The 144,179-nt window shown below is 43.8% G+C and overlaps 2 protein-coding genes across 2 annotated transcripts in view; both read left to right on the top strand.

Moving 5' to 3' along the window:
- Window positions 1-13,087, top strand: part of LOC126106531 (uncharacterized) — a 25,550-nt gene extending 12,463 nt beyond the window's left edge. The window contains exons 2-6 of the mRNA XM_049912856.1: window positions 1-89; window positions 3,409-3,634; window positions 5,387-5,472; window positions 7,099-7,252; window positions 12,764-13,087. The exon at window positions 1-89 is cut by the window's left edge and continues 29 nt beyond it. Coding sequence (XP_049768813.1) covers window positions 12-89; window positions 3,409-3,634; window positions 5,387-5,472; window positions 7,099-7,252; window positions 12,764-12,858 — 639 coding nt within the window. The 5' untranslated portion in view covers window positions 1-11 and the 3' untranslated portion in view covers window positions 12,859-13,087. The remainder of the gene's footprint in view (window positions 90-3,408; window positions 3,635-5,386; window positions 5,473-7,098; window positions 7,253-12,763) is intronic.
- Window positions 13,088-59,336: 46,249 nt separating this feature from the next.
- LOC126106382 (uncharacterized) lies at window positions 59,337-125,871 on the top strand. The gene is made up of 6 exons (XM_049912648.1): window positions 59,337-59,506; window positions 96,592-96,688; window positions 100,371-100,512; window positions 112,109-112,194; window positions 114,895-115,048; window positions 122,009-125,871. Exons 2-6 carry the CDS (start codon window positions 96,611-96,613, stop codon window positions 122,215-122,217), a joined length of 669 nt encoding a protein of 222 aa, XP_049768605.1. The 5' UTR covers window positions 59,337-59,506; window positions 96,592-96,610; the 3' UTR covers window positions 122,218-125,871.
- Window positions 125,872-144,179: the final 18,308 nt, after the last annotated feature.

Here is a 144,179-nt window from a genome sequence, read left to right as displayed (position 1 = left end):
TGGTGGCCACCATGGTGGTGATGCTCAAGCAATGCTGCTGCGGCTGCACACCTCGGACTGGCGCCCTCATCATCGCCGTGGTGTTCGCGGTGAGTACTGGCAGCTGGTGTGGCTAATCACCAAAGAAGAGACCAAAATGGAGGTAGCGTTGTAGCTCTACAGTGCAGTTCACAGTATGATACATGTGACTCAGGGACATGTGGTATTTTATATTGTATCGTTTTCTAGGAACGCTTTCAGCTCATCATTGGTCTCTCTTCTGATAGTCCAGCCGAGAATATTCCTGCTGTTAGTTTCAGAACACGAGTGTGTATCTATTCTCTGAGACGCCACAGTAGGCAACTAAAGCTATACTGAGGAGATGAATGCTCATATTGGTCACTTGCCAATATAAACTATCCGATCAAAAGTATTCAGACACCTACCAGTGAAAATTCATATGAGCTGTGTTCATCCTCCACCTTTATGAGACTCAAACTAGGCTCAGGACACTTCCAGTGATGTGTCCCTGAACGTCTGTGGAGTAATAGCAGCCCGTTCTTCCTCAAGAGCCAAAGCTGAGAAGATGGTCATGTTGGACGCTGGAATCTGGAACAAAGTCGAAGTCCTAGCTCATCCCAAAGGTGTCCCATTGGGTTCAGGTCGTGACTCCAGGCAGACTGGCCGACCAACAAGTAACAACCATTGTGCACAGCTGCTCTAGCGTTTTATTAAGCACTATAAGGTGATGACACCCTAACCACGAAAATCAACTCTATATCGTACCACCACCATCTTTGTGCTTCACTGTGGCTCTTCACATAAAGGGAGGTAACGTTCTCTAGGCATTCGCAAAGCCCCAACCCTTCATCGGAATGCGATGTCATCATTCAGTCTCCAAATCATTCGTTTCCAGTCATCCACTGTCCAGTGGGGTCGCTCTTGGAACCACCTGAAGCGTCACTTAGCACTGACTAAAGAAACAGTGTGGCTTAGAGAATCTCATCGATCACTGCAAACCACTCTTGTTCACTCCTTATGCACAGTCATTGTGCTAGATGGACTGTTGGTAGTACTTTGGAAGTCACGAACTCTTGGTTCTACTGATTTCATGCGATTTATTGCAAGAAACCTCCACAATGCTCGACAGTTCCTGCCTATCAATGCATGAGGTCTGCCCAATTTCTGTTTAGCTGTGGTTGCTCCTTCTCGTTCCCACCTCACAGTCGACATGGACAGTTTTAGAAGGGTTGAAATGTCCTTGATGGATTTGTTACTCAGGTGACATCTAATGACTAGTCCACCTTCGAGGTCAATGATCTCTTCTGACCGACACTTTCTGCTATTACTTCTTCTCTGCTGACAACAATGTGCTCCTGGCTCGTTTTATAATTGTGGGTCTGCCTCTCGTGACATCTGATCATCAACCCCAAATTACGTAGGGCTGTCGAGATGCTGCTGATTGGATGGTGTAAATGTAGAGTCTTCTACTGCAAGGGAGAGGATGTTGTTAAGGGTGGCCGGAATCCGCTTTCTACAACAAAAATGCATGAATGCATTAACAAGGTTCTTTATTTATATGAAAGATTACTCAACTGGAATAGAGTCCATGTTCTGTGGTACAAGCTCCTCAGTAATGGTCCTCTTGCAGACAATATCGGTAATGCTGCTATGACAAACTTTAGTCTCATTATAGTCACTAATCTGTTGGCTATGAACTGTCATAGCTTGTGATGTGAACTGAACCCGCTCTGTGAATGGACTGACTGATGCCAGACTGGAAGAGTGAGTCAGTGGGGCCCTCTAGTCAGCGGCGGCGGTCTAAATAACTTCTGTCAAGAGGGCGTTGGCGGCGTGTTGCTTGTCCGTGTGTCTCTGACCTCTCTCGTGATAGGTGCACTTGAACCAATGCTTACTCATCAATCTTCCCTTCATCTTTGCTGACCAGTGTGCTGGTGACAGCTTATGGCAGCACAGTAAGTACAACCCCAGGAGACACACACGAATACTGTGTACACCATCTGCAGCTTTGGTGATGGCCTCAGTTTGGTGTGAAGGAGCAGCCAGAAGTTCCTTCAAATATGCCATACCACGATGGAGCCTCTCATTGATACTCAGCTCCTGTAGAGCTATTAATCTGCGACCATGTTTATTAATAGATTTCACTTGCTGAAACTAACAGTCCTAGACATTTTCTGAGAGGACAGGACTGAATGGTTAAATGGGCCAGTTGAGTGGAGATAGGGTGCCAGATTGTTCACCAAAGCAGGAACTATGTGTGCAGCCCTGTGTACATGGCTGTTGCCTTCTTGGAAGAGGGAAGTGTCTGTAGCACAGTCATTATGAAGTCACATCCTGGTTCAAGTTTGTGGTCACTTGATTGAGTGGGTCGTGTCATGGTTCCAGAACCATCCTGGATCATAGAGCTATCCCTGGTGTGAACTGCACCCTCCACCCACTGATGGTTAAATGCATCATTGAGCAATCAGTGCACATGACAATTTGGATCGTTCTAGAACACACAAAATCGCGACTTATTGCACACCTTCAGGTCACTATTGTCCGGCTTCAGTTTCTTTTGGCCTTCTCAAAGACATGTCGCTTTGTATGCCACTATTAGTAGTGGGCGTTTGCGAAGAATCAGATTCCAAATGTCCATTGCATGCAGTTCCCTTTGCAATATTCACTCGGAAATTAGCTGAAATGCACCTCAATTGACTGAAAACAGCGATTCACATCGCACATGCATCACCGAAAGATGATGAAAAACTCCTTTCTGGTTTGAGTCCAATAGTCACTAACAGTTATCAATTAGGATCTCTTTATAGCGGTTGTTCTTACGCCATGTTACATGGCTGCGAAGGTTACATTATTTCTTGTTAATGCATTGGACAGTCCGTTTTGATATACCATCAAATCTGGAAATTTCATCTGCAGTGCGTTCATGGTCACTTCTAAACATGATAGCTCCTCTCTGCCTTTCTGCAAAATCTCCACGTTGACCTCTGTTACTGCACTGATTCCATACGACCGACTGGCACACACACACACACACACACACACACACACAGAATTTCGCTGACATAGATTAAATAGACAGTGAGTGGTCATATGACCATCTGCACCTTCTATAAACCATCAACATCGCTCCAAAGCGACCACTGTGCTCTTTTGTGTATGTGACTAATATAATGTTTGGTGAGCTTACTTCCGCAACACCATCAGGCATAGGAATACAGTATTAAGCACTTTCCTTCCAAAACGTCCATAGACACATTCTGTACCAGAGGTGAAATTATCCCACCCAAACGGTTCACAACACTTTTTATAAAATAAAAACTAAGTGGAGGTTAACACAAGCACATGTAGAATATTATTCGTGCCTGTGGACGAACCCCCTGTAGGAGCTGCTTTGTGTTTTTGGTGCAGATCGTGTCCGCGCTGTTGGTGGTGATGTTCTCACTGGGTGCAGTGGTCAGCTCAGAGCAGCACTCCCAGCTGGCGCAGGAACAACGCGAGAGGGACAGGGAGGCTCTGGAGCACCAGATCACCATCACCACCACCACCACCACTACTATACACCCTGCAGATGACGTCGACGACTACGGTGAGGCGCAGCAACTGTCACTGGCCTCCAGGATCACCGTCCTGATGTGTAAGTTCATTTTGGGGCACTAACATGTCTGTGCTACTACGGATTCTCTACAGTTCAGATATCAGCAACTACCAGCTTGTAATACCACTGTGTGTGACACACACACTCGTCTGTCTTTTGGTCATGTTGTTGTTGTGGTCTTCAGCGCTACGATTGGTTTGATACAGGTCTTTACGCTAGTCTCTCTTCTTCAACTGCCTTGATATCTGCTTAACGTCTACAACCTACCCATGCTGCCATCAGTACCTTGGGATCACGCGTCATCTGGCTCGCTAGCGGCAGTGTACACTAGAGATGGGGGATGCGCTCTTGAACTAATTCATAGAGTTGAATCTTTCAAAGGAGTGAACAATCAGCGATTCAGAAAAAAAGAACGGTAGCTCCAAACGTTTCCCACGGCAGAGAGAGAGAGAGAGAGAGAGAGAGACGGAGCATATCAGCAGCGCCTCTGCTGGTCACAGCACAGTGCACGCCACACAACACAGCCGTCGACGGCCTCTGCCCTGCTTCTGCCTTGGCTGCCTGCATCATGCAGTGCCCCAATGGATTTTGTGTTTCACATATGCCGTGCCGTCTCTGTGCGTCCTCTGCCACGTGCAGTGAGTGTCTGGCGCAGCTTAACTTAGCAACGCACTCTGTCAGCGATCGTTTCAGTCACACATCCTGCCCTCTGGGCAGTTGATGCGAGCAACAGGACAGAGAGCCACCTAGCGGATAACATAGGGACTACTTGCAACAACCTGCTCGCAAGGGAACGGACGATTTGTCTCGGAACGGGTGAGTTCACTGCTCCCCCTGCCCTCGGAACTCGCCCGCTCGACGCTCACCCCACCGTCTCGACTCTAGCCAGAGCGTTGAGCAAAGCAACTCAGGTGTCACTCTGGTCTCTGCCGTCTCAGCTCACGCAGTAATACAGCTCGCGGCTCGACCTGCTCGACTCAGCGCCTCTGCATCGGAGTTGTCCCTACTGGATATTGTTCTTCGTAGTAATACCGCTACGTATATTACACTATTATGTTATGTATACATCATTTGTTTTTATTTTATTTTTATTTGTTTAAACTGATCAGATTAGGTTCCTGACGACTCCTCTTACTATAGGATTTTTATTATGGACACTCGAATTTACGCTTTAATTACGAGCGAACTGATAAACGTATCGCAAAATGTGATACACCAATATTTTCCTTGTTTTATTCTGCGTAAGGCTATATGCAGCACTTTCGTTTTACAGTCAAATTTATATTTTTTTTCTTATTCTGGTACGGATTTTGCGATTTTAGGCGTCTTCGGAAGGAAACGTTCACTTTAAAAATATATGGCTTGCGATGTATTTGTATGAGGTTAATGAAATTTTAACACATTGTAGCCAAATATATTGTTAATGTAAATCTCAAGTTACAACATTTTCCGATCACCCAAAAAACCACGATAGTGCAAAATAAATCAATAATCAAAAACTTTGTCATATCGTGGAAATATCAATAAACAATGCAAAATTCTTACTCATTATCTGTGTTACTTCAAAATAGGATCAAATAAGATCAAAATACAGGTATAGTACTGGAATAAACCAAGTTTAAAGGGCAATGTGCCTTCCATTTATTTTCTATTGTAAATGAGTGGTGAGTCATGAAAAAGAGCTAATTCATTTCAGAGAGTGAACAGTTCTGATCCGATCTCTGAAAAGAACAGTTTTGCCCATCTCTAGTGTACACACAGTAAGCGGAACCTCTGCTGGTCATGTTCCAGACTGGAAGTGCCTGACCGTGCTCATCACGCTGGCCGAGGCGCTGGATTTCCTGCTGAGCGTGTTGCTCATGTTCGCCGCAGACAAGGTAAGGCGCCCGCATGTATCTGCCAGCACAGCTCATTCCGGTTCGACGCCTAGCCTGACAGAGAGCCAGTTACTGACTATCCCTTATGGAGTAGCCATTTTATGGACAGTGTGATACAACGTCATAAGCAATTATCGAAGCGAAGTAGACCGTGACACATAGCAACAAACTTGAACCTAACAAAAACTTGGATCATGTGAATTTTACTTTTTTCTCACACTTTGGACGTATTTACGACAATATTACAGTATTATTCGGTGATTCCATTGATACCATACAATACTTCGGAAATTTTGTTTTGCTGTTCCAGTAGAAACTCCATATTTCTAATGTTGAAACCTGTTCGATTCATCATCCCACGTTTTGCAACCATGAATTGAGAGTCTATAGCAAATGAAGACCATAATAGGGTAGTAAGTTCCATATCGATTAACTCATTTGAATAATTCCAAAATTGTATCACATATGAACAGATGAAGCTGTTTCGTGATTTTAAATTCAATTAAATTCCTGTTTGGAAAGTAACGTTTATTCCGCAGACGCTGGAGGGAAAAAGTTCACGATTTACACAAGCAACTGTAATGTATTATTAATATTACTGAAATATAAGTAGGAATATTAAATCATACATATTTTAGAAATATTATAGACTTGCTAATTCTGTGAGCAGTTTTAGATCAGCGCAAAAATTCCTTTACGATGAAACACAAATTGTAAGTCATTTTAAATTTTGTAAAACTTTCACTAACTTTATATTGATAAGATGACAGGCTTTTGAGGCTATAACAGTTAACCCAGCTATGGTTTCCCCACATTAATGTGCATTTAAACTAATTTAACACATATAAGAAAACATCTTTTAAGTTAAAACTAATATAAATGAAAATAGAACTTGGCTTCTGGGAGCTTATTTCAATTATTAAATAGATTTTAATACATTGCGATATTATATCCCTGAAACTGGTGGGAAGAGGGATTAATTTTAAAACATTTTCGGCATACATCAAGAGTAACTTCAGTGAGCTGATGTTGTCGTGGGTTACATACACTTGCAGTACGATCAATCTTTTTTTTTTTTTTTTTTAAGGCCAACCGAGTGCAGGTTGGAAACAGTGCATTAACACACCGTATCATTCATGAACGACTTCTGTCAGTTGTTCACAACATAGAAACTGTACTAAGAGGACATGTTTTGATTTATCACTGTTTATATTTCGACACGAAAGTCGCCGAAGTAGCGTCAACTCGAATGACTTGCACCAGACGAACTGTCTAACCAACGGGATGCCCTAGCCACACGGCCTTTCCATTTCCACTGCTTATATTGCACACAGCTGAAAAACCTGGCTACACGGGCGAAATTTGGGACCAAAAACGTGGAACTGACTGCAGGCAACAGATTCATCGCATAACGTTGAAGAAATCCACATGCAGGTTGCGCGGAGTGCTTGTGATATACTAAATGGGGTCTAAATCTTTTCCTTATTGACCCCAGACATACGTAATTATTGAATCGTTTTGATTTTAGCCCTCACAAAATTTAATTCCCTCCCACTCCAGATGTACGTACCGTCGTTTCAGAGAGAGAGAGTGTGTGTGTGTGTGTGTGTGTCGGCTTGTCCACAGAACTCTGCCCGCCACGTTCGGCTGTGGCTGCTGGGTTTCTGCGCGGTCTGCAGCTGCCGCACGCTGATGCTGTTCATCCTCAACGGTGTCATCTTCTACGCCCAACCCGTATCGCTGGCCGTCTTCGTCTTGGGCGTCGTCACAATCTTAACAGGTATTTTTTTATTTTTTGGTCATCAGTCTTCTGACTGATCTTCTGTCACCCGCCACGACTTCCTCCCCTGTCCAAAACTCACTATCTCGCAGTACCACCTACACCGAAGTCCTGAACTATATGTTCAACATATTGCGATCTCCGTCTTCCCCTACAGCGTTTGCCCTCTACAGCTCCGTCTGGTACCATATAAGTTAGTCCCTTACATCTTAACACACGACCATCCCATTCCTACTTCTTTTTAATCATCTCCATGTTTTCCTTCCCCGTCCCACATTATGGGAAACCCCTAATTACTTGCCAGTGATCTGATTTTACATCCATCTATAGCATCAAATCTCAGACACTTCGATTCTCTTAATGAAATGCTCTACCTTCTCTTCTTGTTTAGTTGTCAGTCCATAGTTCACTTTCATGCAATGTTGGTCGTGGAAGTGCACATTTTCAGAAATTTAAATCCCAACGCTTTTGTTAGACTTTACCGTGACTGTTATTAATATCGAATGAGACAATAAGTTTACTGTAACCCGTCGTTATTTACTTATCTGCACAACGCGTTCCACAGGTTTAAACTTCCACCATCACACGGGGTTGTGTGGGTCAATAAGGCACTCCAAATATACAAACACCAAAGAAAACAAACTGAGTCCACTCTAAATGACAACATTACAACAATATCATCTCTCGCTCTCTCTCTCTCTCTTTCTCTCTCTAAACCACACACACACACAAATTGCTTCCATCCTCAGGCTCATACTTCCCAAGATTGACATTTAGTTATTTGCATGTTTTCCAATGGATTCTAAAGAAACAACTGATTGTCCTGACTCTCGAAACCCAACAGATCCACCCACACACCAACAGCTTTTACCCCTTGTCAGTTTGAAAGAATATATATCTGTTTACATTACCAAGAAGATATCTATCTACATAAATTATTTCACATCATAATCAACCATTTACTTTAACATTTACTTAAATATAGCATGTAACAGAAGTGATATTAACAAGCCACAGCTGTGCCATAACCAAAAACTATGCTCTCCTTATGTCACTCCTTTCAGGCTCTATTTCTGAATTCAAATCCCCCCCCCCCAAACCACACATACCACCACATGCTACGAATGCAATATACTAGTGTAAGGGGCGATAAAAATGTTTATATTGGATGGCGCTGCTGCAGCATATATGAAACGTAGCACGACCCCGATGCGGGTATATAAGCACCGACATGCAGGCAAGGCATATCGTAGTACTGTATCTTTCTGACATGCGTATGGTAAATGCGGAAACGTGAACTATGTCGACGTTTTACCAAATGGATCCAAACAAGACCAACGTGCTGCTATTCGTTTCTTGGCTGCAGAAGGACAAACACTGGTAGACGTCCATCGGGGAATGAAGAATGTGTATGGGACAGGGTATCTGTCGAAAACCAGTGTTGAGGAATGGTGCAACATACTGTAAATGCCGTAATGCAGAAGCTACGCAGAGGCAAATGGAACTCACATGAGCACCCCCCCCCCCCCCCCCCTATGGTCCTGATATCTATTCATGGGATTATCACGCTTTCAGTTTCTTAAAAAACGTCTTTAAGGCTCGATGATTGCTGTTGGACGAGGATGTGCAGCAGTCACTTACAGACTACTTCACACAATAGAACCTGGCGTTTTAACAAAACGGGTATATTCAACTTGGCAATGGCCTTGCTGCAGTGGATACACCAGTTCCTGACAGATCACAGAAGTTAAGCGCTGTTGGGTGTGGCCGGCACTTGGATGGGTGACCATCTGGGCCACCATGAGCTGTTGCAATTTTTCAGGGTGCACTCAGTCTCAAGATGCCAGCTGAGCAGCTACTCGACCGAATACTAGGGGCTCTGGTCAAAGTAAACCATCATAACGACTGGGAGAGCGGTGTGCTGACCACACGACCCTCCTATCCGCATCTTCAGTGAGGATGACACGGCGGTCGGATGGTCCCAATGGGCCACTTGTGGCCTGAAGACGAAGTGCTTTATATTCAACCTGCTGCATCAGTGGGATGACTGCCTCAATGATCACGGCGATTTTGCCTGATTGGCGTACCAGTTCTGGATTCTACGGCCTGCGAATGGATGGTTCAAATGGTTCAAATGGTTCTGAGCACTATGGGACTTAACTTCTAAGGTCATCAGTCCCCTAGAACTTAGAACTACTTAAACCTAACTAACCAAGGACATCACACACATCCATGCCCGAGGCAGGATTCGAACCTGCAACTGTAGCAGTCGCGCGGTTCCAGACTGTAGCACCTTTAATCGCTTGGCCACTCCGGCCGGCCCTCCGAATGGAAAGTACAGTATTGTTTGTATATACGTTTTTCCACTTATCTCGACATAATGATCATACTTTTTGTTTCTAACATGTGATCCAGATTACTTAAATGTGAACAAGATATTAAGTAATTTAAAGTTGACAAAAAAGAATCTGTGTCATGAGGAGATATTTACACATACATTTCTGTCCATCTACACAGCCAAAAATCTTTTTGGGATTTCCTCTGAAGCAGTTTTTTGTTTAGCTTTACATTCTTTGCACTTAATAGATTGAAGACGCCATCTTTGGTTCGTTCAGTGTTAATAAACTGTGATGGTGCATGTGATGTAACACGACAAGGAAAGTAGCCTGTGATCACTCGAGGTATATTTTTACACTACTGGCCATTAAAATTGCTACACCAAGAAGAAATGCAGATGATAAACGGGTATTCATTGGACAAATATATTATACTAGAACTGACATGTGATTATATTTTCACGCCATTTGGGTGCATAGATCCTGAGAAATCAGTACCCAGAACAACCACCTCTGGCCGTAATAACGGCCTTGATACGCCCTGGCATTGAGACAAACAGAGCTTGGATGGTGTGTACAGGTATAGCTGCCCATGCTGCTTCAACACGATACCACAGTTCATCGAGAGCAGTGGCTGGCGTATTGTGACGAGCCAGTTGCTCGGACACCATTGACCAGACGTTTTCAGTTGGTGAGAGATGTGGAGAATGTGCTGGCCAGGGCAGCAGTCGAACATTTCCTGTATCCAGAAAGGTCCGTACAGGACCTGCAACATGCGGTCGTGCATTATCCTACTGAAATGTAGGGTTTCGCAGGGATCGAATGAAGGGTAGAGCCACGGGTCGTAACACACCTGAAATGTAACGTCCACTGTTCAAAGTACCGTCAATGCGAACAAGAAGTGACCGAGACGTGTAACCAATGGCACCCCATACCATCACTCCGGGTGATACGCCAGTATGGCGACGACGAATACACGCTTCCAATGTGCGTTCACCGCGATGTCGCCAAACACGGATGCGACCATCATGACGCTGTAAACAGAACCTGGATTCATCCGAAAAAATGACGTTTTGCCATTCGTGCACCCAGGTTCGTCGTCGAGTACACCATCGCAGGCGCTCCTGTCTGTGATGCAGCGTCAAGGGTAACCGCAGCCATGGTCTCTGAGTTGATAGTCCAGTGGACACAGGGATCGAGACGTGGCTGCACGATCCGTTACAGCCATGCAGATAAGATGGCTGTCATCTCGATTGCTAGTGATACGAGGCCGTTGTGATCCCGCACGGCGTTCCGTATTACCCTCCTGAACCCGCCGATTCCATATTCTACTAACAGTCATTGGATCTCGACCAACGCGTGCAGCAACGTCGCGATACAACAAACCGCAATCACGATAGGCTACAATCCGACCTTTATCAAAGTCGGAAACGTGCTTCGTGACAGCGGACGTCACCATATTGCAAACGTGATGGTACGTACTTCTCCTCCTAACACGAAGCATCACAACAACGTTTCACCAGACAACGACGGTCGACTGCTTTTTGTGTATGAGAAATCGGTTGGAAACTTTCCTCATTTCAGCACGTTGTAGGTGTCGCTACCGGCGCCAACCTTGTGTGAATGCTCTGAAAAGCTAATCATTTGCATATCACAGCATCAATTTCTTGTCGGTTAAATTTCGCGTCTGTAGCACGTCATCTTCGTGGTGTAGCAATTTTAATGGCCAGTAGTGTATTTACTTTTATTTTACTTCCACATTGATATTTTCGTTCAGACTTGAATTCAGACCTCTCCATAAAACTATAAACCATGTAGTGAAATGTTTTTTTTCTATACAAGGCTCTCCCATTGGTCACTCCCAATTCGTGTCACAATACATACATATCAGATTAATGCACCTGATGATAAAGACTGAAAACTCCGAAATGCGTGGTGGATATAAATTAATGGTTAGTGGTAACAGTTAAGTTTCATTTGACTGTCAGAAGTTTATACCTCAGGCACATGTTCGATCCTAGTAGAGTTCTTTTGACAAGAGATACCCAGTCATCGTCTACTACCCGGCCCACAATTCTGATGATAAGTTTATTTCCAATTTCATTTCTATTCTTCATTAATACTATCATGTTTCTTGGTGTATTCTGTTCATAACGAGTATTCACTAGACTGCCTTTCCCTCGTCGTTTTACACCTGCCAATCACCTCTCTATGCCTTCCGCCTGCCTCATGCATCGCCTCCTCATCTCCTCTCCCTGTCCACCCTCTCCTCCCCTTGATTTCTCCATCCATCTAAACTGGACCCCAGCCATTCTCATCGGCATGTGTCGGCCCAATAATACGGTTCAATAAAATAGGCAAATGCTAGTCCCACAACTTATCTGTCATGCAGGACACTCGATACATATGGGCTTGAAAATGATCTGTTTGTGGCTCTTGTACAGGTTGCCATGTGAATCAGATTGATAAAGCAGGCTGATACTACAACAAAACACACCTGTCACTGCACGCAGCCTGAATGTTGGGGCCTGGAAAACCTGATGTGCAGTCCATCCTGCAAAGCAGATCGGTTTGGCAGGCCAATACTGTTCCCACACAACATGCATGTCATGCAGGGCAGCCTACATGCCAGGGGCTGTAAAAGCCACATTTTTGCCACCTATCTCTGCTCATATTGGAGCTAGGAGGCTTTAAACCCATCAGTGCTCGTACTTTTGATGCAATTTCTGATGATATTTGGTTGAAATTGAGCCCCAGATTTTGGAGGAGGTCCAGATTTGCACACATACACTCTGCTTTTTACATATAACAGGTGAGGCGCTATGTTATGGTCTTGCAGTGAGGGACAGCGACCGCAGAGCAAGTGTAGTAACCTGCTAGTCTCGAGAAAAATTTAATTATGTTGGCAATCATTGTTTAAAACAAATAAAAAAGCTTTCTTTTAATGTATTATTGCCTTACAGAGGGGCATAAGGGGATCCCACCACATTTTAACAAATCCCACCAAGGGGAGAGGGGGAATCTAAATTTTAAAAAAACAAACCTCATGTAATTAATGAACATTTGGACATCACCCTGCTTATTTTTCATATACTCTGTACTCTGTCACTGTTCAGTTACACATTTGCTGCCCAGAGTACAGCACGTAACAGAAAGTGTGTGGTGTGTGTTGCAGCGGGCAGCGCCTACAGCTTGCTGGTGGTGTTCAGCTACCATCGCCAGCTGGTGGGCACGGCTATAGCCAGAAGGATCTCCCAGCAGGAGGACTGACCAGCAACTCCCATGGGCACATCACACACTGGGCTCCACAGTTGTCAGCAGTCTCATGAGAAGACATACATCTTTGCGCAAATGCAAACTCTGTATGTATAAACTTTTAATAAAAGTACTGAAGATGATTCTAGTCAACAGGCGAGTGTTACGTTTGATATTATCTCAGTGATGCCTGATGATCCATGTGATTCATTGTCGCCAAATATAAAACACTATTTTGAAAGTGTCTGTGCATGGAAATTAACATTCAGTAACCTATAAACGAAAGGAATGTAACCTATCTGTTTCTGCTGCAAGCTCAAGTTCACTCCTTTTCCCAAATTAGTTTCAGCTTATCTGTGCTATCATCATTGGTGGGATGTTCCTGTATCCATTTATTTATATGGAAGTCCAGACATCGTCAGATGAGGGACATAATGCTTTGCGTCATTTATCACAAATTTTAATGCTTTTCATGGCAATGTAACGTAACTACAATTACATTATATAATGGCTCTGAGCACTATGGGACTTAACATCTATGGTCATCAGTCCCCTAGAACTACTTAAACCTAACTAACCTATGGACATCACACAATTACATTATAACATGTTTCTGTAGACTAGCAGTTCTCGTCTTATTTATGGAAACAAAACTGCCCATGCATTTATGGAAAAATCCCTTAAAATTCTTAAAAACATAAATTTTTATAAAAGTAATGAAACATTAAAAATACTAAAATTCCTTCCGTACTTACCCTGTAGTTATACGCCTGCACAGCGGTCAGGTGTTACTACTTTAATATCTTAATTTATACGCCAAAAATGATGCTCTGACGCCGGCCGGAGTGGCCGAGCGGTTCTGGGCGCTACAGTCTGGAACCGCGCAACCGCTACCGTCGCAGGTTCGAATCCTGCCTCGGGCATGGATGTGTGTGATGTCTTTAGGTTAGTTAGGTTTAAGTGGTTCTAAGTTCTAGGGGACTTATGACCACAGCAGTTGAGTCCCATAGTGCTCAGAGCCATTTGAACCATTTTTGATGCTCTGACTAGCCATATGACACTGACAAGTAAGGGTTAGTAAAAATAGTGTAGTGGTTAACACAGTTTTTACGTGCGAATTACAGTGTGGAAATGGTAGCCTTTTACTATTTTTATTAATACTTTAAAAATATTAGTTTTCAAATTGTTTGGAGCTTGTCACATGAACTCCAATTAGTTTTTAGTAGATTTGTGGATGAAAAATTTATAGCTCATTATCCTTCATTTGGTTGTGGGAAAGGTTTTCGTGGGTGTTTCTCCCTTCCTACAGAGGACTGTCACGCCGTGCAAACAGTGAACTTTTTTTATCAATGACACGTGACCCTGTTATACACTAGGTTCAAATCATGCAAGTTTACATTCGTACTACATACATGGTAGCAGTCTGTGTGTGAAGAAGCTGCCGTTTTAACCATAATGCAAACGTCAAAGACTTTCGTCATAAAATTGTAAAGACAGTGAAATATACTGCAAATCACACGAAATCTATCGCTAGTACTCACCAATACGAAAAGGCAGTGAAAACTCCAAAGTCAGAAGCGAACTTACCTGCAATACAAAAAAACTGCAGTTAATTTTTATGTTAAAGAGGTGGAAGTAGGGATAATTTCCAAACAGAGATGATAGTATAAAGTTCCTGTGGTACGACTCTCTCTCTCTCTCTCTCTCTAATGTTCCCACTATCCCCCCTTTTCCCCCCTCTGCTCTCTTTCTTAATAAATCATTAAGCACACTCGATCATTGGTGTTCCTTGCACAACTGTATTCCTGCTTGCAAGGAAAGATAGTATCGACTATGAAGATTACTGTCACTGCCACCTTTCCATAGCACAAACTATAGATACACGATACCATAAGACGACACGATTTTCTATAGGACCGGTTTGAGGTCGCGTGGGGCCACAGTTCACAAGTTTACTCATTTTTTGACGTATTATTTTAATTCCATATGAAAAAGAGTTTCAATATGAACATCTGTGTAGATAAACAAGGGAAACTGAGTACAGTCGAAATGAATCTGGTAATGCAGAAAAAATTAGATGAGGAAACGAGACACTAAAAATTATAGTTGAGTTTTGGTATTTGATAACTCTGAGCAGAAAGATACCTGATGATAGCAGAAGTAGGGAGGCTATAAGACGCAGACTGGCAATAGCACGAAAACATTTACGAAAATCTGAAATATGTAAACATAAGATATAAATTGTTAGGACGGCATTTCTGGAGGTATTAGTTTTGAGTGTTTTTCTACAGAACTGAAAAGTGGACTATAAGCGGTTCTGACAAGAAGAGAATAGAATTTTTTGAAATGTGGTGCAGCTGAATAATGCTGGATATTAGATGGGAAGATCTCGTAGCTAATGGGGAGGTACTGAGTTGCTATGGGGAAAAAAGAAATTCATTGTAAAACGTACATAAAAAATAGATATATTGAGAGCGTACATACTACGACATCAAGAAAAAGACAATTTATCAAAAGAGGAATATGTGTGGTCTTAAAATTGTAGAGGAATACGAAAGAATGAACACAGTAAGTAGCTTCAAACGGATGTAGGTTGCAGTAATTATCCGGCCGGTGTGGCCGAGTGGTTCTAGGCGCTTCAGTTTGGAACCGCGCGACCGCTACGGTTGCAGGTTCGAATCCTGCCTCGGGCATGGATGTGTGTGATGTCCTTAAGTTACTTAGTTTTAAGTAGTTCTAAGTTCTAAGGGACTGATGACCTCCGATGTTAAGTCCCATAGTGCACAGAGCCATTTGAAGCATTTTTGCAGTAATTATTTCAAGATGAACAGGAATGACCAGTGTGCGGAACTGCACCAGAACACAGTTAAGCAGCAGCAGCAACAGCAACAACAACAAGTGAACGCAAGCAAAACACACATAGGGACCGATGACCGTAGCAGTCTGGTCCCTTTAATCCCACAAACCAACCAACCAAAACACACATACACATACACACACACACACACACACACACACACACACACACACACATACACACTCAAGAAAACACACCTCACACACACATAACCACTACCTCCAGCTGCTCCAGAGTGGGCGGAGGTAGTTCTAATGTGTTCATGGTGTGTGTGTGTGTGTGTGTGTGTGCGTGTGTTTTGCGTGCTGAAGAAGTCCTTGACCGAAAGTTCAAGTATGTAGCAGCTTTCCGTCGTGCCTACCTGCAGCTCAGTGTGTTATTTCTGTGGTGAGTAGCAATCTACTCTTTTCATACCTTTTGATATTCCAGCTTAGACTGTCCAATGTTTAAAACTTTCTCCTACTTATTTAAGCCTCATAAATGCTACGCAACTTGGTTTTGAAACCATTCTCTGAGAAAATATCAAAATTATCTCAAAAGTACCCTCCACATTTGACTTGCCATCTCCATTCACATATGAAGGAAAAATCACAGTTTAACCAATGAAACGTTTCTTCATCGCAAACGTGAAACAAAAGTTTCTGAACCGCCGAAGTGACAAAGGTATTTTTACTCTGTCTTCACTAGGTGGTAGGAGTACATTAAACAATATTTCACATTTTTATCAATGTTAGAGAAGAATTGGAACTTTCTTGTCGTTTCACTCGTCAGTTTGTGCAGACTGTCTCGAAATTGATTTTTTTATTTTATTTTATGTTAAAACGTACAATGCATCGTATTACAAACTTACAAAGTGTAGGACTGTGGATTCTACATGAATTTCGTAACATGCTCCACATTTCTGTGTCACAGTAAAACAGAGCGACAAGTCGTTAGGTGCGATGACAATCAACAAACTAGTTTTGGGCGAGCTTTGTTGACACTAGAAAGCAATTAACATCTGTCGACATTACTGAGGCGCAAGTATGTAGAAACAAGCAGCTGACCATACCACAAGAGAAAATTTAGATAGAACTCTGGGACCAATATGTAATACGTAAAAGTTGTTGAACAAAGTACAAATATACACTCAAAATATATGCAATTTTATGTCACTGACCATTAGTTCCAGTGATATAAAAATACTGGAGAATCAGTCACACAATACCTTAAAAAGTGTCAATATACTTCCGATTGTCTGGATTATTGCGAAACCAAAATTTTATGGATAGTCGAAAAACACGGGTAATTCAAAATACATATATTGCTAATATATGCACACGATTTTCCTCAGTTGCTGCTTCAATTATGTTCGTCACTTGGATAAGGATGGCTATGGTTCAAATGGCTCTGAGCACTATGGGACTCAACTGCTGTGGTCATCAGTCCCCTAGAACTTAGAACTAATTAAACCTAACTAACCTAAGGACATCACACACACCCAAGCCCGAGGCAGGATTCGAACCTGCGACCGTAGCAGTCCCGCGGTTCCGGACTGCAGCGCCAGCCGCGGTGGTCGTGCGGTTCTAGGCGCTCCAGTCCGGAGCCACGCTGCTGCTACGGTCGCAGGTTCGAATCCTGCCTCGGGCATGGATGTGTGTGATGTCCTTAGGTTAGTTAGGTTTAATTAGTTCTAAGTTCTAGGGGACTGATGACCACAGCAGTTGAGTCCCATAGTGCTCAGAGCGATTTGAACCATTTTTTGCAGCGCCAGAACCGCTAGACCACCGCGGCCGGCTTGAATAAGGAAGATGACGTTTTTTGCAAAAGAATGTTTATCACGTGGATAAGTAAAATTTTGCTTTTGGTACAGAATAATTATTTCCTTTTTAACTAAACATGTTATGTGTAGTATGATGTATAAATGGGACCTGCTCCTATTATCAGTAGTAGTTGTAGTTGTAGTAGTAGTAGTAGTAGTAGTCATTCATCCATAGATCTCTTTTACAAGGATATTGGACTCGTCCTGGTGTTGCAATTTAAGAACAACAAAAATAAAGTAACTCATATATATACAGGCATTTACATACCCAGAGGTCTGGTTTAACAAGGATAGGGCAGCAAGTTGTCCGTGGCCTTGCAGTGGTCTTGTAACAAAAGATGCTTCCCCTGGATTACTCCTTTCCATTGCGGCACTTGCTTAACCAGCACACTGAAACCCCACTTAAAATTAACCAAGTTCAGACGTGTACACTATACTTGCTGCTTCACTTCACTGCTGCCCTCCTTACTTCCGAACTGGCAGAAACTGGACGACTTCAGGCTGATGATGTCTTCCGTGTAACTACTCTAATAATAGTAATAATAATAAAACTGTGCACAGCACTTACGTAATTATTGCTGTGTCGTGCTGTCAATTAATTCATTTATCTGTTTCTAAGCGAGTAATGAAGCAATTTCTGCACTCCTGCAGGTACTGTCTGCAACTTGGAGAAGGCATTTTCTTGAGATACTTTGCATTTGTTGCGTATATGGCCCACTTTTATCATCAGCCATGTACGGGACAAAGCACAGCGTATGTCTGCAGTGGTTGTACTGTGTGAGGAACCTATAACCTCCACCGCATTGACGATACAAGTTGAGAAGAAGTAATTATTGGTTAACTTATATAATCTACACTCCTGGAAATTGAAATAAGAACACCGTGAATTCATTGTCACAGGAAGGGGAAACTTTATTGACACATTCCTGGGGTCAGATACATCACATGATCACACTGACAGAACCACAGGCACATAGACACAGGCAACAGAGCATGCACAATGTCGGCACTAGTACAGTGTATATCCACCTTTCGCAGCAATGCAGGCTGCTATTCTCCCATGGAGACGATCGTAGAGATGCTGGATGTAGTCCTGTGGAACGGCTTGCCATGCCATTTCCACCTGGCGCCTCAGTTGGACCAGCGTTCGTGCTGGACGTGCAGACCGCGTGAGACGACGCTTCATCCAGTCCCAAACATGCTCAATGGGGGACAGATCCCGAGATCTTGCTGGCCAGGGTAGTTGACTTACACCTTCTAGAGCACGTTGGGTGGCACGGGATACATGCGGACGTGCATTGTCCTGTTGGAACAGCAAGTTTCCTTGCCGGTCTAGGAATGGTAGAACGATGGGTTCGATGACGGTTTGGATGTACCGTGCACTATTCAGTGTCCCCTCGACGATCACCAGTGGTGTACGGCCAGTGTAGGAGATCGCTCCCCACACCATGATGCCGGGTGTTGGCCCTGTGTGCCTCGGTCGTATGCAGTCCTGATTGTGGCGCTCACCTGCACGGCGCCAAACACGCATACGCTGTCGCGGCATGCTACCAGTGTTAAAGACTGCGATGGAGCTCCGTATGCCACGGCAAACTGGCTGACACTGACGGCGGCGGTGCACAAATGCTGCGCAGCTAGCGCCATTCGACGGCCAACACCGCGGTTCCTGGTGTGTCCGCTGTGCCGTGCGTGTGATCATTGCTTGTACAGCCCTCTCGCAGTGTCCGGAGCAAGTATGATGGGTCTGACACACCGGTGTCAATGTGTTCTTTTTTCCATTTCCAGGAGTGTATATTAGAGTGTTACAAGACTGTGATAGCAGTAACGATTTTTTGAATATAATTTAGTTTCGTGACAAACAGAATCGAATCGTTCAGTTTTTACAGCTCAGAAAATTTCTTTTTATCCTTAGCGGGTAATTACCCCTGGTTGGAAACCACTGTAATAGAGTTACCATACTGTCAACCACCTCTCCATAACAACGTCTTCAACATGTGCAGTGACACCTCAGATATGTGACGTCGGTAGGCACCAGATAATCTAAAATACAGTGTATAAAGGAGGATATTCACCAGTATACAGCCCTGATGAGGGCCGCAGCAAGTCGGTCGAAACGTCGGAAGTTTAATTGTATTAGTAGTTTACAGTGACCCGGTTCGATACCTGAAATTGTTTTGCCCAAAATGACAACGGCTATGGAAGACTACAGACCTATACCAAAGATGTAGGATGTTAATAACATTTGTTTTACTTGAAAAGCGTTGAGAGTTTTCGCATAAAAAATTCAGAGGCGTTACTTTCCAGGATACCCTCGTACAAGCGCGTTGTGTAGTAAATTGAAACAAAATTTGTACTTGTAATTATGCATGCAGTGTGTTTCTGAAAGTCATGTGTAGGAGTGGTAGATTACGTCACAGGGAAGAAATTTCGTTAGAAACAAAATGTTCGCTGACGTTTCCCGGCGACGGTAGGCGCCATTTAGTATTCGCTGGCCCTCAGACGGCGCGATCTCGCCGAACTAGCAGCGTCTACTATCCTGGTACACTGATGGAGTAATTTTCAACAAGAAAACCTTGAGAATATGTGTCTCTTAGCGGATGAAGATGGTTGAGAAGCGAATGAAGAATTTTAATTTCGCTAGGCCTAGGCATTTCATACGAAGCAAATGACTGAATTGTAGGCAACACACAAGGCATACGCACGCCGCAGTGTGCCTACGGCTGCAGCCTCTCGGGGGCATAACCAATACGAATTAATATCTAGCGTCTTCAGGAAGCGTCAGCGAACTTTTTGTCCCTAATATACCAGGTGATGAAAAAGTCAGTATAAATTTGAAAATCACGCAATAATGTAGATAGAAAGGTACAAATTGACACACATGCTTGGAATGACATGGGGTTTTATTAGAACCAAAAAAATACAAATGTTAAAAAATGTCCGACAGATGGCGCTTCATCTGATCAGAAGAGCAATAATTAGCATAACAAAGTAAGACAAAGCAAAGATGATGTTCTTTACAGGAAATGCTCAATATGTCCACCATCATTCCTCAACAATAGCTGTAGTCGTGGAATAATGTTGTGAACAGCACTGTAAAGCATGTCCGGAGTTATGGTGAGGCATTGGCGTCGGATGTTGTCTTTCAGCATCCCTAGAGATGTTGGTCGATCACGATACACTTGCGACTTCAGGTAACCCCAAAGACAATAATCGTACGGACTGAGGTCTGGGGACCTGGGAATTTCTCTGCCTCGTGATGACTGGGTGTTGTGTGATGTCCTTAGGTTAGTTAGGTTTAAGTAGTTCTAAGTTCTAGGGGACTGATGACCATAGATGTTAGGTCCCATACTGCTCAGAGCCATTTGGACCTGGGAGGCCAAGCATGACGAAAGTCATCTGTCGGACATTTTGTGAACTTTTTTTTTTGTTCTAATAAAACCCCATGTCATTCCAAGCAAGTGCCTCAATTTTTACCTCTCTATCTACATTATTTCGTGGTTTATTAAGGGGCTCCGGAATGCCCTATACTTGCAATGTTAAAATAACGCTTATAAATTACATCTTTCCTCACAAAGTATTTGAGGTAGGAAGTTGAACTTTTTACAGATTATTTATTGGAATATGGGCTACAACTTAACACAGGGATTTTACAAAATTTTAGTTCAGTTATTAAAGATGATTTTTTTTCAATTGTAACGAAAATTCACAACATTTTTTTGCAATTTTTTTTTTATATATTCAAAAATATACAGTTTTTTGGAAAAAGGCTGTGTTAAATTATGCAGAAGGTACTGTGTAACATTTACTGAAAGTTTGAAACAAATATGTTTGGAAGATCCTTAGAAAACATGTAATTAGTTTGAGAAAATAAAAGTTTTGGGAATCGAGCGACAAAGATTGGATTAACTTTTTAGTGCCATCCAGGTCCATACGATGGATTATCTTCATCCTCTGCAAACTCCTCCTCCAGCTTCCTCTTGTTCCTCCTCCTGTTTTCTCTTGCTTGTATTTCTAGACTCTTTACAGCCCTGTGTGCAGCCCGAAGGCGATCCTTGTCTAAAGCAAGCATCGCTCGTACCATGTTAGAACCTATCTTCATTCCCATATTTCTAAATACCTTGCACCTTACAATGTTGCCATCATTGAAAGTCACAACAGTAACTTTACTTTGACTCATTATTATACTTCAACAAAACAGAGACTCAAGAAACAGAATTAATTACGAATATTTTCGAGATAACGACAGAGTAAATAAACATGAAACAATCGACAACCACACCAGCGATATATATTGAACCATCACAGGTTAGCCACACACATACTTTATCTCACATCACTAAAATGTACCTGATGAACACGGACGTTAATAATAACACCATTTGACAGCAGTTTAACAGCGCCACAGTGGGTCACGCCCATGTAGAACACATTTTAAAAAAAATTTAAAAATAGTTGTAGTCTTCGGAATTGAATAAATTATACATCTATTAAAAGGTAATAGTCTGCAGATTCAGAAAACGCAAAAAAGTAAAAATTGAACTTTTCATGATTTTGAGCCTTTCCGGAGCCCCTTAAGTTTTCAAATTTATACTGACTTTTTGATCACCCGGTATGTTCGCCAAAAGTGATCTATCATCCCCGGCCGTTTCATTCAAAGAGTTTGAAACACACAGCAATAAAAAAAGTTAGAGACTCTGGAAGTTTTGTGAGTTAGGATCTCTGCTGTGCTCGCAGTCTCTCCTGTAACGTCACCCGTCGCAGTTTGGAGAGCCTTTTCGTGACATCGATTCCGCGACGCGATTACACTGGTATTCGCGTTGAGCTGCGAGAGCTGGCGTATTCTCAGTTGCCATAGCGTGGCGCTGGCCTGTTGCCACAGACAGCAGCCTCTCTGGCTGTGTGGCGCCCGCCAATTGAGCTCATCAGGGTGGAGTGGCCAGTGAAGCCGACTGGAGACAGACACAGTGACTCACGTTCTCTCAACTTTAGCACACAACCTGTCCACTTCGTCTCTGCGTGTAATACAACTGGAAAACTTCCACACACTGCGGGGCGGCGGGTTAAATAATCTTCTTCGCCGTCGTTTACAAGAGCCTGAAAACTAAATTTGTGGCCAGCTAGAAAACGGTGGAGTAGATACTAACCATAATTTCTTTTGCAAGTCCACTTTATTCTTGTCCTCACAGAAACAAAATGTTCCTACTATGTTTAATCAGCGGGATTAGGAATCTGACTATAAACAAAAGTTACGAGTTCTGACTGATTAATATTGTAGTGTTGGCAGAAGAGCCAACACTGTGTTGCAAGAGGAGGCCGAAATGCACGCGTCAACTCACGCAGGTGGCGCTAGGTCTGGAACAGGATACGTAATGAATGCTATAAAGAAAAGTACGTAGCTGCTGGAATACTTAACTTTAATCCATCATTTGTATACAGCAATCTTGATGACACAAGTGAGACTCTCTCTAGAAATGGTTAATGGCGCCTTGCTAGGTCGTAGCCATGGACTTAGCTGAAGGCTATTCTAACTATCTCTCGGCAAATGAGAGAAAGGCTTCGTCAGTGTAGTCGCTAGCAAAGTCGTCCGTACAACTGGGGCGAGTGCTAGTAAGTCTCTCTAGACCTGCCGTGTGGTGGCGCTCGGTCTGCAATTACTGACAGTGGCGACACGCGGGTCCGACATGTACCAATGGTCCGCGGCCGATTTAAAGCTACCACCTAGCAAGTGTGGTGTCTGGCGGTGACACCACAAATATACTCAGTAAAAGTTCACACACACGAAACATAATACACTGTAGCGTCAAAGAAACTGGTATAGTCGTGCGTATTCAAATACAGAGGTACGTAAACAGGCAGAATACTGTGCTGAGGTCGGCAACGCCCGTATAAGACAACAAGTGTCTGGCGCAGTTGTTCGATCGGCTACTGCTGCTACAACGGAAAAATTATCAAGATTTAAGTGAGTCTGAACGCGGTGTTATAGGCAGCGTTCGAGCGATGGGACACATAATCTCTGAGGTAGTGATGAAGTAGGGATTTTCCTGTACGACCATTTCACGAGCTTACCTTGAATATCAGGAATATGATAAAAAATCAAATTTCCGACATCACTGTGGCCGGAAAAAGATCCTTCAAGAACGGGACCAACGACGAGTCAGGAGAATCGTTCAACGTCACAGAAGTGCAACCCTTTCGCAAATAACTGCAGCTTTCAATGCTGGGCCAACAACAAGTTCAAAAATAGTTCAAATGGCTCTGAGCACTATGGGACTTGACATCTGAGGTCATTACTCCCCTACAACTTAGAACTACTTACATCTAACTAACCTAAGGACATCACACACATCCATGCCCAAAGCAGGATTCGAACCTGCGACCATAGCAGCAGCGCGGTTCCGGATGAAGCACCTAGAACCGCTCGGCTACAACGGCCGGCAAACAAAGAGAAGTCGTAGGGTCCTAGATTCCTTCAGACTTTCGTTTGTGCTTCTTTCCCTACCAATGCTATCAACACTACCCCTAATCCTATCATTAACTATTTCTTTCATGCAGTGCATCAAAACTTAGTAACATAGTTTTGGTACAACGCAACTGTAGTCCACACGAAAAATATTTCCCTGTCTAAGGTACAGCAAGAATGAAATTACAATCAAATGAACACTCTTAGCTGCTTACAGGCGTTGACATACGTCAATGGGGACAGATGAAAATGTGTGCCCCGACCGGGACTCGAACCCGGGATCTTCTGCTTACATGGCAGACGCTCTATCCATGTGAGCATCCTAACGAGCTGCATGGTCACCGATGGTATCTGTTCTTTCGGACATGTCTGAAAGAACAGATACCATCTTAGTACGAGGGCAGTTCAATAAGTAATGCAACACATTTTTTTTCTGAAACAGTGGTTGTTTTATTCAGCATTGAAATACACCAGGTTATTCCCCAATCTTTTAGCTACACAACACTATTTTTCAACGTAATCTCCATTCAATGCTACGGCCTTGCGCCACCTTGAAATGAGGGCCTGTATGCCTGCACGGTACCATTCCACTGGTCGACGTCGGAGCCAACGTCGTACTGCATCAATAACTTCTTCATCATCCGCGTAGTGCCTCCCACGGATTGCGTCCTTCATTGGGCCAAACATATGGAAATCCGACGGTGCGAGATCGGGGCTGTAGGGTGCATGAGGAAGAACAGTCCACTGAAGTTTTGTGAGCTCCTCTCGGGTGCGAAGACTTGTGTGAGATCTTGCGTTGTCATGAAGAAGGAGAAGTTCGTTCAGATTTTTGTGCCTACGAACACGCTGAAGTCGTTTCTTCAATTTCTGAAGAGTAGCACAATACACTTCAGAGTTGATCGTTTGACCATGGGGAAGGAGATCGAACAGAATAACCCCTTCAGCGTCCCAGAAGACTGTAACCGTGACTTTACCGGCTGAGGGTATGGCTTTAAACATTTTCTTGGTAGGGGAGTGGGTGTGGCGCCACTCCATTGATTGCCGTTTTGTTTTTAGGTTCGAAGTGATGAACCCATGTTTCATCGCCTGTAACAATCTTTGACAAGAAATTGTCACCCTCAGCCACATGACGAGCAAGAAATTCCGCACAGATGGTTCTCCTTTGCTCTTCAAGGTGTTCGGTTAGACAACGAGGGACCCAGCGGGAACAAACCTTTGAATATGCCAACTGGTGAACAATTGTGACAGCACTACCAACAGAGATGTCAAGTTGAGCACTGAGTTGTTTGATGGTGATCCGTCGATCATCTCGAACGAGTGTGTTCGCACGCTCCGCCATTGCAGGAGTCACAGCTGTGCACGGCCGGCCCGCACGCGGGAGATCAGACAGTCCTGCTTGACCTTGCGGCGATGATGACACACGCTTTGCCCAACGACTCACCGTGCTTTTGTCCACTGCCACATCACCGTAGACATTCTGCAAGCGCCTATGAATATCTGAGATGCTCTGGTTTTCCGCCAAAAGAAACTCGATCACTGCCCGTTGTTTGCAACGCACATCCGTTACAGACGCCATTATAACAGCTCCGTACAGCGCTGCCACCTGTCGGAAGTCAATGAAACTATACGAGACGAAGCGGGAATGTTTGAAAATATTCCACAAGAAATTTCCGGTTTTTTCAACCAAAATTGGCCGAGAAAAAAAATGTGTTGCATTACTTATTGAACTGCCCTCGTATATACTGCAAGAATCCGGACGGAAGTAAACAGACCATAATCGAAACTCGAAGTGTTCCTGGCTGGTCAGTGAGTTTTGTACATCCAAAATTGCTGTTGTAGACGAGTTGCAGAGCTGTAATAATGTCGGTGGAGCACCGCTGTGTGGCGTGAATCAATGATAAAGGAGATTATGTTGAAAAATAAAAGTTTATTGCGAAAATCAGTTCTCATTCACAGTACCAAGGTCCGAAGTTTTGAGAGCACCCCAGTGTGTATCCGCTGCACTGGTGAGCGACCAGGGCCCCCGCCTGCCTTTAGAAGGCACGTCCCTGTGACGGGGTCAAGTGGCGGGAGGCGGTAATGAGGGGTGTCTGGCGGTGGCACGCCTCCTGTAATGAGGGCGGAAGCGATCGACAGGCAGCGTGAGGCACCGTCCAGGTCCGCGTCATTAGCGCTGACGACGCCTGCCCCGTTTAATGGCCGGCCTCCGTGGCGCTCTATCTAGACGGTCCAGTCAACAGCGACCACCAACCACGAAACTTTCTGGCAGATTAAAACTGTGTGCCGGACCGAGACTCGAACTCGGAAGGCAGGAGACGAGGTACTGGCAGAAGTGAAGCTGTGAGGACGGGGCGTGAGTTGCGCTCGGGTAGCTCAGATGACGCCGGCACGGTAGCTCAGCGTGTTCGGTCAGAGGGTTAGCTGCCCTCTGTAATAAAACTGAGTTAACCGATCAAAGACGAACTTAAACGGATGTATTACGACGTCCGCCCCGAGCACATACAACGAACGAAAACGAACAAAATTGAGAATTAAAAAAAAAAAAAGAAAAAAAAAGATGGTAGAGCACTTGCCCGCAAAGGCAAAGGTCACGAGTTCGAGTCTCAGTCTGGTACACAATTTTAATGTGCCAGGAAGTTTCATATCAGAGTACACTCCGCTGCAGAGCGGAAATCTCATTCTGACCACCAACCACGTTCGACGTCAGCCTGCGGTAACCAGTCACAGATGGCAGCACTAGCAGTGAAGGGAGGGAGGACCCCGAAAACAGTGCAATCGTTGTCGCAATGCGGAAACGGAGCGATTTATCCGACCCGCAAAAGGACATGATCATTGGTTTTCGGGCTATGGGTGGAAGCATTTCCGAAACGGCTTCTTTCATAAACTAAGTGTACCATCCATGGCAAAATGGTGCTATCCGAAAACGGCGATGGGGATACTGAGGTGTGGGTGGAAGCATTTCCGAAATGGCTACTTTTATAAACTAAGTGTACCGTGCAAGGCAAAATGGTGCTATCCGAAAACGGCGATGGTGTTACTGAGGTGTACAACGCGCTATAGATAATAGGGGTGAACGACGGCTGAGGGCTAGCAGACGGGTCAAATGTAAATGTCGTGTGACTAGGGCCTCCCGTCGGGTAGACCGGTCGCCTGGTGCAAGTCTTTCGAATTGACGCCACTTTGGCGACTTGCATGCCGATGGGGATGAAATGATGATGATAAGGACAACACACCCAATCCCTAAGCGGAGAAAATCTCCGACCCAGCCTGGAATCGAACCCGGGCTGTTAGGTATGACATTCTGTCGCGCTGACCACTCAGCTACCAGGGGCGGACAGTAGACGGGTAAGTGTTGAGCAATTGACCGCCTAGGTGAATCAAGGGGCCACCAACCAAATGATGATGATAAGGACAACACAACACCTAGTCCCTGAGCGGAGAAAATCTCCGACCCAGCCGGGAATCGAACCCGGGCACTTAGGTATGACAGTCCGTCGCGCTGACCACTCAGCTACCAGGGGCGGACAGTAGACGGGTAACTGCTGAGCAACTGACCGCCTAGGTGAATCAAGGGGCCACCAACCAAATGATGATGATAAGGACAACACAACACCCAGTCCCTGAGCGGAGAAAATCTCCGACCCAGCCCGGAATCGAACCCGGGCTGTTAGGTATGACATTCCGTCGCGCTGACCACTCAGCTACCAGGGGCGGACAGTAGACGGGTAACTGTTGAGCAATTGACCGCCTAGGTGAATCAAGGGGCCACCAACCAAATGATGATGATAAGGACAACACAACACCCAGACCCTGAGCGGAGAAAATCTCCGACCCAGCCGGGAATCGAACCCGGGCCCTTAGGTATGACATTCCGTCGCGCTGACCACCCAGCTACCAAGGGGCGGACAGTAGACGGGTAACTGTTGAGCAATTGACCGCCTAGGTGAATCAAGGGGCCACCAACCAAATGATGATGATAAGGACAACACAACACCCAGACCCTGAGCGGAGAAAATCTCCGACCCAGCCGGGAATCGAACCCGGGCCCTTAGGTATGACATTCCGTCGCGCTGACCACCCAGCTACCAAGGGGCGGACAGTAGACGGGTAACTGTTGAGCAATTGACCGCCTAGGTGAATCAAGGGGCCACCAACCAAATGATGATGATAAGGACAACACAACACCCAGACCCTCAGCGGAGAAAATCTCCGACCCAGCCGGGAATCGAACCCGGGCCCTTAGGTATGACATTCCGTCGCGCTGACCACTCAGCTACCAGGGGCGGACAGTAGACGGGTAACTGTTGAGCAATTGACCGCCTAGGTGAATCAAGGGGCCACCAACCAAATGATGATGATAAGGACAACACAACACCCAGACCCTGAGCGGAGAAAATCTCCGACCCAGCCGGGAATCGAACCCGGGCCCTTAGGTATGACATTCCGTCGCGCTGACCACCCAGCTACCAAGGGGCGGACAGTAGACGGGTAACTGTTGAGCAATTGACCGCCTAGGTGAATCAAGGGGCCACCAACCAAATGATGATGATAAGGACAACACAACACCCAGACCCTGAGCGGAGAAAATCTCCGACCCAGCCGGGAATCGAACCCGGGCCCTTGGGTATGACATTCCGTCGCGCTGACCACCCAGCTACCAAGGGGCGGACAGTAGACGGGTAACTGTTGAGCAATTGACCGCCTAGGTGAATCAAGGGGCCACCAACCAAATGATGATGATAAGGACAACACAACACCCAGACCCTGAGCGGAGAAAATCTCCGACCCAGCCGGGAATCGAACCCGGGCCCTTGGGTATGACATTCCGTCGCGCTGACCACCCAGCTACCAAGGGGCGGACAGTAGACGGGTAACTGTTGAGCAATTGACCGCCTAGGTGAATCAAGGGGCCACCAACCAAATGATGATGATAAGGACAACACAACACCCAGACCCTGAGCGGAGAAAATCTCCGACCCAGCCGGGAATCGAACCCGGGCCCTTAGGTATGACATTCCGTCGCGCTGACAACCCAGCTACCAAGGGGCGGACAGTAGACGGGTAACTGTTGAGCAATTGACCGCCTAGGTGAATCAAGGGGCCACCAACCAAATGATGATGATTAGGACAACACAACACCCAGACCCTGAGCGGAGAAAATCTCCAACCCAGCCGGGAATCGAACCCGGGCCCTTGGGTATGACATTCCGTCGCGCTGACCACCCAGCTACCAAGGGGCGGACAGTAGACGGGTAACTGTTGAGCAATTGACCGCCTAGGTGAATCAAGGGGCCACCAACCAAATGATGATGATAAGGACAACACAACACCCAGACCCTGAGCGGAGAAAATCTCCGACCCAGCCGGGAATCGAACCCGGGCCCTTGGGTATGACATTCCGTCGCGCTGACCACCCAGCTACCAAGGGGCGGACAGCAGACGGGTAACTGTTGAGCAATTGACCGCCTAGGTGAATCAAGGGGCCACCAACCAAATGATGATGATAAGGACAACACAACACCCAGACCCTGAGCGGAGAAAATCTCCGACCCAGCCGGGAATCGAACCCGGGCCCTTAGGTATGACATTCCGTCGCGCTGACCACTCAGCTACCAGGGGCGGACAGTAGACGGGTAACTGTTGAGCAATTGACCGCCTAGGTGAATCAAGGGGCCACCAACCAAATGATGATGATAAGGACAACACAACACCCAGTCCCTGAGCGGAAAATATCTCCGACCCAGCCCAGAATCGAACCCGGGCCCTTAGGTATGACATTCCGTCGCGCTGACCACTCAGCTACCAGGGGCGGACAGTAGACAGGTAACTGTTGAGCAATTGAACGCCTAGGTGAATCAAGGGGCCACCAACCAAATGATGATGATAAGGACAACACAACACCCAGACCCTGAGCGGAGAAAATCTCCGACCCAGCCGGGAATCGAACCCGGGCTGTTATGTATGACATTCCGTCGCGCTGACAACTCAGCTACCAGGGGCGGACAGTAGACGGGTAACTGTTGAGCAATTGACCGCCTAGGTGAATCAAGGGGCCACCAACCAAATGATGATGATAAGGACAACACAACACCCAGTCCCTGATCGGAGAAAATCTCCGACCCAGCCCGGAATCAAACCCGGGCTGTTAGGTATGACATTCCGTCGCGCTGACCACTCAACTGCCAGGGGCGGACAGTAGACGGGTAACTGTTGAGCAATTGACCGCCTGGGTGAATCAAGGGGCCACCAACCAAATGATGATGATAAGGACAACACAACACCCAGTCCCTGAGCAGAGAAAATCTCCGACCCAGTCGGGAATCGAACCCGGGCCCTTAGGTATGACATTCCGTCGCGCTGACCACCCAGCTACCAGGGGCGGACAGTAGACGGGTAACTGTTGAGCAATTGACCGCCTAGGTGAATCAAGGGGCCACCAACCAAATGATGATGATAAGGACAACACAACACCCAGTCCCTGAGCAGAGAAAATCTCCGACCCAGCCCGGAATCAAACCCGGGCTGTTAGGTATGACATTCCGTCGCGCTGACCACTCAACTGCCAGGGGCGGACAGTAGACGGGTAACTGTTGAGCAATTGACCGCCTGGGTGAATCAAGGGGCCACCAACCAAATGATGATGATAAGGACAACACAACACCCAGTCCCTGAGCGGAGAAAATCTCCGACCCAGCCGGGAATCGAACCCGGGCCCTTAGGTATGACATTCCGTCGCGCTGACCACTCAGCTACCAAGGGACGGACAGTAGACGGGTAACTGTTGAGCAATTGACCGCAGAGGTGAATCAAGGGGCCACCAACCAAATGATGATGATAAGGACAACACAACACCCAGTCCCTGAGTGGAGAAAATCTCCGAGCCAGCCCGGAATCGAACCCGGGCCCTTAGGTATGACATTCCGTCGCGCTGACCACTCAGCTACCAGGGGCGGACAGTAGACGGGTAACTGTTGAGCAATTGACCGCCTAGGTGAATCAAGGGGCCACCAACCAAATGATGATGATAAGGACAACACAACACCCAGTCCCTGAGCGGAGAAAATCTCCGACCCAGCCGGGAATCGAACCCGGGCCCTTAGGTATGACATTCCGTCGCGCTGACCACTCAGCTACCAGGGGCGGACAGTAGACGGGTAACTGTTGAGCAATTGACCGCCTAGGTGAATCAAGGGGCCACCAACCAAATGATGATGATAAGGACAACACAACACCCAGTCCCTGAGCGGAGAAAGTCTCCGACCCAGCCGGGAATCGAACCCGGGCCCTTAGGTATGACATTCCGTCGCGCTGACCACTCAGCTACCAGGGGCGGACAGTAGACGGGTAACTGTTGAGCAATTGACCGCCTAGGTGAATCAAGGGGCAACCAACCAAACGATGATGATAAGGCCAACACAACACCCAGTCCCTGAGTGGAGAAAATCTCCGACCCAGCCAGCAAACGAACCCGGGCCCTTAGGTATGACATTCCGTCGCGCTGACCACTCAGCTACCATGGGCGGACAGTAGACGGGTAACTGTTGAGCAATTGACCGCCTACGTGAATGAAGGGGCCACCAACCAAATGATGATGACAAGGCCAACACAACACCCAGTCCCTGAGCGGAGAAAATCTCCGACCCAGCCCGGAATCGAACCCGGGCCCTTAGGTATGACATTCCGTCGCGCTGACCACTCAGCTACCAGGGGCGGACAGTAGACGGGTAACTGTTGAGCAATTGACCGCCTAGGTGAATCAAGGGGCAACCAACCAAACGATGATGATAAGGCCAACACAACACCCAGTCCCTGAGTGGAGAAAATCTCCGACCCAGCCAGCAAACGAACCCGGGCCCTTAGGTATGACATTCCGTCGCGCTGACCACTCAGCTACCATGGGCGGACAGTAGACGGGTAACTGTTGAGCAATTGACCGCCTACGTGAATCAAGGGGCCACCAACCAAATGATGATGACAAGGCCAACACAACACCCAGTCCCTGAGCGGAGAAAATCTCCGACCCAGCCGGGAATCGAACCCGGGCCCTTAGGTATGACATTCCGTCGCGCTGACCACTCAGCTACCAGGGGCGGACAGTAGACGGGTAACTGTTGAGCAATTGACCGCCCAGGTGAATCAAGGGGCCACCAACGGTGTCTCCTCAACGACCGTTCAGCGAACCTTGCTGCATATGAGCCTCCGCAGCAGGCTCCGATGTTGAAACACTTGGGCCAGAAAGAAAGTAATGCCTCCTGTTTTTTCTGCTTCACTAAGTTTAAAATGTAGGGAAGTTATGAATTTTCTGCACTTCCTTAAAACTCCTACAGACCCTCCCCTCACAAGTAGAGCATCAGACATCAGAAGATGGCAGCAGTGTGTAAGTTTAAGGGGAGGTATACTACCTTTTGTTTAAAAAAAATCGATTTTTTAATTGCATTTTTGGATAGGCAAAAGTGTTTAGAACCCACCTCTGAAACGGTTTTTCCGAATACGGGAATGAAATGTTTGTTATTCACGGTTGAACAAAAAAAATGCACCTGCCTGAAATCGGCCTTTTTCAGGCACCAGTTTTTTTTCGGGAATTTCGACTTTGTAGCCGGGAAAAACTATTCTGTGTGCTTGCCCAAGGATCAAGTGATCAACTGATCAAGGAGCCTACGACGTACTACGGCTTGGCAATCCGACGGCGTTCCAATTCGGTGAAACAGACGAAGAAGGCAATTTGGGCAAGGTACACTCCTGGAAATTGAAATAAGAACACCGTGAATTCATTGTCCCAGGAAGAGGAAACTTTATTGACACATTCCTGGGGTCAGATACATCACATGATCACACTGACAGAACCACAGCCACATAGACACAGGCAACAGAGCATGCACAATGTCGGCACTAGTACAGTGTATATCCTCCTTTTGCAGCAATGCAGGCTGCTATTCTCCCATGGAGACGATCGTAGAGATGCTGGATGTAGTCCTGTGGAACGGCTTGCCATGCCATTTCCACCTGGCGCCTCAGTTGGACCAGCGTTCGTGCTGGACGTGCAGACCGCGTGAGACGACGCTTCATCCAGTCCCAAACATGCTCAATGGGGGACAGATCCGGAGATCTTGCTGGCCAGGGTAGTTGACTTACACCTTCTAGAGCACGTTGGGTGGCACGGGATACATGCGGACGTGCATTGTCCTGTTGGAACAGCAAGTTCCCTTGCCGGTCTAGGAATGGTAGAACGATGGGTTCGATGACGGTTTGGATGTACCGTGCACTATTCAGTGTCCCCTCGACGATCACCAGTGGTGTACGGCCAGTGTAGGATATCGCTCCCCACACCATGATGCCGGGTGTTGGCCCTGTGTGCCTCGGTCGTATGCAGTCCTGATTGTGGCGCTCACCTGCACGGCGCCAAACACGCATACGACCATCATTGGCACCAAGGCAGAAGCGACTCTCATCACTGAAGACGACACGTCTCCATTCGTCCCTCCATTCACGCCTGTCGCGACACCACTCGAGGCGGACTGCACGATGTTGGGGCGTGAGCGGAAGACGGCCTAACGGTGTGCGGGACCGTAGCCCAGCTTCATGGAGACGGTTGCGGATGGTCCTCGCCGATACCCCAGGAGCAACAGTGTCCCTAATTTGCTGGGAAGTGGCGGTGCGGTCCCCTACGGCACTGCGTAGGATCCTACGGTCTTGGCGTGCATCCGTGCGTCGCTGCTGTGCGGTCCCAGGTCGACGGGCACGTGCACCTTCCGCCGACCACTGGCGACAACATCGATGTACTGTGGAGACCTCACGCCCCACGTGTTGAGCAATTCGGCGGTACGTCCACCCGGCCTCCCGCATGCCCACTATACGCCCTCGCTCAAAGTCCGTCAACTGCACATACGGTTCACGTCCACGCTGTCGCGGCATGCTACCAGTGTGAAAGACTGCGATGGAGCTCCGTATGCCACGGCAAACTGGCTGACACTGACGGCGGCGGTGCACAAATGCTGCGCAGCTAGCGCCATTCGACGGCCAACACCGCGGTTCCTGGTGTGTTCGCTGTGCCGTGCGTGTGATCATTGCTTGTACAGCCTCTCGCAGTGTCCGGAGCAAGTATGGTGGGTCTGACACACCGGTGTCAATGTGTTCTTTTTTCCATTTCCAGGAGTGTATTTCAACAAGTGTTCGACGGATGGCCACCCACAACACCACAATTTTCCTGCTGGGGAAACTAGTTGGTGCAAGTGGCGCATTGCAGAGGCTACCGGACATCTGGACGAATATCAACACCACCACCCGCTCTCCAAAGAAGTCCAAAAAGTGATTCATCCGATCTACGAGGTCCTTTCGGAGGACGAGTTATTGTACCGGGAGGAAACACACAAAACTGAAATGAAAGTTTGAACGCGTGTGTTTGGAAGTTAGCCCCCAAGCATTTGCATACTTGTGCGTAGACAGTGGAGACTGCGACTTTCCTGGCAGTGAGCAGCTTCAACGAAGGGTACTCAGCAATTATGAAGACCACGACAACGGTGGACGTCGCCCTGGGACTCAATTCAACGCAGTTCGCCAAGCATTCGGACGACCACCGGATTCGAGCGGCCGAAAACCGCTGGTCACCGGCCGTACGAGCGGCTCTGGAGCAGCGCAGGATGGCCCAGATCGAGCAGAACGCCCTCTGTGAGGAAGAGGAAGGACTAGTTTATGGACCCGGAATAGCAGATTGAACGTAAGTTGTATAATATTGCATTTATATGTAGTCAAAACTTCAAACGCGTTTTTCTCGAAATGACTTTTTTTTTAAGCGCGTGGTGTGGTAACTTCAAATCTACTGTACCGATTGGCATGATTCTTTGTTTCAGACAAAGCTAACTAAATTGTCTAGAAGTTGTACCACTTTTATTCCGATCCATCACCTATAAATATTTCTACTTGGCCGACGAAGTCGAAAAATCGATGAAAAGATCCAATTTTTTTCAGATGGCCGCCATTTTGTTTCCTATGGTCCAAATAACTTAAGCGAGGTACAATTCCTAAAGAATCTTATATACTTCGCTTACGTCAACTCAATTTTGATTTTAGATGAGCCGGCTGACCTGTGACATACCGCACGTGGAGGTCTACATCGAAATTTTGTTTCGTTCCGACGGCACTTCCGCCTTTGCTCTTCGACATTTCCGGTCGGACAAATTCCAGTTTGTAGAGGAAATATCAATAAACATTTTGACCAAATTTGACATTGATATCTATAACACAACGCGAGAAAAAAATTCTCAAAGAACATGCTTTTTTTCGGGCCAAAGATAGAAAAACCTCCCCTCAAAAAAGTGGCCGACACTGACATACTTTTATGAGAGCGTTCTGCAATCAAAACCCTAACTGCAGAAGACGAAATGTCAAATCGCTTTCCCGAAAGGCTGAAGAAGGCGTACAATGATGCCACGAGGGACGTTAGCACTGTAAGACGACGGGTTCGTCGCTGCAGATGAGAAAAACAGCAAACAACTGACTTGCTCAATTTGTGAAGCTCTTTCTGTTGAACAAATCATCCAGTTTCTCTGAAACCGTAATCATTTGTTTGTCTGTACATGTACATCACATTTACCCTTTTCTGTAGCACAGTGTACTATCTCGACGGAATACGGTCACTATGAAGAAGTATTCGGTAAAATTCATGTAACTGCGACAGTAGAGACAATACTAATATTCATGAGATCTCATTAAACTCGTACATTATTTCCAGAATAAAATTCTGCATATGAAGGAACTGAGTACAAGACGGATGTAACATTCGCTGGCTCCACACCAAAGACGCCGTTTTTTTAAACCGGAAGTATAAACCGATTTCCTTGTGGTTTCTTTGAGGGACGGTCGATCGAAAGCGTTGGGCGTCACCTGTTGGTCAACGATGGGGTGTCTTTTCCTGTAATGAGCTTTTTTCTTTTTCAAATGCCTCTCTGAGAAGCTGTTTAAGTGCATTACGCATGATTCACTCCCGGCTAATTCTTATCTATAAAGGTTCATCTCAGATTCTTAAATCTGCCAATAATTTGATTTGTTAATAACAGTTGTTTTTTCGGAATGCCCTCTTGTTATGTCATGAGCTTGTGGGAGATGAATAAAACATCATAGCTGCGATTAAAGAGTATGAAGTACTTTAGGCTAAAAATTAATTCTGAATCATTGATTTGCGTTGCGTACAGATTTTATGTGTGGAATCAGGGCGGGTGAGAGAAGATATACGACGATACATGGGTACGCCGGGCGGAGTGGCCGTGCGGTTGTAGGCGCTGCAGTCTGGAACCGAGCGTCCGCTACGGTCGCAGGTTCGAATCCTGCCTCGGGCATGGATGTTTGTGATGTCCTTAGGTTAGTTAGGTTTAATTAGTTCTAAGTTCTAGGCGACTGATGACCTCAGAAGTTGAGTCGCATAGTGCTCAGAGCCATTTGATAGCCGGCCGGAGTGGCCGAGCGGTTCTAGGCGCTCCAGTCTGGAACCGCGCGACCACTACGGTCGCAGGTTCGAATCCTGCCTCGGGCATGGATGTGTGTGATGTCTTTAGGTTAGTTAGGTTTAAGAGGTTCTAAGTTCTTGGGGACTGATGACCACAGCAGTTAAGTCCCATAGTGCTCAGAGCCATTTGAACCATTTTGAAGCCATTTGATACATGGTTACAGGAAGAGTTTGCTCTGATACTTGCGAATCGATATTTAGGAGCTTTGAAAAAAAATTACCATTGTGGTAGTCTTATGACGGTTTGAACAACGTTTTCCTATTGATGAGTTACACTTCGTAATGTTTGTGTGGCCAACATTGTACTCAGGTAAAGTTTCCTTAACAAGCGTGATCTGAGTTACACATATTACCGATGATGTTAGGTTCAGTATTGTACACAGATACTGTTTAGTGAGCATAATCTGAGTTCACTTAGTTACAATGCTCTTGTCTCCAAGATTGTAAAGAGGTTCTAACTGTTTAGCAAATACGATGTGAGGACTGTTTCCAGCGTAACGGTAACCAGCAAGTTGTAATTACGTTTTTCTTTAGTGTAATCATAACCACGGAAGATCTTAATAAAAAATGCAGAATGCTGTATCTTCTACGGCGAACGCTGTCCGATCTTACCATTTATAGGAAGATAGCGATTTTCGTTAAAGCCAAGTCTTTGAATGAATTGCAGCTGTTTCACACACAGGGATAAACCTGAAAACCGGAGAATCTTTCTAAAGGTGTGATGCTGACTGAAGCTGGTAAAACACTCCAGTGATTTCACTGCTGGAGCACCAATCGTACAACCCTGAGCTAGCACCAAGTGATTTTCACCTTTCTGACTGCAGTAAGGGAACCAGGAAGCGAAAATCCGCCGAAATGAAATTTTTATTGTAAGCTATACTGCAGTCCTTCCAGAACAGGAATATGTATGGTTTTTTTTAAATTTTTGGTGCATATTTATAGGAAAGAGAGATCATTTCCTAAACAACGATACTCCCCCTTTTTTCAGTTCAGCTGTGTTTACCCCGGCTGCAGCAGACTGTATCTGTCTTTATCTACTCTTTGACCACTGCTTTTCAAGTTGTTCATCTCGGTGTTAAGCCAGTGTAGGTAACAGTTGAACATGACTTCATCGTTCTGTTTACGTTTTACTTTTCGTAGTGACCGGAGGAGACGCGTTCATAGTTACATTTTGTCTGTATAGTTGGTACGAATGGGCAGAGTAATAGGAAGAAATACTAATTATTTAGAAGAAAAGAGAAAAATCTGTATTGACCATTTTATTCCACAGCTACAGATGGGGACCCCCGTCGTTCTGTCTGTCCACAGGGCCCCAAGTCAAGGTGAAACCGAGGTAGGCACTGATTATGTATATAGACATAATCATCCCCTCCCAATGTCAATAGCAGACCTTACAAAATCTTTCTATGAAGAGCTTGCAAAAATTTCCCTGCTAAATACATCCACAGGAGAGCTAAAAATCCCAAGGAACGTTCCAATAACTGTGTGTGGGAACGTACTTAAAATAGTACGAGGGCAGTTCAATAAGTAATGCAACACATTTTTCTTCTCGGCCAATTTTGGTTGAAAAAGACCGGAAATTTCTTGTGGAATATTTTCAAACATTCCCGCTTCGTCTCGTATAGTTTCATTGACTTCCGACAGGTGGCAGCGCTGTACGGAGCTGTTAAAATGGCGTCTGTAACGGATGTGCGTTGCAAACAACGGGCAGTGATCGAGTTTCTTTTGGCGGAAAACCAGGGCATCTCAGATATTCATAGGCGCTTGCAGAATGTCTACGGTGATCTGGCAGTGGACAAAAGCACGGTGAGTCGTTGGGCAAAGCGTGTGTCATCATCGCCGCAAGGTCAAGCAAGACTGTCTGATCTCCCGCGTGCGGGCCGGCCGTGCACAGCTGTGACTCCTGCAATGGCGGAGCGTGCGAACACACTCGTTCGAGATGATCGACGGATCACCATCAAACAACTCAGTGCTCAACTTGACATCTCTGTTGGTAGTGCTGTCACAATTGTTCACCAGTTGGGATATTCAAAGGTTTGTTCCCGCTGGGTCCCTCGTTGTCTAACCGAACACCATAAAGAGCAAAGGAGAACCATCTGTGCGGAATTGCTTGCTCGTCATGTGGCTGAGGGTGACAATTTCTTGTCAAAGATTGTTACAGGCGATGAAACATGGGTTCATCACTTCGAACATGAAACAAAACGGCAATCAATGGAGTGGCGCCACACCCACTCCCCTACCAAGAAAAAGTTGAAAGCCATACCCTCAGCAGTTAAAGTCACGGTTACAGTCTTCTGGGACGCTGAAGGGGTTATTCTGTTCGATGTCCTTCCCCATGGTCAAACGATCAACTCTGAAGTGTATTGTGCTACTCTTCAGAAATTGAAGAAACGACTTCAGCGTGTTCGTAGGCACAAAAATCTGAACGAACTTCTCCTTCTTCATGACAACGCAAGACCTCACACAAGTCTTCGCACCCGAGAGGAGATCACAAAACTTCAGTGGACTGTTCTTCCTCATGCACCCTACAGCCCCGATCTCGCACCGTCGGATTTCCATATGTTTGGCCCAATGAAGGATGCAATCCGTGGGAGGCACTACGCGGATGATGAAGAAGTTATTGATGCAGTACGACGTTGGCTCCGACATCGACCAGTGGAATGGTACCGTGCAGGCATACGGGCCCTCATTTCAAGGTGGCGTAATGCCGTAGCATTGAATGGAGATTACGTTGAAAAATAGTGTTGTGTAGCTAAAAGATTAGGGAATAACCTGGTGTATTTCAATGCTGAATAAAACAACCCCTGTTTCAGAAAAAAATGTGTTGCATTACTTATTGAACTGCCCTCGTATTTATTTACCTCAAAACCCTAAAAGCTGTTGTCACGAAAGCAGCGTTGCGTTTCAGTGATGGATCAGCCAGTAGGATGATGTGGGCGTGGAACGTGGGGTAAACAAGAAGAATGCGCTTCTGTTAACTGACCAGCGAAGGGTACAGTAGGCTGAGGAAAGTGCCCCACAAATGGCGAAAAAATAGTCCAGAATTCAAAAGATGGCTTCCAGACATAAGCTGGAGGATACAGAAACCCGAAACAATGACAGCTATGCTGGGCACGTTTTAACTTTGAATGTGGATTGTGAAGATTGTATGAAACCCGTCAAATACACTTCTCTATATGTCCATCTTATTAGAGATGGTTGCGGGTCTCGGCTGTTCGATATAGAAATTCGGGAGGACGACGGTTCAATCCCGTCTCCAGCCATCCTGATTTAGGTTTTCCATGATTTCCCTAAATCGTTTCAGGCAAATGCCGGGATGGTTCCTTTGAAAGGGCACGGCCGATTTCCTTCCCAATCCTTCCCTAACCCGAGCTTGCGCTCCGTCTCTAATGGCCTCGTTGTCGACGGGACGTTAAACACTAACCACCACCACCACCACCATCGATACAGAATGTCAAATTAAAACACCATCCAGCCGTCTAATTTCCAACCTTAGTTTATTTGGCAACCAGTTCAGTCAACAGACTATGTTGAAATGGTAGGTATAGCAAAAATCTACTAATACCAGTATTGCTGGCTCCCGTTTTGATCACAACCCAGGTAGAATCTCCCTACACATCGGTCAGGAGCCTGAAAATGGCAGAGTACAACGCTGAAACTGATTCCCAAATAAAATAAAGTTGGAAACTAGACGGCTGAATGTGTTTAATTTGACATCCTTAAATGCATTTTTCCCCTAACTAAGAAATTTTTAGCTTTAGGTACAATTTCCTCAGAAACAAATGATTGAAGCGATTTCACAGCTCTACAATAACTATATTATTTGAGATATTTTCACAATGCTTTGCACACATATACAAAAACTCAAAAAGTTGTTTTAGGCATTCACAAATGTTCGATATGTGCCCCTTTAGTGATTCGGCAGACATCAAGCCGATAATCAAGTTCCTCCCTCCTCCCACACTCGGCGCAGCATGTCCCCATCAATGAGTTTGAAAGAATCGTTGATGCGAGCTCGCTGTTCTGGCACGTTTCTTGGTAGAGGAGGTTTAAACACTGAATCTTTCACATAACCCCACAGAAAGAAATCGCATGGGGTTAAGTCGGGAGAGCGTGGAGGCCATGACATGAATTGCTGATCATGACCTCCACCACGACCGATCCATCGATTTTCCAATCTCCTGTTTAAGAAATGCCGAACATCATGATGGAAGTGCGGTGGAGCACCATCCTGTTGAAAGATGAAGTCGGCGCTGTCGGTCTCCAGTTGTGGCATGAGCCAATTTTCTACGGCCTACGCGTGAAACTTGCCCGCACGCGTTCAACCGTTTCTTCGCTCACTGCAGGCCGACCCGTCGATTTCCCCTTACAGAGGCATCCAGAAGCTTTAAATTGCGCATACCATCGCCGAATGGAGTTAGCAGTTGGTGGATCTTTGTTGAACTTCGTCCTGAAGTGTCGTTGCACTGTTATGACTGACTGATGTGAGTGCATTTCAAGCACGACATACGCTTTCTCGGCCCCTGTCACCATTTTGTCTCACTGCGCTCTCGAGCGCTCTGACGGCAGAAACCTGAAGTGCGGCTTCAGCCGAACAAAACTTTAAGAGTTTTTCTACGTATCTGTAGTGTTTCGTGACCATATGTCAATGAATGGAGCTACAGTGAATTTATGAAATCGCTTCAATCATTTGTAATAGTCCTGTATTGGCGTTACCGACCGCAGCTCCGTATTCTGCTTGTTTACGTATCACTGTATTTGAAGACGCTTGCCTGTACCAGTTTCTTTGGCGCTTCGGTGTTTGTTATCCACAGTTTTTATTTTCAGTAAAAAATTCCTTTTCAACAATTTGCTTCACTTTCTGATTCACTGTCGTATAAGAAATTCTGAAATCAGCGCGGAAAACAGACACGAGATGCTCAGATGATGTCACCTATTAAGATCTGCTGCACCCATCCCCTCCAGCCTGCCACTGGCGATAAATTTTTGCCGGCGGCTTGGCTCAAGGTCTACCGGCCACGAGGAGTGGGAGAACCGCAAGAAAAGACGCCCAGTTAGAAAACAGTGTGACGTCAGCGGCTGCTCTGAGCTCACGCGGGAAGCGCACGAGGACAGCAGGCGCCGCCGCTAGTCTGCTATAATAGCTGTACGACTTCTCTCGGTGGGCCACAGAAAACGGCCGTGACGTGCCCATTCTAATAAAAGTGCCATGTAGTACATTGCTTAGCGCCATTAAAAGATCTCTCTATCGAGCCTCCGAAATTGTCTCACACTGCGACGGGTAAGATTGAAATTACCTTCGTCTGTAATGATACAAGAGCGTGAGGCCGTTCGATGTCACACTTTGGCTCGGGGATGCTTCAGATAGCAAGGTGTCCACATAAAGTATGTGATCAAAAATATCCGGACACCAGGCTGAAAATGACTTACAGATTCGTGGCGCCTTCCTCGGTAATGCTGCAATTCAGTATGGTGTTGGCCCACCCTTAGCCTTGATGACAGCTTCCACTCTCACAGGCATATGTTCAGTCTGGTGCTGGAAGGTTTCTTGGGGAATGGCAGCCCATTCTTCACGGAGCGCTGCACTGAGGAGAGGTATCGATGTCGGTCGGTGAGGCCTGGCACGAAGTTGGCGTTCCAAAACATCCCGAAGGCGTTCTATAAGGTTCAGGTGAGGACTCTGTGCAGGCCAGTCGATTACAGGGATGTTATTGTCGCGTAACTACTCCACCAGAGGCCGTGCATTATGAACAGGTGTTCGATCGTGTTGAAAGATGCAATCACCATCGCCGAATTGCTCTTCAACAGTGGGAAGCAAGAAGGTGCTTCAAACATCAATGCAGGCCTGTGCTGTGATAGTGCCACGCAAAACAACTAGGGGCGCAAGCCCCCTCCATGAAAAACACGAACACACCATAACACCACCGCCTCCGAAATTCACATTACACACGCTGGCAGATGACGTTCACAGGGCATTCGCCATACCCACACCCTGTCATCGGATCGCCGCATTGTGTACTGTGATTCGTCACTCCACGCAACGTTTTTCCACTGTGCTGTCGTCCAATGTTTACGCTGCTTACACCAAGCGAGGCGTCGTTGGGCATTTACCGGCGTGATGTGTGTCTTACGAGCAGCCCCTCGATCATGAAATCCATGTTTCCTCACCTCCCGCCTAACTGTCGTAGTACTAGCAGTGGATCCTGATGCAGTCTGGAATTCCTGAGTGATGGTATGGATAGATGTCTGCCTGCTACACATTACGACACTCTTCAACTGTCGCCGGTCAGCAGACGAGTTGAGCCTGTACGCTTTTGTGCTGTTCGTGTCCCTTCGCGTTTCCACTTGACTATCACATCAGAAAGAGTGGACCTAGGGACGACCGGCCGAAGTGGCCGAGCGGTTCTAGTCGCTACAGTCTGGAACCGCGCGACCCCTACGGTCGCAGGTTCGAATCCTCCCTCGGGCATGGATGTGTGTGATGTCCTTAGGTTAGTTAGGTTTAAGTAGTTCTAAGTTCTAGGGGACTAATGACCTCAAAAGTTACGTCCCATAGTGCTCAGAGCCATTTGAACCTAGGGATGTTTAGGAGTATGGAAATCTCGCGTAGAGATGTACGACGCAAGTGACATCCAATCACCTGATCGCGTTCGAAGTCCGTGAGTTCCTTGTAGCACCCTATTCTGCTCTCCCACGATCTCTAATGACTACTGAGGTCGCTGATATGGAGTACCGGGCAGTAGGTGGCAGCACAATGCACCTAATATGAAAAACATATGATTTAGGGGGTGTCCGGATACTTTTGATCACATAGTGTATGTGGAAAAAAGAGGCCACAGCTGAGAAGTTCGTAGGAGGTCTTACGTGGGGTAATGATGGCACATTGGCACCAAATTTCATCACAGTTCTCCCCAATGCCACTGTCGACGTGTCACATGATGACAAGGTCGTCACAGCCCCTATTACCAACATTTCACCCCTTCTTTTGAAGCCTCTGAGATGCAGGTCACAACCATGACGACCACGTTGAAATCAAATGGTTCAAATGTCTCTGAGGACTATGGGACATAACATCTAAGGTAATCAGTCCCCTAGAACTTAGAAGTCTTTAAACCTAACTAACCTAAGGACATCACACATATCCATGCCCGAGGCAGACTGAAGCGACTTGAACCGCTCGGCCACACCGGCCGGCCGTTGAAATCACTCGGATTTATGGCGGATGGGAGAGGAAAACATTTCAAACACACCGCTGCACAGAATCGCACGAAAAGGCCTCAAGGTGTGGCATAAAGGCCGTCAATGAATCCACCCCTTTCTTGGGGCGTTGATTGCCGACGACAGTTGGCAGCGTGATGAGTGACGCGACGACCTTGACAATTTTTCAAACTGCTGACGCCATACTGCATTTTCTATGAATGACAAAAACATCGTCATAGTAAGAGTCCACGACCAAGGGTAGCCACACGGTCTGGGTCGCCTTGCCACGGTTCATGCGGCTCCCTCCTCCTCCCCCCCCCCCCCCCCCCCGCCGCCGGAGGTTCGAGCGAGTCATACCTCGGGCATGGGTGTGTGTGTGAGTTGTCTGTGTTGTCCTTGTTGTTGTTGTTGTGATCTTCAGTCCTGAGGCTGGTTTGATGCAGCTCTCCATGCTACTCTATCCTGTGCAAGCTTCTTCATCTCCCAGTACCTACTGCAGCCTACATCCTTCTGAATCTGCTTAGTGTATTCATTCCTCTACGATTTTTACCCTCCACGCTGCCCTCCACTACTAAATTGGTAATCCCTTGATGCCTTAGAACATGCCCTACCAACCGGTCCCTTCTTCTTGTCAAGTTGTGCCACAAACTCCTCTTCTCCCCAATTCTATTCAATACCTCCTCATTAGTTATATGATCTACCCATCATATCTTCAGCATTCTTCTGTAGCTCCACATTTCTAAAGCTTCTGTTCTCGTCTTGTCCAAACTAGTTATCGTCCATGTTTCACATCCATACATGGCTACACTGCATACAAATACTTTCAGAAACGACTTCCTGACACTTAAATCTATACTCGATGTTAACAAATTTCTCTTCTTCAGAAACGCTTTCCTTGCCATTGCCAGTACATTTTATATCCTCTCTACTTCGACCATCATCAGTTATTTTGCTCCCCAAATAGCAAACCTCCTTTACTACTTTAAGTGTCTCATTTCCTAATCTAATTCCCTCAGCATCACCCGATTTAATTCGACTACATTCCATGATCTCGTTTTGCTTTTGTTGATGTTCATCTTATATCCTCCTTTCAAGACACTGTCCATTCCGTTCAACTGCTTTTCCAAGTCCTTTCCTGTCTCCGACAGAATTTCAATGTCATCGGCGAACGTCAAAGTTTTTATTTCTTCTCCATGGATTTTAATACCTACTCCGAATTTTTCTTTTGTTTACTGCTTGTTCAATATACAGATTGAATAACATCGGGGACAGGCTACAACCCTGTTTCACTCCCTTCCCAACCACTGCTTTCCTTTCATGCCCCTCGACTCTTATAACTGCCATCTGGTGTTGTTGTTGTTGTTGTGGTCTTCAGTCCTGAGACTGGTTTGATGCAGCTCTCCATGCTAATCTATCCTGTGCAAGCTCCTTCTTCTCACAGTACCTACTGCAACCTACATCCTTCTGAATCTGCTTAGTGTATTCATCTCTTGGTATCCCTCTACGATTTTTACCCTCCACGCTGCCCTCAAATGCTAAATTTGTGATCCCTTGATGCCTCAGGACTTGTCCTACCAGCCGATCCCTTCTTCTAGTCAAGTTGTGCCACAAACTCCTCTTCTCCCCAATCCTTTAGAATTTGAAAGAGAGTATTCCAATCAACATTGTCAAAAGCTTCCTCTAAGTCTACAAATGCTAGAAACGCAGGTTTGCCTTTCCTTAATCTATTTTATAAGATAAGGCGTAAGGACAGTATTGCCTCGCGTGTTCCAATATTTCTACGGAATCCAAGCTGATCTTCCCCGAGAGCGACATCTGCCAGTTTTTCCATTCGTCTGTAAAGAATTCGCGTTAGTATTTTGCAGCTGTGTGTTGTCCTTAAATTAAGTAGAACGTAAGCTTAAGGACCCATGACCGCAGCAGTTTTTTCCCACAGGAACTTCACAAAAATTTTACAAATGTAGCCACACAAAGTTGTTTTAAGAGTTCCAAATTTTGATTTTTCTATTTTAAAGTCTCATTATCATGGTCATCTAAAAATTATGAAAGCTTCAACCCCAATTTTAGGGCCATAAAGATTAATACTGGATTTGGTAATTTAAAGTACGCTAGTTAGATTATCAGAACGCTTTAAACTGAGTTTCACTTCATTTTACGCAGTAGAACTAGCTTTATAACAACTTTTTATTTAGCTAGATTCAGCCTCTTTGGGCTGAATACGATGATCAGAGAAATTTTTGGACCAGTTTAACTATCGATTTCCTTTTGCGTTAGTCCTCGGCAATAGCAGGGTACTCAGTCGGCGGATCCGTAGAAATAACGCCAATTAATTTCGTTAATAGAGGATTTGGAGGATATTTAGTAGCGCAGTATGATGCAAAGAATAACTAGATTTTCTACATATAGTTAAAAAAACAAAATTACAGGGATAAAAACCCATTTTACATGAGGACATTAAATTCTAATGTATAGGAAATTGTTATGAATATGGGAATCCTTGTTACAGCGGTGATTTTCACTTCATTGCGCCACTAAATTGCGTTACTCGGTTTCATTTCGTAAAATAACGAACAGAGCCGGCAGTTACTCGCGCTTCTGATCACTTCTGCTGTCTGCTAGAGCTGACACCATTTACTCATTTAGCAAAAACGGAAAGAGATATTAAGCAAAACTGCGTACATTACATTCTGAAACAGATGCGCTGCAAAAGGCGGAAAATTTTATGAAATCATTAAAAATGAAATTTAGGAGCAAATAACAACTATTTTACTGTAAATGTAGCTCTTCAGTGAATCAAAGAAAATAAATTATTAATATATCCGAGAAGACATCAGAGTATTATTGTATGCGCATATTAGAAAGAGAATAATTTTTTTTTAATTGTCTGTCCCGTTTGTTCTTGATCCAATATTTTAGCAATATTATGAATGAAAAAACACACGACATTGTTGTAAAATTATTTCATTTTTGTTATTCTACCAACACGTTCTCGAATATTACGCCTTCATCAGGTACAAAGATAAAGTTCAGTGTGTGTTGAATTTCTGAACTATAGTCTCTATAGGGTATTTCAGTTCGTTCCCGAAGATAACCACTCTTAGATGTAGGACTAAAATCAGGTTACAGAAATTTTCCGATACGAAAATTAAGCTGAACTATGTGCCGGGAATTTCGGTGACATGTTCTAAGCATCTGGCTGAACAAGACCTCAACAGGTCCAATACTGCGAGCAGATAAAACAACTGAGAGTGAACAAATGAGTGAAACAACTCTAGATATACGAAATAACATTTTTTAACTGGAAAGTGAAACTACCGAAATAAAGAAAAATGGAAATTAGTGACACTTGTCTAGTTGCCCAAGCTTAATACTGAATGATCAGGTACGGCACCATTACATGCCACTTTTAATTGCAGATACTGATAGTAATTCCATCGACAAAACTTTGTAAATTATCGCTCCTACTCATAAGCCCAAATTTTGAATTATTTCAGCTACATCAGTAGCTCCTAAAAGAATTTACTTTATATAATTATTCTTGTTTCCTTCCCTATTTAGTCTCAATTGTAATTTCTTACTTGTTATTAATATTGGAGCTACGAAGGACAAGATTATCTTTCCTCATTCAACTCCTTGGAATATGTAACCAAACTCCACTACATTGTATTCAACTTACTTTTCCTCCCAGAAAAATTGTTGTAATATGTTGTGTAGTTCATTATTTAATGTGTTGAATATTTTACCTACGTTCAGTAATTTTACATCACATTTTACTCAAATAATTCCTCTGGCTTTAGTCCTGAATCCAACATTAACAACTGTCATTTTGGGAAACCAGCTGATATTTTCTGTACTTGCACTAGTTTGAAATCTTTGCGCACACGAAAATTTTACATGCACACATATTTATCTGTGTACCTATCAGTGGCGTAGCAGTTTAGTTTGTAAAATTGCAGATATTGCAGAATATTACACCAGTGTCATGTGTTCTTCATTCATAAGAACAAATTTTCTTTCGACAGCCAGTGATTGAATTTCTTTGTTTGTTTATTTACATTATTGGTTTCGAGACATTCAATGTCATTATCAAATGTTACGTGGATCACTCAGTGGGATGACCTGGAATTAGACAAAGCGCACATGAAAGTGCATTTTCTGTACGTTCCAACCATCTATAAGAATCCATGTATTAAACTGAACTACAGCGCTATAAACACTTTTGCTCACTATTTAGAACTAACTACAGGTTGGAGATAATACACCATGTTGTAGGTACGGCAATAAAATGGCAGCCAATTAGCGAGAAGCAGTCCAAAGTTCGTATATTTCATGCTCAGCTATTATCCGCTGCACTAAAGAGCGCAGTTATTGGTTAAATTAGTTCGGTGCAGTTTGTTTCAGCCGAACAGTCGAAGATTGGAAAACTTTAAATCTCTATCCACGGCTGGTAACCTCAGACCCAATTTTCCTGCGATATTTACGGGCAAAGCTTGATTACTTGAATAAATTACGCAGTAAGTACCGTGCTACTATTAATTTGCTGATAAGGTCAGCTGCCCTCACAAACAGCACTGCACTGAGGTAGTGGATACGTGGTGCTGCGTTTTTAATACAAAATTACGGACCACATTTTGTACTGGTTGCTGGTGTTCTGAGAGCACGAACGAACTTTTATTTCGTGTGTTCTATTGGACACATTGCAAGTGATTCGTGGCTAAAAAAAATCACAATATGTGGAAAACCCAAAAGGGTTTAATGCTATTGTCGTGTTAGTAGGACTGTAGCCCAGTGGTAACAATTATTTGGAAGGTATTGTGAACGAAGCATTAGTACATGGAAGCGAAATTTTGCTTCCGGAACTACAAACAAAATTTGGGATAATCGTGGATTATGTAAACGGTTATGCATTTATTTACTTGCATCAAAAGTTTCCCAGGACCAGTTTCGAAAAACTGAAAACCAGTGTGTTTATCGGTTCACCTTGAGATAAGTTTTTAAACAGTTGGAATTTGTGCCATGCGACAAGAAGCAAATGGGTTGGCAAATCCATAAGAATATTTCGAACGGTTTTCTGAGAGCTAATTGCAGTAAATATCAGTTTAAAGCGATATTGACTGTTTATCGATGGTGACTATTTCAAAAATACGAAAATGTTTTTCAGAGACCACTACCAGTCACTAATTTTTCACTAATTTACTTTATTTATTTAATAATGAAAAAAATGGTTCAAATGGCTCTGAGCACTATGGGACTCAACATCTTAGGTCATAAGTCCCCTAGAACTTAGAACTACTTAAACCTAACTAACCTAAGGACATCACACACACCCATGCCCGAGGCAGGATTCGAACCTGCGACCGTAGCAGTCCCGCGGTTCCGGACTGCAGCGCCAGAACCGCTAGACCACCGCGGCCGGCCATTACATAATGAAACTTGTTCCAAGTTAAAAACCTAATCTTCAGACTAGAGTGTCAGTACAAGGCAAAATTAACAAAAGTGTTTGTTTACAGTCTTGGCAAGTGCTGTGGCTATCTTCATTGGTATCAAATGGTTGTCTCAACTAACCGCAATCCTTGAACCCACTGGTAGTGGAAAAATGGTGCGGAACTCCCGAAGGAAATACTTAAGAGCGCTTATGGTAAAAACTATAACGTCTATAACAAAAACTGAATGTCCATACACACTAAAAGCAGGGACTGTAAGAGAGCTATCAATCTCGAGGGCTTGTCTGCTATCGAAACGCTTACACTCCACAGAGAACGTGATCTGGAAGATATCGTAAAAGAACAACGCAAAATTCAAACAAAGATATTCGAACACCAAGGAACAGAAGATGGATACGAACTACAATCCCGAAAAACAACCAAAAAATTATCGAAACTCGCCACAGATATAAGATAAAGAAGGTCGAAATTTTATGGGCATACTCACAGAATTCTAATAACTATACTGCGACACACACAGAACAACTCAGAACCGTGCCCGGGGACCAGAAGTTAAAAAACGACTTACAAAGGCTCACACAAGTCATTTTTAACAGAAACTCATACAGACAAAACATTAGCAAATGGTAAGTACTGCAACAGAATGAAGTCAGCACTAGACGAGGGGCAAAATGGACTGAAGAAACTAAAAGAATCTACGGAGAAAACATGTGAGCTCCTTGGAAACAAGAAAAGCTTCGTTTGTAATGTGTGGCTCTACAGAAAGATGAGGTATGCACACTGGATAGCTATTGCAAAGGTGCAGAACTGAATCGGGAAAATAGACAATTACTGCTCAGGCTGGTTAAATGAAGGTTGACAAGACACATATTGAGGCATCAGAGACTACATAATTTCGTAATGAAGTAGATTGTGGGGGATAAAAATTATAGAGAGGGACCAATGTTCAACTCTGTACGCAGGTTCAGGTGGAGGTAGGTGACAGTAGCTATGCAGAGATGAAGAGGCTACCACAGGAAGGAAGATGTATGAAACAATTTTCGTAAGAAAGACTAAAACAACAGCAGCGCAAATCTACAAAATTTGCGATACTTAAGAAAATAAACGTGGTGTTAGTTCCCCTCGTGGTATGCGGCCCAACAGGCTTTCCTGTGTTGCGGAGCTGCATAACACACAGGCGTCCCATGTGGACCCAGTATTACACGTCTGTCCAGTGCATTTTTTCTACAATTTAATTTTAAATAAACACTTTAGTTCAATATTTAACAATTTATCTACTTTCGTCCTTGCACGTTATCAATCTACAGGCAATAACAATTGTTATGCTTACAGTGTGTTATATTCAACATATTGAGTGTTAGGATTCGCACATGTCATTCATTCTCCACACTGCCTGAAGCAAATCTGAAACACACGCTTTAATAACTTGAGAAACGTAAGAAAGTCGCTATGGTGTACGCGCCCTTTGTGATACATTGATGAGCCAAAACATTATGAGCACTGCCCATCGAGAGACTGAATGCCTCATGGTGAACCGGCCGGAGTGGCCGTGCGGTTCTAGGCGCTACAGTCTGGAACCGAGCGACCGCTACAATCACAGGTTCGAATCCTGCCTCGGGCATAGATGTATGTGATGTCCTTAGGTTAGTTAGGTTTAATTAGTTCTAAGTTCTAGGCGATTGATGACCTCAGAAGTTAAGTCGCATAGTGCTCAGAGCCATTTGAACCTCCTGGTGATGTTGCGAGCATGTGACGCAGTAAGAAAAGAATGGAAGCGGAAGAGAAGAATGAGCAGCCATTATAACGAAGAAACGGGCTGAAAACGCGGAAATCCACTGATATAAGCGGTTTTGGCAAAGGGTACTCTCTGAAACGGCGATGCAGATCGGCTGTTGGCGTACTACTGTCATGAGCACCTGTGGAAAGTCATTAATGGATGGTGAAGTAATGAGTAGGCCGTATGGTGCTGGACGACCACGTCTCGTCACAAGACGAATTCCCCGCTGTGTAATCCAGGACAGGCAGCGATCTGTGGCAGATTTGACGACAGAGCACAATGTTAAGTAAAATGTAAATGTCGTGTCACTAGGGCCTCCCGTCGGGTAGACCGTTCGCCGGGTGCAAGTCTGTCGATTTGACGCCACTTCGGCGACTTGCGCGTCGATGGGGATGAAATAACGATGATGATGATTAGGACAACACAACACCCAGTCCCTGAGCGGAGAAAATCTCCCACCCAGCCGGGAATCGAACCCGGGCCCTTAGGATTGACATTCTTTTGGGTCATTGGTGCACATGGCCCAACATACTTGACTGTGATGGGCTACATAACACACTGGCGTCACTGTGCGCCAACGCCGCGATGTTAGAATATCGGATACGATTGGCATTCACTGATGGATGTAAGAGTATAACAGCACAAAGAAATTACATCAACGGAATGCATGGGGTAGCGCAAATTGCTGATAATTATACAACAAACGAATAAATTTTCAAACCGATAACAGCAAGTAATTTCAACATCAGTACTTGAAGAAGTCATGAAATACGAGTTTCTAGAAGTCAATCTTTTCTAAGAAGAATCCGAAACTTTTATGACCTATTTTCTCTAGAAGATGCTGGTTGTGAGCAGTGGGCTCATGTGGAAACTTGTAGGCAGGTAGCACTCAGAAACTCACCAAACATCACCACGAATTGAGACGTAGCCTCCAACAACAGCTGATTCGAATTTTGCGCTGCAGTCAGAGGATCTGGCTAGTGACAGAATCACAGAGTTCTTACATTACTCTTTAACATTAACCTACTGTGAGTAAAGTCTTCATTGTTTATTGCAGGTGACACCTACATACTTTATTTTGCTCCACAGAGATATTATAGCATGATTGTCTGACATATCTCATCGTATCAATGAAATCATCATGATCATCATCATCGTCGTCATCTTTAAGGTTCAGGACTCCGGGCTGTTCCTTTTCTAAGACAATCTCTCCTCCCACCTGGTAAAGTGCATTCCCACATTCCGTCGACGTTTTGGCTTATACTCCAGCAAGATCTGTGGTCTATTGGCAACTTCTTGGTTTGATTCCCACAACTATTGATTCATAATTCTAAATAATCCTAAAATAAAGTTAAAAAATTATGACTGCGAGGTTCCTTAAATTCGAAATAAAAAAAAAATTGAATCAGCTGACAAATTTTTTATTTAATAACCTCGATTACAGAAGGGAGCGAAGGTTTCGTGCAACTTGTATGGAAACTAGACTGCAGACACTAAGGTCTAAGGACATGAAGGGGAAGCAGTGATTCTTCAGCCTGTACATTGACCCACCAGTAATAGAAAAAAAAGGAAAAATCTGGAAAGGATATTCAAGACCGGAGGAAGAAATAAAAACTATGGGATTTGCCAGTGAGATTGCAATAAGAGAATAGGGGCGTTATAAATGTGGTGGTACAGAAAATACTGAAGGTCAGACGGGTAGATGGAGTAATAAATGAGGAGGTAGTGTATCGAATTGGGGGAAAAAGAAATTTATGGCACCAATTGACTAAAAGAAGAAGTCGTTAGAAATGCGACTTCCTGAGGCATCTAGAAGTGGTAGAGGGAGTCCAAGGCGCGACTGCATAAATTAGTTTCAAACGGGAGTGGCTTACAGTAGTAATTCGCAGATGAAGAGGCTGGGACAGGATAGAATAGCCCGGAAAAGTGCGTCAAACTAATCTTCACACTGAAGACCACAATAAATGTAAATTAAAAGTTGTTTTATGAGACATATTCAAAATGAAAGCTCTAAAATTAGCTGCAGTGACGTAATATATTTAATACTTTACACGAAAAGTAAAAAGAATGAGTTTCTGCTATTGGCTTTATCTACGAGACAGCTTGCGCTAGTTGGCATTAAGGTATTTTGTATTTTCTTGTTTGAAGTCTTGAGTTCACATTTTGTAAACATTCTGCAACTGAATGGGAACAATAATCAAGTAAGCATGACGTTAGTCTTTTACTAAAAGATGATAATTATCAAATAATTTTTATCTTATGTGGAGAACTACTGTAAATTTAATCGCACTGTCAGTGATGAAACTTTCATAAGCAACTTATTGACGGGAGATGGTCCATTCCGTTTTGCCTTATACCATGTTTATGGATACTGAAATTTTTATTTATGTATTCTACAGACAGAAAAAACATGACTGACGTATGGGCAAGGCAGGAAATATGGGTTTAAGATTTTACGCCTGTCCATTTCGTAAACAGTGTGGTTTGCGAGCGATTTGCACCAGACAACTGCCACTCAAGTACGAAGCGATCGTGTATACCACGTTGAGGCACACGTACCGTATGCACAAGTCACATCGTTTCTGAGCATTGCTCAACACGTTGAACTCGGCACGCTCAACGTTGGCGTCCGAAGCCACAATCCATGTGCCGACGAGTTAGATTGCGTTCACAGTGCCACCGACAGCTGTCATCAGACGCCGTCACCAAAAGTTGCCCGATAACATCGGCCGACAGCTTGGTCACGGGTGCCTCCGATCTCATTCGTCAGTTTTTGACGAGGTCGAGGAGGTTTGGTTAGGTCAGAATGTACACTCCTGGAAATGGAAAAAAGAACACATTGACACCGGTGTGTCAGACCCAACATACTTGCTCCGGACACTGCGAGAGGGCTGTACAAGCAATGATCACACGCACGGCACAGCGGACACACCAGGAACCGCGGTGTTGGCTGTCAGCCAGTTTGCCGTGGCATACGGAGCTCCATCGCAGTCTTTAACACTGGTAGCATGCCGCGACAGCGTGGACGTGATCCGTATGTGCAGTTGACGGACTTTGAGCGAGGGCGTATAGTGGGCATGCGGGAGGCCGGGTGGACGTACCGCCGAATTGCTCAACACGTGGGGCGTGAGGTCTCCACAGTACATCGATGTTGTCGCCAGTGGACGGCGGAAGGTGCACGTGCCCGTCGACCTGGGACCGGACCGCAGCGACGCACGGATGCACGCCAAGACCGTAGGATCCTACGCAGTGCCGTAGGGGACCGCACCGCCACTTCCCAGCAAATTAGGGACACTGTTGCTCCTGGGGTATCGGCGAGGACCATTCGCAACCGTCTCCATGAAGCTGGGCTACGGTCCCGCACACCATTAGGCCGTCTTCCGCTCACGCCCCAACATCGTGCAGCCCGCCTCCAGTGGTGTCGCGACAGGCGTGAATGGAGGGACGAATGGAGACGTGTCGTCTTCAGCGATGAGAGTCGCTTCTGCCTTGGTGCCAATGATGGTCGTATGCGTGTTTGGCGCCGTGCAGGTGAGCGCCACAATCAGGACTGCATACGACCGAGGCACACAGGGCCAACACCCGGCATCATGGTGTGGGGAGCGATCTCCTACACTGGCCGTACACCACTGGTGATCGTCGAGGGGACACTGAATAGTGCACGGTACATCCAAACCGTCATCGAACCCATCGTTCTACCATTCCTAGACCGGCAAGGGAACTTGCTGTTCCAACAGGACAATGCACGTCCGCATGTATCCCGTGCCACCCAACGTGCTCTAGAAGGTGTAAGTCAACTACCCTGGCCAGCAAGATCTCCGGATCTGTCCCCCATTGAGCATGTTTGGGACTGGATGAAGCGTCGTCTCACGCGGTCTGCACGTCCAGCACGAACGCTGGTCCAACTGAGGCGCCAGGTGGAAATGGCATGGCAAGCCGTTCCACAGGACTACATCCAGCATCTCTACGATCGTCTCCATGGGAGAATAGCAGCCTGCATTGCTGCGAAAGGTGGATATACACTGTACTAGTGCCGACATTGTACATGCTCTGTTGCCTGTGTCTATGTGCCTTTGGTTCTGTCAGTGTGATCATGTGATGTATCTGACCCCAGGAATGTGTCAATAAAATTTCCCCTTCCTGGGACAATGAATTCATGGTATTCTTAATTCAATTTCCAGGAGTGTATCTTATGCATGTAGTAGGTTTTGTTTTAATCCCCAAGGACGGAATGGATACCAAGATGCCTCTGTGCTTCGAAACGACTGCTGCAGCGTGGCTTTCCCTGTTAGAAGATACATGAAAACGAGCCGTATCTGTCTCGAAACGAACGTGGCGAATACTGTACACTCTGCCCTCAGTTACTGCAAGTACCAGACAAATTTACGAATATATCACATGAAGGGGAAAACACCATGCCACAGAAGTTAAAACCACTTTAACTTCGTGATACCACTTTTCTTCTCTCACCAACGATTAACGTCAGAAGAAACTAAAAGGCCACAATCGATGTTCTACAGATTTATACGCGTGTACTACGAAAATACGATGTTTCACTGACACACTGCACTAATGATCTTTCCAAAACACGTTGTTCAGAGTGTGGTTTACTATGCTAAAGTGGCAGGATGTGCCACTTTAGTCTGTAGAATTTTTCCTAATGAGGTTGTGAGCACATAATGGTTCATTTACGTGGTGAAACTACATGATTCTGTTATATGATGCATGGATAAAATTTGTGCTTAAGGAAACAAGTATGTATTGTCTGATCAATGACAGGTAGATTTGTGGTTTCACAGCAGCTCACTTTATTCTAAAAGTGGTGCAAATTAATGCAATACTGGCAGGATATTCAGATAATCAGATTCTAGTACACTTCACTGCTTTCTAAACACTTACCTTGTGTATTTGAGAAAGGAAGTAACAATATTCCTGGGGGCAGTATTATTTCAGTTTGAGTGTTGCTTTAATAAAGAAACTCAACAATACTAGTGTCTCTTAGTGCACTTACACAGCTTCAAAATTCGGAATTTGGAAATTTGTGCTAAGGTCTTAAGGGACCAAGCTGCCGAGGTCATCGGTCCCAAAGCTTACACACTACTTAATCTAACTTAAACTAACTTACGCTAAGGACAACACACATACACCCGTGCCCGAGGGAGGACTCGAACCTCCGACGGGAGGAGTCAAAATTCGGTATAGAAAAAACTGAAAATTTCGTAGTATAGGTACGTAGGGTGCAAGAGTGAAAAAAATTAGGTTTTGAATTAGTATTTAGAGCATCCTAAATAACATCCAACATATCACACGAAAACATTGAAACTATACTTTTCAGAAGGTGGTATAATAGGCCTAATTACCAGAAAGATGTAATTGACTGATGTCAAATATCAAAGTGTCAATTCTGGTTATACTTGAACCAGAACTGCATCTTAAATCTGAGAACTGGATTATTTAACAGGCCTCGAATCATACCTCCACAATTAGGATCCTAAACGAATTTTTTTATGAATTTCTTTAACGTTGTGCAGGGATATGTCAATTATCCTTCAATGATTCTCTTTCAGTATACGTCTGAAAGATAAACAGAGATTAGTGTAAGACACTCTGAACATCTAAGAAACTGGAAAGTGGAAACAAACACGTGCACCATACTTGCAAACCACTCCACGTAACAGAATCACCACGCCACTGCCATAAAAACAGCACAAGTAAGCAGTAATAATAATTTATAGATAGCTGAAGTCCACCTATCACAACCCAAAAAGACCCAATACAGTAACTTTAAGCAAAAGGTAAGCTATCCTTGTCACTTGAACAAATTGTTTTTCCAGGTTACAGCCCACACCTAAAATTTCTGATGAAGATTTTGCCCACTTGCGGTTTCCAATAAACCTGCGATTTCAGTCCATAGATTCCAAACTGCATATCGACCTTTTTTTTTAATTCTCAGTATGCCATAAACTCCGCCTTCACTTAAACTTGTCAGTTTCTCACAGTTCATGTTTCGTGTCGTGTCGGCCATTATGACCGAAAAAAAAAAAAAAAATTGATTTGGACTTCACCGGTTGTCGTCCGAAATACATACGTTTGGACGATGAGGTCGGCTACATTCTGACCACATACGTTGTGACATATTGATTCTAATCGGTCGGCCGTCTTCGGCCGATGTCAGTCGTCGGCGAAATCCACCGATGTTGGTGCCACTGTGACCGCAACCGTAAAGCCGTCGGACCGTACATCCGAAAGTTGAGCGTACCGAGTTCCTGACGTCATAGCGTGGAACAGCACGTTCGGGAGTGTTTCCGAACGTGCAGAGCAGTATCTGGCATGTCTGATATTCTCAGCGTGCGTCTGGGCGTTGACCAATCAGATGGCACAACGCCACCTACGTCACACGCACGTCATTTCCCTCAAACACAGAGCTGTGAGGCGCCATATTGGCATTCAGTTCAAGCCTATACGTATATATGCCGTTTCTGAGCACCAGCAAATTGAGAATGACTGGAAAACCCCTTGTTAACTGTATGATTTGTTGCAATAAAATAATGAGAAGCCATATTCGTGGCAAAAGAATTATTGTTGCGTATTATGAGAGGATGTCATTTGGAGGTAGCGGCACACAATCCATTGTTCTCGGTACAATTTGTTGTAATTAAATTTCAGATAGTAACATAGCTACGATTAAAGCATTTAGCATGTGGTAACGGGTTAGATTTGGTCATTCATGAACTGTTATCACTTTAACAAAATAAATAAATAAGAATACAGTGTAGTGAGCAGCATCAACGATCCACGACCAGCTGGGTGGTAAAACTATGGTTCGTGTCTCGTGAAGTTTCAAAATATTTTTTTTCCCCAACATTCGCTTATTTAATAGGTTCTGATGCTTTATTATTAGTTTACTGTAAGTATATACAACATACTTGATGTTATGTAAATATAAGTTGACGTTTTTATGAGTGAGTTTGTTCGATTAGCTTAATCTAGAGGACAGCTTGCGCTACTTGTATAAAGATATTTTGTTCCTTTTTCCTTTGAGTTTTGCCGGCCGGAGTGTCCGAGCGGTTCTAGGCGCTACAGTCTGGAACCGTGCGACCGCTACGGTCGCAGGTTCGAATCCTGCCTCGGGCATGGATGTGTGTGATGTCCTTAGGTTAGTTAGGTTTAAGTAGTTCTAAGTTCTAGGGGACTGATGACCTCAGATGTTAAGTACCATAGTGCTCAGAGTCATTTTTGAACCTTTGAGTTTCGTAATTCACGTCTTTTAAAGATTCTGCTACTGGGTAGGAACAGTGATCAAGTAAGAATGACCTTAGGGTTTTACCAAAGTGTGGGAAAGATAATCGTTATTTTATCTTATGTGGAGAACTATTGCAAATTTGTGTCAGACTGTTTGTAATGGCACTTTTATAAGCCTATGTCCTTGTTGATTGTGCATTGTACTTTCCTTTTTGTCTTAGATTAGATTAGATTAGTACTTGTGCCATAGATAATGAATACGACACTTCGTAATGATGTGGAACGTGTCAGGTTAATAAAAGGTGACTATACAAGATATTACATTAGACAAAAGATTACATGACACTCAATTTTTTTTTTTTTTTTTAAGTTGGGAAATTACCCACTTACTATATCCAAAAATTCATGGCTATCTGTCAGACTTTTGATGCTATTAGGAGCCGGCCGCGGTGGTCTAGCGGTTCTGGCGCTGCAGTCCGGAACCGCGGAACTGCTACGGTCGCAGGTTCGAATCCTGCCTCGGGCATGGGTGTGTGTGATGTCCTTAGGTTAGTTAGGTTTAAGTAGTTCTAAGTTCTAGGGGACTTATGACCTAAGATGTTGAGTCCCATAGTGCTCAGAGCCATTTGAACCATGCTATTAGGTAAGTGACCAAAGACTTTTGTGGCAGCATAATTTACCCCCTTCTGAGCCAAAGTTAGATTTAACCTTGAGTAGTGAAGATCATCCTTTCTCCATAGGACATGTACATTGCTATTGAAGTTTTTGTGTATATTACATACAGAAAAACGCGACTAGGATATGGAAAATCGAGGAAATGTGCGTTTTAATACGGCTAACATGGGAATTTTACGCGCGCCCGAGTAAACAGTGTGATTTACGAACAGTAACTTCCCACAACTGCCGCTGGAGTGCTTCGCGATCGCGTATACCACGTTGGGGCCCACGTACCGTATGCACAAGTCGCATCGTTCCTGAGCGTTCAACAGCACGTTGAACTCGGCTGTTCAACGTTGACGTTCGACAGCACGGTCCGTGTGTCGACGGCTTAAGGATGTCCTCGGCAGAAACGGTTTCGTTGACGGCTGGTGCTGCCACCAGCGCCTCGCCCGGCCGCTCTGGTAACTACTACGGAGTGGAGCTAGTGCCTTCGCGGCGCGCACGTTGGCAGGCCTGCCTCACCTCATAGCCAGCGTGGAACTGTGTCCAGTGAGGGGGAAAAGGGGGAGGGGGAGAGAGAGAGAGGATGACCGACACTGCGGTCGACCTGGCCCGCAGCCAGTCTTGTCTGTGTAGTGTCGCGAGGAACGCACATTCCAGCGCGTTGCGGGAACCCACCGACTGTAGCAACAAGTAGCGGAAAGAACGCGCAAGAGACAACAGGTGGGTGACGTCATCACCACTCGCTACCGTGATTGGTTCTGGCAGTCAGCTGACCTCGTTACGAGGCTGCCGTTATCATTATGTTAGAGCTCCTACAGCCCGCACGCTTTTACTTGCTTCTCTCGCTTCCATAACGTGATTAAAGTGCAGTTTTTTGTGCGCTGGTAGTCAAATTTAACTCTACACTCTGCAATCCACTGCGAAATGCATAACAGAGAGTATCAGTTATTAGAGATACTTTCCGTTCCAAGCGCGTACGGAGCGAGGGAAGAATGATTCCATAAGGCAGGATTTCCCAGGCTTTCTGTCACTGCGTACTAGTTGACAATGTTAAAAATTTATGCGTACCAGTACAGCTTGCTCACTTTTTAACGAAGCCTGAGGTGGGGGTTCTTCCCTTTGCAATTCTAAAACTAGTTTGGTATAAGGCTTCTGTAACGTTAGTCTCAAACAACATCAAAACTGCTTTCTGCAACGAGTTTCAAATTCTGTCCTGGGATATGCGCTGGTGCTTGCAAACAACATTTAAGCTCTCATACACAGTGATATTCTGTTGCCTCTGGTGAAAAGTTTCCGAATAGTATAAATTTTTAGCCGACATCTTGCTAGGTTATGTGAGCATGAGCTACCGGTGTAGAAGTTTCATTCTATTCTGTGGCGCTTGTTTTTATTGCGGCACAAGAACTATTTATAAACGGAAAAAAGACGTCTTGAAGGTGAGTTTTTTAACAAATGTGTTGTCGAATTCTTGCCTGGGACGTTGCAAATGAACGTATCTTTTCTAAGAATAGGAAAACTGGCTTTGGGTACTGTTCGGACAACAAGAAAGAAGAAGAATAAAACAGAAACTGCTCTGCTAGTGAAATGCGACAAAATAGTTTTGGTCATTGGCCACATTATGGCGCAAAATGGGAGATGTAGACTTTTGCCTCGGGGATGGTCGATTGTAAAATTCAGAAAATGTGGTACTGTTCTGTGTTTTGTAGCGAAAAGGAATTGTTTTAAGACATTTCACATGCAACAGTGCAAAATGCAGCCATTTTTTCATCCGCAGGAACAACACTATAGTACTTACATTGCAGTACCCATGCGCCTCTTGTGGGCAATGATACTTGCATAGTGTATTTTGAAACAATGTATACAAAAGTCCTCACATGACGATAGTTATATACATCTAATTTAAGTAACTTAACACTTTTTCTTCACAATAGTTCTGCGTGTGCAAAATAAAGGGTTGAAGGCTTCATGTTTTGATTTTAAAGCGTTTCTAAGCATACAACGCACTGGAGAATTCGATTATCACTGGTTTCTGTGTTGGCATTTACCATAAAGCAAAACTGTCAGTAGCTTTCATCATAACTGTGATTAGGTGTTGATTTATGTTTCTTAACTGCATCCTTGGAGGTAGGAGTAGCTTCCTGGCTTAAAAAGTGCTATGTCATTAACTTAAAACACAACCAGATATAAGTGACACAGTCAAGTTAAACTTCACATCACAATTGTAATAGTCAAGAATCAGCTTGCTGTAATACGCACAGTCCGTTCAGACGCAAGCTTTCTTCGTATCACGATGCCATTAATTTTATGGTACAGCCACGAAAGCGGCAATAACAACAATTAACCTTTCACTATTTAATGAGTACAGCAACGCCACAGGTTGGTGCAAGGCGTAAGGTGGCAGTACCTGCAAAGAGGAACGAAAATTTTAGAATAACCGACGACAACACCCTATCAAAATTTCGTCAAGGTCAAAACAAGATGACTCATTCCCGGCCAAGGCAGCGACGACTAACGCAGGGATGGTACAATCAGGCCTTTCCGTTAGGGACGGAAAAAACCTGCCGGTTAAAACCGATTCCAGAATTTTAGGTCTGAATAACTGGTATTTTTCGGTATTTGCTTGGTCTCGGTTGTAATTGGCGTTTTCATTTTTTACTAAAAGCTGGATAAAAAACCGAAATCTCAATTTAGCAGCAGTGTAAAAATTTAGTTTTTAAATAAACCTTTTTTTAATGAACGAGAAATTTTTATTCGTAAAATCAGCATTGTGTTGAAATATTGCGTCGTTGTAGAAAATGGGATAAGCTATCAATACCTATTTTAATAACAATGCCGACATAAACGAGTAATAAACAGATGGCATAAGAACTGGTACAGCATTGCTGAGACGACAGTGTGCCTTTTACCATGTGACATGGCTTGTTGGATAGTATGCCTGTATCTGATGTATTCAAGACTTTCCCAGCTGGTCTACATGGCAGTGGCCAGACATCAGTTTTCTTACAGAATGGCCCCGTCCCTGGTCTGGAAATACTTTACAAAGAGTGGAATCAATGAAGTGCTATGCTCCATTTGCTTTAAAAGATTAAAAACCAGAGGAGACACAGCAAACTTGTGACACAATATAAGGAGAAAACCTGAAAACTTAATAATTCGTTCATAGTTTACAATAAAAATAGAAGACAGGTGACCTGCTACCTGCGCCTATATATTAACCTGCCTTTATCTGCTTGTAGCCCTTGAAAACGGACAAATTAACATGGAAAATATACAGGGTGTTTCAGAAGTGATGGTCAATATTCAGAGAAATGGCAGGAATGCTTATTCGAAACAAAAAAGTCAAGTAAACATGAGCTCCGCATACATTAAGAGCTATAAGGAATTCTTGATCTTCGATACTGTGAAACAAATGTCTTCTATTGCAAGCTCTTTGCTTTCCATATTTTGCGAAGTGGAAGTATGGACCAAAACAAGACAAAAATGTCCAATAACGATGTGCTTTAAAATGCATACCTTAAAAGTTATTAGAAGAGTTGTGTTTCAAAGTAGCAAAGTTGAACAAGTGATCACAGTTCTTAAGGTATGCATTTTAAAGCACGGGTTAAATGCACGTTTTTTTCTTGTTTTGGGCCATACTTCCACTTCCCAAAATATGGAAAGCAAAGAGCTTGCAATAGAAGAGATTTGTTTCGCCCGAAGGTGAAGAATTCCTCATAGCTCTTAAGGTGTGAGTTTTAGAGTCCATGTTTACTTGACTTTTTTGTTTCGAATGATCATTCCTGTCGTACCCCTGAATATTGACCATCACTTCTGAAACACCCTGTAGTTCAACTATAGATTCACCCATTAGCACTGATTGTTCATTGTTTCCAAATAGTGTTACATGATTTTGAGCATTGTTTTAAAAAATTTTGAATCAATAGCAGAATACTGGTGGTTTTTTTTTCTGGTGATCAACCAGTTACCACTTTCCGAGAAGACCAGCGAACTGTGCGCGGGCTGATTTTCTTTTATTTCCCTATTTAATTCAATATTTACATTCTATGTGTCTTGAAACTGACAGAGTCAAAATTTTTCAGCCTTCGTTCGATTTCTACATAAATTACTGGAAATAATAGGAATAAAAAAAAACGAAAATCGGTTATTTCAGAAACCGGTTATTGTGAGTAGTTTCAACAGTCCGATTACAACAGTTGAAAAACGATATAATAGAGAACCGGTTGTTTCACCGTAACCGTCATCCCTGCTTCCTATGTCCTGCATACAGTCCGAACAAAACATTCTGCTGTAAATACATTACCTTTAACATTTTCACAGACGCTACTTTTATCAGTCAGCCTTCCCAGTGTCTTGTTACTTTGAAAATAAAGTGACGAGAAAGAATAATTTTTCTTATACGAGGTGCATTCAAGTTCTAAGGCCTCCGATTCTTTTTCTAATTAACTACTCACCCGAAATCGATGAAACTGGCGTTACTTCTCGACGTAATCGCGCTGCAGACGTACACTTTTTTCACAACGCTGACGCCATGATTCCGTGGCAGCGGCGAAGGCTTCTTTAGGAGTCTGTTTTGACCACTGGAAAATCGCTGAGGCAATAGCAGCACGGCTGGTGAATGTGCGGCCACGGAGAGTGTCTTTCATTGTTGGAAAAAGCCAAAAGTCACTAGGAGCCAGGTCAGGTGAGTAGGGAGCATGAGGAATCACTTCAAAGTTGTTATCACGAAGAAACTGTTGCGTAACGTTAGCTCGATGTGTGGGTGCGTTGTCTTGGTGAAACAGCACACGCGCAGCCCTTCCCGGACGTTTTTGTTGCAGTGCAGGAAGGAATTTGTTCTTCAAAACATTTTCTTAGGATGCACTTGTTACCGTAGTGCCCTTTGGAACGCAATGGGTAAGGATTACGCCCTCGCTGTCCCAGAACATGGACACCATCATTTTTTCAGCACTGGCGGTTTATTGTCACACGATGTTCTGCCTTCATTAAACTGTCGCACCCACGAACGCACTTTCGATACATCCATAACTCCATCACCACATGTCTCCTTCAACTGTCGATGAATTTCAATTGGTTTCACAGCACGCAAATTCAGAAAACGAATGATTGCACGCTGTTCAAGTAAGGAAAAACGTCGCAATTTGAAGTATTTAAAACAGTTCTCATTCTCGCCGCTGGCGGTAAAATTCCATCTGCTGTACGGTGCTGCCATCTCTGGGACGTATTGACAATGAACGCAGCCTCATTTGAAAAAAAAATGAGCATGTTTCTATCTCTTTCCAGTCCGGAGAAAAAAAAATCGGAGGCCTTAGAACTTGAATGCACCTCTTATCTGTATCTGTCTTACTCGCTTATACGTGTACAACCGGAAAAGTCCTTTGTGTAGAAGGGGCACGTGTACCACCGACTGGAAACCCCTGCCATAAGGCATCCGAATGTGCTTTGTTAGTGTAATCTTATCTTGGCAGTTCCTACTGGAGTGATATGTGTGGGCTTGTGGTATATTCCTGAGTCCTGAAACACAACTCCTCCTCGAAAGTGTGCAAGTAGGCTTGCATGAGATTGCTGAAGTAAATCTTCAAGTGTTTGACAGCCCTTCTGTGAGAAAAACAGACCTGTGACAATTCGTGTCTCCTTCATTTGTATACGTTCTATAAAAGCTGTTAGCTGGATTTGGTATGGGTCTCTTCGTACGACTGCCATTTCAACACAATATCAGGGTGTCTACGTGGACAAGAAAAAAAAATTCCCGGATTTCCCGGTTAAAAACACAATTTCTCCCGGATGAAATTGCGTATAAAGCGGGTGAAAATACATCCGGGTTAAGTAACAGTATACTTTCCCTCGGAGCTATAAAACGTATCAGTCCTTTGAATCGTAAAGGCCTTATACCGGCGGAGGACGTCCCACCACTTTAGGAAACGAAATCCTGGAAAAACAATGCGTTTGGAAAGTTGTTTGATGCGAGACAATTATTTTCGTATTGCGAAAGTGTTCACACAAATTCCACAAATTACAACACGGTAGCTTCCGAAACTCTAAAATAGAGATTGCGTTGAGCGATGCACTTTTGTCAGCCAGTCATAGCTCATGTCACGTGACCTCGCTAGCGAATGACGGCAGTTATTCAGAGCACGAGGCCTACGAGAAAGACAGGCCGCGGCGCGTACGTTACGAAGGTAGGCCGAGCTCGCTCAATTCAGCAAAGTGCGTTTCTACACCGGTTAACTCGTAAGCAGATGTGTATGTACGAACGAGAATTGCATCGTCTATTGGCATCCACTGTTATTAGTCCTACAATGATAGGAAGTCCGTAGGCCTACTAACAGGCTCTAATCTGGCAATTAAAATCGTGTCAAAATGATTATCAGTTGCGTAGAAAAGTCGAAGTGTTCTGGCATGAAGAGACTTGTGACATTGCTCAGTAAAATATTATGCAAATTTTTTTAAGGTCAATTACACTTTTTGGCATCGATTGCATTATTTTTTATCTATGAAAGAACAACATTAAATATGAAAACTAACCTGAAGCTCGGTCTTTTTTTTAGCGTGTGTTACATGTTAAGTCATACCAAATACAAATGTGCCGGTAAAATTTTAAATAGTGGCATAAATGACTTATCTTCTGGGCCCGACAGTTTTCAAATGGCTGATCCCCAAAGTGTTACGTTTTGAATGAGAGTTATAACGCCCTGTGATTTAAGAAATTCACTGCACATTCTCACACGTAACATAAATCATCTTGCATGGAAATTTACTTTGAAAGTAACGCATCTCAAGCCACTATTCGTAATATTTTCTGGTGATCTGTTACAAATTTAAACAATTGTGACGTCACGCACATCGAATGCACGTTAGTTGTTACGGACGTTCGACCTAAAGCCTTTGACACTTTTCGGTGTCGGCAAACTGGTCTGTGCATTGTGTAAATTACCCATTTTCTATCCAACTAAACTTTTATTTTGGTGTTATTCTCTGATTTACGTTTCATTGCTGCAGTATTATTCAGCAGTAGTGGACTAAAGTTCTTTGTCAGCGTATCTGATCTTACACGTCAAATCTACAAAACTAACTGAAATCTAAAACAATGAAAAATCCCGGAATTCTAAAAAATTCCCGGGTTTTTCCCGGAGTAGTCCCGGATGAAAAAATTCCCGGGTTTTTTCCGGATCTCCCGAATGTCCCGGGCCGTATACACCCTGAATATAGAATTCATTTGATCTCAAGTCAAATGACATATTGCTACAAAGAACAAAAAAATTTACGTTGACTGAAGTCGCCTGCCTTTTGAAGGACGCAACTGAAAGGGTGACACAAGAAGACTGACAGACAGTAGTGAAATATGTGATGTAGGAAGCATGGAATACTGAAGGTACATTAAAGACTTTACATCTATCACTATACCCATTGTTTCACTGACCAGCTCTCAACTAAGCTGTGTTTTTGCATTATGTGAGTAGTGTATAGTATAAAGGGCATTTAAAAGAACCTCTTATCCATATTAAATCTTACGTTTGTCAATTTATTTCGATCAATTCCTCTTTCCTGTTGTGAGAATAAGGAACACTTTTTAGCCAGCTGACATCACATGCTTATGGTTACACACCGTTTTAAATGCCGGCCGCTGTGGCCGAGCGGTTCTAGGCGCTTCAGTGCGGAACCGCGCTGCTGCTACGGTCGCAGGTTCGAATCCTGCCTCAGGCACGGATGTGTGTGATGTCCTTGGGTTAGTTTGGTTTAAGTAGATCTACATCTAGGGGACTGATGACCTCAGATGTTAAGTCCCATAGTGCTTAGAGCCATTTGTAAACCGTTTTAAATATATTTCATTTCATGTAGACAGCAAATGCCACATCTTTGGAACTTAAATGTCAGGTGCTAACTAGCTTAAAACAGAGTTTGGAGCCATTGCTAGAGTTGGCCACGCGAGTGTTTCGTAAGGACTCTTATTTCTAGACTGATTACATTTTCCTAGTATTCTACCAACGCCCCGAAATTTGCCATTTCCTTTACCAATGACTGAGTCTGTGTGATCATTCCATTTTATATCCCTACACACTGTTACACTCAGGTTTTGGTATGACTGCCCAAATTAAAAAAAAAAAAGAAAATACCGTTCAAATGTGTGTGAAATCTTATGAGACTTAACTGCTAAGGTCATCAGTCCCTAAGCTTACACACTACTTAACCTAAATTATCCTAAGGACAAACACACACACCCATGCCCGAGGGAGGAATCGAACCTCCGCCGGGACCAGCCGCCCAGTCCATGACTGCAGCGCCACAGACCGCTCGGCTAATCCCGCGCGGCGCCTAATTCTAATAATGATACACTTCTCTTGGTATCATTTCTGAAGTGCATTATTTTAACTTTCTGGTCATTAAAGGCAAGATCCCATTCTTTACACTACTATGAAATTTTATCAAGATCCAACTGTACTTCATTACAGATAACAGCATCATCTGCAGAAAATATATTAATATTGTCAGCTTGCTCATTAATGTATAAAACATGAAGCACAGTAAACTGAATAATTTTCTCCATGGCGCGTTTCCAGGGCTTTAGCCCCGAGCTTTGACTGCACAGTCTTTTCACTTTACTGATACGTAGATAATGCTGTATTCTCTACGATCTTTTTTATTTTTTTGTTGCATTATATTGCATAAAAACCACCGACAACTGTTACTGTATATGACAACTTATTGTGCGCATTAATTAAATTGACATTACGCGTCAATTGTAAGAGTGTCAAGCAAACCAGTTTTCTTCCACTAATATTGTTTATTACTAAACAGTTTTCCATCGAATATTCTGCCAGTGGCGTGATAATCAGAAAATGTTAGGCCGTAAACAAATATATGTGAAACAAAGGGCTGTTTGTTTGTCTTTAACCATTACATATGAAAAGTTTCTATCTGCAAACGACGGAAGGATCAGTTAAGATGACGAGTTATTTACTTAAAACGCACCGCAGAAACGTTGTCCATCTCTCAGAAGGCAAGGAAATGCTGTTAGACAGTCAGAAGTTTACTTCGTAGGTTAACACAGACGAAGCACTTATTTCTGTAGTATATTGTCGGTAGTTAATCAGTTCATCTATGGTGACATACAACGTAGAGAACCTATCTAACACTTTTAAGAAATACAGCGAGTAAAGTGTGATGGCTATAATGTCAGTGATCTCTAAATGCAGCTACTAATGTAGTTCATATGAATAAAGTGTTACCCATTGGACAAGATTTTGAATTTTTCTTACGTGCTTTATTAAATTACTGGTTATTCTACAGTGTATTTGAGAAACTCTTGGTAAGATTGCTGTAGTATACGTAGTGATGTGACATAGCTTCTCAATACCACCGGCTATCTGTTACAAAGGGATGTGTAAAACGTCTGGTGAAATCTAACTGCATACCATAGAGAGTCCGTCACGTAAGACTTAACACCCCTTTCATATTGTGATCGCTTCCAGATATCGAAAAGAAGTTTTTGGCAAATGATAAAGTGACTTAACTCTCGTATCGATAGTGCTAATGAAGCAAGTATGATTCTTTAAATACACTCCTGGAAATTGAAATAAGAACACCGTGAATTCATTGTCCCAGGAAGGGGAAACTTTATTGACACATTCCTGGGGTCAGATACATCACATGATCACACTGACAGAACCACAGGCACATAGACACAGGCAACAGAGCATGCACAATGTCGGCACTAGTACAGTGTATATCCACCTTTCGCACCAATGCAGGCTGCTATTCTCCCATGCAGACGATCGTAGAGATGCTGGATGTAGTCCTGTGGAACGGCTTGCCATGCCATTTCCACCTGGCGCCTCAGTTGGACCAGCGTTCGTGCTGGACGTGCAGACCGCGTGAGACGACGCTTCATCCAGTCCCAAACATGCTCCATGGGGGACAGATCCGGAGATCTTGCTGGCCAGGGTAGTTGACTTACACCTTCTAGAGCACGTTGGGTGGCACGGGATACATGCGGACGTGCATTGTCCTGTCGGAACAGCAAGTTCCCTTGCCGGTCTAGGAATGGTAGAACGATGGGTTCGATGACGGTTTGGATGTACCGTGCACTATTCAGTGTCCCCTCGACGATCACCAGTGGTGTACGGCCAGTGTAGGAGATCGCTCCCCACACCATGATGCCGGGTGTTGGCCCTGTGTGCCTCGGTAGTATGCAGTCCTGATTGTGGCGCTCACCTGCACGGCGCCAAACACGCATACGACCATCATTGGCACCAAGGCAGAAGCGACTCTCATCGCTGAAGACGACACGTCTCCATTCGTCCCTCCATTGACGCCTGTCGCGACACCACTGGAGGCGGGCTGCACGATGTTGGGGCGTGAGCGGAAGACGGCCTAACGGTGCGCGGGACCGTAGCCCAGCTTCATGGAGACGGTTGCGAATGGTTCTCGCCGATACCCCAGGAGCAACAGTGTCCCTAATTTGCTGGGAAGTGGCGGTGCGGTCCCCTGCGGCACTGCGTAGGATCCTACGGTCTTGGCGTGCATCCGTGCGTCGCTGCGGTCCGGTCCCAGGTCGACGGGCACGTGCACCTTCCGCCGACCACTGGCGACAACATCGATGTACTGTGGAGACCTCACGCCCCACGTGTTGAGCAATTCGGCGGTACGTCCACCCGGCCTCCCGCATGCCCACTATACGCCCTCGCTCAAAGTCCGTCAACTGCACATACGGTTCACGTCCACGCTGTCGCGGCATGCTACCAGTGTTAAAGACTGCTATGGAGCTCCGTATGCCACGGCAAACTGGCTGACACTGACGGCGGCGGTGCACAAATGCTGCGCAGCTAGCGCCATTCGACGGCCAACACCGCGGTTCCTGGTGTGTCCGCTGTGCTGTGCGTGTGATCATTGCTTGTACAGCCCTCTCGCAGTGTCCGGAGCAAGTATGGTGGGTCTGACACACCCGTGTCAATGTGTTCTTTTTTCCATTTCCAGGAGTGTAGAATGATGCATCTTTTTAACGGCATCCGCAAGCGCATGAAAATCGACTACAGGGATATAATGCTTGGGAATGTTGACGTTGAAACTGTTTGCGTAACAATCCGAGAAATATTCTAAAACCTGAAAGCAAGCCTGTCACTACAGCAAGTATTCGGAGGACCTTATTTCGAAAGTCTTATAGATTTTTGCTGTTTTAGTCTGCATCGCTTGGGAGGCGACACATCATTTGTCCAACGTGTGCTCTTTACCGACGGAGACCGTTTAGGAACTACTATAATGTAAATTTACGGGACATATTCTACTGGGAAGCTGGAAGTCCACGCTGACTTCGTCGGGTTCAGCAACAACAACAACAACAACAACCACCTTAAAAGCGTAAACCTATGCTGCGGCATCGTAGAAAATACCAGTACCGGACCTTTCTTCATCCCATTGATGTTAAATGGAAATACGAAGAGTCCAACAGTCTATCTGTTCTTCTGGAAGAGGTGTCGCTGAATAAACGACAGAGTATGTGGTTCGAACACGACCGCTCCACAGCTCACTCTTCCTCCCTCGCAACGCAAATACTGAGTGAAAAGTTTCCTGACCGTTCTGTAGGACGTAATGCTGCAATATAATAGCTCACCAGTCTCTTGATTTGACTGCTGTAGAGTGCTTTCAATGGGGAGCACTGAAAGATGTAGTTCATAATGAGCCGCTACGAAGCCGAACGATATACGCCATCGAAACGTCGCATTACGTAACGGCGTATCATCCGATGTAAGTTCATCTAACCATCGAACGGTGATGGCAGACGTGTCTTGAAGTCGACGGTAAACAATTTGATCGCATGCTTAAGTAAAGTGTCAAACGAAGTTTAGTTAAGGAAACTACAATGATGAGCCAGAGAAACTGGTACACCTGCCTAACATCGTGTAGGGCCCCCGGCAGCACGCAGAAGTGTCGCAACGTGACGTGGCATGGACACGACTAATGTCTGAAGTAGTGCTGGAGGGAACTGACACCAGGAATCCTGCAGGGCTGCCCATAGATCTGTTCGAATGCAAGGAGGTGGAGATCTCTTCTGAACAGCACGTTGCAAGGCATCTGAGAAACGCTCAATAATGTTCATGCCTGGGGAGTTTGGTGTACAGCGGAAGTGTTTAAACTCGGAAGAGTGTTCCTGGAGCCACTCTGCAGCAATTCTAGACGTGTGCGGTGTCGCATTGTCCTGCCAGAATTGTCTTAAGTCCGTCGGAATGCTCAATGGACGTGAATGGATGCAGGTCATCAGAATGCTTCCATACATGTCACCTGTCAGAGTCATGTCAATAGGTATCTGCGATCCCAGATCACTCCAACTGCACACGCCCCACACCATTACAGAGCCTCCACCAGCTTCAACAGTCCCCTGCTGACGTGCAGGGTCCATGGATTCATGAGGTTGCCTCCATACCCGCTCACGTCCATCTGCTCGATACAATTTGAAACGAGACTCGACCGATCACGCAACATGTTTCCAGTCATCAACAGTCCAATGTCGAAGTTGACGGGCCAAGACGAGCCGTAAGGCTTTGTGTCGTGCAGTCATCAAGGGTACACGAGTAGACCTTCGTCCCCGAAAGGCCATATCGATTATGTTTCGTTTAATGGTTCGCACACTGACACTTGTTGATGGCCCAGCATTGAAATCAGCAGCAATTTGTGGAAGGTCGAACTTCTGTTACAATGAACGATTCTCTTCATAGTTGGTCCCGTTCTTGCAAGGATCTTCTCCCAGCCGCAGCGATGTCGGAGATTTGATATTTTACCGGATTCGTGATATTCACTGTACACTAGCGAAATGGTCGTACGGGAATCCCCACTTCATCGCTACCTGGAAGAAGCTGTGTCCCATCGTTCGTGCGCCGACTACAACACCACGTTCAAACTCACTTAAATCTAGATAACCTGTCAATGTAGAAGCAGTAAACGATCTAACAACTGCGACAGGCACTTGTCGCCTTACAATATGTGATCAAAAATATCCGGACGCATGGCTGAAAAAGACTTCCAAGTTCGTGGCTCCCTCCATTGGTACTGCTGGAATTCAGTAAGGTGTTAGCCCATCCTTAGCCTTGATGACAGCTTCCACCCTCGCAGGTATACGTTCAATAAGGTGCTGGAAGGTTTCTTGGGGAATGGCAGCCCGTTCTTCACGGAGTGCTGCACTGAGGAGACGTATCGATGTCGGTCGGTTGAGGCCTGGCACGAAGTCAGCCTTCCAAAACATCCCAGAGGTGTTCTGTAGGATTCAGGTCAGGACTCTGTGCAGGCCAGTCCATTACAGTGATGTTATTGTCGTGTAACCACTCCACCGCAGGCCGTGCATTATGAACAGATGCTCGATCGTGTTGAAAGATGCAATCGCCATCCCCGAACTGCTCTTCAACAGTGGTAAGCAATAAGGTACTTAAAACATCAATGTAGGCCTGTGTTGTGATAGTGTCGCGCAAAACAAGGAGGAGTGCAAGCCACCTCCTTGAAAAACACGACCACACCATAACACCACCGCCTCCGAATTTTACTGTCTGCACTTCACCCTCTGGCAGATGACGTTCACCGGGCATTCGCCATACCCACACCCTACCATCGGATCGCCACTTTGTGTACCGTGATTCGTCACTCCACACAACCTTTTTCCATCGTCAATCGTCTGATGCTTACGCTCCTTACACCAAGCGAGGCCTCGTTTGGCATTTACCGGCGTGATGTGTGGCTTTGCCCAACCACTCGACCATGAAATCCGAGTTTTCCCACCTCCCGCCTAACTGTCATAGGATTTGCAGTGGATCCTGATGCATTTTGGAATTCCTGTGTGATGGTCTGGAGATGTCTGCCTATTACACATTACGACCCTCTTCAACTGTCGGTGGTCTCTGTCAGTCAACAGACGAGTTCGGCCTGTACGCTTTTGTGCTGTATTTGTCCCTTCACGTTTGCCCTTCACTATCACATAGGAAACAGTGGACATATGGATGTTTAGGAGAGTGGAAATCTCGCATACAGACGTATGACTCAAGTGACATCCAGTCACCCGCCCAGTTCCAAGACCGTGAGTTCCGCGGAGGGCCCCATCCTGCTGTCTCACGATGTCTAATGTCTACTGAGGGCGCTGATATGGAGTACCCGGCAGTAGGTACCAGCACAATGCACCTAATAAGAAAAACATATGTTTTTGGGGGTGTCCGGCTACTTTTGATCACATAGTATATATAGGCGTTGCTGACCGCAGCGGCGTTTTGTCCCTGTTTACACATCTCCGTATTTGAATACGCATTCCTATACCATTTTCACTGGCGCGTCTGTGAATTTACTTTGAGTGTGACATGTCGTAAGTCATACTTATTTAAAGAGTATTCTGTCTTATTACAGTATGCTCAAATGTATGTGAATTCTTATGGGACCAAACTGCTGATGTTATGGGTCCCTAGCCGGCCGGGGTGGTCGAGCGGTTCTAGGCGCTACAGTCTGGAGCCCCGCGACCGCTATGGTCGCAGGTTCGAATCCTGCCTCGGGCATGGATGTGTGTGATGTCCTTACGTTAGTTAGGTTTAAGTAGTTCTAAGTTCTAGGGGACTGATGACCTCAGAAGTGAAGTCCCATAGTGCTCAGAGCCATTTGAACCGTTTTTTCATGGGTCTCTAGACGTACACACTACTTAAACTAACTTTAACCTCCAGCGTGAACGGCCGCGTATTCCGTGATATGGCGCGTCTTATTACAGTTCCGAGTAGTATATATAGATACATTTATGCGACAGCGCGCGGATTACGTTAAGAAGCATTTCGGCTCTGCAGCCCAAAGACAGATCAGTTATCATTTTTTTTTTCGAATCTAAGAAAGTTAATACAGTTATTTCCTTGTTCCCTTGAGTAGGACTGTTTAAGAAGTATGAATGACAGATATTTCTATTTCGGCTTTCAGAAGTAAGCAGCAACGGGAAGGGTTTAAACTGGAAACTGCCTGATAGAACTGTGGTCACAGAATGAGATTTTCACTCTGCAGCGGAATGTGCACTATTATGAACTGCGGTTGCTTCAGCAAAAGCCTGGAGAGGTGCACAGATTCTAAATAGTTGTCCTCAGGTGCGTCTGACGCGCCAGAAGCTTGCATATACCACAGTTCCAAACACGAAAATCATTTCTGGCCCTGTACCAATGTCGTATAGGAAATGACGTTTTACCCCATTAGCGTAGGTCTGCCTTACTGCATACAGTGATCAGCCAAAACAGTATGCCCACTGCGACGTTACATGCCGCCTATTGGCTTTGCGGGCACGTGAAGCCGTAACAAATGTACGTAAGCGGAGCAGACACAGGTGGGGGATAACCCCAGCGAAGATATGTGCTGTAAATGGGGAAATCCACCGAGATAAGCGACGTTGACAAAGGGCAGGTTATTATTACGCTGAGTCTGTGAACGAGTATCTAAATGGTTCAAATGGCTCTGAGCACTTTGGGACTTAACATCTGAGGTCATCAGTCCCCTAGGACTTAGAACTACTTAAACCTAACTAACCTGAGGACATCACACACATCCATGCCCGAGGCAGGATTCGAACCTGCGACCGTAGCCGTCGCGCGGTTCCGGACTGAAGCGCCTAGAACCGCTCGTCCACCGCGGCCGTCAACGAGTATCTCGAAACAGGCGAAGCTGGTCGAATGTTGACGTGCTACTGTCGTGAGCATCTACTGAAAGACGTAGGACAGTGAAAATACACGAGGCGCTAAATGGTCGAACGTCGACGACTCTTCATACAACGTGGGGTTCGGAGCTCGTCTATTCTGTAAAGCAGAAGAGATGGTGATCTGTGGCATTTCTACTGAAAGAGTACAATGCTTTGCACGCACAATTTGGACCTCACCGGTTATCGTACATCGTTGGACATAGAGCTCCGCAGCAGACCACCCCTACGTGTTCACATGTTGACCCAACGACATCGCCAATTACGATTGCAGTGGGCACGGGACCATCCGGATTCGACCGCCGATCAATGGAAACGTATCGGCTCTTCGGGTGAATCGTATTTTAGCCACACCGGGTCGATGGCCATCTGCACAAACTCCGTCATCGAGGTGAACGGCGGCTCGAAACGTGTAGCGCGCTACGGACGCAAACTGGTGGGAGCAGAATTAAGCTGTGGGAGACATTCTCCTGCGCTTGCATGGGACCCGAGGCAGTAATCGAAGACACGCTGACAGCTGCGAACCACCTTCACGCTTGATGTCTTCCCCGACGGTGTTGTCGTCTTTCAGCAGTATAATTGTCCGTATTTGTATGGAGTGTAGCCATGTATGCAAGTGAAACATGGACGGTAAATAGTTTAGACAAGAAGAGAATAGAAGCTTTCGAAATGTGGTGCTAGACGAGAACGCTGAAGATTAGATGGGTTGATCACATAACTAATGAGGAGGTATTGAATAGAATTGGGGAGGAGTAGTGGCACAACTTGACTAGAAGAAGAGGGATAACAAATTTAGTACTGGAAGGCAGCTTGGAGGGTAAAAATCGTAGAGGGAGACAAAGAGATGAATACACTAAGCAGATTCAGAAGGATGTAGGCTGCAGTAGGTACTGGGAGATGAAGAATAGAGTAGCATCGAGAGCTGCATCAGACCAGTCTCAGGACTGAAGACCACAACAACAACAACAACAACAACAACAACAACAACAATTGTCCGTATCTCGGAGCCAGAACCATTCAACAGTGGTTTGATGAAAATTATAGTGAACGCACGTTGCTGTCTCAGCGACCAAATTCTCCTCATGTAAATCCTATGGAATCCATCGGGGTCGCTGTCGGGCGCCATCACAGCGTTCGCAAATCAACGTCCCGTTGTCTGTACGAATTACATGACCTGTGTTGAGGTATCTAATGCCGCATACCTCCAAAAACCTTCCAGCAAACTATGGAATCCCTGATACGGAGAATCAGTGATGTATTTCGTTCCAAAGACGGACAAACAAGGTCTGAAGCTGGTAGTCGTAATGTTTTGGTGTATCAGTGTATAACGTTACTTATAATCCGTCTTGATTGCAAAAATTTTTTTTTATTCATATGACCGGTTTCGGATCATCCAGAACGATCTTCAGATCTGATATTTCAGTTACAGGAGTAACCCGTCCAAATTCAGTAACTTTGACATGCTGAGTCACATGAGAAAGTTGCTGGATTTGGACGGGTTACTCCTGTAACTGTAATATCAGATCTGAAGATGGGTCTGGATGAACCGAAACCGGTCATATGAATAAAAAAAAATTGCAATCAAGACGGATTATAAGTAACATTGTACAATCACTGATTGCTGCTATCCCATCAGACATTATGTCTGTTTTTGCAAAATTAGTGTATAAGGACGGAGCCACGCATGAGAGCTCTGCTTGGCGGTGTTTAAGCCGCAATAGCTGAGCTGACTCTAGCCATATTGGATTCCAATTTTACTACATTTCTTGGATTCTTTCGCAAAGGGCTTCAGCCTTATCATTAACAAGCATTATACACTCCTGGAAATGGAAAAAAGAACACATTGACACCGGTGTGTCAGACCCACCATACTTGCTCCGGACACTGCGAGAGGGCTGTACAAGCAATGATCACACGCACGGCACAGCGGACACACCAGGAACCGCGGTGTTGGCCGTCGAATGGCGCTAGCTGCGCAGCATTTGTGCACCGCCGCCGTCAGTGTCAGCCAGTTTGCCGTCGCATACGGAGCTCCATCGCAGTCTTTAACACTGGTAGCATGCCGCGACAGCGTGGACGTGAACCGTATGTGCAGTTGACGGACTTTGAGCGAGGGCGTATAGTGGGCATGCGGGAGGCCGGGTGGACGTACCGCCGACTTGCTCAACACGTGGGGCGTGAGGTCTCCACAGTACATCGATGTTGTCGCCAGTGGTCGGCGGAAGGTGTACGTGCCCGTCGACCTGGGACCGGACCGCAGCGACGCACGGATGCACGCCAAGACCGTAGGATCCTACGCAGTGCCGTAGGGGACCGCACCGCCACTTCCCAGCAAATTAGGGACACTGTTGCTCCTGGGGTATAGGCGAGGACCATTCGCAACCGTCTCCATGAAGCTGGGCTACGGTCCCGCACACCGTTAGGCCGTCTTCCGCTCACGCCCCAACATCGTGCAGCCAGCCTCCAGTGGTGTCGCGACAGGCGTGAATGGAGGGACGAATGGAGACGTGTCGTCTTCAGCGATGAGAGTCGCTTCTGCCTTGGTGCCAATGATGGTCGTATGCGTGTTTGGCGCCGTGCAGGTGAGCGCCACAATCAGGACTGCATACGACCGAGGCAGACAGGGCCAACACCCGGCATCATGGTGTGGGGAGCGATCTCCTACACTGGCCGTACACCACTGGTGATCGTCGAGGGGACACTGAATAGTGCACGGTACATCCAAACCGTCATCGAACCCATCGTTCTACAATTCCTAGACCGGCAAGGGAACTTGCTGTTCCAACAGGTCAATGCACGTCCGCATGTATCCCGTGCCACCCAACGTGCTCTAGAAGGTGTAAGTCAACTACCCTGGCCAGCAAGATCTCCGGATCTGTCCCCCATTGAGCATGTTTGGGACTGGATGAAGCGTCGTCTCACGCGGTCTGCACGTCCAGCACGAACGCTGGTCCAACTGAGGCGCCAGGTGGAAATGGCATGGCAAGCCGTTCCACAGGACTACATCCAGCATCTCTACGATCGTCTCCATGGGAGAATAGCAGCCTGCATTGCTGCGAAAGGTGGATATACACTGTACTAGTGCCGACATTGTGCATGCTCTGTTGCCTGTGTCTATGTGCCTGTGGTTCTGTCAGTGTGATCATGTGATGTATCTGACCCCAGGAATGTGTCAATAAAGTTTCCCCTTCCTGGGACAATGAATTCACGGTGTTCTTATTTCAATTTCCAGGAGTGATGATGATGATGTTTGGTTTGTGGGGCGCTCAACTGCGTGGTTATCAGCGCCCGTACAATTATCCAATCTTTGCTCAGTCCAATTTCGCCATTTTCCTGGATGATGATGAAATGATGAGGACAACACAAACACCCAGTCATCTCGAGGCAGGTGAAAATCCCTGACCCCGCCGGGAATCGAACCCGGGACCCCGTGCTCGGGAAGCGAGAACGCTACCGCGAGACCACGAGCGGCGGACAATTTCCAGGAGTGTATCACTGTACTCGTTTTGTCTAGCGCTTTCTGAAGCCATCAGAAAATCGTACTTGCTTCAACATATCGATCGACACGAGACTTAAAGACTATCACATGCCGAAGTACATGACCCTTACCGTACAGTAATTTGCGGAAGAGCTCGTTACGATAGCTGGAACCGCTCAGGAAATAAAGGGGGTGTTACACCCAGTGACGCCTGTGGGCTGAGGATGAAACGGCGGCCGGTCGGTACCGTTGGGCCTTCCAAGGCGTTGTCGGACGGAGTTAAGTTTTTTGTAGTTAAGTCTTAGGTGACTTACCCTGTATAATTAATATCTTTGCTTGATAGCACAAACGAAATCAGTGGATAGGGAAATACTTTTGTCTGTGTTTGGCGTACATCTTCTCCTGTAATGGGCTGCAAGAAGATCACAAATAACACTATTGTAACTTATGTTCACCTCCAATCGTCAGTAATAGTAACTGCTCGCCTAATATTTGTAGTTACGCTGCGCAACAAAAACGCAATGTAAGTCGCAGACAGGGCACTTTTTCGGCGTTATCCACATGCCAGTAAACAAGACTTTTCGCCGGAAGACGAGAGAATGAGGCCCTCAGAATCGGGGTGGGGTTCATATCGATGCAGGTTTCGGTAGTTAGAAATGGAGAGGCTTGCACAGGACGTGACAGCGTGGAGGGCTTCATCAAATCAGCATACGTTCGCCAGGCATCCCTTTGGCCACGGGTGTCCACCTTTGAGCATACCTGGGCCACACTGGAAGAAGACGATAATTTTTGGGAAGAAAAGGACCAGTGAAAGAAGAGCGTTGAGTGTGAGAGTTTCATATCGAAAACATTGAATTTATCGTAACTTTACTTAAAAAGGAATTTTACGAATTTTTTAACCAATCGTGAGACGCTTACTCCTTGCGCCGCATTGAAACTTGCCTTTGGACTGCATGCGGCCCTCCGACAGCGGGTTGGACACCCCTGGTTTAGGCATTACTGCTCCACCTGCTTAGGGGCTCGCCAACTTACTGAAATATCCTGTCAGACATACAGGCTGGTACATGCAACGCGGCGACGCCTTATAGGCATAGTGCTGGAAAGTGGGACGAGGCCTTCGTCACGTGACACCACTCGCAGGGAATTCACCCAGCATCGCTTATAGATAAACCACTCCAGCAAAGTCGCGGCATCTGTAGCTGATATCGCAATCGCATTTATTATTGAAAAAGAAGCAACGTCCTTCTTGTAAGTGTCCACATTACGCTTCCTAATAGCAGGGCGGATATCGGAATTATTTTGTAAACTTGCATACGTTATCTGCAACTTGTACAGAAACCAATCTTTAAAATTTTGAAAATGGATGCAGTCAGCAACTGTAGAGTTATGGATAAAACGGGAATCATACATCCAACCAATTGCACGTCAAAAGTTTATTCAGACCTTTACTAGGTTTCGATAGAGATAAACCTGTCTTCCTCGAGAGATGTAATAACACTTGTTACGAACTGTGTAAAAAGAGAAATGAACTCACAAGGCTTAGTCAGCAGTTAAATGATGCATATAAATGTTATCGCATAGCCATAAGGCTTAGTCAACAGTAAAAACGATCCATGTAAAATGTAAGGCAGATGTGCATCATACACACAGACAACTAACAGGACAGAAGGCACAAACCAGCAGGTTACTTATGCCCAGGTGGCTCTCACGTTAGAGGCACCTGACATGTTAATAAAATTGCTATAAAATAACATTACAAAGACAGTAACATAACAAAGATTATAAAAAAGTAAGAAACATAAACCTATGCAAATGGTGAAAAGAACTACGACGGACGTTAAAGTAAGACAAGACGGACTGCGTCTTTGAGAAATATAGCATCTAGAAACAGCGTCGGAAACCCGATACAGCTGCTATGTCAGTTCAGGGGCGTTATTTTTAATTATCAATCACAGCCTAAAAACAGAATCTTTTTCGATGGTTTTCCGCTTAAATTGACGTATCAGCTGTATCGAGTTTTCCGCGCTGCTTCGAGACATTATTTTACTCAAAGACGCAATCTGTCATTATCTTACTTTAATGTGCGTCATAGTTTTGTTCACCATTTGCGTAGGCTTATATGTTTCTTATAATTTTTGTTATGCTGCTTCTTTTTGCAATGTTATTTCAAATGAATTTTTTAATACGTCACTCGTCTTTCGTGGTTGGCACCGTTTCTTACGGGAGCGTCACCTGACCGTAAGTTTTCTGCTGGTTTGTCCCTTCTGTCCTGTTAGCGGTTTGTTCGTGCTTATTATGTACGTCTGCCTTACATTTTACAGGGATAATTTTTGCTATTAACTAAGCTTTATGCTTATCACATATGATTTATAGGGATCATTTCGCTGTTGACTAAGTCTTATAATTTTGTTTATCTTTGTACACGATATGTGACGCGTAAATTTATTTTATATTTCCACTGTATATAATTTTCGATGTTTCTTTTTGCTGCACATGTGACTTACTTGTATTCGTCGCAGTCTGTTCCATTTTTAGGTGTTATTACTTCTTACAAGGAAGTTATAAACCTATCTGTCAAAACCTAGGCAAAGGTGGAATAAAGTTTTGACGTGGATCTCGTTAACTGTATCATTCCAACTGTATCCATAAAACAGTTTGCATCGGTAAGAATCGACGGTCACGAAAGGAAAGCACTAGGTGAGAAGGGAGTGAGAGAGAGTTCTAGCCTGTGCCAGGTATTATTAAATATGTAAATTGAACAAGCAGCAAAGGAAACTGTGGTGTCACCGCCAGACACCACACTTGCTAGGTGGTAGCTTTAAATCGGCCGCGGTCCATTAGTACATGTCGGACCCGCGTGTCGCCACTGTCAGTAATTGCAGACCGAGCGCCACCACACGGCAGGTCTAGAGAGACGTATTAGGACTCGTCCCCAGTTGTACGACGACTTAGCTAGCGACTACACTGACGAAGCCTTTCTCTCATTTGCCGAGAGAGAGTTAGAATAGCCTTCAGCTAAGTCCATGGCTACGAACTAGCAAGGCGCCATTAACCATTTCTAGAGAGAGTCTCACTTGTATCATCAAGAATGCTGTATACAAATGATGGATTAAAGTTAAGTATTCCAGCAGCTACGTACTTTTCTTTATAGCATACATTACGTATCCTGTTTTAGACCTCACGCCAGTCTGCGTTAGATTATAGCGTGCATTTCGGCCTCCTCTAACTACAAGGTGTTGGCACATCTGCCAACACATCAGAAACCAAGGGAAAAACTGAAAACCGTAGTTCAGGAAGAAGAAAAATAAAATTTTGCGGTTTGCCAATGACGCTGTAACAACACGCCGAAGGAGTTGAACGGAATATACTGTGTCTTGCAAAGAGTTTATCTCCAGAAGTAAAAGAGCAGTAGTGGAGAAGATGACAGAGTTGGATTAGGATGTGAGACACAAAGTAGTAGGTGAGTTTTGCTATTTCGGCAGCAAAATAACTGGTGATGGCTGAAACAGAGAGGAACAGCAGCTTGCCAATAGTAAGAAAAGCGTTTCTGAAATTGAGAAATTTGTTAAGGTCGAATATAAATTTAACTGTTATGAAGTCTTTTCTGAAGGTATTCGTGAGGAGCATATTTTGTACGGAAGTGAAACGTGGACCACAGGAAAATATTGAGTATTTGCTGGGTTGGTCAAATGACTAATGAGGTGGTACTGAATTTGGCACGACGTGACTAAAAGAAGGGATCGGTTTATACGGCACGTTCTGAAGCATAAAGGAATCGTCAGTTTCGAAATAGAAGGAAGTATGGAGTGCTGTAGACAGAGTCCAAAACATGGCTACGGTAAACACTTCAAAATAGTTAGGCACAGATGAAAAGGTTTGCCCAGTATAGATGTCCCTGGATACCTGCATAAAACTAGTCCTTTGGACAGGAAACCACAAACAACAACAACAACACGCTTGATAGTGTTGCAGTGTACCCTTTTTCAAGGATAGTTTATGCTACTGACTGGAGAGCCACGTGCTACACTGCCGCTTTCCACTGTGCACGCCGCCATTGACACGTTCTGCAGTTGGACTCTAGCCCCTACCCCACAACAAACAAGTGATAAACACCCATTTTCAACCAATTTATCAACCACCGCTGTCGCGAAGATCTGCTACATAAAGTGAACTGGCATCTACATCTGCATTCATACCCAGCAAACCTCCGTGTACCGTAAGTACTCATTCCCTTTCCTGTTCCACTCACAAATGGAACGAGGGGACAACTACTGTCTACATCCGTCTGTATGAGCCATAATTTCGCTTGTCTTCGCTGTGTTTACATGAAATGCGCAGTAGAGTCATTCCGCAATCAGCCACAAATGCCGGTTCTCTAAATTTTCTCAATAGTTTTTCGCGAAACACGTCACCTTTCCTCCTAGAATTCCCATTTGGGTTCCCGAAGTATCTCAGTAAACTCGGGAGGGAGCGTTATGGACTGGTGAATTTTTTTCGTGGCACTCCCTGGTTAATTTCGTCATTTTCGAAGGCACAGTGGATCAACATAAGGGGTCATCTAAACTTGAGGACATTCAGTTTGTTTTTCTTCGGCACGATGGTGTCTACCAGCAGGACAATGCAATGTGTCGCACTGTTCGCAGTGTTCGTACATGGATCCTGGGCACCAAATTCCCCGGATTTGAACCCAATTGAGAATCTGTGCGCTACGGTCGCAGGTTCGATTCCTGCCTCGGGCCTGGATGTGTGTGATGTCCTTAGGTTAGTTAGGTTTAAGTAGTTCTAAGTTCTAGGGGACTGATGACCTGAGAAGTTAATTCCCATAGTGCTCAGAGCCATTTTTTTTTTTTTTAGAATCTGTGGGCCCACGTAGCTTGGCAGTAAACGTCTTGGACCCTCAACCGAGAAACCAAGTGTAGCTGGCCATTGCATTGAAGTCGGCGTGGCCCCACATCCCTGTTGGTGCCTTCCAGAAATTCATTGACTATCCTGCTGCACATCTCTCAGTGGTGGTTACTCAAGCTTTTGATAAGTGATCACATTTATGAGACTGGACAGTCTATCAGCAACATTCACTTCAGACCTATCCGGAGCTCACGCAACCCGTGTCAACAACAGAAATCAACAAACCGATAGACGAAAGTTTTCTGTTCTGCTACCGCTGAAGTGAAAAGGACGCCAACTTCCTTTGGCGGTTCGCTAAAATACCGACAGCCAGCGAAATACGAACGAATATTAGCGACTGCGAACCGAACGCGAGCGAATGCAGTTCGCTCGCGCTAGTGTACCGTTTACATCACAGAAAATTAGCGTTCGTTGAGGCTCGTTCGCTCGTGTTCGGCCCAATGTGAAGTGGGTTCCACGAGTACACCTCTATTGTGACGACGGCCCTCTCGGCCTTAAGCCGTCGGCACACGACCGTGTAGCCGAGCATTGAGCGTGCCGAGTTTCTGACGTCATAGCGTGGAACAGCACGTTCGTAAGTCTTTCCGTACGTGCAGAGGAAGATCTAGCATGTCAGATATTCTGAGCGTGCGTGTGAGCATTGACCAATGAGATGGCACAACGCCACCTACGTCACACGCACGCCGTCCACCTTCACTACAGAGTTGTGAGGCGCCATATTGGCATACATTTCTAGCCTATACGTATACATGCCGTTTCTGGGCACCAGCAAACTGAGAATCACTGGAAAACCCGTTATTAACTGTGTGATTCGTTCCAATAAAATAACGAGAAACATCATATTCGTGGCAAAATAATTATTGTAACTTGTGTATTATGAGAGTAGGCTGTTTGAAGGCAGCGACACACTGAAGATCCACCCAAAACGCATTGTTATTGGTACAATTTGCTGTAATTAAATTTCAATTAGTAAGATATCTACGATTAAGGTTTCCAGCAAATACTAATGCGTTATGATTGAATATTAATAGAGAGTTGTTGGTTTAGCGAAGTCAGTAGCGTGACTGATCCACACGAAGTTTGGGTAGTGGTTCACGACTGGACACTTCCGAATTTTTTTCCTAACATTAACGTTTTTATTAGGTTCTGATACTTTATTATTAGTTTAATATAAGTATATACTATAATATTTGATGTTATGTAAATATAAGTTCACCTATTGAGGGGTGACTGTTCGACTCGCTTAATCTACGGGACAGCTTGCACTACTTGTATAAATACGTATATTTTGTTCATTTTTCTTTTACACTTCGTAATTCACATGTTGCAAAAATTCTGCTACTGCATAGGAACAGTAATCAAGTAAGGCTGACCTTGGGGTGTTACTAAAATGTGGGAATGATGAAAAAATGTTTAGCTTATGTGGAGAAGTATTGCAAATTTGTATCGCACTGTTTGTAATGGAACTTTTATAAGCCTGTGTCCTTATTGATTGGAGGTGGTACTTTCCTTTTCGTGGACGATGGAGGAAATGTGCGTTTTAATAGAGCTAACGTGGGAATTTTACGCGCTCCCTTCCATGAACAGTGTGGTTTACGAACTAGAAACATCCCGCAACTGCCGCTAGAGTGCATTGTGATCGCGTATACCACGTGGGCGCTCACGTACCGTGTGCACAAATCGCATCATTTCTGAGTGTTCAGCAGCACGTTGAACTTGGCACGCTCAACGTACACGTTCGACAGCACGGCCCGTGTCCCGACGGCCTAAAGCTCTGTTAAAACGCACATTTCGTCCATTGTACATATGCTAGTCACGTTATTCTATAAGTAACACACACAAAATAAACACTTCAATATCCGTGTACATATTTTAAGAGGAAAAGGAAAGTACCATGTCCAATCAGTAAGCACACAGGCATATAAAAGTTCCATTACAAACAGTGCGATGCAAATTTGCAATAGTTCTCCACATAACATAAACATTATTTTATCATTCCCACATTTTAGTAAAACTCCAAGACCATTCTTACTTGATCACCGTTCCTACCCAGTAGCAGAATCTTTGCATCATATGAATTACGAAACGTAAAAGAAAAAGGAGCAATATTGCTTTATACAAGTAGCGCAAGTTGTCCTGTAGATTAAGCCAATCGAACAGATTCACTCAAAATATTTACATAACATCAAATATTACAGTATATACAGGGTGTTTCAAAAATGACCGGTATATTTGAAACGGCAATAAAAACTAAACGAGCAGCGATAGAAATACACCGTTTGTTGCAATATGCTTGGGACAACAGTACATTTTCAGGCGGACAAACTTTCGAAATTACAGTAGTTACAATTTTCAACAACAGATGGCGCTGCAAGTGATGTGAACGATATAGAAGACAACGCAGTCTGTGGGTGCGCCATTCTGTACGTCGTCTTTCTGCTGTAAGCGTGTGCTGTTCACAACGTGCAAGTGTGCTGTAGACAACATGGTTTATTCCTTAGAACAGAGGATTTTTCTGGTGTTGGAATTCCACCGCCTAGAACACAGTGTTGTTGCAACAAGACGAAGTTTTCTACGGAGGTTTAATGTAACCAAAGGACCGAAAAGCGATACAATAACGGATCTGTTTGAAAAATTTCAACGGACTGGGAACGTGACGGATGAACATGCTGGAAAGGTAGGGCGACCGTGTACGTCAACCACAGAGGGCAACGCGCAGCTAGTGCAGCAGGTGATCCAACAGCGGCCTCGGGTTTCTGTTCGCCGTGTTGCAGCTGCGGTCCAAATGACGCCAACGTCCACGTATCGTCTCATGCGCCAGAGTTTACACCTCTATCCATACAAAATTCAAACCCGTCAGCGCCGCTACCATTGCTGCACGAGAGACATTCGCTAACGATATAGTGCACAGGATTGATGACGGCGATATGCATGTGGGCAGCATTTGGTTTACTGACGAAGCTTATTTTTACTTGGACGGCTTCGTCAATAAACAGAACTGGCGCATATGGGGAACCGAAAAGCCCCATGTTGCAGTCCCATCGTCCCTGCATCCTCAAAAAGTACTGGTCTGGGCCGCCATTTCTTCCAAAGGAATCATTGGCCCATTTTTCAGATGCGAAACGATTACTGCATCACGCTATCTGGACATTCTTCGTGAATTTGTGGCGGTACAAACTGCCTTAGACGACACTGCGAACACCTCGTGGTTTATGCAAGATGGTGCCCGGCCACATCGCACGGCCGACGTCTTTAATTTCCTGAATGAATATTTCGATGATCGTGTGATTGCTTTGGGCTATCCGAAACATACAGGAGGCGGCGTGGATTGGCCTCCCTATTCGCCAGACATGAACCCCTGTGACTTCTTTCTGTGGGGACACGTGAAAGACCAGGTGTAGCGCCAGAATCCAGAAACAATTGAACAGCTGAAGCAGTACATCTCATCTGCATGTGAAGCCATTCCGCCAGACACGTTGTCAAAGGTTTCGGGTAATTTCATTCAGAGACTACGCCATATTATTGCTACGCATGGTGGATATGTGGAAAATATCGTACTATAGAGTTTCGCAGACCGCAGCGCCATCTGTTGTTGACAATTGTAACTACTGTAATTTCGAAAGTTTGTGTGCCTGAAAATGTACTGTTGTCCCAAGCATATTGCAACAAACGGTGTATTTCTATCGCTGCTCGTTTAGTTTTTATTGCCGTTTCAAATATACCGGTCATTTTTGAAACACCCTGTACTTATATTAAATTAATAATAAAGCATCAGAACCTATTAAAAACGCGAATGTTAGAAAAAAATTTGAACGTGGCGAGACGCGAACCTTCGAACTATCACGCGTTTTGACGCCAATGTGTGACGCTAGTCACTACGCTTTTAACTCATTTTTTTCTATTTTCCTTAACTTTGTTCTTGGCGGCCGTCCGATGACACTCGTTCAGGTTGTTCGTTGATCGGTTCACCCAGTTTTTTTTATTTTTTATTTTTTGTTACAGAGGGTAGCTAAACTCTCTGACCGAACACGCTGAGCTACCGTGCCGGCATCTCCGTCATAGGCAAAACTGACTTAAACGTTATACACTACACCAGCTGCACAGTACGCTAACCCAACAACGAATCTTCTTTAGCCAATCCTAGCCTGTTGCCAGTTGCTAAAAGCTTTAATCGTAGCTACGTTACTAATTGAAATTAAATTATAACTAATTGTACCAAGAACAATGCGTTTTTGGTGAATCCTCAGTGTGTCGCTGCCTTCAGAGGGCATGTTCTCATAATACGCAAGTTACATTAATTCTTTTGCCACGAATATGACGTTTCTCATTATTTTATTGCAACGAATCACACAGTTAACAACGGGTTTTCGAGTTATTCTCAATTTGCTGGTGCTAAGAAACGGCATGTATACGTATAGGCTTGAGATGAATGCCAATATGGGGGCTCACAACTCTGTGCTGAAGGGAGATGGCGTGAATGTGACGTAGGTGGCGTTGTGCCATCTGATTGGTCAACGCTCTCACACGCACGCTCAGAATATCTGACATGCTAGATACTGCTCCGCACGTTCGGAAAGACTCCCCAACGTGCTATTCCACGCCATGACGTCAGAAACCCGGCACGCTTAACGCTCAACGTTCGGATGCACGGTCCGTGTGCCGAAGGCTTAACGCAGAGGGAAGCAAATTCGTAAGTAGCGGTGGCTGACGTCATGCGCTTGTGTCGCCAGCTCCGTGTCGGCCTGTTTGTGTGACGTCAGCTGTGCGTGACAGTACAGGATTTGCCTCGCGTGTGGCTCACGGGTCTTGTGTATTGACGAGGCTGTTACTTCGCGTGCTGGGCTAACTCTAGCGGCGCGTCACCGCCTCGTGGGCAAGCCGCCACCCCCCCCCCTCCCCCTCTCCGCACAAGGGCTGCCAACTGCTCCCTCTGACGTCCCCTCCGTCAACTCGAAAACTACTCTGGAATGAATGGAAGGTTAACTGCCGGCGGGCATGCTCCTGATTGGAACACAGCGCAGCAGCGCCTACAGTGGTACCTACTGCCACACTACCGTCTAGTAAGTCTGAAATACTTCGCTGGCGATCAATAGCAGGAAACATAAGAATACGAAAAGCGGCCGAGAGCGAGCAGTTATTGTCCTACATCTACATCTACGTCATTGTTATTCACAATAAACTGCCTGACAGTGGGTTCAATGAACCACCCTCAAACTCTCTCCCTACCGCTCCACTCTCGGACGGCGCGCGAGGAAAACGATCACTTAAATTTTTCTGTGCGAGCCCTGATTTCTCTCATTTTAACATCAACAAAAGCAAAACGAGGATAATGGAATGTAGTCGAATGAAGTCGGGTGATGCTGAGGGAATTATATTAGGAAATGAGACACTTAAAGTAGTAAAGGAGTTTTGCTATTTGGGGAGCAAAATAAGTGATGATGGTCGAAGTAGAGAGGATATAAGATGTAGACTGGCAATGGCAAGGAAAGCGTTTCTGAAGAAGAGAAATTTGTTAACATCGAGTATAGATTTAAGTGTCAGGAAGTCGTTTGTGAAAGTATTTGTATGGAGTGTAGCCATGTATGGAAGTGAAACATGGACGATAACTAGTTTGGACAAGAAGAGAATAAGAAGCTTTCGAAATAGGGTGCTACAGAAGAATGCTGAAGATTAGATGGGTAGATCACATAACTAATGAGGAGGTGTTGAATAGGATTGGGGAGGAGAGGGATTTGTGGCACAACTCGACTAGAAGAAGGGATCGGTTAGTAGGACATGTTCTGAGGCATCAAGGGATCACCAATTTAATATTGGAAGGCAGCGTGGAGGGTAAAAATCGTAGAGGGAGACCAAGAGATGAATACATTAAGCAGATTCAGAAGGATGTAGGTTGCAATAGGTACTGGGAGATGATGAAGCTTGCACAGGATAGAGTAGCATGGAGAGCTGCATCAAACCAGTCTCAGGACTGAAGACCACAACAACAACATCGTGATAATCATATCTCCCTACGTAGGTGGGTGCCAACAGAAGGTTTTCGCAATCGGAGGAAAAAACTGGTGATTGAGATTTCATGAGAAAATCCCGTCGCAACTAAAAACATCTTTGCTTTAATGATTGCCACTCCAATTCACGTATCGTGTCTGTGGCACTATCTCCCCTATTTCGCGATAGTACAAAACGAGCCGCCCTTGTTTGAACTTTTTCGATGTCATCCGTCAGCCACACCTGATGCGGATCCCACACCGCACAGCAGTACTCCAGAATAGGGCGGACAAGCGTAGAGTAAGCAGTCTCTTTGGTAGACCTGTTGCACCTGCTAAGTGATCTGCCAATGAATCGCAGTCTTTGGTTTGCTCTACCCACATCGTTCCAATTTAGGTTATTTGTAATTGTAATCCCTAAGTATTTAGTTGAATTCAGGTTTGTGTGACTTACCGAGTAATCCAAATTTAGCGGATATCTTTTAGTATTTATGTGAGTAACTACACACTTTTCTTTATTCAGGGTCGATTGCCACTTTTCGCACCATACGAATATCTTGTCAAAATCATTTTGCAACTCGTTCTGGTCATCTGATGACATTACAAGACGGTCATCCGCAATCAAATAGGGCTACTCAGATTGTCTCCTGTGTCGTTAATATAGATCAGGAACAATAGAGGGCCTATAACACATCCTTGAGGAACTCCGGATATTACTTCCGTTTTGCTCGATGACTTTCAGTCTATTATTACGAATTGTGACCTTTCTGACAGAAAACCACGAATACAGTCGCACAAATGAGGCGCTATTCCATAGGCACACAGTTTGGTTAGAAGACGCTTGTGAGGAACGGTGTCGAAAGCCTGGAAATCTAAAAATATGGAATCAATTTGACACCTCCTGTCGATAGCACTTATTACTTCATGAGTATAAAGAGCTAGTGATATTTCACAAGAACGATGTCTTCTGAATCCGTGCTGATTATGTGTCAATAAATCGTTTCCGCCGGCCGGAGTGGCCGTGCGGTTCTAGGCGCTACAGTCTGGAGCCGAGCGACCGCTCCGATCGCAGGTTCGAATCCTGCCTCGGGCATGGATGTGTGTGATGTCCTTAGGTTAGTTAGGTTTAAGTAGTTCTAAGTTCTAGGGGACTGATGACCTCAGATGTTAAGTCGCATAGTGCTCAGAGCCATTTGAACCAAATCGTTTTCTTCGACGAAATTCATAATGTTCGAACACAGCATATGTTCCAAACCCCTACTGCAAATCGACGTTAGTGATATGGGCCTCTAATTCAGCGGATTACTCCTATTTCCGTTCACTTTCCGTATTCATACACTTGTTTTGGGGCGTTTCTTAGCAGTGTATTTTATACCCTAATCGTCTAATTACATTCGTATATACAGGGTGATTCACGAAGATATGCAAACATCTTAGTATGTTATTCTACAAGTAAAACTAAAGAAAAAAGTTCATATAAACATAGGTCCGCAAATGTTTGGTTAATGGCTAATAAAAGAAAAAAAATGGTTCAAATGGCTCTGAGCACTATGGGACTCAACATCTTAGGTCATAAGTCCCCTAGAACTTAAAACTATTTAAACCTAACTAACCTAAGGATATCACACACACCCATGCCCGAGGCAGGATTCGAACCTGCGACCGTAGCAGTCCCGCGGTTCCGGACTGCAGCGCCAGAACACTAATAAAAGATTTTGCCTGAAATTCAGCAACTTCGCTAATATGAAGCCATCGCAAAACTGCACGAGGTTAAAGTAAAGGACTATTTCCACTTATTTTGCTGTTGTCGGTCTGGTGAATCTAATAAAACATGTCCCAGACGTGTCTGATACCTGTCCTACTCTCGTGGACGCATGCAAAAATTTCAGTACATACCCTGGCTGCCTTCACCAAGGAGTCTTGTCGCAAAGGCTGGTACATACGTGAAGAAGCTTACCTGCAAGAGAAAAAAAATCGTTAAATATGCAAATCAGTCTTTTTACAGTTACAGGATAAATACTTCAAATTCCGTTGTAACATACAGTACCAAGATTTCTAGAACTGTCTATTCCCAAATTACAAACATAAGAGATTAGGCAACTTTACACTGTAACTCAGGATTTAGTTCCCAATCCCGAACAATGTGTCGTTACAATCAATTTAAAACTTGAACTGCTAACGTTTCAAGAGAATATTTAGAGTCGAACACACTTAAAATGACGATCACTTTAAGATTTGAACACATCACGACACATTCCGAAGAGCAAGCTGCCTTCTTTAGAATACCAAAATCAACAGAAGTTGCACACTGGTTCATAAAAACTAAATGATCAGACTAAGTTGTCATGCCAGTTTCCTTGTCGGAAAACATCTCCGAAGTAAACATACAATACGTCGCTGTAGCATCCTTGGCCCTTTGTGTGTGTGTGTGTGTGTGTGTGTGTGTGTGTGTGTGTGTGTGAGGGGGGGGGGGGAGGGGGGGGTGAAAACTGGAGAGGAAGAAGAATGTGCATTCACGATATTCCACAAGCGCGCAATTTGATTATAAGCTGCTTGTGAGGTACGGTGTCAAAAGCCTTCTGGATAACACTCAGCAATTCGTGTGAGTAAAGTGTTTCACAAAAAAGAAGTTTTCCAAATCCGCGTTGACTGTGTGTCAACGGACCGTTCTCTTCGAGGTAATTCATAATGTTCGAACACAATGTATGTTCCAAAATCCTGCTGCATGTCGACGTTAACGATGTGGAACTCTAATTTAGTATTTAGTGGATTTCTCCTATTGCCTTCCTTGAATATTGGTGTGACCTGTGCGACTTACCCGTCCTTGTATATGGATATTTCGTCGATTGAGTAGTTGTACATGGTTATCAAGTATGGAGCTATTGCATCAGCATGCTCTGAAAGGAACCAAATTGGTATACAGTCTGGCCCAGGGGATTTGCTTTTATGAAGTGATTTAAGTTGTTTCACTACTCCTAGGATATCTGCTTCTGAGTTACTTATGTTGGCAGCTCTTCATGATTCGAATTATGGAATATTTACTTCGTCTTCTTTGCTGAAGGAATTTCAGAAGGCTGTGTTTAGTATGTCTGTTTTAGCAACACTGTCATCGATAGTATTTCCACTACTATCGCGTATTTGGTCCCGGCGGAGGTTCCAGTCCTCCCTCGGGCATGGGTGTGTGTGTTTGTCCTTAGGATAATTTAGGTTAAGTAGTGTGTAAGCTTAGGGACTGATGACCTTAGCAGGTAAGTCCCGTAAGATTTCACACCAAAAAAAAAAAAAAAAAAAAAAAAAACACTATAGCGTAGAAAAGGCATTGATTGTGTCTTGCCGCTGGAATGCTTTACATACGACCAGAATCTCTTTGGATTTTCTGCGGTATGTTCACTACGGTGACGGTGACAAAAAAGGAAGAAGACTATTTCATCTTTTTTATTTGTAAACCGATTTAAAGTTTTTGTTCGACAATTCTTGTAATGACGCGTGTTCTGAACTTGGAAGCTGTCTCTTCCTCGACATGTCAGTTTCAATGTGATCACCTTTTAAGGTGATTATGTGTACAGAGGGAAATCTTGACTTAAAATTACTAATTTACAGGCGCTACCTCGCATTACATCAAGCAATTGTAAATTACTGCACTAAGAGTTCACATTACAAGTAGAAATGTTTCATTTAAGTGTAAAACATTAGTATCTGTACAGTAATACAAATGTACTATTTGTAACTATGGCAATTTTGAGGTGTTTTCGCCACAAGTCAGATCACAAGTAAAGGCCAGCAAACAATAAATGTTGACACATGATGTGTTACTCCCCAAAATTTTGTCATATGGCTAGAAACGGGCGTTTTTATTTCGACAATTTCTAGATAAGTTATAAGAAACGTCAACTTTGTCGGATTGAAACGAGTGCTAGAAGGTATTTCTCAACTGTAGAGAGGAAGCTTGATGCGGCTGACAGCAGTGTTAATGTGACGAGCGACGGCTAAGCCTAATGACAGCTGTGGTTTCACGGAGAACTGATGTGAAGGTCGCCCGACTGCATTCAGGTTTCCCGCTTTCCTTCGAAACCCTCTTAATCAGTGACTAAGTCCTATAGCTGAGTCATACCTATGCGGGAATTTTACGTACTCTGCATGAATGACGTCTCAAGTTGATCGGTACTCCCCTGCGTTAACGTCCGGCATAAACACAGTAAGTATATAAACCAGTAACACTCCAGTATTACTAAAAAATGGGACCCTCCAAGCAGCTAATGGAGTAAATAACGACATGTTATTGCCTGGCTGCTACAAAAATACAAATTGGACATTTTTTTTCTTCTAGAGGTTGCGTTCACAGTTTCCGAGCAATTATATTCTGTAACAACATCCGCATCTCCGTCAGCTGTGACCATGGTGTCGATTCAGCAATGAATGGTAATTACGAGCATAGAAAAAAATAAAAATAATGGGTTTCGTTAAAAAAATTCAAGGAGTTAGGAGATCTAGCTGCAAAGTTCGAGTACATAATAAGCTCACAAGGAAAAATAATAATAACTGTGATATTAGATGAGCAAAATATTGTCTCTGAACTTCGATTCTAAATGAAGGTATCGAAGTTTTCGTTCGGGTTTTGTGTGCCACCATGTGTGCATTTATTTAATAAATTGTAATCAATCGCACCATAAGTGGACTAACATCCCTTTATGCACTACAGATGTCTTTTCTGATGGCAGGAAATAATAAAATAACGCAAGCAAGTGTAATCTCCCCACGGAAATTTACCCTCTACCACGCAATAATTAATAATGGTCAACCAAATCATCCACATTTATTCACTTTTGGAAAGTATCTGATCGGATTTCTAGTAATATATGCGCCGACAGCTCGTCGACGCCAAGGTATTTTTCTAGTAAGATTATTCTTTGGAATAACAGAGATACGTAGATGTATTCTCCATGGTTATTATAGAGGGAGAAGGAGTACAGCTTCGGAAGTATCTGTTGGAAGATTGTCGGGTTGCTAAAAGAGACATATTTGCTCTTCTTCTCCCTAAAGCGAGCTATGAAAGTTTGTGCCACTAGCGGGTTATTGGTGGATAGAGAAAAACGGTAAACGAAAATTAAGTAAGACTTGGAATCAACAGAAAACGGAACATGTAATGGAGATGGATTGAATATACTATTTTCCTCAGAAATAAGGTTTGTGACCCTTTTATTCTAGAGTGAATGACGAATGAGTTCTCTGTCTGAATCATTGATGATTGCCTTGGCCCTGTAATTAGTGGGGAAGTTTCAGCTGTGACGAAGAGAGCCTGCAGTCTCCGAGTTTTGATAAAATCGTCCAAAAAGGCTTCGTCCACATCTGAAATTCTAAATCTGTCGTAAAAATGAACGAATTGTTCAAACGATCGATTTTTTCCAACTGAATGCAGCGCTTAACAATAATAACAAATGTAAAGATCTTTTCCAGCAAACCAGCCGCTGAATATTAAGACGAAGGGCTCCACCAGAGATTCTATTGGGCTGATTCCACGTAAATGAAATAATATATTTAAAACTGTACACAGATAAAGGACAGAGAGAGAGAGAGAGAGAGAGAGAGAGAGAGAGAGAGAGAGCGAATGAAATTCGAGAAAATACTCAGAATCCTCCATTAGCATAATTGTTTGCCTGTCTTATCACGGATCAGCCTCAAGATAAAACAGGAGGCCCTAACTGTATTGTACCGATTTGTGTGTGAGAGTGAAGGGGTAATAAAGGCGACAGTTACACCTCTGTACAGACAAAACATTACACCAAGTTAGCGGCAAGCTGCATTCACATACTTTCATCAATTACAGTAGAATTCATTATACAAGGACGGAGTCGTGTAGAAAATGGGACGTGCTACTGCGCATTCGCTGAAACAAAATAGCTTTTACTTAATTTGTAGCACGATTTAACTCTGAAAATTGGAAACAATGTTTCAGACATGCTACAGAACAATCTAGTGGCACAAAACTAACATTTTTGGTGAATTTTACATACGTCTCTCTTTGAGAAGCCGCAACAATGTTCACTGTGCAGACACTCCATGGCACTCTAGACATCGACGCACTGCCCGTGGGGATTCTCGTCTTGCTGCAAACATGCTCATACCCTGAAACTTTCTATTAGATTAAACCTATGTGGTAGATCAGGACTCGAACCCAGGATCGCTTCCTTTCACAGGTAAGTGCTCAAACAACTGAGCTAGCTAAGCATGACCCGTACTCACTGTTTCACCTTCGCCAGTACGTCGCGTACCTACCAAAGCTCTCGTGCACAACTTGCGACAGTAGCACTCCTCAAAGAAAGGTCCTGGGTTTGAGTCCCGGTCTGGCACACAGTTTAAATCTTCCGGGAAGTCTCATGTCAGCGCACACTTCGCTGCAGAGTCAAAATTCATACTGCAAAGCACATTGCGTAACTCAAGAGTACGTGCATGACTGTACCAGCCTGTATGCCCGAGCAAACATCTCACCTCTTGGGCGCTAGTCTAATGTAGCTGCTGAGATCCTGTATGGCGTCTGGTACGGCCTTCCTGAACACTTCATACCACTTTCCTCTACATCTACATCTAAATCCATACTCCGCAAGCCACCTGACGGTGTGTGGCGGAGGGTACCTTGACTACCTCTATCGGTTCTCCCATCTATTCCAGTCTCGTATTGTTCGTGGAAAGAAGGATTGTCGGTATGCCTCTGTGTGGGCTCTAATGTCTCTGATTTTATCCTCACTGTCTCTTCGCGAGATATACGTAGGAGGGAGCAATATACTGCTTGACTCCTCGGTGAAGGTATGTTCTCGAAACTTCAACAAAAGCCCGTACCGAGCTACTGAGCGTCTCTCCTGCAAAGTCTTCCACTGGAGATTATCTATCATCTCCGTAACGCTTTCGCGATTACTAAATGATCCTGTAACGAAGCGCGCTGCTCTCCGTTGGATCTTCTCTATCTCTTCTATCAACCCTATCTGGTACGGATCACACACTGGTGAGCAGTATTCAAGCAGTGGGCGAACAAGCGTACTGTAACCTACTTCCTTTGTTTTCGGATTGTATTTCCTTAGGATTCTTCCAATGAATCTGTCTGGCATCTGCTTTACCGACGATCAACTTTATATGATCATTCAATTTTAAATCACTCCTAATGCGTACTCCCAGATAATTTATGGAATTAACTGCTTCCACTTGCTGACCTCCTATATTGTAGCTAAATGATAAAGGATCTATCTTTCTATGTATTCGCAGCACATTACACTTGTCTACATTGAGATTCAATTGCCATTCCCTGCACCATGCGTCAATTCGCTGCAGATCCTCCTGCATTTCAGTACAATTTTCCATTTGTTACAACCTCTCGATATACCACAGCATCATCCGCAAAAAGCCTCAGTGAACATCCGATGTCATCCACAAGGTCATTTATGTATATTGTGAATAGCAACGGTCCTACGACTCTCCCCTGCGGCACACCTGAATTCACTCTTACTTCGGAAGACTTCTCTCCATTGAGAATGACATGCTGCGTTCTGTTATCTAGGAACTCTTCAATCCAATCACACAATTGGTCTGATAGTCCATATGCTCTTACTTTGTTCATTAAACGACTGTGGGGAACTGTATCGAACACTTTGACGTTTGTTGCAAGTTGTCTTCATGGTGCTGTAGTTTTGACGGATAGCATTGTAGATGTAAAATGATCTGTGAATGATTAAACCACTGACTGATTTTTTTTCTTTTTTGGCAGGGTGTGAGAGGGCGGAAGCATGTGCTGCAGAGTGGGCAAATGCTGCTTCTGCATCGACCTGCGAGTCGGCATCATCACCATCGCCTGTATTTGGCTGGTGAGTAGCTGGTACCAGGACACTGCTATTGGTGAAGCTTACTGACTTCACCACTGATACTCTCACACTCCCGCACTGCAAAGTGGCCACAGCAACATTTTCCATACCGAGAGGGGAACTTGCGTGTAACAGTTCCCAATCACGAAGGAAGAAACGCAGGGACACAGTCAACATTAAAAAAAAAACCTACATTTACAGATTAGGTAGAGTTTGAAAAATACTTTTGACATTGGTGACTGACAATCACTATTTGTAATTCGTCAACAGGCAGGTTAACTCCAACAAGAGAAACCAGGCTAAAGAAAAATAGAGGGAAGCAAAAGCTTGAGTACTGGAATCAAGGACATAGACTGGAGTGAGACAGCGCTGTAGCCCATTCCTCATATTGCCCACTCTGAACATTGAGGAAGCAGTAGGGGAAACGAAAGAAAAATTTGGAAGAAGTTTAAGGTTCGGAGAGAAAGAAACAAAAGTTTAAGCTTTGCAGCTGATGGCGCAGTTCGATCAGAGACAGTAAACTACATTGAAGATAAGTGGATTGAATAGTGGTTCGAAAAGAGGTTAGAAGGAGAACATGAACAACAGTAAAACAAGGGTAATTAAGTATGGTCGAATTATGTTAAGTGATGCTGACAGTATTAGATTAGCAAATAAGAAGATTAGAGTACTAGATTTTTAGAATCTAGGCAAGAAAACCACTGATTAAGGCAGAAGTAGAGATATAAAATTCAGACTAGCAATACTAAGAAAATCTTTCCTCTACGAGAGGATCGAATATTAATTTAGATGAGAGAAAATTTGTTCTCAGAAAATTTGTCCAAAATGTATGTGAAATGAGGACTATAAACATATTGACAAGAATGGGCTACAACCTTCTGAAATATGGCAGTGCAGAAGACTACTGAAGACTGAATAGGTAAATAAGGGTAGTTAATAGAGAAGTACAGCATGGAACTGGCGAGAAAACAAATTTATGGGACAACCTGACTAAAAGAGGGAATCGGTTTCTAGGATGCATCATGCAGCAGTAAGGATGGATAGTTCGGTAATGGAGGAACGTGTCAGGGGTAAAAAAAATGAGGGAAACAAAAGCCTGAGTACTGGAATCAAGATCAAATGGGTGTTCAAATGACTGTAGGTTGCAGTAGTTATGCAGGGATTCAGAGGCTTGTACAGGACAAATTAGTATGGAGAACTGCATCATGACAGTTTTCTGGCTGAAGACGACAACATCTTTGGACTGCTGCTCTGAAGGTGTCAGTGTCATTTAACAGAAAGCTACAAACTGTGAAACAAACACACAGAACTTAACCTTACTCATCATCCCCGATGTTATTCAGTCTGTATATTGAGCAAGCAGTAAAGGAAACAAAAGAAAAAAAAATGGAGTGGGAATTAAAATCCATGGAGAAGAAATAAAAGCTTAGACGTTTGCCGGCGACAATGTAATTCTGTCAGACAGCTATTGTGTTTCTGCTGGCTAACGTTCTCCAACAGCGCTGGTAATTTATCATTCAGAAGATTGTGATACATAGCTTCTGTTAACCTGCTCAAGTCTATCATCAACAGTTCCTGCCCACACATGATAATGAAGTGATACGGTCGCAGGTTCGAATCCTGCCTCGGGCATGGATGTGTGTGATGTCCTTAGGTTAGTTAGGTTTAATTAGTTCTAAGTTCTAGGCGACTGATAACCTCAGAAGTTAAGTCGCATAGTGCTCAGATACATTTGATACTGATGCTTCACCTCCGTGACTGGTCAACAAGGGGCATCTACCTACATGAGCATAGTGTAAGAGGGCTTGCTGAAACGGTGGCGCTTTTTAAGTTTTGGATGAAATTTGATTGGGGCCAAGTCGGGATTGTGAGGAGGAGAATCGATGACAGTAAACCAAAGGCGGAAGATTGCAGCATATGTCACAATGCCCATGTGTGGTCTGGCGTTGTCACACCGAAGGAGAGGGTGGTTCATGTGTGGACGAAATCTTCGACGTCAAAATCTGACTACACCTCGCTGTTTATCACGCACCAGAACAGTTACTTTACACACCGCTATGTTACACCGTACAATCCACAGCAGAGGGCTGCAAATATGTAGACACAAATAATTAATATGTAGAATGTTAACAATATTTGCTCTATAAAACGCTTTAAGCATTTTCATATAACACATTCAGAGGCACTGTTTTTCAGCACGCCCTCATAGTAACTTACTTTTGCCATCTCTTGTGACAGCATACATCACTGTATACTACGCGTTAATAGTTACAACTAAAACAGAGCATATCTCAAGAAGTATTGGTTTCCTACAATATGTGGTAGTTTATGTAAGCAACCTGTATTATGTGGATTGTTTATAGATTCTCTGCTCTGTTGAATACTATTTATGTGGTATGTAGCACATGTACAGTACTCAGAACATGAAGCAAAGATTCCAATGGATGGAGCGTCCTGTAAATCTTTCCTGTCACTTTGCGGCAGCTTTCGGTAATTACGTAAATTGCAGTGAACACATAGTGTGTTGTGGGGCGATCACTCTGTTGTATAAATATTTTGTTTCTGCGACAATGATTTTATATCAGCTGGTATGCCTCATGTATCGTTATATCCAAATTATTTATGCATGTTAAGCTACATTCAGGTATGTGGTGCTGTACTAATAGTAATACATATAGTGAAACTTATGTAAGCCCTCTCTCAAACCTGTCATGTTATATCTTCACAGATCCGATGATGGCACCTTTAGTGTGTTGAAACCGGCCATCTAGTAAACAGTGTTTAAGCGATCTCGGCTTTTGAATTATTTATACAATTACGTAAATGACTTTTGTTACTGCTAAAGAAACATGACTGAGGCAAACATAACGTGCTGCTGATACGACAGAAACAAGATGGACGTGCGACTGTGTGGTAAATGAGGAAGATCTCATTGTTGCCATTCTGCAGATATCAACAACGCGTACAACACCTGCAGAACACCAGAGCCAACATAGTAGCACTCTCTCTGGAATGCTTATTAATAGTGACTAAACCCCTGCTGTGTACGAACAGCCCATGGAAGGCAACCACGACACTGACCTGGTAGGGCCATTGGGTCAGCAGACTGATCTCCCAGCCTCCCAGCCTTTGTCAGTTCTCATGATCTGAAGCTGCTACTACTTAGTGAAATAGCTCTTCAATTGGCATTACAAAACTGGATGCACTTTGGTAGATCAACAGTGTACGTTGGCCCAGATGGGTCATCCATCCAAGTGCCAACCACATCTGGCAGCCCTTAACTTTGGTGATGGGAACCAGTGTATCCACCGCAGCATGTCCATTGTCAACCAAAACTATAATAATCATTATTTCGATCATTTGTAATGCAAAAGTATACAAAAATCGTGATACTGAGGCTGTCCTTAAAATTTTAGCCACAAACTAATATTATATTAGATATTTACAGATACAGTCAAGGCTATCTAGTGGTTCAGGATTTTAACTGCAAAGCCAACATTACTTCAGATATCCATGTTCTTGCAGATCTCTAACTATAGTGTGTTTCTTAATGTGACCTCGACTTCTGTGCTTACAGTTACTGAACTGTGTGTGTGTGTGTGTGTGTGTGTGTGTGTGTGTGTGTGTGTGTGTGACAGACAGAGAGAGAGAGACTATCAGATGATGCTGTGTTGTCCTTTTCCAGCTTGGAGATGCCCTCTTGCTAGTGTGGACATCACATCTGGCATACGTCTTGAATGCAGCTATGGAGGAGCTGCGATCGGAGGATTTCGTGGATGAAGATCCTGAGCCCAACGGAAGAGTTGTGGCTGCCATGATCGTAGCAGGTGGGACCCCATACAAGCATGCATGTGCAAGCACACTTAGTGAGGTTGCTCTCCTGCATCTATAACGTGATATCACCTCCCCCCCCCCCCCAAACATGGGATGGTAATCTGGTGTTGTCATTTACTCTCACACAGGTCACTGATACATTCAATTCTACGCCAAAATTGCAACTACTTTGTTCATAGCAATGACACGCCGGGATTCGCATAATGTACTACCGGATATGCACTTCGGTGTCGTTATGCACACTGCCGGCTGCCAAAATTTCAACGCCAGCAAAAACAGAGAAACATAATTTCAGTTATTTTGTGTATACACCGCAGTAGAAAACATAAACAGTTAAATTTTTGGACGATTTGGGGTTTTAGAGGGCGCGGAATTTAACACACAGAAATGCCACTTCCAGTAGCAACAATGGTGCAAAGCTGTGTGGGTATCAACTGAGTTTCGGTGACAAGAAGAAATACGTCATTCCATACTGTGTCAGGTCTGTGCGAGAGCTCATCAACCGTAGCAGCTAGAGAGCGGTGGCATGCCAGTGTCTCAGCTAATCTTGATGTTTTCAGTAGAGATGGGCAAACTGAAACACGTAACTGTTTCGAAACAAATGAAACAGTACAATGTAATGTTTCCGTACGCTGTTTCGAAACAGTGAAACAGTTTGTGTTTTGTAATCTAATAAACGTACACATTTAATCATCTTGAATGTCTACTGTATAAGTATGTCCATATAAACACAAATGAGGTGCGAGAGCGCTAATCATTTCGCAGAAAGTATGAAACTATCACCTGGGCGTCTTGGCAGTTTCGTATTTCCTGCAGCAAATGCGCTGCTTTCGTGTTGCGTGACTTTCATACTTTTCAATTGGCTGAGGACACCCATAGCTGAAAACAGAAGAACCACCACGAACGGAACTGGAGGTAGGAGCAAACTGCAGGAACAACGGATATGCTACTGGGATTCCCACATTCCGTTAGTATGGGTAATATACCCATCCTGCTAATTTCCATGCACACAAAGGGAATCATTGTGGATAATAGGCACAGTGACTATAGACTCACAAATAACGCCAAATAATTCGAATAAATAACAAAATATAACAGAAAAAAATTGTCTTTCAAGGTGTTTCGAACCTTTACTATAAAACCATGCTTCCCAGCCCTTGCCGTTCACCATTACACTATCAGTGATATGTCAGATTGCTTGCAATTATACCTAGATCAAATTTATGTATATGTCTAATAACTGTCACTCTAAGCCTTTTTTTATTCAAAATGTTGTAGGCTTACTTGCGTTTCTTAATACGATTACTGTACATGAAAAGAGAAGCGTATGTTATAAAAAAAGTGTAATTTAATCGAATGATTTTCACATATTTATTATTTTGAATGGGAATAGTATGCGTTGTTTCATTGTTTGGTTAGTGTTTATAAAGCAGATGTTACGCCATTTCGGAATATGACAGTCAGCTAGAAACGAAGCTTTATTTTCGGATATCTTAAGCTTCATTCTATTGCTTGTCAAAAAGATTTCGACACTCTTGAAAGTGTTTCATGAAGTGTTGTGTTTTAGTATCTGTGCCGAGCCCGAATCTCGTACGACACAGAGCGGAATGAAACATCACTGTTTCGATACAATTAGTCCGTTCCAAGCGCAGGTGGACTGAAACAGCCTTATTTTGAAACAACGATACAGTTTCTGTGTCTGGCTCGAGATCGAATCTGGTCCGATTACCCGAGACAGGGGCGGAATGAAACACCACTGTTTCGAAACAGTGAACCACAGCCGTTCCGAAACACTGAAACAGTTCCATGTATCGATACACTGTATCGAAACATAGAAACAGTGGCCAAGTCCAGTTTTCAGTGGTTGAGAGATCAGCAAAATGTGCTGGCGAGAGCAACAGTCGAACGTCCTCTGTATCGAGGTAGGTCAGGACAGTATGGGCAACATCTGGCCATGTATTATCTTGTTGAAAGATAATATTTGGACTTCGTAACGATAGGGGACAGCCACCAGCTTTACTAAGTACAGCTGTAGTCCACATGACTGACTATGCACGTCAGAGTTAATCGTGTTGTGTATGCAGGTCATCCCATATTGTCTCACCAAATGCTGGGGTTGTACAGTGGTGGTGATGAATGCAATTTGGACGTATTCCTTCTTCTTGAAGTATCCACACACGGATATGACCACCGTGCTTTACCGTACCCACAACTGAGACTCTTCTGGAAAGAAGACTCCAGCGGCGAGTGTTGTTGTTGGGCGCACCCGCAGACATCCATTAATAGACTGGCAATACTGCATACCAGGGGCAGCCAAGAATTCAGCTCGTCGGCCGTACACTGGTACGAGTAGCGGGAAACTGGGAATGTGTCGCATTTAAATTACAAAGCAGTCGGACTGCGTGCGACTTTGTTGTGTATTTCGCATTTCTTAACAATACAGATCACACACAAAAAAACAAATTTTCAGTATTATTTACTTTTGATCTGCTGAAGACGTAATTGTTATCAAGTACAGGCTGTTGGCTTATGGACGACACGAACAATTTTTGCAGATGTTCGCAATAAGGTTTCCACATAATCGTGTCTTATTTAGTGTCGTAATTGCCGGCCGCGGTGGTCTAGCGGTTCTGGCGCTGCAGTCCGGAACCGCGGGACTGCTACGGTCGCAGGTTCGAATCCTGCCTCGGGCATGGGTGTGTGTGATGTCCTTAGGTCAGTTAGGTTTTAAGTAGTTCAAAGTTCTAGGGGACTTATGACCTAAGATGTTGAGTCCCATAGTGCTCAGAGCCATTTGAACCATTTTTTTGAGTGTCGTAATTCAATTATGTCTTTTGCACACATACGTTGATCGAAATGTTACAGCGCTTTTGTAACCTCTTTATGAAAAACTGGAAACTCTACCTGAGGAAAACTATGCAGACATCCTGGACAATTTCAGCGTAAAACGATTTTTCTTTGAAACTGGAATTACACTGAAGGTCAGTCACTTACATCTGCACGTGCACAGGGACGCTTTCAACTGAAATGGCAAACGGTCAAGAAAACATATGTGAGATTGAGGTGACGGAAATGCTAATCATTTCTGCAGGACATACTAATGTACATGTACTGCGAATATGAAGTCCTAGCCGGCCGCGGTGGCCGTGCGGTTCGAGGCGCTGCAGTCCGGAACCGCGGGACTGCTACGGTCGCAGGTTCGACTCCTGCCTCGGGCATGGATGTGTGTGATGTCCTTAGGTTAGTTAGGTTTAAGTAGTTCTAAGTTCTAGGGGACTGATGACCTAAGATGTTAAGTCCCATAGTGCTCAGAGCCATTTGAACCATGTATGAAGTCCTATCTTTAGTCGTTTACTGTGTTCTGTTTTTTTTTCGGACATTATTGTAATAATAATAATAATAAAACAGTAATAATAATAGTAATAACTGTAATAATAAGGCAAAGTTTATTTCGATGTGAAGGACACTTATTTCGGTGCGTGTATCGACAACTCCGCTGCTGCTGCTCGCGCACAATTTTCGCCGAGACTGCAATGCAGTGACCCGCGATTCCGACCCACGGTTTCGACTATCGTATCGAGCGGTCGCACCAGACGCGTGGGGCTCAGTCAGGGGGAGCTAGTCCCATGGGAAAGCAGTTACACTACCGTTATTGTTGTTGTTGTTGTTGTCCCGTCCGAAGGCTGATTTAGTGCCGGATCCCCACTCTAGTCTATCCTGGGAAAACCTCGTCATCTCTGATTAATTACTGCAACCTCCTTACTTTAGTGATCCCTTGGTCTTCCTCTCTCCCTCTACAATTTCCTGCCCCCCTTCCCTCATAAACTTCCCTCCATCACTAGAATTTGTCCTATCAAATACTCCCTTCTTTTAGCCAAGTTGTGCAACCAAATTTTTCTTTTTTTCCTCAATGCAATTTATTGCCTCAGTTGTGCAACCAAATTTTTCTTTTTTCCTCAACGGGATTTACTGCCTCCTCATTAGTTACTCCATTGACCCACCTAATATTCAGCAGTCTCCCGTAGCACTGCACTTCAAAACCACATACTCTCTTTCTGTATGAACTGTTTGTCAAACACATTCCAATTCTGGACAAGGTTGTACCCCTGAGAAATGCTTCAGAAGAAACTTACTAAGAGTTAAATTTATTTTTTGCTTTCTCATTTCCAGAAACAGTATCGCCAGTCTGCATTTTACCCTCTCTACTTCAGCCATTGTCAGTTATTTCGCAGCTCAAAAATCAAACCTTGTCTAACTTTTTACTGTCTCATTTCCGAGTCTATTTCGTTCAGAATCGCCCGATTTCATGAGAATCCTTGTCATTGTCCTTGCTTTAATTTACTTCTTACTTATCTTATAAACTATTTTTAAGGCGCTATCTATTCCACCCTATTCCACTTTTTCGTCTCTGACAGAATTGCTAAGAGGGGCATTCAACAAGTAACGCAACACATTTTTCTTCTCAGCCTATTTCGGTTGAAAAATCCGGAAGCTGTTACGGGACATCGAGGAACATTCGCGCTTCAGCCTCTATAGTTTCATGAAGTTTGAATAGGTGGCGGCATTATACATAGCTTTCAAAACAGTCGTCTACGGAGATCTTACAGTGAACAAAAGCACGTTGAGTCGTTGGGAAAGGCGTCTACCACAATCACAACAACGTTGTGACACTCTCATTCGAGGTGATCGATGGATCAAATCAAACACTTCGTCTTTGTTGGTAATGCTGATGCACTTGACCATCAGTTGGGGGTACTCAAAGGTGTGTTTCCGCTGGATTCCTTGCCACCTAACTCAAGACCATGAAGAGTACGGTATCTGTTTGGCCCCTGGAAAGATGCACTCCACAGGAGGCAGTATTTGGATGATGGGGATGTCATTGGTGCGGCAAGCCGTTGGCTCCAACAACGCCGATCAGTAGAGTGGAACCGTGCAGGCATGGGCATACAGGCCCACCCAGTAAGGTGGTGATGATGATGATGATGTTTGGTTTGTGGGGCGCTCAACTGCGTGGTTATCAGCGCCCGTACAATTACCCAATCTTTGCTCAGTCCAATTTCGCCACTTTCCTGGATGATGATGAAATGATGAGGACAACACAAACACCCAGTCATCTCGAGGCAGGTGAAAATCCCTGACCCCGCCGGGAATCGAACCCGGGACTCCGTGCTCGGGTAGCGAGAACGCTACCGCGAGACCACGAGCGGCGGACCCAGTAAGGTGGTGTAAGGCCGTCGCACTGAATAGGGATTATATTCAAAATAGGATTTTGTAGCCAAAAGCGTGGATAATACACTACTGGCAATTAAAATTGCTACTCCACGAAGATGACGTGCTACAGACGCGAAATTTAGACGACAGGAAGAAGATGCTGTGATATGCAAATGATTAGCTTATCAGAGCATTCATACAAGGTTGGTGCCGGTGGCGACACCTACAACGCGCTGACATGAGGAAAGTTTCCAACCGATTTCTCATACACAAACAGCAGTTGACCGGCGTTGTCTGGTGAAACCTTATTGTGATGCCTCGTGTAAGGAGGAGAAATGCGTACCATCACGTTTCCGACTTTGATAAAGGTCGGATTGTAGCCTATCGCGATTGCGGTTTATCGTATAGCGACATTGCTGCTCGCGTTGGCCGAGATCCAATGACTGTTAGCAGAATATGGTATCGCTGGGTTCAGGAGGGTAATACGGAACGCCGTGCTGGATCCCAATGGCCTCGTATCACTAGCAGTCGAGGTGACAGGCATCTTATCCGCATGGCAGTAACGGATCGTGCAACCACGTCTCGATCCCTGAGTCAACAGATGGGGACGTTTGCGAGACAACAACCATCTGCACGAACAGTTGGACGACGTTTGCAGCAGCATGGACTATCAGCTCGGAGACCACGGCTGCGGTTACCCTTGACGCTGCGTCACAGACAGGAGCGCCTGCGATGGTGTACTCAACGACGAACCTGGGTGCACGAACGGCAAAACGTCATTTTTTCGGATGAATCCAGCTTCTGCGTACAGCGTCATGATGGTCGCATCCGTGTTTGGCGAGATCGCGGTGAACGAACATTGGAAGTGAGTATTCGTCATCGCCATACTGGCGTATCACCCGGAGTGATGGTGTGGGGTGCCATTGGTTACACGTCTCGGTCACCTCTTGTTCGCATTGACGGCACTTCGAACAGTGGACGTTACATTTCAGATTTGTTACGACCCGTGGCTCTACTCTTCATTCGATCCCTGCAAAACACTACATTTCAGGAGGATAATGCACGACCGCATGTTGCAGGTCCCGTACAGGCCTTTCTTGATAGAGAAAATGATCGACTGCTGCCCTGGCCAGCACATTTTCCATATCTCTCACCAATTGAAAACGTCTGGTCAACGGTGGCCGAGCAACTGGCTCGTCACTACTCTTGATGAACTGTGGTATCGTGTTGAAGCTGCATGGGCAGCTGTACCTACACACGCCATCCAAGCTCTGTTTGACTCAATGGCCAGGCGTATAAAGGCCGTTATTACGGCCAGAGGTGGTTGTTCTGGGTACTGATTTTTCAGGATCTCTGCACCCAAACTGCGTGAAAATGTAATCAGATGTCAGTTCCAGTATAATATATTTGTCCAATGAATACCCGTTTATCGTCTGCATTTCTTCTTGGTGTAGCAATTTTAATGGCCAATAGCGAACTATAGTTTATTACAGTACTGAATAAAACTAACCTGCTTTCAGAAAAAATGCATTGCATTACTTATTGAACGACCCTTCTGTTTTATTTACGGACCTCCAAATTTTTATTTCCTCTCTCTTCCTGAATTTCTCCTCGCTTTCTTTTACTGCTTGCTCGGTGAATAGAATGAATATCATGGGAGTTAGGCTCAGTTCTGTAATAGAGTTGCGTTAATAACAATTTTAACAACTCTCTTTATTTTCTCTCCTCTACCTTTTGAATTTCAAATAACTAATCCGTGCTTCACGACAGAAAAATTGCAGCCTATACTGCAGCGAAGCGATTGAGAAGGCGCGAAACACCAGCTAGCTAGCCCACTCGTTAAGGCACTTGCCTCACGTTGCGAAGGACTGGATGTTCAGATCCACACTAAATCGTACAAATGAAGGTATTCATCCCTTAATCATGCCAGGCGAACGCTGAAATTGTTTCTTTCGAACATGTCACGTTCTGTTTCCTTGCCCTTCCTTCTCTAATCCGAGATATGCTTTCCTCCTACTTCGCTCGCCGGTGCAACTTCGCCGGCCGCGGTGGCACAGCGGTTCTAGGGGCTTCAGTCCGGATCAACGAGACTGCTACTGTCGGAGGTTCGAATCCTGCCTCGGGCATGGATGTGTGTGATGTCCTTAGGTTAGTTAGGTTTAAGTAGTTCTAAGTTCTAGGGGACTGATGACCTCAGATGTTGAGTCCCATAGTGCTCAGAGCCATTTGAACCATTTTTTCCCTTTAAGATTACTGCGCACAACGTGCCTGCTACTGATTCATTGTTAGTGTTCCTCATTCCAATATGTCATTCACGTCGCTGTCGTAATACGAAGCTATCTGCTACCTAAATCCACATCTATGTCGCACAAGGCATCTTACGGTGTACAGCGGAGGTTAATTCTGGTACCACTACCGGTGGAGTGAAGCAACTTAATAAAAGCAGCTATTCCAGTCTAGGATGTAAACCAGTTTCGGAGTATGCTGATGCAGTCGGTCCATTTGTAGCAGTCATAATTACACAACCGCCTACTAGGCGAAAGATCTGCACCAAGACTGGACAGGTGCACAGGTCACACCAGTATAGAAGAAAGGAAATAGAAGTAATCTACTGAATTATAGACCTGTGTCATTGGCATCAGTTTGTCGTGGGATTTTGGACCATATGAGGTGCTCCAACATTATGGAGTTCTCGAAGAAAGCAATCTGTTAATACATAATCAGCAAGAAATTAGAAAACGTCGTTCTTGTGAAATGCAACTGGTTCTCTATTCGCCCAAAGTAAGGGGTACTATCGAACAGGAGATCTAAAGTTGATTCCCTCTTCAAAGATTTTCCCAAGGCTTTTGACACCATCCCTCACAAGTGGCTTGTAATCAAATTGCGTGTCTACGGCGTATCGCCTCAGTTGTGAGACTCGATTTGTGAGTTGCTGTCAGAAAGGTCACAGTTCATAGTATATGACTGGAAATCATCTACTGAAACCGAAATAATATTTAGGTTTTCTCAGCAAGCGTTATAGACTCTTTGGTGTTCTGGATCTACATACACGATTTAAGAGACAATCTGAGAAACCTAGCCGGCCGTGGTGGCCGAGCGGTTCTAGGCGCTTCAGTCCGGAACCACGCGACTGCTACGGTCGCAGGTTCGAATCCTGCCTCGGGCATGGATGTGTGTGATGTCCTTACGTTAGTTAGATTTAAGTAGTTCTAAGTTCTAGGGGACTGATGACCTCAGAGCCATTTGAGAAACCTAATCAGACTGTTCATAGATGATGCTGTTGTTTACCCTCTAGTAAAGTCAGATCCAAACAAACTGCGCAGTTTAGACAAAATACCTCCATGGTGTGAAAAACAATTGATCCTAAGCAACAGGAAGTATTAAGTCCTTGATGTCGGCACTAAAAAAATCAGTTACCCTTCTGTTGCACGATGAATCACCCAAATTTAAACTGTTGTACGAGGCGTGTTTTTTTAAAGTAAGATCCGTTTTGTTGTAGGCACTAGTAGTTCTCGCGCATACCGGAACGAGCGTGTACGTCGTATACCGGCATGCCTCGGGAACAACTGTGCCCAGTTTCAGCTCTGTAGCCAACCTCTACGGTTCTGCTTTCAAAAATGTTTACGACTATCAGCTCACCCGCCGTGTGTGAGGTTCGCTCAGTGATACGGTTTTTGTCAGCAAGGAATCTGTCTGCTGCAGAAACTCATCGACAGATTTGCGAAGTTTACGGTGATACCGTTATGACTGAAAGAAAAGTGCATAAGTGGGTACGAGAGTTCAAAGATGACCGTGACAATGTCCATGATGAGGGCCGCTCCGGTCGCCCTTCGTTGATTACAGACGAAGCAAGGATTCGTGAGAACAGGCGCTAAACAATAACGGGTCTCTAACGAATTTCGAGATCAGTGTTTCTGGACACCAAAAGTTTAGGAAACTGTGCTCCCGCTGGGTCCCGAAACTCCTAACAGAGGAACACAAAAACCAAAGATTTGAGTGTGCGATGAAGTTCTTGACTCGTTATCACGAAGGAGGTGCCGGCTTCTTGAGTCAGATCGTAAACGGAGACGAAAAATGGGTTTCGCATATCACGCCTGAATCGAAGCAACAGAGCATGGAATGGGGAGACACACACACACTCGCATGTAAAGGTGAAGGCCTAACAGATTCTGTCCCAGTGCAAAATCATGGCGTCGGTGTTTTGGGATAGGCATGGTGTTTTGTTGGTAGACTTCATGCAGCGAGGAACCACTATCAATGCAGAAGCATACTGCCAAACCCTGAGAAAGCTAAGCAGGGCGATTCAAAATAAAAGACACGGCATGCTGTCAAAGGGAATTGTCCTTCTCCATAACAATGCAAGACCTCGCACTGCAGGTGAGACCCACGATTTATTGGACAGTTTTGGCTGGGAAGTTTTACACCACCCACCCTATAGTCCTGATCTTGCGCCGAGCGTTCACCACCCACCCTATAGTCCTGATCTTGCGCCGAGCGTTTACCAGCTGTTCCTCCTGAACTCTTGGTTATTGGAGCAGGCGCAAGTTTCTGTGAAGAGAGTATTTTAAAATTGGTTGAGAGGCATGATACGTGTTTCAACAACTTGGCAACTATGTCGAAACCAGAGTGAAGTATGTACTTTCTGGAAAATAAATTTACTTTTTTTAAATAACCTTTCATTGTGTACTTATGTTCAGACAGACCTTACTTAAAAAACACACCTTGTAGATTCCAGTATATTTGTAGAGATTACAGTTGTAAGTAGGCTGTTTATGTTTTCTTATTGGCAACGTTACGTAGCGCTCTGTATGAAAATCACTGGCTGTGCTGTGTGCAGTCTGTGCTTGGTTTGCATTGTTGTCTGCCATTGTAGTGTTGGGCAGCTGGATGTGAACAGCGCGTAGCGTTGCGCAGTTGGAGGTGAGCCGCCAGCAGTGGTGGATGTGGGGAGAGAGAGATGGCGGAGTTTTGAAATTTGTAGTACTGGATATTATGAATTGCTATGTATATTATGATTTTTCAACACTATTAAGGTAAATACATTGTTTGTTCTCTATTAAAATCTTTGATTTGCTAACTATGCCTATCAGTAGTTAGTGCCTTCCATAGTTTGAATCTTTTATTTAGCTGGCAGTAGTGGCGCTCGCTGTATTGCAGTAGTTCGAGTAACGAAGATTTTTGGTGAGGTAAGTGATTTGTGAAAGGTACAGGTTAATGTTAGTCAGGGCCATTCCTTTGTAGGGATTTTTGAAAGTCAGATTGCGTTGCGCTAAAAATATTGTGTGTCAGTTTAAGCACAGTCTTGTATAAATTGTTCTAAGGGGAGATGGCGGAGTTTTGAAATTTGTAAGACTGGATGTCAATTATGAATATTAAGGTAAATACATTGTTTGTTCTCTATCAAAATCTTTCATTTGCTAACTATGCCTATCAGTAGTTAGTGCCTTCCGTAGTTTGAATTTTTTGTTTAGCTGGCACTAGTGGCGCTCGCTGTACTGCAGTAGTTCGAGTAATGAAGATTTTTGGTGAGGTAAGTGATTTGTGAAACGTATAGACTAATGTTAGTCAGGGCCATTCTTTTGTAGGGATTTTTGAAAGTCAGATTGCGTTGCGCTAAAAATATTGTGTCAGTTTAAGCACAGTCGTGTATAATTGTTCTAAGGGGATGTTTCATATGGCGACCCTGCCAGGATTCGAACCTGGAATCGACGTTTCACAGTTACGAACAACTTAAGACATTATAGTCTCCTTTGTCTGTAAAAGTTATTTATTTTTGCTACTGTAATTTAGGGGCCAACGGCTTTCCGCAGTGGTAACACCAGTTCCTGTCAGGTCACCGAAGTTAAAGAGTCCTGGGCTTGGATAGTATTTGCACTGGTCACAATCCGAGTCTGCTGAGTGGTGTTGGCAAGCAGAGTACACTCATCCCCTGTGAGCACAATGTAGGAGCTACTTGACTGAGAGGTAGGGGTACCGGTCACGAAAACTGACAATAGCCTGACCACATGGCCCTCTGTATCAGCATCTGGTGATGCCTAAGGGTGAGAATGACACGGCGGCCGGTCGGCAACCTTGAGCCTTCACAGACTGTTAGTGACAGTGTTTGTTTTTTATTGCAATTTCGGCTGTGTGGCAATTATCAAGTGGATGACTGTACTTTGGCACATGTCAAAATCTTAAAATCTCCTGTCATGTATAAATATGTTATGCCATTTAACACTAACACTTTTAACATGGTCAACGCCAGCCCAGTAGTTTGTACTCTGCATACAAGCCTTGTCTGATGTTCTAGTCAGCCAGTGTAGCCAACGTGTTTTGCAACCCTCTGCTTTTTCTGTGGAGGACTATGTTGGACATGAGTGTTTTTTCTGATTCCAGGTGCCTTCTGGATGGCGGTCATAGGTGCTGTTCTCTCCAGTCTGGCTGTTCTCCTCGACATTATGTTGCTGGCAGGCGCCATTAACGTGAGTACACTAATCACTGCACACCGCTCGTATGGGGCTTCACGTTTCTGCGTGAAGGCTTCAAATTCCGTCCAGCTGTCTGCATTCAACATTTCCACTGATTAATGCAGATGGTATGTAATCGATCCTTCCATGCCACTGGATACTGAGGGCTTCATCTGTAAACTATTATTTTGGACTCTGCATGTTGCTTTCATACCAATTTTTTCCACAGATATGCTTGTTGTTAGCTTTGTTTGCAATCCAATCTAGAGTCTATTGTGACCTCACCTCCTCAGGTAAATAGGCACAAATATTTGAATAAAATACACCTGAAAATATATCTTAATGTTGCAACACAGCGATATTTGATGTTTACAAAAAGGTACGGCCAAACTTTCGGGAAGCATTCCTCACACACAAATGAAGAAAATATGTTACGTGGACATGTGTCCGGAAACGCTTACTTTCCATGTTAGAGCTCATTTTAGTTTCGTCAGTATGTACTGTACTTCCTCGATTCACCGCCAGTTGGCCCAATTGAACCTAATGTTGACTTCGGTGCTTGTGTTGACATGCGACTCATTGCTCTACAGTACTAGCATCAAGCACATCAGTACGTAGCATCAACAGGTTAGTGTTCATCACGAACGTGGTTTTGCAGTCAGTGCAATGTTTACAAATGCGAAGTTGGGAGATGCCCATTTGACTTCCATTTATGGGGGCATTTGAAAGCTCTTGTCTACGCAACCCCAGTACCAAATGTAGAGACTCTTCGTGCTCGTATTGTGGATGGCTGTGATACAGCATTCTCCAGGGCTGCATCAGCGCATCAGGGATTCCATGCGACGGAGGGTGTATGCATGTATCCTCGCTAACGGAGGACATTTTGAACATTTCCTGTAACAAAGTCTTTGGCGTCACGCTGGTGCGTTCTGTTGCTGTGTGTTTCCATGCCGGCGGGAGTGGCCGTGCGGTTCTAGGCGCTACAGTCTGGAACCGAGCGACCGCTATGGTCGCAGGTTCGAATCCTGCCTCGGGCATGGATGTGTGTGATGTCCTTAGGTTTAATTAGTTCTAAGTTCTAGGTGACTGATGACCTCAGAAGTTAAGTCGCATAGTGCTCAGAGCCATTTGAACCATTTTTTTGTGTTTCCATTCCATGATTAATGTGATTTGAAGAGAAGTAATAAAATGAGCTCTAACATGGAAAGTAAGCGTTTCCGGACTCATGTCCACATAACATATTTTCTTTCTTTGTGTGTGAGGAATGTTTCCTGAAAGTTTGGCCGTACCTTTTTGTAACACCCTGTATACACTGCCCAACATAAAAAAGTGAAGCACTGACATACATGTCATGAGTGTGTGAGAATTGTCCTGTTGAAAAACGGCACCATGCTTTTAGCACCTAAGAGATAACATATGAGAATGTGGGATGTCCATGATGTACCATTGTGTCATCGTAGTTCCCTCAGTCACTAACACTGTGACCTGAAGTTATACCCGATGGTTTTCCACAGCATGGTGCCGGCAGTAACACCTCTGTATCTCTCAGAGACATTGGAAGAATGGAACCTCTCACCAGATCACCAGCATACTCACTGACAATGGTCATCTCAGGTGGTACAGAACCACGATTCATCGCTGAACACAATGTGATGCCATTCAACAGCAGTCAATGCTTCCCAGTCTTGCGACCACTCCAGTCACGGTTGTTTATGTCGTGGTGTTAATGGCAGCCTACACATGGGACAGTGGTTCCCTACTCTGGCATCTGCTAGTCTCTAGTCAGTCATGTGGGATGGAACAGCCAACTGCAGAGAGTCCATTACTTGTTATTGAATGGGAGGCACAGATGTGAACGGGTCACGATATTTTGGTGCATAGCACAGTGACCCTCCCTTGTGATGGTCAGACACTGTCGACCAGAACTTAAATGACAAGTAAGCCTGCCCTCACATTTCCATGCAGTCCAACAATAGCTAGGCCACCTGCACATCTGAATGCCTCAGAAATCTGGTCACTGCACGATTTGATCAGCTAGCCAAATGGGGACCCATAATGAGGCTCCATTCCAAACTCTGGCAGATGCTGATAACGCTAATAATTCCGTATCACATGAGTACAAGACGCCTCTTTGTGCTGCACAGTGATCATTCAGCACCTGACACTGTTCACTCAGTTTATATACGCTACCAGGCCTGGCGACAACACTAATGCATTCTGGTGACCTTTCTACTTGTCACAGGGAATTGCAACATACCTGTCAATGGTGTGTAAGCTCATGAAGCTACGTTGACATTCAATCACATCTTCTACGTGCTTCACTTTTTTTGTCAGGCAGTGTAGGAAGGTTGGCAAGGGAAACAACACTGTACTTATACAGCCGACCACCAGACAGTTCTCCATAGATTTATTGGAAAATTTGACACCTGTTATATATCTATAGCTGAAGGTACAAATTTTCGTCCATATGCGACGTACTTAACATGTTTCTCATTCTCTGCACTCCTTTGCATGTCCTACACCTTCTACCACGTTCCTCCTTTGTCATTTGTCTATAAAACTTGAATATAATTTTGCAATAGGATTAGGCTTCACTTTTCATTCACCTCGTTCTCTACCTCTCTTCCATCAGCTAACTTCTACAGGATACACCCCTTCCCTCCCACATGCTGCTCACAAAGTAGTTGTGCAACACAGATTATGTGCCCCCTGCAGGCTCGGCGCAAGCTGCTCCACGGCTGGATGGTGGCCTACGCGGTGCTGTACGGCATCTCGCTGGTCATCGGCGGGCTGAGTGTCGCAGTAGTGTTCCTCTACAACAGCTCCTACTATGGCCTCTCTATCACTGCCGGCATCCTGCTGCACGTAGGTGAGTAATATGACATCTGCCAGTGGTACAGTGGACCAGCCTACCAACAACACAGGGTTTCTTCCAGTGTATGTCAGTCAAAGTTCATGAAGGCAACATACTGAAGACACCTAACCATCTACATCTGCATCCATTCTCTGCAAACGACTGTGAAGTGCTTCCTAGATGGTTCTTACAATTGTACCATTAATGAGGCATTTTCATGTCCCATTCGCATGTGGAGAGCAGAAAGAGGGAGTGGTTAAATCGCTCTGCGTGTACTGTAATCAGTGTAATCTGTCCACTCAATCCGTACAGGAGTGATACGTAGTGGGTTGTAGTATATTCCTGATTCATCACTTAAAGTTAGTTCTTGAAAATCACAGAATAGGCCATCACATAATAGTTTACATCAACATTCAAGCGTTCACCAGTTCAGTTCACTCAGCATCTATGTAGTACTCTCAAATCAGTAATAAAAACCTGTGACCATTTGCGCTGCCCTTCTTTGTCCTCATTCAGTATACCAAGTTATTCTAAATTGTACAGTTCCTTAACACATGTGCATACCAAAAATCAAGGGCAAAGACATCGTAATCTCCTTCATTGATTTCAAAAAAGCATATGATTTGATTGATAGAGAATCTATATTCCTGATTCATCACTTAAAGTTAGTTCTTGAAAATCACAGAATAGGCCATCACATAATAGTTTACATCAACATTCAAGCGTTCACCAGTTCAGTTCACTCAGCATCTATGTAGTACTCTCAAATCAGTAATAAAAACCTGTGACCATTTGCGCTGCCCTTCTTTGTCCTCATTCAGTATACCAAGTTATTCTAAATTGTACAGTTCCTTAACACATGTGCATACCAAAAATCAAGGGCAAAGACATCATCGTAATCTCCTTCATTGATTTCAAAAAAGCATATGGTTTGATTGATAGAGAATCTCTATTATCAATCCTGGAAGAAATGGGCTTGGAAAAGAAAACAACTAATATTATAACGGTGACCCTTACAAATACATTTCCGAAAGTTAAATTTTTGGACGAATTATCAGAACCCTTTGAAATAAAAACAGGAGTGTGACAGAGGGGTGGGCTATCACCGTTGCTGTTCAATTGTGTGCTTGAGAAAGTAGTCAGAGAATGGGACATAAATATTAAGAGTGGTATAAGACTGGGTTGCAAAAAGAAGAACCTTAAAGTAAATTGAATTGCTTTTGCTGATGATATGGCCCTGTTTGCTAAAACAATGTAAGAAGCACGGGAGTGAATCCTTGAACTAAAGAAACAAGCAGCTAAAATAGGTCTTCACATCTCCTTTGAAAAATCTAAGATATTTACAAACGTCAAGCACTCATGTAAATACCTCAAAGTTCAAGAACAAGAGATTGAAATATTAGAATAATTCAAATATGTGGAGAATGGATTAGTTGGAGTGCTGGGGAAAGCAAAGCTATGGAATCCAGAAAAAATAAACTTGAATTGACCTTCCAACTAACAAAAAATACATACAACAAAAAGCCCTTTCATGGGGATCCAAAATTATGCATTACAAGACAGTGATTAAGTCAGAAGCACTGTATGCAGCAGAAACACTACACAAGAATTTGAAAGGCCAAATGGAGAAACTTGAGCTACAGGAAAAAAAAATTTAAAGAAAAATCGTAGGACCAAAATTTCAAGACAATAACATTATATACATCAAAAATGAAACACTCTACAAGAAAATTGAAAGACTTTCAGATACTATGAGAAAAAGGAGAATAAATTTTTGTGGTCATCTTCTCAAAATGAATTCCAACAGATTAACTAAACAAATCTTTGACTTTTTCCGTAACCGCAAAACAAACCCCAACTGGTTTAAAGAAACTGAGAAAGACCTAGTAGAATTAAAGATTTCATAAAATTCACTTATTTGTCGAACAGCTAAATTAATTAATAAAGGTGAAAACATAAGGTTCCATGACAAATCTACACAAAAGTCCACATCCTTCATCTTGGAAGAAGAGAGGAAAAGAAGATCAGAAAGAATGAAGGAATACTGGCCCCCAAGAAAACAACAATTCACAAAGAAATGATTGGTCCAGTGTACCCCAAAGAGGGTGAAATGAAAGAAGAAGAAGACATGAGCAGTATTCTAAGATGGGTCGTACTATTGTTTTGTGAACAATTTTTTTTTTTTTTTTTTTGTAATGTGGTTGTTTTTCCTTGGTATTCTACCAAAGAACCAAAGTCTGACATCTGCTTTGTCTATGACTCAGCTTAGAGATCGTTCCATTTCATACCCCTACAACTTTTCACACCGTGGCATTCATATGCATTAACCAATTCCAACTGGGACTCACTGATATTGTAGTAACAGGGCGTTAAGGTTTTTTTTATTTTATGAAGTGTGCCATTTTCTGCTTCTGAGGATTTAAAGCAAATTGTCAGTGTTTATGCCACTATGAAATCTTATTGAGAAGTGACTGAATATTTCACTTCTTTCAGACAGTACTTCATTATACATAACTGCATCATCTGTGGATGATTTGAAGTTGCTATTATTATTGTTTTCAAGGTAATTACCATTGTCATGAACAGTATGGGTCACGACTCACTTCCCTGGGAACACTGGAAGCTACCTCTTCATCTACTGATAACTCTCCTTCCAGGATACAGTGCCAATCAAGAAGTTCTCACTCAAATCACAAACTCTGCTTGACTTACCATATAACTGTACTTCAATAGTTATTGTATGTGTGGTGGTAAATCAAATGCTTTCTGGGAGTCAAGAAATACAGCATCTACCTGATTCCCTTGATCAATGGATTTTGAAATAGGGCTTTCCAGATTTCATGCAAGAAAAGTGAGAGTCAGTTTTTGCGTGGTAGATGTTTTCAGAATGCCTGCTGGGTGGCATAGAGTAGAACAGTGGCGTGAAATTCTAAGTATAACGCTGTTAAATGCACCACAGGAACAAAAGAAAAACCAGTGTGTAATACTACACTCTACTATGCTGAGAGGCACAGGAAATCATTGTTTCAGCAAATCTGTTATGTTGAGAACTGCTGTAGTGGAATGTTACACAGTATAGTTATGGTTAAAACAGTAATGTCAACTGTCATATCTCCCCCATTGTCCACCTATGCATGGACTATTAACACATCACATTTATTTAACCTTTTTTTTATCTTTTTGGTAATGGCCAGGTGTTACAAGTAATTATGCCATTATAGCTTGACAGCTAGGTCGATTAAAAAAAAAATAGCTATTCTGAAAAAAAAAGAAAAACTTTATCAGCTACACACCCAGAAATAAAAATCACAATCAACTCTCACCTGCAGGAGTTTTATCCATCAATGAAAGTGATCACGATATCCTGGTGGCCTGGTTTATGGCCTGTTTTACATCTCTCATCAAATATATGTATTGACATTTCAAATTTTTACATCTCTCATCAAATATATGTATTGACATTTCAAAAAGTTTCTGTTGTCTATGCCAGATCTGGTTCACACAAGTCAAAGGGGAATGCACACATGGTCTCTCTTAGTGTCGCACCTTAGCAGCAAATTGCACTGCTGCAGTCATTTGATCAGTTCAAAGGCACATCTTATCACATAATGTCAACATCATGTTCCTGCACAAGAAATTTGTCAAAAATAGATGAGACACACACACACACACACACACACACACACACACACACACACACACACGAATGCAACTCACACACGCATTACTGCACACGGCTACAGTTACATTAGACTACAGTCGTGTATATGTGTGTGTGTTTTTGTCTTTTTTTTTACTAAGGCCTTACGTGTGGAAAGCTTTGACTCAGCATCTCTGCTATATGGTAACAACTTTCCCTTTCATAATAATGTTACATTCCAACCTGGACTTTCCATTGTTTGACTGTAGAAGATCAATAGCACCCAAAAACTATGTATGTCCCCTGCTAGATATCATATCATGTCACCTTGGAGGATTTCCACCTTTCAAAGACATGGCATTGACATTAACCTTTGTGGCCCAGAAATGCTGCTATCATTGGTTTCTCATTGAAGCATTAATTTAGATGTGGATGTTGAGCTATTTGTTAAGGGAGTGAAATGGATTACCAAGGTGTGTGAAGTGTTTCTGCTGAACAGGTGTTCATTATTATGTCTTTCATTAAAAGTTCAGTATCTTTTTTCATATTCTGAAGGCAGAAAAACATATAAGTAAATCTCTGCTGGTATATAAAGTTAGTCAGTGAATTAATAATGTGGCTCAGAATCTGAATTTCTTTCTTTATTTCAGAATAAGAGCTGGTATTTCTAATGGGAAGGGAGAGAGTTTCATGGGTGTTTCTTTTGATTGTCAGGTGACTGAATATACTTAGTGAAGTAATATAAAAACATATCATCATATTCCATCTGTTCCATAAACACCGTGCTGATCGTATCTACATAATTCAGTTGAAAGAAGTGGGTACCACAATAAATACGTCTTTCACTGTTGTTGAAGTATTTTTTAATGTATTACACAAACATATGCAGTGCAGTTACATACACAGTTTCGGTTAAATATGGCTACTGAAACAGCAGTGAGCTGCAGGGTAGGAAAATTAGTCTTTTGGGTGCAGAGGCCATTTGTAAAGAAATCAGTGTGACTCATGACAGTCAAAGGCATAGTTGTTGTTCTTTGGTTTGTGTAAAGTGAGACTCACTGCAATTGAAAGCACTACTATTATATCACATAGAGTAGTGTGATAAATGTTAAATATTGTCACACCTGTATTCTAATGGGATGGTAGCAAGAATACAGAGTAGCTACTCACATGTATGATTGTTTCCGATACTTTGAATGATAAAACACAATGCAATGGCCTAGATGGCGTTTCATATCGGAGGCAAAGGTAATGTCAGGAGTGCCCCAGAGAGATGTGACAGTACCACTCTTGTTCTGTATATAAATAAATCATCTGCCATATAAAACTGGCAGTAATCTTGGGCTGTTTGCTGATGACAGTGTTGTTTATGGTAAAATGACCACTGGTGTCTGGGGATTAACGATTAGTTGCACAGAATTTATTTTCCCTTGCTTTAAATGCTGACAAATGTAGGTGATGTGAATGTATGGGAGACACTTTATTGTGCTGTTTGAATCCAGTATAAGTGATATGTGGCTTACCACAATCAGATTAAATAAACAACTAACAGAAACATTACAAAATGACATTAAACAAAGTGAACACATTAGGTCAATTGTAGGAAGAACAATTGCATTGTTATGGTTTATTGAGAGAGCACTGAGTTAATGTAGTGAACCTATAAAGCAGACAGAGCGCAGAGAGCTTCTGAGGCACCAGGTAAGATTAAACGGAGATGCGGTAAAAATTCAGAGGTGTGTTGCAAGATTTGTTGCTGGTCTGTTTGAGCGATATGAGAGTAACATTTGCTTTAGATGCTATACACTATACAGTAGGTTGCAGAATGGTATGTACACACTGATGTACTTTTCCATTACCAGAGGCAGTTTAATGTCCAAGCAATATAAGTAGACACATTGAGCACCAAGAAGAGAATGTAAATTTTCTATCCAGGGTGTAATAAGAGCTGACTCAGGTGGGGAAAGAAAAAGATAATAGAAGCAAAATGTTTCAGTAAATGTGTGTCCAAAAACAAACAGTTTACAGCATAATTGTGAATGGGTGATTGTGAGCTGTAACTGTCTTCCATATGAAGTTTATATAACTGAAATATAAACGTTTTGGTTAAGTCCCCATCTAATTGTGCTCAAATTTCACCCAGTGCCTAAATAACAGGATATAGAATGAGATACAGAATACATGTTTATAATTTACTGTACATACATGTCTGTTAAAGGAGGTGTTACATGTGTTGTTTTCACATTTGGAGGCAACACTGCACTCATTACTGCATTTTGAAGACACATGGATCATCTCATGGACCTTATTTATTTAATCGTATGGTGATTTTATACAATATTCATATGATATAATACAAGATTAAACCTTAATGTCCGTGTTTTTCAACCAGTTAATTAAGCTGGGTGTGAGAGTGAAGAAGTCATCAGGAATTCCAGGGTATGAATGAAGTGGACAGCGTTGGACTAAATGTTCAATTGTCTGCTCTTCTTGATTACATTCACACATTGGTGAACTGATCCAGCCCCATTTGTACCTGAAGTACCTACAACAACCATGTCCAGTCCTTAACTTGTTGAGGCGGCACCAAAGGTTCCGTGGTAAGTCAAAACCCTTCAGCTTCTTTCTGGGATCAAGGTGATGGGCTCTTGTTCCCAATGTTTTTGTTGACCAGTCATGCTTCCAGCTTTCATTTAGATCAAAACCATCCACGATGAGTTATCCTGCAGTAACACTTGCTGGTCTTCTTGATCGCAATCGTTGCTGTGCAGTGGCAGAGACCATAGACCTTGACATGACTGTACAATTGCTGCTGCACTTTTTTTAACCATACCACAAGGAGTGCTGTAGACTTCATGTATGAGATGCCTGGAGTTGCAAAAATCCAGAGGATTGAGGTCAGGTGATATTGGATGCCTGATGCTAAAGGACAAGGTACTGGTCCTGCTTACCTATCATTCTAGACCATACTGGCAAATTAGATTTCAAATGTCTTTTTTGGAAACCCATGTTTACCACAATGTCTCTGTTGCCATTATCCCATAGTTTCACATGTGCCAGTTTTCGCTATTAACATTGTGATCTGCCCCATATAAAAAATAACAAAAAATTTACTTAAAGAAAGCCCACGATCACTAGACTTACAATTATCAAAGGTCTATCGAGAGCCCAAAGAAAGACAACTTGTGTCTGAAAGAGTGGAGGAAGTGTGCCAAATGATACGTGACTTGTGGGGGAAAATGTTTGAACTGGCCCTGTCTCCTACACGGATCTATGCAGACAGCAGCTCTGGAGAATGCAACTGATACAGTCTTCCTACTTCCATGCTGTTGCAGGGCTGATGGTGTACTTCTGGATTGTGGTGCGCAGCTACTACCTGGAACTGGGCCAGCAGTATGGCGAGAGCGGACCACGCACCACAGCTGGCAAGGTCTACCGCACGGTGCCCACAGGGGACGTTCTTCCTGCCCATGGGACCTACTGCTATGCGGATGGCATGGCCATGGCACCTACTGCACCACCACGCTACACTAGTGCTCCATAGGAACCACTATGTCACTCTTGTAAGGGGATCACATCTCTAGGCGACATGCGCTGATCACAAGGCTAAGAGGACCTAACGTCTGTACTGTCGTTGTGACAGTCACTTGAAGGGCTGGCCTTCACTGTTTGATGATATCGTGTCGTTACCATCCAAGAAAAGGCTGTCAAAGGAGCAGCTTTAAATCTGTCTTCACAGTGGTGTAATACTATTCTTAAATATCTTCAAGCACCTTCGATCCTTTCTTGATCTTCCGCATAAGAGTATTTTATATTATATTGAAACTACAGGTCCAAAACTGTACATAGTGAGTAGAACAATATTATTCCACTACATCAACATTTATACTGTGCAAGCTACCACATGATCGCTGATAGTGGATAATTTGTGTACTGCTTTTATTTCCCCCTTGGCACAACCTGATTGTTCAAGTGGTGAGCACAAAATAAAGCAGTAAGTAGACATTTATTTGATTTTATCATCATTTTATGAGACTCGTGTGGGAAGAATATGTATCTTGCTTCTGGAATATGTTATTGTTGTTGATATTGTTGTTGTTTCTTCAGTCTGAAATTTTGAAGACTGGTATAATGCAACCTACATCCATTTTAACCTGATTCCTCTACAATTTTTGCCCTCCACACGTCCTTCCATTACGATATTTATTGTTTCTTGATGCTTTAGTATATGTCCTATCAACTGACCCTTTTTCTTAGTTAAGTTGCTAATGTACATCATGAGACTTGGGTTGTCACAAAATGGTTTCATGGTGACTAAATGGTGCAATAACGGAATGTGCAGCTCTTTTTCAAATCTCCTCTCTCCCCCCCATTAATCTTACTTCTTAAGCGACCACGAGTAACAAGGAACATTCAAAAACTTGTCAGAAGGGGGTATTATACAAGCTTCCTCTTTGGTATATAAATTACATACTCTGAGCATTCTGCCAGTGACAGTCCGTCTCATGAGTCAGGTTTATATGTTTTATAAGGTCTTTCAGTTTTAGATCACTCTGGGTGCATCCCAGTAAATATTTTATGGTTGTGACTGTGTTTTCATTGATTCATTGCCGATGGTGCATTCTGACAATCTTGAGTCTTTCCACTTGTTTGTAATAAGTTACAGTAATTTATGTTGGGAAGCACCCATTAATTCAAGCAAGTAATTTGTATTCAGTTTGGTTATAAACCTGCTCCAGTATTCCACATCTGCTTACTGGCTAGTATCCAACACCTACCAGAATTCAAGGATGAAGGTTTCAACAAATATACCAATACTTTCTGTCTTTTGGAAACGGTGGCTGAAAAGAGCAAGTGGAATTTCACAGGGTCCTTGTTGATTCACGTAGAGAAAGATTTTGGTTGCAAAAAGGTGTCTGTTCTCAGTTAATATGAAGACTGACCTACATTTAAGTGAGATGGAAGGGAGATAGCGAAGCATTGGAACAGGGTGAAATTGCCATTTTTGAGATTCTCTGGAGTGCTTTGTACAGGGTGTGTGTTCATGTGTCAATGATTTACCTGTACACAGAGATGTTACAACCACGGTCATCTTTGTCAGGAGCTAAATGATAGTGGCGTAGATGGGTTCGCTAACTGGACATCCAGCAGGTTCCAAGCACTTCCACTACCAGGTTACAGACACAAGTTTCTCATATCTTGACTGATTTTGTCTCCAGTGGCTTTTATCTGCTCAGGCAGTATTTTTCTCATACACAAACCCACTCTTTCAGATTCATCATAATCGAGCAATGTATGTAATATTGCACCACAAACAGCAGATAGAGTACCTGCCTTAAATTTTTATGTTCCTTTTCAGATGATTCATTATCCTCATTTTGTGTTAACTGGCCTCTATGACACATTTGATCATTTGTACAACCCTTCTGCATCAGTAATGCTAGAGTGAAAAAGTCTCAGTGTAAATGCACTTTTCTTTTATTACCTTTACTCACATAAAATGGAGGTGAGTCTAGGTAACCTCTTTTGACTACAGCCTTCAAACAATGCTCCATGCTTAACAACACTGTTATACCAACAGCATTTTCGATGAGCCACAACAAGGGGCACAAAGACACTGAAATTCATTCTACACTCTAAAATTCTGATCTCACTATAAATGGATGTAGACAAATTTTGCTTTAGTTCCTTAAACAGATACTGCCCACATTATTTTTCTCATCATTGTCCAACTGAGCTACAGCTCTATCCTAACACCTCGCAATATATTCATTTACATCTACATTTATACTCTGCAGCCCACTACAATGTGCATGACAGAGGGGGTGTCTCACTGTTGTTAGTCCCCATTGAAGCCAATGAGACTTTTTAAATTATCTTCCTTCATTTTAGCTAGTAACTGCATGCCTGAAAACGTATTTCTTCCTGCACAAGTTCACACACTTCAGTTTATATGTGAAACTCATTTGTTACACCTTTGTTGATGGCTTTACATTGTGTAAAGTTCCTGCTGGTTTTTGTTGTGATAAGCTCTTAACATGATATTCCTGTTGCTGTAATTTTTTAGCAACAGTCTTCATCTGCCATCTTCAAGCTATCTTTGGTGTGTGCTTGAGGGTAGTTTGTGTACCACTGTTACTTTCTCCCTTTCCTAATCCAGTTATAAAAAGTTCATGGGAAGAACGATTGTTGGTATGCTGGCATGTGGGCTCGAATCTCTCTACTTTTGCCTCCATTGTCTTTTCATGAGATACATATAAGAAGAATCAATATTTTGGCTGGCTCTTTCAGGAACGTACACTCTCAGTATTGACAATAAAGCAGACTGTGGTGCACAACGCCTATCTTGGATCATCTGCCACTGCAGTTAGCTGAGCATCTCCATGATGCTTCTGCACTTTCTAAAGCAACCTCTGATGAAACACGCTGGTCTTTGTTGGTTCTCCACAATTTCATGTGTTGAATCTATCTGGTAAGCATACCAGACTTGTGGATACTCAAATAAAGGTTGAACTTGAATTTTGTGAATTACCTGTTTTGTAGCTGGACTATACTTTGGGAGGATTCTTCTAATGAATCTCAGGAGGAGAGTTTAATATCTTAGAGGATTTGTTTTATTTTAGTGTAATAATAATAATAATAATAATGACAATCACATTTGAAATTACTCATGCACAGTGTATGTTCCTCACTACAATGTTCACACAAATGGTGCCGAGGAATATTGTGTGCTTCATTATAGAAATGATGACAATGTATAGGTCAATGAAAGGAGCTGTTAAGAGAAACCTTCATAAACATGAAGTACTGAACTGACATTACACAATATGTTAATACCTTTCTGATGTGTCGTATAGCCTTTAAGAAAATTTTTCTAATAATATTCATTCAGCTCCATTTTGTTGAGAGTTTGTTCTTATACATAATCGTAACATACATTTTCCTGTCTAAAGTACAAAAAACAACTGAAGAAACCATAGGTATGTGTTGTCAGTACTTACACAACTTATAATCATCTGGTTTGCTGTAAGCACTTATATTTCTGGGAGCCATGAACTAAAAACTTTTTGTCTGGTGAATAATGTGCATTGTTGATGTACCATTACAAAATATCAGTTTTAAACTGAGGAAGGTGCTGTGATTAATAATTGTAAAGATGACAGTATTTTATTAATAAAAGTTAATGATAAATTATGGACCTCCTGAGCCTTTTTATTATACTACGTTACATCTGCTGCCTGTGTACTGGCTGGAAGCAGCTGGGAGAACATGTTATGATGGGAAAATTTAAGGTACAGCAACAAGAGAAATATTTAGTAATTCCTTTTTGAATGTAGACAAATGCTGACAGGCATAAATATTACTGAACCATTAGTTTAATACATTATGGTTGCAAACACTAATAAGTATTATTTACAGACAAATGGAAAAATTGGTACATCTCTGCTTTGGGGAAGAGCAGTTTCAGTTCTGGAGAAGTACAGGAACAGTCTAGGCAATACTGACCATTTGACTTATCTCAGGAGACACGGTAAAGGAAGAAAAACCTTTGTTTACAGAATTTCTGGATATAGAAAAATGTTTGACTGTTGTCTGGAATACACGTTTTGAGAGGAGGTCACTCAGATGTTGATGTCAAAACATTCCTATAAAGGTTGACAGTCTCTAGGTAAAATTTGTGGCCAGTAAATTCCAAGGATTTTTACAAATGCACTCCAGTAAAAAGTGAGATAATATCGGGTAATATCTGCATGGTATTCGCAACTCCATGGGTTTTATTGGCCGCTTTAATGACTTTAAGCTGAAGGATTCCGACATCCTTGTGAGGAACACAGAGGAATATCAGGAGGATGCTGCCTATCTGTTTGTTCTGTTTTGTGATGCAGTATTTGGAAAGACAGTATGGATTCTTCAGAAACACCGAGTGAAGACTGTTTTCCGCCCATTGCTCGTTGGTGTCAAGCATGGCCTCGGACTATGGAAATCTGTGATCTATAACGACATGTACGTCAGACAGGTGTGTACTGTCAAAATCGCTACCGTGATGGCACATCGGACTACGGCTGCCTAATACGTCAGCAGTCACAGAACACTGCCTCTTGGAGTTACACGGAACAGATTACTACCATACTGAAAAGTGACACTGGTGACTATCTTCAGAGACTGTGTCATCGGAGAATCTGTTGAGATCCGAGTAAAGGAACAACTGATTAATTGTGGTGGTTGCTACATCTTAAGTAAGGTCTGGGAATCTGTATATAGTTCGTTTAAGAAGAGAAAGGAGATACCTCACAAGTGAGTGACGCAAATGGACCAACAGCAGAGAGGCTGCCAGCATTTAAAATGGAATGATCTATAATGTTGATTGTCGGTAAAGCAGATGCCAGACTGAGATTCATTGGAAGAATCCTAAGGAAATGCAATCCGAAAACAAAGGAAGTAGGTTACAGTACGCTTGTTCGCCCACTGCTTGAATACTGCTCAGCAGTGTGGGATCCGTACCAGATAGGGTTGATACAAGACATAGAGAAGATCCAACGGAGAGCAGTGCGCTTCGTTACAGGATCATTTAGTAATCGCGAAAGCGTTACGGAGATGATAGATAAACTCCAGTGGAAGACTCTGCAGGAGAGACGCTCAGTAGCTCGGTACGGGCTTTTGTCAAAGTTTCGAGAACATACCTTCACCGAAGAGTCAAGCAGTATATTGCTCCCTCCTACGTATATCTCGCGAAGAGACCATGAGGATAAAATCAGAGAGATTAGAGCCCACACAGAGGCATACCGACAATCCTTCTTTCCACGAACAATACGAGACTGGAATAGAAGGGAGAACCGGTAGAGGTACTGAAGGTACCCTCCGCCACACACCGTCAGGTGGCTTGCGGAGTATGGATGTAGATGTAGATGTAGATGTAGATGTGTTTTGGGTTAAGCAGGGTGTTTTGCTTGTGAAATGAAATGTTGGTATCAAAGTAACACAATGAATTTTTAGACATATTGTAATACCTCAACTAAACTGCATTGAGCAATCTAAAACAAAAGTGTGGCTGACTTGGTAAAGGGATTTGCTTTGTGACATTGTTGGTCCACATACCACCTAACAAATACTAGACAGTATTACATGACTTGGCTAGCAACAACAAGACTACCCTCCAAGCAGCCCTGATGTAAAGTTAGCTGTGGGCTGTCACCAGGAGTTTATCCAACGGGGGTAAGATTCTGTAACTGCCATTCTTTATATAACTGATTATATTAACCTGGCCGTGTGTTGCTCCATGAACTAGATGTAACAGGAAGTACACAAGTATTACTTTATCTCAAGTGATTGATGGTTATACACATAGCATTTTTAAAGTAGATTACTTTGATACCCTTATGGTAAGTATATTTCATTAATATAATGCAAGTTTATCTTTTGATATTATGAATATAAACACAGATTCCACCTTTCTGATTCAGTCAGCTGAAAAACCAGGGTATTCAATGAGTCAAGAAACAATACTAGACAATATTCATAAAAAATATTAGTATTCACATGTAAATGACATTAATCTGATACTCAAAATTAAAAATCTGAAAATCTGAAAGACGAGGAAATGCTGTTGAATATCAATAAGAATAACCAGCACTAATCGCTACATCAATATGACTCAGACTGGAAGAAATGGAAACTGGATCTAAATAACAGTATGCTTATTCAATTTTGATGCAACCTAAAACAGTTTGCCAATGTAACTACACATCAAACATTGTTAAAGGATTTGTTGCCCTATTTTCATGCTGTCTTTTGTTTCCAGTGTTAACCTTCGTAATTTAAATTGAACAAAATGTCTGTTTAAGGATCAATCTTTTGGGTAGACAAGCAGAATGCAGAAAATCTCCCAAAACCACACCAAATAGACCACTAGACTCAATTTCAAAGATCCTAGAGCTGAACCAAGGCTGTCCTCTTCTGCCCTCCTCCCCCTCCCCCCAGCTTGTCACTTTGCTGTGTAGCCATGACAAATAGAATGCAGAATTCTTAATTCTATGACAGCATGTTGAGCTGACTGAACCCCAACTTTGAGAAGGTCCAAATTCCTACACAAAAAATACATATATTTTTCTTTTTGACTGCTGCATGTGACTCCACAAACACATAAATTGCACATTCAGAGTGTAATTCAACAGCTATCCACTGTAAAACCAGATGGAGAATCAGCAAGGCATTGAGGGTCTTCTTTGTCCAACAGAAAAGGTGAGCTACTCCTGTGTTTATGTTGTGCAGCAAAGGGAGGCAACATCTTTGTGGGAATTGAAGACAGGTGACAGAAACATATTCTGCTGCCCTGATTTGTGTCGGTGGTCTAAGCGTCAGGGTGTTGGATCAATCTATTTCTTTGAATAGTTGTGATGTCCTCCATAAGTCCTATTGGGTAAGGATCCCACACCATGCAGCAGTACCCCAGATGAGGGCAGACAAGTGTAGAGCAGGCAATCTCTTTACTAGATTTGTTGCATCCCCTAAGGCTCTTCCAATAAAAAACAGTTATTGGTTCACATTCCCTACAACATTTTCTATGTGATGGTCCCAATTTTTTAAAAAGTTTTTTGTAATTGCAACCCGTAGGTATTTCATTGAAACTAAAACCTTTAAATTTTGGTTATTTATCGTGTAACTGTTTTTAAAGGAAGTTTTTTCAGTACTCATGTGGAATAGTTCAAATTTTTTGTTGGGTAGGGTCAACTGCCAATTTTTGCATCACTCAGGTATCTTGTCTAAATCAGAATGCAATTCGTTTTACTCCTATAAGGACCCTACTTTTCAGTGAATGACAGCATGATCTGTGAAGAATCCAAGAGGGCACAGTAGATTGTACATATCCTACTGGAGATGAAAGGGAAGGGGCAGTAGCTGATAAAGGACAGAATCATGGTTGTGGCCTATGCCTCATGTTATGCAGTCTGTGGATTGAGCAAGCACAGTAGGAAACAAAGGTGAAATTTGGAAAGCAATTTAAATGTAAGGGAAAATAAGTAAAAAGTTTGAAGTTTGCCAATTCGAAATTGTAGTTCCAGAAGGGAAAGCAAAGTAACTTCAAGAACAACTGAATACAATGGGTAGCTTCTTGAACAACAACAAAAGTAGAACAAGGATACTTGAGTGTAGTTGATTTAAATCAGGCACTGCTGAAAATACGAGACTAAAAGTAGTAGACGAGTTTTTGTATTTTGACAACAAAATAACAAACGATAGCCGAAGTAGAGAGGATAACAGGAAGAAAAGCATTTCATGGAAAGTGTAATTATCTAACGTCGTCGTGGTAGGTTCCTATGAGACCAAACTGCTGAGATCATCGGTCCATCTGACATAAGTTTAAATGTTAAGAAGTGTTTACGGAAAGTATTCGAGTTTAGCCTTGTATCTATATTTGAGTCTACACAGACCTCCGTAAGCCACCGTGGCGGAGGGTACCCTGTACCACTAAGTCATTTCCACATGAAAATGAAACGTTGACGATAAGCTGTTCTGACAAGAGGAGCATAGAAGCCTTTGATTAGTGTTGGTTCAGGGGAATGCTGGATATGTAGATCGAATGACACATGAGGTGTTACTGAATCTAACCGCGGAAAAAAAAAAATACTATCGGAAAACCTGAGTAAAAGAAGTGATAGATTGATAGGACACATTCTGAGATGTCAAAGAATGGAAAGTTTTTGACTGGGAGTGTGGAGGTGGGAGGGAGTAGTAAAAATTATAGAGGGACAGCAAGTAATAAATTCAGGAGAGAAAAGAACAAAAGAGAGAAAAATCAGTCCTGGAGTGACACGGAGGTTTTCTCTTTCGCGCATTCTTTTCAACATTTATATCGATAACGTCCTTGAAAACCGCAAATCAGATAATTGAATTATATGGACACACTAATCTAAGTGCTTTACTATTCACAGATGAAATGGTAATAATACATCAAAATGAAGACGACCTCCAGATACTAGTACACTAGCTGAATTAAATACAATCTAAAAAATTCATTACAAGAGATGAAAGTTATGTCCTTCATAGTAAGTACCCAGTACTGCGGGAAATGGTAGTTAACAACAAAGTAAGTGAACAAGTGTCATATTTCAAACATTTGGGCTGTGACACGAGTTGGCTTTGATTATGATGCTGACGAAAAGCTGCACAAATTTCAAGACATACACTATGTGATCAAAAGTATCCGGACACCTGCCTAAAAATGATTTACAAGTTCGAGTGGCGCCCTCCATCGGTAATGCTGGAATTCAATGTGGTGTTGGGCCACCCTTAGCCTTGATGACAGCTTCCACTCTCCCAGGCATACGTTCAATCAGGTGCTGGAAGGTTTCTTGGGGAATGGCAGCCCATTTTTCATAGACTGCTGCACTGAGGAGAGGTATCGATGTCGGTCGGTGAGGCCTGTCACGAAGTCGGCATCCCACAACATCCCAACGGTGTTCTATAGAATTCAGGTCAGGACTCTGCGCAGGCCAATCCGTTACAGGGATGTTATTGTCGTGTAACCACTCCGCCGCAGGCCGTGCGTTATGAACAGATGCTCGACCGTGTTGAAAGATTTGCCATCCCCGAATTACTCTTCAACAAAAAATGGATCAAATAGTTCTGAGCACTATGGGACTTAACATCTGAGGTCATCAGTCCCCTAGAACTTAGAACTACTTAAACCTAACTAACCTAAGGACAACACACAATCCATGCCCGATGCAGGTTTTGAACCTGTTCCATAGCCGTCGCGCGGTACCAGACTGAAGCGTCTAGAACCGTTCGGCCACAACGGCCGGCTACTCTTCAACATTGGCGAGCAAGAAGGTGCTTAAAACGTCAATGTAGGCCTGCGCTGTGATAGTGCCACGCAAAACAGCAAGGGGTGCAAGCCCCCTCCATGAAAAACATGACCACACCGTAACACCACCGCCTCCGAATTTTACTGTTGTCACTACACACGCTGGCAGATGACGTTGACCGGGCATTTGCCATACCCACACCCTGCCATCGGATCGCCACATTGTGTACGGTGATTCGTCACTCCACACAACGTTTTTCGACTGTTCAATTGTCCAATGTTTTCGCTCCTTACACCAAGCGAGACGTCGTTTGGCATTTACCGGCGTGATGTGTAGCTTATGAGCAGCCGCTCGACCACGAAATCCAAGTTTTCTCACCTCCCGCCTAACTGTCATAGTACTTTCAGTGGATCCTGATGCAGTTTGGAATTCCTGTGTGATGGTCTGGATAGATGTCTGCCTATTACACATTACGACCCTCTTCAACTGTCGGTGGTCTCTGTCAGTCAACAGACGAGTTCGGCCTGTACGCTTTTTTGCTGTACGTGTCCCTTCACGTTTCCAATTCACTGTCACATAGGAAACAGTGGACCTATGGATGTTTAGGAGTGTGGAAATCTCGCGTACAGACGTATGACACAAGTGAGACCCAATAACCTGACCACATTCGAAGTCCGCGAGTTCTGCAGAGGGCCCTATTCTGCTCTCTCACGATGTCTAAGGACTACTGACGTTGCTGATTCGAGTACCTGGCAACCAACCTATTTCACTGCTAACATAATGTTACAAAATATTTGAGAAGATGATGTATTCTAGAATAGTATTTCACTTTGGCAACGAAAATATACTCAGCAAATCACAGCTTGAGTTTCAGAAAGGTTGCTCTACTGAGAATGCCATTCATATGTTGACACACCAATTATTACAACCATTAAATAACAAAATAGCACCGATAGGTATTTTCTGTGACCTAACCAAGGCTTTTGATTGTGTGAACCATAGTACTAGATGTATTTCAAGTTTTATGGGATTGATTGTGTAGCCAACCAATGTATCATGTCAATATCTAACCAAAAGAATGCAGAATGTTGTACGTAGTAGTAATTCAACGAACAGAGTCCAGTGACATAATTCTGACTGGGCACAAATCACATATGGGTTCCCCAAGGCTCAATCTTAGGTCCACTTCTGTTTCTCATTTATGTAAATGATCAACCGTCTAATGTACAAGGTCTGCTCAATAAAGAATGATCATCATTTTAATGGTCATAATTTCTCGCGCTAAAATTTAATGTTATGATATTCTGTTAGCTTAGTGTCCAACAAACACGCCGTAGTAGTTTCATTGTTGGGACTGACTCTTGGTTACCGCCTGTGAGAGTCAGGCAAAGTCAGACATGTTCAGTATAAAAAAAAAAAATGGTTCAAATGGCTCTGAGCACTATGGGACTCAACTGCTGTGGTCATAAGTCCCCTAGAACTTAGAACTACTTAAACCTAACTAACCTAAGGAGATCACACACATCCATGCCCGAGGCAGGATTCGAACCTGCGACCGTAGCGGTCGTGCGGTTCCAGACTGTAGCGCCTTTAACCGCTCGGCCACTCTGGCCGGCTGTTCAGTATCGCCTATCCCTGCAATGGAGATATCACGCGAGGAACAATATGCGGCTTTGAAATTCTGCTTTTGTCTCAACAAATCTTCAACTGAGGCCTATACATTGTTTCAGGATCGCTATGGAGAGTCTATTCTTCCCTACAGCACAGCTCGAAGGTGGTTTAAAATGTTTGAAGAGGGGAGACAATCAATTTCAAAGGAAGGTGGACTCAGTGCTCCAGTTACTGCTCTTGTGGAAGGAAACATCAGCAATGGTGCTGTCATTGTGAGACAGGATCACTTTCTGAAATATTGAACATTTCATTGGGTGCCACCCACACATTGGTGACAGAAAAATTACATGTGGCAGGTGTGTGTGAGCGATGGGTTACAAGGATGTTGATTCCCGAACAAAAGGACATTCGCGTGCAGGTCTGCATGCAGTTAAAGTTGATGTTAGAGGGAGATCCGGAGTTTCTTTCAATGTAATCCCAGCTGTTGAAACTTGGTGCATCATTTTGATCCTGAGAGCAAACAGCAAAGCTCAGTGTGGAAATCTCCTTCATCACCAACCCCCAAAAAAGCAAAAGTGGTTGCTTCTGCTAGGAAAGTTACGGTCATCTCATTCTGTGATATTCATGGAATGGTTTATCTGCATGTAGTACCTGCACACAATCAGGAACCGGACAATACTACAAGGGTGTCCTAAAACACTGCAAGTCCACATCAGGCGCAAAAGACCACATCTCGGTGAAGCAGGCTGGACGCTGCACCACGACAACGCGCGGTTGCATACTGGCAATGCTGTTGATGAATATCTTGCAAAAATCAACGTGAAGTGCATCCCTCACCCTCCATATAGCCCGGATTTAGCTCCATGTGTCTTTTTTATACTCCCCAACGTGAAGAAACGCCTTCGTGGGAGGCATTATCAATCATCAGAAGCAGTGGTGAAGGCTATGGAGGCGATTTTGAAAGACCTCTCAAAAAATGGTTTCCCGAATGTATTTGAAGACTGGCAGAAATGCTGGGACAAGTGCATCGCATTCATGAGAGGCTACTTTGAGATAGACCATCAAAATTATGAGGATGAGTAAAGGTATGTCGTCAAAAAAAAAAATTATGATCATTCTTTATTGAACAGCCCTTGTACAACAAGCAGAATTAGTTCTTTTTGCAGATGACACCAGTATTGTAATCACTTCCAGTATACATACAGAAATGGTGAACAAAGTTCTGACTGACGGATTTTCTGCAAATGGTCTCACCCTGAATTTCACAAAGACACATCATATTCAGTTCTGCACCTCTCTAGGTGCTGCACCAGTGATAGGTGTAACACATGGTGATGAAATAATACATAGGGCAGAAACTTCAAAATTCTTAGGTGCCCATATTGATGAGAATTTAAACTGGAAAAGAAACATTTTGGAACTCCGAAAAATCTTACTTCAGCCACATTTGCACTTAGAATGACAGCAAATTTTGGGCAGAGAGAAATCAGTAATTACAATGAAATGAACACCCTTAGCTGCTTACAGGCGTTGACATACGTCAACGGGGACAGGCGAAAATGTGTGCCCCGACCGGGACTCGAACCCGGGATCTCCAGCTTACATGGCAGACGCTCTATCCATCTGAGACACCGAGGACACGGAGGATAGTATGACTGCAGGGATTTATCTCTGGCACGCCTCCCGCGAAACCCACATTCTCAACCCACATGTCCGAAAGAACAGATACCATCTTAGTATATATCAGTAAGTTGAGATATTTTGGTTATTTTCATTCAGTAATGTCATATGGGATAGTGTTCTGGGGTAACTCATCTTGAAGAAAGGTCTTCATTGCCCAAAAACGTGCTGTACCAATACTATGTGATGCTCATCCGCGATCATCTTGTAGACATCCGTTTAAGGAGTTGGTCATTGTGAATATAGATTCACAGTATATTTATTGTTGTATATTTATTGTTGTCAGAAGGACAGGCTCAGCATACAGGAAAGTCAAAACAACCTTTGGTGACATTAAAAGCAACGGTGGTAACATTAAGAGTGCAACGGGAATTCCACTGTTAAATGCAGAGGAGAGAGCAGATAGATGGAAAGAATACATTGAAAGCCTCTATGAGGGTGAAGATTTGTCTGGTGTGATAGAAGAAGAAACAGGAGTCGATTTAGAAGAGATAGGGGATCCAGTATTAGAATCGGAATTTAAAAGAGCTTTGGAGGACTTACGGTCAAATAAGGCAGAAGGGATAGATAACATTCCATCGGAATTTCTAAAATCATTGGGGCAAGTGGCAACAAAACGACTATTCACGTTGGTGTGTATAATATATGAGTCTGGCGATATAAGATCTGACTTTCGGAAAAGCATCATCCACACAATTCCGAAGACGGCAAGAACTGACAAGTGCGAGAACTATCGCACAATCAGCTTAACAGCTCATGCATCGAAGCTGCTTACAAGAATAATATACAGAAGGATGGAAAAGAAAATTGAGAATGCGCTAGGTGACGATCAGTTTGGCTTTACGAAAAGTAAAGGGACGAGAGAGGCAATTCTGACGTTACGGCTAATAATGGAAGCAAGGCTAAAGAAAAATCAAGACACTTTCATAGGATTTGTCGACCTGGAAAAAGCGTTCGGCAATATAAAATGGTGCAAGCTGTTCGAGATTCTGAAAAAAAGTAGGGGTAAGCTATAGGGAGAGACGGGTCATATACAATATGTACACCAACCAAGAGGGAATAATAAGAGTGGACGATCAAGAACGAAGTGCTCGTATTAAGAAGGGTGTAAGACAAGGCTGTAGCCTTTCGGCCCTACTCTTCAGTCTGTACATCGAGGAAGCAATGATGGAAATAAAAGAAAGGTTGAGGAGTGTAATTAAAATACAAGGTGAAAGGATATCAATGATACGATTCGCTGATGACATTGCTATCCTGAGTGAAAGTGAAGAAGAATTAAATGATCTGCTGAACAGAATGAACAGTCTAATGAGTACACAGTATGGTTTGAGAGTAAATCGGAGAAAGACGAAGGTAATGAAAAGTAGTAGAAATGAGAACAGCGAGAAACTTAACATCAGGATTGATGGTCACGAAGTCAATGAAGTTAAGGAATTCTGCTACCTAGGCAGTAAAATAACCAATGACGGACGGAGCAAGGAGGACACCAAAAGCAGACCCGCTATGGCAAAAAAGGCATTTCTGGCCAAGAGAAGTCTACTAATATCAAATACCGGCCTTAATTTGAGGAAGAAATTTCTGAGGATGTACGTCTGGAGTACAGCATTGTATGGTGGTGAAACATGGACTGTGGGAAAACCGGAACAGAAGAGAATCGAAGCATTTCAGATGTGGTGCTATAGACGAATGGTGAAAATCAGGTGGACTGATAAGGTAAGGAATGGGGAGGTTCTACGCAGAATCGGAGAGGAAAGGAATATGTTGAAAACACTGATAAGGAGAAGGGACAGGATGATAGGACATCTGCTAAGACATGAGGGAATGAATTCCATGGTACTAGAGGGAGCTGTAGAGGGCAAAAACTGTAGAGGAAGACAGAGATTGGAATACGTCAAGCAAATAATTGTGGACGTAGGTTGCAAGTGCTACTCTGAGATGAAGAGGTTAGCACAGGAAAGGAATTCGTGGCGGGCCGCATCGAACCAGTCAGTAGACTGATGACCAAAAAAAAAAAAAAAATTTATTGTTGAGGGCCACATTCCAACGACCATCTGTCCGATGAAACACAGAACGTGATTCTTCTGGAAAGATCACCTGTCGCCACTCAGTGGACGTTCAGTTGACGTACTGGAGTCCAGTGTCCAGCCTTTGACGTCGATCAACAGCAGTCAGCATGGATGCATAAACTGGGTACCTGCAGCGGAGGCCCATACGCAGCAACGTTCGCTGAACGCTAGTCGAGGAGACACTGTTGGTGGCCCCCTTGGTTCATGTGGGCGCTCAGGTACTCAACAATTTGCCTTTCTATTCGCCGGTACACATCTCCGCAGCCGTCGCTCACGCCTGTAATATGGGGCCTGTGGTGCACCATAATTGCCTAAAGCAGGTATTGAATAGCGCCGCTTTTCCATGCACAGTATACTTTCGCCACAGGGGCTCGCGAACCGTTTACAAACTCAGCCGTTCCGCGAAACTCCGTACGACGACGAAATGTGACATTTTGATAGTAGCAGCGATGTGGCCAGCAAGTAGTAACAGAAGAATGACACGAAATGAACTACACTACTGGCCATTAAAATTGCTACACCAAGAAGAAACGCAGATGATAAACGGGTATTCATTAGAAAAATATATTACACTAGAACTGACAAGTGATAACATTTTCGCGCAATTTGGGTGCATAGATCCTGAGAAATCAGTATCCAGAACAACCACCTGTGGCCGTAGTAACGGCCTTGATACGCCTGGCCACTGAGTCAAACAGAGCTTGGATGGCGTGTACAGGTACAGCTACCAACGCAACTTCAACACGATACCACAGTTCATCAAGAGTAGTGAATGGCGTATTGTGACGAGCCAGTTGCTCGCCCACCATTGACCAGAGGGTTTCAGTTGGTGAGAGATCTGGAGAATGTGCCGGCCATGGCAGCAGTCGAACATTTTCTGTATCCAGAAAGGTCCGTACAGGACCTGCAACATGCGGTCGTGCATTATCCTGCTGAAATGTAGGGTTTCGCAGGGATCGAATGAAGGGTAGAGCCACGGGTCGTAACACATCTGAAATGTAACGTCCACTGTTCAAAGTGCCGTCAATGCGAACAAGAGGCGACCGAGACGTGTAACCAATGGCAACCCATGCCATCACGCTGGTTGATACGCCAGTATGGTGATGACGAATACACGCTTTGAATGTGCGTTCACCGCGATGTCGCCAAACGCGGATGCGACCATCGTGATGCTGTAAACAGACCCTGGAGTCATCCGAAAAAATGACGTTTTGCCATTCGTGCACCCAGGTTCGTCGTCGAGTACACCATCGCAGGCGCTCCTGTCTGTGACGCAGCGTCAAGCGTAACCGCAGGCGTGGTCTCCGAGCTAATAGTCCATGCTGCAAACGTCGTCGAACTGTTCGTGCAGATGGTTGTTGTCTTGCAAACGTCTCAATCTGTTGACTCAGGGATCGAGACGTGGCTGCACGAACCGTTACAGCCATGCGGATAAGATGCCTGTCATCTCGACTGCTAACGATACGAGGCCGTTGGGATCCAGCACGGCGTTCCGTATTACCCTCCTGAACCCACAGATGCCATATTCTGCTAACAGTCATTAGATCTCGACCAACGCGAGCAACAATCTCGCATACGATCAACCGCAATGGCGATAGGCTACAAAGCGACCTTTATCAAAGTCGGAAACGTGATGGTACGCATTTATCCTCCTTACACGAGGCATCACAACAACGTTTCACCAGGATACGCCGGTCAAGTGCTGCTTGTGTGTGAGAAATCGTTTGGAAACTTTCCTCATGTCAGCTGGTTGTAGGTGTCGCCACCGGCGCCAACCTTGTGTGAATGCTTTGAAAAGCTAATCATTTTCATATCACAGCATCTTCTTCCTATCGGTTAAATTTCGCGTCTGTAGCAAGTCATCTTCGTGGTGTAGCAATTTGAATGGCCAGTAGTGTAACAATCCGCTTATTTTTAATCCTATTACTTCCATATTTCCCACTCACTAAACGTGACTGTGTGCTTTTTTCTAATGCATGGGGAAATGTGGTTAAAGCACACTCATCAAAAAAAGTTTTGCATCACCCCGGTTCCCAAAACCCCTGAAGATAGACTCTGATTGTTCAGAGATGTCACTAAACCCGTCCAAAAATGTAAACAGCCATGCATGAGTAGCGTGTATTAGACGGAGGGGGTCCGACAGCGGAACAGTTCCAGTCATTCCATCAGGAAAGAAGTACACGGCTCGTGTTGTCTGTAGTTCAACCATGCCTAGACGGTCAATACCGCGGTTCGATTGCGTTCCCATTGTTACTTTGTGTCAGTAAGGGCCCTCAGCCGGCTGGGGTGGCCGAGCGGTTCTAGGCGCTACAGTCTGGAAACGCGCGACCGCTACGGTCGCAGGTTCGCATCCTGACTCGGGCATGGATATGTGTGCTGTCCTTAGGTTTAGTTAGGTTTAAGTAGTTCTAAGTTCTAGGGGACTGATGACCTCAGAAGTTAAGTCCCATACTGCTCAGAGCTTTTTGAACCATTTGAATGGCTCTCAACAAGGGAAGAGTCCAGGAGCCTCGGAGTGAACCAAAGCGATGTTGTTCGGACATGGAGGAGATACCGAGAGACAGGAACTGTCCATGACATGCCTCGCTCAGGCCGTCCAAGGGCTACCACCTACGGATTATGGCTCGGAGGAACCCTGACACCAACGCCACCGTGTTGAATAATGCTTTTCGTTCAGCCACAGGACGTCGTGTTACGACTCAAAAGCTGCATGATGCGCAACTTCACTCCCGACGTCCATGGCGAGGTCCATATTTGCAGCCACGACATCATGCAGCGCGGTACAGATGGGCCCAACAACATGCCGATTGATCCACTCAGGATTGGCACCACGTTCTCTTCAGCGATGATGAGTGTCGCATATGCCTTCAACCAGACAATCGTCGGAGACGTGTCTGAAAGCAACTCGGACAGCCTGAACGCCTTAGACACACTGTCCAGCGAGTGCAGCAAGGTGGAGGTTCCCTGCTGTTTTGGGGTGGCAGTATGTGGGGCCGACGTACGCCGCTGGTGGGCATGGAAGGCGCCATAACGGCTGTACGATAGTGCAACCTATCGGCCGCATATTGGAAAGGTATTCGCCTTCATGGACGACAATTCGCGCCCTCATCGTGCACATCTTGTGAATGACTTCCTTCGGGATAACGACATCAAAAATGGCTCTGAGCACAATGGGACTTAACTTCTGAGGTCATCAGTCCCCTAGAACTTAGAACTACTTAAAACTAACTAACCTAAGTACATCACACACATCCATGCTCGAGGCAGGATTCGAGCCTGCGACCGTAGTGGTCGCGCGGTTCCATACTCTAGCGCCTAGAACCGCTCGGCCACTCCGGCGATAACGACATCGCTTGACTAGTGTGACCAGCATGTTCTCCAGACATGAACCGTATCGAACATGCCTGGGATAGATTGAAAAGGGCTGTTTAAGGACGACGTGACCCACCAACCACTCTACGGGATCTACGCCGAATCGCGGTTGAGACGTGGGACAATCTGGACCAACAGTGCCTTGAAGAACTTGTGGATACAATGCCACGACGAATACAGGCATGCATCAATGCAAGAGGACTTGCTACTTGGTATTAGAGGAACCAGTGTGTACAGCAATCTGGACCACCACATCTGAAGTTGTCGCTGTATGGTGGTACAACATGCAATGTGTGGTTTTCATGAGCGATAAAAGGGGCGGAAATGGTCTTGAGCTCTATTACAATTTTCTGTACATGTTCCGGAACTCTCGGAACCGAGGTGATGCAAAACTCTTTGATGTGTGTAATAACACATCTCATGTTAATGTCAACATCAAATAATTATTACAATGCAGTGTATTGACACACTGCGTCGACCAACAGTGGGATCCAATTAAGAAATCCGGATTATAGTTCCGTATTAGCTGGTCGCGGGTATTCACCTTAACCACTTTGACTATCCGAGGAGACTTCCAGGAATGCCCCAAAACTCGAGAGAAAACAGTGTCTCACCCAGCACGGGAATCACCATAATATAGTGCGAGCTCAAGAGAGAGTTGACACCAGGACAAATGAAAATTTGGGCCGCTTCTGGAAGCATGCTTGGATATCCGGAATTGTAAAGACGAACGCTCGCGCCTAGCGGAAAATCCGGGTTCGAGTCCCGGTATGGCGATCATTTTTATTTGTTCTGAAATAGTCTGAATATGATACGGAACAGTAGTCGCAATTTGCGAGTTTATTCTTAATTTAATAATTAAATCTCAGTGCATGTGATATACACAATTCACAGTAGGGACGCCGCAATAGTTTCATTTAAAATCCTGTAAAACGAGAAATAAATTGTGACATTATGCTTTTAAGTTCAAAACTAAGTGTTTATGAAACCACCCACATGCTTGCCACGTACTTTCTGACAACTTCCGCTGATTGTAGTTCGTTTCGCGAGCTTTTTTACAGATTTCATTTTTATACTTTCGAAAATAGGCATAATTTTTACATTTTTGGACATCAGCCACCATATATTCTTATACAAACCCTTTTGGTGTTTTCCTTACTCGTACACCTTGCGTGTACGTTTCATGCTTATCTGTTCTTCTTCCCAGGTACCAAAATGTGTACATCTCTTCAAGATCTTCTTTCTCGGTTTTAGTTCTCTAACATCTCCATCCGTGACGTTTCCTGTTAAGTTATCCGCGTATCTTAATCTATTGCCAGCACATGATGCATTAAACATATCACAAACCCAGTTTCTGTTCACTTTCAGGTATCATCACTGCTGCACCAGCAATGAATCGGATATTGCTAATTTTCTGTCCTTGACAAATAACAATAACAACAGTTCTTTTACTTCCGTTGTTCTCTTTTCAGTGTAGAAATAAATATCATTGGCGACCAGAGATGTAAAACTACCGTAATCTATCACATGTAAATGTAGATTACAGTAGTTTTCCTAGTAGCCTTGGTTAGTTAAAATCGTAACCACAATACCTGTACGTTAAGTGTGTTGCGTACCTCTCAGGCGTTACTTTATTTGGATCACTTTGTTCCCATATGCGATCAGTGTTTTACTCGGTTCCCTGGAGAGCAAAAACGGTGAACCGTCTAGAAGCTGACGAGGATTTATGAAGGGCTGCGTAACCTACGGAATATTTTTGTTCTACATTGTTATCCTCCTGTTTGCTTCTTAAAAATAAGCAGTATTTATAGCAAAATTGAAACTGTCAATGTTTAAATTAGGTATTTTTCAAAAGATGTTAATTTGTAACGTGAAACAAAGGGATGCTGTAGGAAAAATATAAAGCAATACATAGGTATCAGTTAGCGCTAGAAAACGCAGTTACATAAAAAAAAAGATTAAGAAAAACGCAAAGCAAAAATATATCGAACATTGTTTCAATACTTCACCGAGCTCATATAAAACAGTTTCTGTTGTTCATAAAAAAATTAAAAGAAAACGCAAAACAAAAATACCGGGTGATCAAAAAGTCAGTATAAATTTGAAAACTTAATAAACCACGCAATAATATAGATAGAGAGGTAAAAATTGACACACGTGCTTGGAATGACATGGGGTTTTATTAGAACAAAAAAAAGAAACACTCCATATTGCTAGACGAGTGAAAGATCTCTTGCACTCGTCGTTTGGTGATGCTCGTGTGCTCAGCCGCCACTTCCGTCATGCTTGGCTTCCCAGGTCCACAGACCTCAGTCCGTACGATTATTGGCTTTGGGGTTACCTGAAGTCGCAAGTGTATCGTGATCGACCGACATCTCTAGGGATGCTGAAAGACAACATCCGATGCCAATGCCTCACCATAACTCCGGACATGCTATACAGTGCTGTTCACAACATTATTCCTCGACTACAGCTGTTGTTGAGGAATAATGGTGGACATATTGAGCATTTACTGTAAAGATCATCATCTTTGTTTTGTCTTACTCTCTTATGGTAATTATTGCTCTTCTGATCAGATGAAGCGCCATCTGTGGGACATTTTTTGAACTTTTGTCTTTATTTGGTTCTAATAAAACCTCATGTCATTCCAAGTATGTGTGTCAATTTGTTCCCCTGTATCTACATTATTCCGTGATTTATTCAGTTTTCAAATTTATACTGACTTTTTGATCACCCGACATATCAAACACTGCTTCAATGCTTGTTCGAGTTAATATAAAATATGTTTGTGTTATTCATAAGCAACTTTCGTACTTATCAAAAATAACGGGATATTCTTTTGTTTGATCATGATGAAGTATGTTTTATTACGTACAGAATAACAACAATAAATGTATAGTTTTTTATGTTTACCCATGTGAACTTTACTTGCATCAAAACTAACTCGGTTCTAGGCGCTACAGTCTGGAGCCGAGCGACCTCTCGGGTCGCAGGTTCGAATCCTGCCTCGGGCATGGATGTGTGTGATGTCCTGAGGTTAGTTAGGTTTAATTAGTTCTAAGTTCTAGGCGACTGATGACCTCAGAAGTCGCATAGTGGTCAGAGCCATTTGAACCAAAACAAACTGTTTTGGTTAAATATAAGCGCAGAAGGCCGGCCGAAGTGGCCGCGCGATTAAAGGCGCAGCAGTCTGGAACCGCAAGACCGCTACGGTCGCAGGTTCGAATCCTGCCTCGGGCATGGATGTTTGTGATGTCCTTAGGTTAGTTAGGTTTAACTAGTTCTAAGTTCTAGGGGACTAATGACCTCAGCAGTTGAGTCCCATAGTGCTCAGAGCCATTTGAACCATTTTTTAAGCGCAGAAGTTGCGTAAACAACTAATTATTATTACTTATTAAGTTCAATTTGCATTTTTAAGCACATAAAATACACAACGGACTAACACTGAATGTTGTGCAAAACGAATAAACCTCAAAGGGATGTCATCGGCTCCCAGTTTCTCTCTCACAAATTTGTTTATGTTTCTTTCCCTATCAATGTTACAAGTACCATTGATAATCCTAAAATTCTGTACGTCATTTGTGAGCTGTACCGAACTACGGAACCGTAGTTTTCATAGAGCGGAACACTACTTCTGAACGATCAAAGAAACGCATTCTACTAATTTTCGTTCTTGATAAATAACGACTGTTCTTTTACTTCTCTCATTCCCTTCCCAATAAACGTCAGTGGTCACTATGTACATCGTTGCCTAATACTTTTTTTGGTTTCCTGGCCTTCACTGCTTGTACGCACCTGTGAGTAGATTCTAAATCGCTTTGATGAAAGTGGGTTTCCATCTCTCTATCTCGAGAACACCAAACAGCCTAAAAGATGGAAAAAAACTTTCTATTTCCTCCCATATTAACAAACGACTTTCCACTCTTATAGCACCAAATTAAGCTCCTAAGTATTACCTCATCTACATTTTG

Source organism: Schistocerca cancellata, chromosome 10 (assembly GCF_023864275.1).
Source record: "Schistocerca cancellata isolate TAMUIC-IGC-003103 chromosome 10, iqSchCanc2.1, whole genome shotgun sequence".
NCBI lineage: Eukaryota > Metazoa > Arthropoda > Insecta > Orthoptera > Acrididae > Schistocerca > Schistocerca cancellata.
Note: the sequence above shows the minus strand (reverse complement) of the source record. Positions and strands in the feature narration are given on the sequence as shown.

Bases quoted from the DNA above. Each gene is read 5' to 3' on its own strand.
- LOC126106382 (XM_049912648.1), top strand. From the start codon at position 96,611: ATGTGCTGCAGAGTGGGCAAATGCTGCTTCTGCATCGACCTGCGAGTC. The intron at 112,195-114,894 runs GTGAGTACACTA...TGCCCCCTGCAG, and splicing joins TGCTGGCAGGCGCCATTAAC to GCTCGGCGCAAGCTGCTCCA. The intron at 115,049-122,008 runs GTGAGTAATATG...ATGCTGTTGCAG, and splicing joins CGGCATCCTGCTGCACGTAG to GGCTGATGGTGTACTTCTGG.